Here is a 144179-nt window from a genome sequence, read left to right as displayed (position 1 = left end):
CTACATTAACATTTCCCATTTAATCAAATTGGACTCATCTAACCTACTATATATTTTCACTGGTCTTCCAGTAATTATTTCAAAAAGAGAAAGTAAGTGTTTTCCAAAAGGAGTAGACTTTAGATAAAGCAATACCAAGGTCACATTTATTGGCCAAGGGGGATTGAAAGATTCAATCAATTTAGCCAACTGAGACTTAATTGTTCAATTGGTATGTTACACTAATCCAGCAGTGAAAATGTTGAAAACTAGGTCAAATTAGAGACTGAATAATTTTTCCAGTAAAATGGGCCCCTCAATTGCTGTTAATCTCATAGAGAATACCCCATGTAGAGATTACTTTTTCTAATTGTACCCATTGTAAATGTGATAGCCCTGGAACATGGAAATGCTTCAACCCCATGAGAAAACATGCATATCAATACAAGTACATATTTATATCCTCAAGATGGTGGCAGTTGGTTAAAACCCATTTGCAGTACTTCAAAGGGTCCCAAAGTTAAAGGGAAATGGCCTTTGGAAGAATAAATAGTTTTACCAGGATTATGTATTGGGCAAAAGTGACATTTTAGATACATCTCCCTTGCTATTTTGTGGGTTAATTTCCAATAGTATTGCTTCCTCATAATATAATTTTGTCTAGACCCCAATGGGTGAGTCAATGGACATTTGACAGAAAATATTCTTTCAGGCATTGAGTCAGGGTTATTGTTGGATCCATACCATAAACTATGATTTCCCAGAATTTACAACTGTTATATAGCAGTTTGTTCTGTTCCTCCTGAAATACATTTTTGGGGTTTCTGCCAATAAGTCTTACATGCTAATAGAAGGTTTAGTGATCAAAACTGAGGTTTTCCTTAAAGTAGAACAAATGAGAACAGCAGCAGCTCTTGCTGCTGTATCAGCCAGTTTATTTTCTTTACTTTCCTCTGAGTTTAGTTTTGAATGGCCTGAGATTTTTATAATGCCTAAAAGTTTTGGTTTTTTAATGTCTTCCAGCAGGTCTAAGGAATATTGGTTCTTTTTACTTGGTTGCTCTGTGGAGGTCAAAATTCCTCTTTGTTTCCATAGCATGTAATAATCACGAGCAACACCGAAAACATATCAGCTCTCAGTTTAAATATTACCACTTTGATCTTTTGCTATAATGCAAGCCTGTGTTAAAGTCATTAGTTCAGCTTGTTGGGCTGCCATGACTAAAGGAAGAGGGTCTTCCTCAATGATTTCATGGAGAGACACAGTAGCATATCTATCACAGTTTTGTCCTTGATCAGCCTTCAAATAAGAACCATAAGTAAACAGCATCAAATCAGGACTATGCACATGAGTTTCCAGTAAATCCAGTCTAGAATTTAGTAAATAAAGGCAGTCATGAGGTATTTAGTCCAAAGGCAAAGGAAGAAGCGTAACAGGGTTAAGAGATGTAGTGACATTTGAAGGAGACAAAAGAAGAATTTTATAGGAACTAAATCTACTAGAGCAAACGTATTGAATATGATGAGAATTTAAAAGAGCTTCAACAGAGTAGTGTATGTAAATGATTAGAGGAGACCCCATGACAATTTTGTTAGTAAGGCTAATAAAATTGACATTTTGAGTAAGGCTGCTGTGTTGGAAACTGCTCTCATGCAGCAGGGGCAAGCCCTGCTTGAGAGACAAAATCTAATTTCTGACTATAATAGCTTACTGATCTATTTTGATCACCATGTTTTTGAATGAGTACTATTATATCTAATTCCTATTGCTTGTGCACATTTAGTTAAAAAAAGGCATCTTTGAGTTAGGATGCTTTAAGGCTGGGACTTCAGTAAGCTGTTCTTTTTTTTTGCGGTACGTGGGCCTCTCACTGTTGCGGCCTCTCCCGTTGCGGAGCACAGGCTCCTGACGCACAGGCTCAGGGGCCATGGCTCACGGGCCCAGCCGGTCCGCGGCATATGGGATCTTCCCGGACCGGGGCACGAACCAGTGTCCCCTGCCTCGGCAGGTGGACTCTCAACCACTGCACCACCAGGGAAGCTCTAAGCTGTTCTTTCAATTGTCTAAAGGCTAAATGGCATCTTCAGTCCATTGAAGGGGATCTCATTTATTCAATTTTAGTAATGATTATAATGGGTGAGCCATAAGACAAAAGTATGGAATCCAGTTTCTATAGTAACAAATCAATCCTAAAAATCCCCTGAGTTGTTTTTAAGTCTTAGGAATTGAAAAGGCTAAGATTCCTTTAATTCTATTTAGATGAATTAATAATTACTCAACTGATATCAGATGTCCTAGATATTTAACGAGGCTGACAAAATTATCACTTATCTTTGGATAATTTATGACCCCTTTATAACTAAATGTTTGAGAAGATTGAGGCTGTCCCTTGAAAAGTCTGACTATTTGGGGAACAAAAAAGTAGATATTCTACCTATTATAGTATTCTACCAATTATAGTAAAGTATAGTCTTTTGGATAAACAATATCAGCGAGATCTGATTTTAGGACTTGGAAATAATAAGTAGGGCTTTCAGTATACCCCTGGGGCATTACCATCCAGGTATATTGTTGGTCATTTCAAGTGAAAACAAAACAAGTATTGACTGTCTGAATCCATGGGCATGCTAAAGAAAACACTACATAAATCAGCCATTGTGAAAATTTTACTTCTTGCAGGGACTGTAGATAAGAGGTTATGAGGATTAGGTGGAAAGGTATGATGATATTGCTAATGCCTCTTAGGTCCTAGACAAACTCCATCCTCTTCCATTGGGTTTTTAAACTAGGGGGATGGGAGTATTACATGGACTGGTACAAGAAACTACCAGACCTTGTTTAATATACTCTTCTACAGTAGGCTGGATCCCTATAGCTTCCTTTCTGAGGGGATATTGTTTAATATTTGGAAGGGGTTTAAATGAGTCTATTTTAATTGGGGTTGGTGAATGAATTTTCCCTATATCCATAGAAGACTGAGACCATAGGGGTGTGGTAAAGTTTGTAAAAGTCCATCTTTTGTTTGGGTTGCAATTGGTATAAGGAAAAGAATGGTATCTCCAAGCAAAGGATTAAACTTTAAATTATTAGATTCATAATTTTGTTTATCTGGATTATCCTTTAGATTTAAAAACATTTTCCCTTTTTAAGATAAGGAAATATGTGTATCATGGACTTCTAAAACATCTCTTCCAGCAAGGTGTATAGGAGAGGAAGGAATAAGAAAAGAATGTATGTCTATATGGAGGGCCAAGTTGAAGCAGCATGAGTTGAGATTTAAAAGCTGTCATTAGGCAATTAGAAAACCCTACCATTGAAATTGTTTTAGTACTCTGAGGCAGGGGATGCTTTAAAGCATTGGGTTGAGAACAGAAAGAGTTATCAATTAAGCCTTGATATCAACCCATATCAATTAAAGCTTTAGTCTGTTTCACAATAGTAAATTCAATTTCTCCCAAGACATTAGTGAGGAGAAAAGAAAAGATCCTAGATATTTCCTCAGAGCAACACTAAAGGAGAAGGGAATGAAGTTGGGCAGAGTTTTAGTGTGGTTTAAATTCATAATTTGAGGGAAAATGCAAAAGGTTTTGTTCCTTTTAATCTAGGGAAATCTCTTCTGAAATGCCCAGGATTTTTGCAGTAAAAGCAAATGTTCCTCTGGGAGTCTTGTGGGTTAGAGGATCATTTATTATATATTTGGGATTGAGTTGATTTAGCTTGACTCATTAATTATTGAAGTTGTAAATTCATTATTTGAGTAGATCCTTTTTGACAATTTTTTGTATAGCTTTAGAAAGTTGATCTTCCAGATTAAGTCATTGGCATCCATGGTTGGCGAATTTAATTGGTGCCTTTTAACTAAGGGCCAAGCTCTTCATCAAGGCCATTTGGAAAGAAAAAGTTAAAGAGGGTTTATGATAATTAATATCTTCCATTCCTGAATATTGTTTGAAAGTTTTCTTAAACATCTCAGAAAATTGGAGAATAGGTTTATCAAGCTTTTCAGTGCATAATTGACTTTTTTCCAACCAACGATTTTAGGGCAGACTTCTGGAATGACCCAGGGAAGGGTTTTAGCTAACTCTTTTGGAGTATTCTTTTGGAAATCTTCTGTAGGGTTTTCCCAACCTGCCTTACTAAGCAATGCCTTACTTTGCTCTGCCTTCTGTCGCTGACATGTGTATTAGGTATGAAGTCAGAGTGGCTGGATCGGTAAATCTGGATAACTATACAGGATATTGTTTAGCTGTGGCTCTTAGCTCGGCTTTAGTCCGTGGGATATAGACAATACAGGGTTCTCCTCGCCCAGTGGATTTGGTTTTTAAAGGGGCTTTTAGGACAAGGACTTTGATAGGGGTTTCATGTCCAGAGGAATCAATTAATGGTGGAAGATGAGGAAGAGAGCCAACAGTGGGGAAAGGGGGAGTTCAGAAAGAGGAGGGTAAAAAGATGAAGGAGGGGCAGAACCTCAGAGAGAAGAAAGGCAAGGATGAGACACTTCCTGGGAAGGAACATGAGGGGAGGGAGAAAGTTTGGCTGAACTTTTTGAGTTTGGAAATAGTTTGAGTCATTTTTTTCATTTACAGTCTGGAGGGAGATGACTTTTTCAGTGTTATGTTTAGGTGTTTCTCAATATCTATTAAAATAAACCTTCCATTCATTTTGCCTAGTTTTATACATTTCTTTTGAGCACAGAGGTGAATTAATTTGGAGATTTTGAAAGTTTCCCATTTTTGGTCAATGTAATCTTAAATCACCCCAGGTTAGTTGTACCCATTTAGATACATATTTATAGAATGAGTACCATAGGTGTTAAACATAAAGCTGGCTCTTGTTACTGAGGGGGTTTCATGTCCCTTGGAAATTTTACTGTAAGAACTTTCCATTGTTTGAGGACTCAACCAGGACAAAAACCTGAAACTCAAATCACCTATTAAGTGGTAGAGATGGAAATCCTCAAACAAAGCTACATCTCCTACCAAATATTAGAGACAGAATCCTCTTCTCCAGATGAAGAGAGGACAAAAGTAGACATCTAGAAATATCCAAATAAAGATTTGAACCTCAAAGGGAGGTTTGAATCCAAGCAGGGACTTACCCTGTAGCACAGACACAACTGAAGAGAAGGCTGGACACAGTGGGTGCATGCAGGTACCATTCATGTATTTGATGAAGCCCCAAGTTACCACTGAGGGTCTCTCTGGATCTGGATTACTATGTCACATAAAATTTCTTTTTGCCTCAAACAGGTCTCTGTTCTTGGAATTTTTGGTTAACATTATTTGTGTGATATTATAACATAAATTATACTCACCATTTATGATTTACCCATTTTTCCAAAATATGTCATTTATAACAAAATGATTTAATCCAGGGTAACGTATCCCATTCTTTTACTCATTCTTCCAGCTTCCTTCAATGTAGAACAGCTCCACAGTCTAGCATTGACACTGATGACCTTGAAATTTTGATAATTATCAGCCATTATTTTGAAGAATGGGTCTCTATTTGGCTTTGTTTGGTGTTTCCTCATGACTCAATTCTGATAATGATTTTTTGGGAAAAATATCATAGAAGTAAGAAGTAATGATGCATTCTTCTCATTGTATCCATTACATGACACATGATTTAATTTCCCCCATTATTGGTGAAATTAACATTGATCACTTGACTAAGGAGGTATCTGATGACTCCACTGTAGTCATCTACATTTTCCTTTTATAATCAGTAAGTATTTTGGGGGGAAACTATATAAATATTTCATTACTCATCAAACTTTTATCCATTAGTTTTAACATCCTTTGATTTGTTTTTCTTGGCTGAATTAATTATTAATGTAATGGTTTTGCTCTTTATGATACCCTTTAGCAGAGATATTAAACCACTGAGTTCAGAATACAGTATGTAAAAATAAGTCCATGTTTAACTCTTTTAGTTGAATCCTCCTACCTAGAACGTATTTTTCCTTATTCGCCCAGCCTTGGATGTAAATTATTATTGTCCTGCTTGGCTCATTTTTAGTATATTCACTCTTTTCTGTTGCTTTATTTGTAAGTCTAGAATATGAGTTTCTAGGGCATGTGTGCTCAGCTTACTACTGGAACTGTATTTTCACCTATATTAATTGTGCCACTTGAAACTCATCTGTGATATATTGAGTATCTCATAGTGATCCATGTGGTCTTCCTTTATGCAATCTGTCCACATTTCTGGTGTGTGTTGAGAGACAAATCTCACTGAATATTTCCATATTTTTAGCATGCTCTGGGCCTTCTGAAAGAATTGTAAAGAGCAAGATAAAAGATAGAAAATTTTACCTCTCATCATTATCATTGTTGTTGTTCTTATTGTTATTATTTCAGCCTTAAGAAAACAGCTCTCCATGATTTCCTTAATCTAGGCTTCCTGAGGTACATTCATTCCAGTCCAATCCTTGGAATCTTGCCCCTTTTAATCTATTAAATTTCTTTCACAATAGTCACTTTTTGATCCAACAGAGGTTAATATGTGAAAATGCTTTCTTACATTTAAGAAGTTATAAGAGACAAAAAAAGAAAGGTATTCCAAATATAAGACAAAAGACAAAGATAATGTATGTTATGAGGACTGAATCAGAAAAGTGTGTAAAAGAGATTCAAACAGCATTCAAAAATCCCTGTGGATAATGAAAACTACAAATTAAGATTCCAAATATATCTAAGATAGATAAACTGATCAATGTGGGGGAGATTTCTACCCGATACGGATTAGTTATAAAATGAAAGAGCACATTCAAGGTCATTCTGTGTGTATCCTGAGTCAAAGAAACCGTAAGCCTGAGGAACTTCACCCTCCCCATATTTTTTGTCTTCTCAGGCCACTTTTAAGAAAGAAGGTGAAGGAAGACTCTTAGGAATTTTTATATTGCCTCCATTTATGATCACTGTTCCCCAATATGAACCTCAAAGTTCAGGTACTGGAGGTTAATTTTTTTAATCAACTTTATTCAGACTTGATCAGAAACTAACCATCTCTTAAAAGTATGAGAGATAAGCATAAGCTTACTGTATTCATTTATACTATCATGCGGAAGCTGTGTCTGAAATTGTTATGTCTGAGAGCAGAACAGGAAAGATAAAGGAGTATGACTAGAGTAGTGTGTGTGTGTGTGTGTGTGTGTGTGTGTGTGTGTGTGTGTATTAATTTTTACCAGGTTGTAGAAATTAGGAAGGGATGAAACAATGAAAATGAGACCAAAGCACTAGTAAGCATTTTAATTAAAGGAATGTTCAAGTGAAAGAACAGATCTTATGTTTATATTAAATACATATAATTTAAAAAGCACATGGAATATTTAGTTTTTTTTTTTTTAATGTTTGTAAATCTGGAGCTTAGAGTGAGAAGAAAGAGATGTGCCTGGAGAGAAAAACAGAACCTGAATTAGAAAGAACTGCTATAGACTTCCAGACATTATCCCAAGGGTTTTTAAGAGAGCATGTATATGGTCAGATATAAACTTTCATAGGAGTGTGTGTTTGCCATGCAGGGAGGGGGCTAGGAAGGGGTGTATCAATCTAATTCGTATTGAGTCCAGTTGCAAAGCTGTTGCTTAACACAAAACAGCAGTCATCATAGTGCATTTGGATGTTTAGAGTGGAGAGATTCCAGAAATATTTTGGAATGAAAGTTTGCAGAGCATGGTGATTTGATACCCTGTGATGAGTAATAAGGACACAAATGAGAAGACATAGAGTAATCCATGGTTTTCTCCCTCAGCCATCAAGTGGATAATGTTGCCTTTCAGTAATAAAAAGAACAATAGAAAAAGGGTAGATTTGTAGGGAGTGAGGGGGTGTTTAGCTTTGAACGGGCTTTGTCGTAGGTACCTGTGAGGCATTTAAGTGGAAAATTTTAGTAGACATTTAAACCTACAGGGCTGGAGCTTACAGGAGAGATTTGTAGTGGGGATACAGATGTGGAAGTCATAAACAAGACAAAGACAATTCAGTCTCCCAGGGAGAGCATGTAGAGGGAGCAGAAAATAACTGACTGTGATAAAAGTCATCATTTAAGAAGAATCAGAGGGAAGGATGTCACAAAGGTACCTGAAAAGGAGCAGTGAGGTGCATAAGAGCTACGAGAGAATTGTGTCACATTATTGAGTGCAAGATACTTAGTGAAACAATTTATTTACCTCTGATGTTTGAAACCTCAAAGTAAAATAATGTGGTTTGTGTCACCAGGAAGCAACTATGTTTAGATGAAATTTTTAGTGTAAACAGCTCTAGAAGATTAAAACTATAAAAACAAGAGTATACTTAGGTCTGACTCAAGATAAGTAGCACTGATGATGTGAGAAAGAAAGCAAAGTAGTTTTGGACTGTCTTAAGAAAAACCCCTAAATACCAAAGTTAATATTTTTTTAGAATTTGCCTGAAGTTTCTGTTTATTTCCTAAACATAATTTCTTAATATATTTCCATGTTAATACTATATTTTTATTAGAAACAATAAATATATTGGAAATGTCTCTATGCTAGAGTTTGTTACTCAGGTCTTAGCCACATTATTAAGAGACAGAACTAAGTAAGATAGACTATTTTCAAGTAAGATAGACTATTTTCATACTGAAGAATAGTAGCTAGTACATGATAGGTATTGAATAAATATTTTATAAACTAAAATGGATTTCACCTTCTGTCTTATTGCATGCACTAAAAAAGAAAGGGTTTTAAAAAAGAAAACATCAGTTATTTCCTCATCCATTACCCTAATGTAACATTGAATAGTATTTTTCTGTTGATTTGCAGTTCTGCAGGCATACAATAGCTAATTGTTTAGATTAATGAATATTATACAAGGAAATGAAAATGCTTTGGGGAATCTACATGATTACATCATAATAATCAAATTTCAAAATGAATTACTTGTTTATTGAGTCTGAAATATTATAACATTTTTCAATACTTTCCAAAAGAAAGCACCTCTCTCTTGTTGATCTAGGTTTGCCTTAGTTCAAAATCTGATATAAATATAGTAAGGTGACATAAACTTCTTGCTCTAAAATAAATTATTTGCTTTTTGACAGTATGTCTATGTGAAAATATGAGCAACACACACAACTACTATGTTTCTTAACAAAAACAAAACAAAGAATTTGGTGTTTAAAGTCAAATAGCTATTTTACTCAATTATATTTCTAAGTTAATTCTGAAAATTTCCTAATTTTTAAACTCATTGTGTAACAATATGGTCTAATGAATCTTAAACTAGAGTGGATGAGAAATACAATCCATTGTTAAAATGGAGATGTGAGGTCTTTCTTCCCATGGATTCTGATCTTGTAAGTATGGATAAAATAGAGAAATCTGTATCAGAACAATCCCTCCACATCATCCCTACACAGGCGGCCAGACATTTATACCCATACAATGAAAAACAAATTTATCATAACTTTTTTGCATGACGATTAAGAGACAGTTTGAGTTACTCTAGCACATTTTGTTTTAGTGCAAATATTTTTGTGAAACTCATAATAAATAGTGTTATAATTGGAGTATATCCATCCTCTAAACAAGTGACTCTATATTCATAGTTTCCTATGTAGACAACTTTGAGAGACAATTCCCAGGGTGAAAAATTAAGAAACTTCTGTCATCTTCGCAGAACCTCACACAACAAGGGGCACTGAAGTTTTAGCAAATCGATTATGCTCCATAAAACACTCTGAAAATACCTTCATGCATTGAAACACCATGGAGTGCATTTTACAGCCTTCCAGTACTCAGAGGTGGTTAATAGTAGACTGTAATCTGCATGATAAATTTTCAGAGACTTGCTGGGAAAAAAACAAAGTATCTGGGGACCATAATAAAAAATAGTAAAATTGAACATATTCTTTCAGGTATAAGAGAGTATGTTTAATTTTTAGCAGAACTCTAAAATATTCAAGAATGATTAATATCTAAATCTGCTTTGGTTCATATATGTATATAATAAAATATATAATTACTTTTTTAGTTAAGATAATGAATTCATAAATTTTAAGTTGATAATGAAGAGAAACCTTTTAGTAATCAGTAGGAGTCAATTAACTTACGGTGTCCTTACTATTTGTCAAGCCCTGTGTTACAGCCCAATATATTTAAGCCATATAAGGGTCCTGTGAGATAGATAGTGTATTAGTCAGCATTCTGCAGAGAAACAGAATCAATAGGAAGTATAGACAATATACTGAGAATGATTTATTTTAAGGAATTGGCTCATGTGGTTGTGGGGACTAGCAAATCCGATATGGACAGGGTAGGGCTGCAGAATGGAGATTCCAGCACGAGCTGATGCTACAGTCTTGAGTCCGAAGGTAGTCTGAAGACAGAATTCCCTCCTCTTTAGGTATTTTCTCTGAAGGTCTTCAATTGATTGCATGAGACCCACTCACCTTACCGAAGGTAATTTGTTTTACTCAAAGTCTACTGATTTCAATGTTAATCACATCCAAAAAAAGCTTCACATTAACTTTTTTTTAAATTGGAGTAGAGTTGCTTTACAATGGTGTGTTAGTTTCTACTGTACAGCAAAGTGAATCAGCTCTACATATACATATATCTGCTCCTTTTTGGATTTCTTTCTCGTTTAGGTCACCACAGAGCATGGAGTTCCCTGTGCTATACAGTAGGTTCCCATTAGTTATTGATTTTATACATAATATCAGTAGTGTATATATGTCAATCTCAATCTCCCAATTCATCCCACCCCCCAACCTTGGTGTCCATACACCTGTTCTCTATGTCTGTGTCTCTATTTCTGCTTTGTAAATAAGATGGTCTATACTAGTGTTTTTCAGATTCCACACATATGCGTTAATACACGATATTTGTTTTTCTCTTTCTGACTTACTTCACTCTGTATGACAGTCTCTAGTTCATCCGTATCTCTACAAATTACCCAGTTTCATTCCTTTTTATGGCTGAGTAATATTCCATTGTATACATGTACCACATCTTCTTTATCCATTCCTCTGTTGATGGACACTTAGGTTGCTTCCATGTCCTGGCTATTGTAAGTAGAGTTACAATTAACATTGTGGTACATGACTCCTTTTGAATTATGGTTTTCTCTGAGTATAAACAACCTAACCTTATACCTAAAGAAACTACAGAAAGAAGAACAAACAAAACCCAAAGTTAGTAGAAGGAAAGAAATCACATTAACATCTTGACTGATGTTTGCCCATATAACTGGGCAACATAGCCTAGCCAGGTAGACACATTAAGTTAACCATTACTGGTAGGTACTATCATTATTTCATTTCAGAGAGGATTAAACTGTGGCAAAAAATAAATTGAAACATTGTCCAAGATCATAAAATAGATAAAAGCAGTATCCAAGGCTCAAAGCTAGGCTGTGGACTACCTGGAGATACACAGTCCAGTTTCCCTTCACAAAAGACTTGCTACCAGGTGTGTTGGAGATGGATCATGAGGTATGGGAGAACAGGGGGAGGTGAGGACAATGCAGTCAGTAAACAGGTAGCCTTCAGTTTCCAATTTCTTTGGGTCTTCCTCAGCTAAAGGAAACCCTTTCACCATTCCTAGGGAAGCCTGCATCTGTTGAGTAAGATCTGGGTATAAATGCCAGGCCATTTAGGCCACATGTAGCACATTCTGAAGGACAATATCACTTCAGAGTTCCCTTCCAAATTGTTGATACTTTGTGGACACTACATTGAATTTGAATTCTTTCTCTGCCCAAACCTGCTCTTCCCTCTTTCCCTCACAAGTGTTGATTCCTGTGCACACCAAACTTCATCTTTGGGACTTCCTCCAGAATATTTAAACTGTAACATAAGCCATCTTATCCTGAGCTTGAATTCTGAAACCACTATTAAGGCATCTTATGTGGTATATAGTTATGGCCCTTATTCTACAAATACAAAAATTCTTAGGCACAAATATAAGAATTAAATCTTAGTAGACCATGGAAAATAGAATTATAACTGGATAAAATGAAAAAAAAAAACCATTTTCCAAGATGTTTTTTAATCCTACCCTCTTTGACTCTCCTACTTTCCTGCCACCTAGAATTATAATGAGCATGGAAAATGTATCAGTGAGCATCAAGGGCAAGTCAGAGAACAGCCCATGGCAAGCAGTTCATCAGAGTGAAATTAATAACAGGGAATAATTACAAAGGCAAGAAAGAGATAAAAGCCAAGCAAGCAGCAGTGAGGAAACTCAGAGATGAGCATACTTAAGAAGCACCTGAGAGACAGATGGAATCCTTGAGCTCTAGTGGGAGCTGAACGGAGGGAACTAGAAACAAGGAGAGGCTTTTCCAACAGGAGCTGCCAACACAGAAAGAGGTGCTGTTAAGAAGAAACTGAAATATCAAGAAAATGCTGCCTACATATATACACTAATATGTATAAAATAGATAAATAATAAGAACCTGCTGTATAAAAATAAATAAAATAAAATTCAAAAAAAAATAAAAAGAAAATGTTACCTACAACATAGAAGAATAGAACACATATCCTGGCTTCTTGCTTTTTTCTTTTCTCCTTTCCTGCACTCTTCTGCCGGTATCATCTCATGGTCAGGAGTCTGGCAAATGTCGTTGGACAAGCCAGCTTTCTGAGAAGCAGGAGAGAACTGGAGGAAGGGAAAATGAAGGGTCTTAGACAAACCCATTAATGACAGACACACCACCAAGATGTTTAGTGCAGTCAGTGACAATAATTGTTAACTACAGAGTTAAAGACCAGGCCCCATGGTATGCTGATATTTTTATCACTATTATGAACCTTGCATCAATGTGATTAACCAGTTAATCCCAGCCCTTGTTTCATAGAACACTTCTTCATCTTGCCCACAAGAACTCATGATATAAATTGAAATTTTGCAACAGAAACTAAGACATGTAATCTGTAGCTATTTATTCAACAAGTAGACCGGTAACCCCTAAGGAAGAAATCAGGCTTCACTTGTTTTCCTGTTCAAATCTTAAATAGTTATGTTTATCTTGCAATCATACTGGGAGAAAGAGTAGGTATATGGTTTCTGAGATTTTTATCAGAATAGCAAAAGAAGGTAGACAATTTATGTAATGAGAGTATAGGTAAATGCAAGGCTATTCAAGTTCATTTACTACTTAGGTAGAAGAAAGATCCCTTTCCCTAAAATAAACATTCTCTAGTTTATTTGAACACTGCAATGTTTTACATACAGGTTTTTTATAGGGAGATTTAAAAAAGAACCATGTACTAAATAGCTCAGGGAAAATTTTGTTATTACTTATGAATATCCTAGGAAAATTTGTGCTCCTTTCAAATAATCATAACAAGAGAGGGTAAATAAATTTAAATTTCAATAAAGTCTCTCTCCCATCCTTCTGTTCCCTTTGTTCTATAATCGCCTGAGGTCATAGGTAGTCTTACCTACACTCTCTTTTCTCTTATCTTAGCCAGAGTCTAATCATTACCTTGTTCATTGAAAGTGGAAAGTAATTAATATGTGATTTTTCTTCCTACCTAACAGTTTAGTAATAAAATTGAGACTTATACCTCAGCCCTACTCCTAGCAGCAGGAAACCACTGATCTACTTTCTGTCACTGGAGGTTTGATTTGTCCTTTCAGATTTTTATATAAGTGGAATCATATAGTAACCACTCTTTGCTGTATGGCATTTATCAATCCATATCATGTGTGTGAGATTCACCTGTGTTTCTGCATGTACCACCAATCATATTTTTCTAATGCCGAACATTATCCCATCGTTTTGATAGACCACAATTTGTTTATCCTCTCACCTGCTGATGAACATTTGGGTTGTTTCTAGTTTTTGTCAAAATAAAGTAGAAATGCAAAATAGTGCAACTATGTTAGAAAACAATTTGAGAGTTTCTTATAAGTTAACATCAACTTTCATTGACTAAGATGGCTTTAATATTCCCCTCAGCTTGACTAAGCTTTAGACAAGTTTCTTCTTGATATAGATCTATAACCCATAGAACATTTGTTTTAGGGAAACTTCAATTGAAAATTCTTCCTCTGCCCTTTAAGAGATAGATCTTTGCTTAGCCTCTTGCCAGTTTTAGAAACCAGAGAAAGTTTTTCTCTGAGATATGGGGTCATCCCTTTTAAATGTAATCATCAAGAAAGATAAGGCTCAGTCTCTGTGGAAGAGCAGTCATCTAACTTTAATAAAAACCTATCAGCAAACACGCCCATTCACATTGGCTCATTCACATTGACCAACTTCCCCCTAACCTCCCCCAGTAGTTTTCCATTAGCTCACCCCAGTGATTAAAACCCCTCCTGCCTTTTATTTCAATAGAGTTGAGTTTAATCTCTCTCCCTATTGCAGTTGTCTCAAAAAAAATCTACCTTTGCTGATTTAACTCTGTCTGGTGCAATTTTTCTTTGACATTATTTCACACAGAGATTCCATTCCTAGTCATTTATCAGAGAAAAACAAAAACAAACAAACAAACAAAAACCCACTGAAACATATACATTGACAGTGTTGAACTTTACCAAGACCTGTGGAAAACAAGTAAGCTAAAAAATCCCTTTCAAGTTCCAGGAAAAATCTTGCTAACCTCTCCTTCTTCTATGGCTCACAGATTCCCTCCTGTTTAACTATGAGAAGGCCAGGCACTCTCAAAAATGCCTTTCTGTGTTTCACAAATGATTGTTAAACTATTTGTCCCCAGTAATCAATTGCAGAAAGAATGAAAAAATAAAATGCCTGTAAATCTGACTTGTTCAAATTTTAAATTTCTCTCTTTACCCATGGGCTCCAGATTTTTGACTCAGCCTCAGCTTGAGCCAGCATACAAATTCTCCTTAACAGTGCCTACCAGAGAGAGAATTGGCTGACCTCAGGATAAAACATTCTCTGATCAATTGTCCTACTATATAACCTGCACTCACTCTTCTCATTTCCTCATATCCTTTCCTTGTCATTTTGTTCACTTTTCTCTATAAAAAGAGATGTCCTTTTCTGTTTGCAGTGAGGTTTTCCAGACCTCATAGTCAGGAATATTCTCCCCATTGTAATGGTCCCCCTCTCCCTATTGTAAAATTCTCTTCCTCTTATTGCAATAATCAATTCAATGAAAGTCTCTTTTTTCCTAAGTCTAGATTTGTTTTTGTTTGACAATACTGATGTTCATAGGTTCTTTTAATTTTAATCATGTGTTATTTGCATACACATGAAGTGTGTTTTGTTTGAAATATTTCACCCTTGTTAATGACAGAATCACATAGTCATAGTTTTATAAAATGTTCTTGTTAGAAGAGAACTCAAGTAGTGTCTAATGTAATTTTTCACTTTTTATGTGATGAAACATAAATCAAGAAAATGAGGTATCTTGACTAGGGTTACAGATTAAGGAATTTGAAAGATAAGGTTTAGAATCTTGACATTATGGCTCTTTGTCAACTATAAATTTGCTTACAAACACTCTGTTTTATAATTAATACTCAAATTTTGCCAGGAAAAACTTTTAGTGCACTTTGCCTGTAGGTTCCAGAATACATCATTTTATCATTTATGAAAAGTGAAGTAGTATTTTCCTGGTTTTAAATTTTGGCCCTAATCCTATTATTTTTAATACTTCATAGATAGCCAGCAATGACTGCACAACCACACTTTAAATTATTTATCAAGTCATATTTAAAATCTCCAGTGTCTAGAAATTTTAACTCATTTAAACGAATTTGTCACAAGAAAAGGTACCTCAACTATAAATCACTAACACTTTCCAGTTTATAAATTGTTCTCTTTGAAAGAAGAAAAAAAAGCATATTACATTTAGTAGTCCCTTTTATTACTTTTTAAGATTTGCCTAAAATAGTGAGTATATCCATATTCATATGTGTCCTTGTTATTTTTGATGTATTTTACAGGTGCCAGCTTATTTTTGATAATAGACACACTGGGACTTTTACACTTTTATTCTATTGATGTATTTACACATAGTTAAGTATCCTTTCTTCACACATTAAAACAAAATAGAAATATCCTTATTAGAGACATATCTAAGCTGTTATACTGCTTGTTATTGTACTCCTTCTTTATCTTCTATTTATTTATTGATTTATTGAAATAATAGAATTTCATTATCAAAATCTCTCAATAAGATACTTTGCCAGGTACTGTTCTAAGCACTTTACATATTTCAATCTATTTAAGCCTCCCAGCAATTCCTTGGGATACGTAATGTTAATACTCATAGTTTAAAAATAATGCAGAAAGCTAGATAATTAGTAAGTGGTATGGCTATGATAAGGTGCTCTTAATCACTTTTCCATGTTGCCTCTAACCTCTGATAATCCTATGTATTATTTTATTCTATTACCACAGAATTATTTCATTATCTTCTTAAAACTTTAAAGCGTCTCCTTTTCTGCAGGGAAGAATAGTAGAATACTGTTATTACTATAGTAGTAAAATAGTTCTTATGACTATACGAAGAAAGTTAATACTTTTTGCCCCAAATTTCTCATCCCTATTCTTCTGTAAGCAGTATTTCTTTTTGTTAAAATTAAGTAAAAATTGAAGTTCCTTGGTTATGTTCCCAATTTTCTGGAAGATGACCCTGTCAGCAAGGGAAGGAAAGAATTTATTACATGGTTTTATTAGATGTACAGTTGGAAGAAAATGATTTCTTTCTAAAACCTCATCCAAATACACTCTATCATGCTTCCACTCTCATTTCATTGATTTAGAACCAAATCAAGACCATTGCTGAAAATTTTATCTGTAGACATAAAAGCCATACACTTGAAGTAAAAACTTCTAGTTGTTGCTGGAGTCATAGCAGTTTAGATAAGCACTGTAATCCTGTCTTGAAAAGGTGCCTGCTTCTGAGGATGGACCAGCTCATGACCGTTTGAGATAAGAAACCATCCAAGTTTGAAAAGGACAGAGCCATGGACTAGGACTCCTGTGCTCAGTTCAAATGGGGGACATGAGAAACAGCCCTCACAGATTTACCTATTGCCACATATATATGCCTTTATTCTGCAGGAATTATATCATTTCCCATTTCTCTATACAAGATTCATCAAACCTATCAGAGATTTTATTGTAGAAAAAGTGGTCATAATTTACTGAGATCCAGATGACTAACATAAAACATATTTTCTGAATTTAACTCAGAAGTATTTTCATTGTTTCCTTAGTAGTATCAAAGTTTGCTGACTCTGGATTATCGAAGCCATAGATAAAATATACAGGGATACTTGAAACTTAATGACACACATCTCTGAATCTATGTCCAAAATCAGGATTTCTCTTCACATGAGATAATATTTTGTGTTGGATGAATTGTGCATAAACTGAACAAGAACAACCGACAGATATTATTGCTACTTTCCACCCTCCATCTAAATTATGCATTTTAGTAAATTTTCATATAATATTTAAATCTGAAATGTAACTCCAAGAAAGCAAACCAATGCAAAGAGCATACTACCTATGTTTTCTTCTAGGAGTTTTAAGGTTTCTGATCTTATATGTAAGTCTTTAAATCCATTATGAGTTAATTTTTGCATATTGTGTGTGATAAGAGTCTGATTTTATTATTTTCCAGTTGGCTCTCCAGTTTTCCCAACACCATTTATTCAAGAAACCATCCTCTTTTCATTGTATATTTTTGGCTCCTTTTTTTGTAAACTAATTGGTTATATATGCATTGATTGGTTTCGGGGCTAATGATTCTGTTTTATTGATCTGTGTATCTGTTTTTGTTTTTTTTCCCAATATAATACCGTTTTGATTACTATAACTATATAATATAGCTTGAAATCAGGACGTGTGATGCCTTAAGTTTTGTATTGTTTTTTTTTTTTTACATCTTTATTGGAGTATAATTGCTTTACAATGGTGTGTTAGTTTCTGTTTATAACAAAGTGAATCTGTTATACATAAACATATGTTCCCATATCTCTTCCTTCTTACATCTCCATCCCTCCCACCCTCCCTATCCCACCCCTCCAGGCGGTCACAAAGCACCGAGCTGATCTCACTGTGCTATGCTGCTGCTTCCCACTAGCTATCTACATTACGTTTGGAAGTGTATATATGTCCGTGCCTCTCTCTCACTTTGTCACAGCTTACCCTTGCCCCTCCCCATATCCTCAAGTCCATTCTCTAGTAGGTCTGTGTCTTTATTCCTGTCTTACCCCTAGGCTCTTCATGACATTTTTTTCCTTAAATTCCATATATATGTGTTAGCATACGGTATTTGTCTGTCTCTTTCTGACTTACTTCACTCTGTATGACAGATTCTAGGTCTATCAACCTCATTACAAGTAGCTCAATTTCACTTCTTTTTATGGCAGAGTAATATTCCATTGTATATATGTGCCACATCTTCTTTATCCATTCATCTGATGATGGACACTTAGGTTGTTTCCATCTCTGGGCTATTGTAAATAGAGCTGCAATGAATATTTTGGTACATTACTCTTTTTGAATTACAGTTTTCTCAATGTACATGCCCAGTAGTGAGATTGCTGGGTCATATGGTAATTCTATTTGTAGGTTTTTAAGGAACCTCCATACAGTTCTCCATAGTGGCTGTACCAATGCATAGTCCCACCAGCAGTGCAAGAGTGTTTCCTTTTCTCCACACCCTCTCCAGCATTTATTGTTTCTAGATTTTTTGATGATGGCTATTCTGACTGGTATGAGATGATATCTCATTGTAGATTTGGTTTCCATTTATCTAATGATTAATGATGTTGATCATTCTTTCATGTATTTGTTGGCAGTCTGTATATCTTCTTTGGAGAAATGTCTATTTAGCTCTTCCACCCATTTTTGATTGGGTTGTTTGTTTTTTTCTTATTGAGCTGCATGAGCTGCTTATATATTTTGGAGATTAATCCTTTGTGAGCTGCTTCATTTACAAATATTTTCTCCGATTCTGAGCATTGTCTTTTGGTTTTGTTTATGGTTTACTTTGCTGTGAAAAGCTTTGAAGTTTCATTAGGTTCTATTTGTTTATTTTTGTTTTTATTTCCATTTCTCTATGAGGTGGGTCAAAAAGGATCTTGCTGTGATTTATGTCATAGAGTGTTCTGCCTTATGTTTTCCTCTAAGAGTTTGATAGTTTCTGGCCTTACATTTAGGTCTTTAATCCATTCTGAGCTTATTTTTGTGTATGATGTTAGGAAGTGATCTAGTCTCAAACTTTTATATGTACCTGTCCAGTTTTCCCAGCACCATTTATTGAAGAGGTTGTCCTTTCTCCAATGTACATTCCTGCCTCCTTTATCAAAGATAAGGTAACTATATGTGCATGGGTTTATCTATCCTGTTCCATTGATCTATCTTTCTGTTTTTGTGCCAGTACCATACTGCCTTGATTACTGTAGCTTTGTAGTATAGTCTGAAGTCAAGGAACCTGATTCCTCCAGCTCCGTTTTTTGTTCTCAAGATTGTTTGGCTATTCGGGGTCTTTTGTGTTTCCATACAAATTGTGAAATATTTTGTTCTAATTCTGTGAAAAAGTCCAGTGGTAGTTTGATAGGGATTGCCTTGTATCTGTAAATTGCTTTGGGTAGTAGAGTAATTTTCACAATGTTGATTCTTCCAATCCAAGAACATGGTATATGTCTCCATCTATTTGTATCATCTTTAATTTCTTTCATCAGTGTCTTATTATTTTCTGCATACAGATCTTTTTTCTCCTTAGGTAGGTTTATTCCTAGATATTTTATTCTTTTTGTTGCAATGGTAACTGGGAGTGTTTTCCTGATTTCACTTTGAGATTTTTAATCTGAATGCAAGAGATTTCTGTGAATTAATTTTGTATCCTGCTACTTTACCAAATTCATTGATTAGCTCTAGCAGTTTTCTGGTAGCATCTTTAGGATTGTCTATGTATACTATCATGTCATCAGCAAATAGTGAGAGCTTTACTTCTTTTCCGATTTGGGTTACTTTTATTTCCTTTTCTTCTCTGATTGCTGTCATTAAAACTTCCAAAACTATGTTGAATAAGAGTGGTGAGCCTGGGCAACCTTGTCTTCTTCCTGATCTTAGTGGAAATGCTTTCAGTTTTTCACCATTGAGGACAATGTTGGCTGTGGGTTTGTCATATATGGCCTTTATTACATTGAGGAAAGTTCCCTCTATGCCTACTTTCTGCAAGGTTTTTATCATAAATGGGTGTTGAATTTTGTCGAAAGCTTTCTCTGTATCTATTGGGTTGATCATATGGATTTTCTCTTTCAATTTGTTAATATGGTGTATCACGTTGATTGATTTGCATATATTGAAGAATCCTTGCATTCCTGGAATAAACCCCACTTGATCATGGTGTATGATCCTTTTAATGTGCTGTTGGATTCTGTTTGCTAGTAATTTGTTGAGGATTTTTGCATCTATGTTCATCAGTGATATTGGCCTGTAGTTTTCTTTCTTTGTGACATCCTTGTCTGGTTTTGCTATCAAGGTGATTGTGACCTCATAGAATGAGTTTGCGAGTGTTCCTCCCTCTGATATATTTTGGAAGAGTTTGAGAAGTATAGGTGTTAGCTCTTCTCTAAATATTGGATAGAATTCGCCTGTGAAGCCGTCTGGTCCTGGGCTTTTGTTTGTTGGAAGGTTTTTAGTCACAGTTTCAATTTCAGTGCTTGTGATTGGTCTGTTCATATTTTCTATTTCTTCCTGATTCAGTCTTGGCAGGTTGTGCATTTCTAAGAATTTGTCCATTTCTTCCAGGTTGTCCATTTTATTGGCATAGAGTTGCTTGTAATAATCTCTCATGATCTTTTGTATTTCTGCAGTGTCATTTGTTACTTCTCCTTTTTATTTTCTGATTCTATTCATTTGAGTCTTCTCCCTTTTTTTCTTGATGCGTCTGGCTAATGGTTTATCAATTTTCTTTATCTTCTCAAAGAACCAGCTTTTAGATTTATTGATCTTTGCTCTTGTTTCCTTCATTTCTTTTACGTTTATTACTGATTTCATTTTTATGATTCCTTTCTTACTGCTAACTTTGGGTAATTTTGTTCTTCTTTCTCTAATTGCTTTAAGTGAAAGGTAGGGCTGTTTATTTGAGATGTTTCCTGTTTCATAAGGTAGGATTATATTGCTATATACTTCCCTCTTAGATCTGATTTTGCTGCATCCCATAGGTTTTGGGTCATCGTGTCTCCATTGTCATTTGTTTCTAGGTATTTCTTGATTTCCTCTTTGATTTCTTCAGTGATAACTTCGTTATTAAGTAGTGTATTGTTTAGCCTCCATGTGTTTGTATTTTTTACAGATCTTTTCCTGTAAGTGCTATCTAGTCTCATAGCATTGTGGTCAGAAAAGATACTTGATACAATTTTAATTTTCTTAAATTTACTGAGGCTTGATTTGTCACCCAAAATATGATCTATCTTTGAGAATGTTCCATGAGCACTTGGGAAAAATGTGTATTCTGTTGTTTTGGATGTAATGTCCTATAAATATCAATTAGGTCCATCTTGTTTAATGTATCATTTAAAGCTTGTGTTTCCTTGTTTATTTTCATTTTGGATGATCTGTCCATTGGTGAAAGTGAGGTGTAAAAGTCCCCTGCTATTAATGTGTTACATCGGTTTACCCTTTTATGGCTGTTAGTCTTTGCCTTATGTATTCAGGTGCTCCTTTTTTGGGTGCATACATATTTACAATTGTTATATCTTCTTCTTGGATCGATCACTTCATCATTATGTAGTGTCCTTTTTTGTCTCCTCTAATAGTCTTTATTTCAAAGTCTATTTTGTCTGATATGAGAATTGCTACTCCAGCTTTCTTTTGATTTCCATTTGCATGAAATATCTTTTTCCATCCCCTTACTTTCAGTCTGTATTTGTCTCTAGGTCTGAAGTGGGTCTCTTGTAGACAGCAAATATACAGGTCTTGCTCTTGTATCCATTCAGCCAATCTGTGCCTTTTGGTGGGATCATTTAGTCCATTAACATTTAAGGTAATTATCGATATGTATGTTCCTATGCCTATTTTCTTAATTCTTATGGGTTCGTTATTGTAGGTCTTTTCCTTCTCTTGTGTTTATTGCCTAGAGAAGTTCCTTTAGCAGTTGTTGTAAAGCTGGTTTGGTGGTGCTGAACTCTCTCAGCTTTTGCTTGTCTGTAAAGGTTTTAATTTCTCCATCAAATCTGAATGAGATCCTTGCTGGTTAGAGTAATCTTGGTTGCAGGTTTTTCTCCTTCATCACTTTAAATATGTCCTCCCAGTCCCTTCTGGCTTGAAGAGTTTCTGCTGAAAGATCAGCTGTTAATCTTATGGGGATTCCCTTGTGTGTTATTTGTTGTTTTTCTCTTGCTGCTTTTAATACGTTTTCTTTGTATTTAAATTTTGACAGTTTGATTAATATGTGTCTTAGTGTATTTCTCCTCAGATTTATTGTGTATGGGACCCTCTGTGCTTCCTTGACTTGATTAACTTACTATTTCCTTTCCAATATTAGGGAAGTTTTCAACTATAATCTCTTCAAATATTTTCTCAGTTCCTTTCTTTTTCTCTTCTTCTTCTGGAACCCCTATAATTCGAATGTTGTCCCAGAGGTCTCTTAGACTGTCCTCAGTCCTTTTCATTCTTTTTTCTTTATTCTGCTCTGCAGTAGTCATTTCCACTATTTTATCTTCCAGGTCAGTTATCTGTTTTTCTGTGTCTGTTATTCTGCTATTGATCCCATCTAGAGTTTTTTTAATTTCATTTATTGTGTTGTTCATCATTGTTTGCTTCATCTTTAATTCTTCTAGGTCCTTGTTAAATGTTTCTTGCATTTTCTCTATTCCATTTCCAAGATTTTGGATCATCTTTACTATCATTATTCTGAATGCTTTTTCAGGTAGACTGCCTATTTCCTCTTCATTTGTTAGGTCTGGTGGGTTTTTATCTTGCTCCTTCATCTGCTGTGTGCTTTTCTGTCTTCTCATTTTGCTTATCTTACTGTGTTTGGGGTCTGCTTTTTGCAGGCTGCAGGTTCATAGTTCCCATTGTTTTTGGTGTCTGTCTCCAGTGGCTAAGGTTGGTTCAGTGGGTTGTGTAGGCTTCCTTGTGGAGGGGACTAGTGCCTGTGTTGTGGTGGATGAGGCTGGATATTGTCATTCTGGTGGGCAAGTCCACGTCTGGTGGTGTGTTTTGGGGTGTCTGTGGATTTATTATGAGTATAGGCAGCCTCTCTGCTAATGGGTGGGGTTGTGTTCCTGTTTTGCTAGTTGTTTGTCATAGAGTGTCCAGCACTGTAGCTTGCTGATCGTTGAGTGAAGCTGGGTGCTGGTCTTGAGATGGAGATCTCTGGGAGATTTTCACCATTTGATATTATGTGGAGCTCGGAGGTCTCTTGTGGACCAGTGTCCTGAATTTGACTCTCCCACCTCAGAGGCACAGCACTGACTCCTGGCTGCAGCACCAAGAGCCTTTCATCCACACGGCTCAGAATAAAAGGGGGAAAAATTAGAAAGAAAGAATTAGCAGAAACAGAAAGAAAGAAAGAAAGAAAGAAAGAAAGAAAGAAAGAAAGAAAGAAAGAAAGAAAGAAAGAAAGAAAGAAAGAAGGAAGGAAGGAAAGAAAGAAAGGAGGGAGGGAGGGTGGGAGGGAGGAAGAAAGGAAGGAAGGAGGGAATGAAGGAAAAAAAGAAGATAAAATAAAATAAAATAAAGTAAGATAAATATAATAAAGTTATTAAAATAAAAAATAAGTATTAAGGAAAAAAATTTAAAAAAAGATTGAAAAAAAATGGACGGAGAGAACCCTAGGACAAATGGTGGAAGCAAAGTTATACAGACAAAATCTCACACAAAAGCATACACATACACACTCACAAAATTAGGAATAGGGGAAAAATCATAAATCTTGCTCTCAAAGTCCAACTCCTCAATTTGGGATGATTCGTTGTCTATTCATGTATTCCACAGATGCAGGGTCCATCAAGTTGATTGTGGAGCTTTAATCTGCTGCTTCTGAGGCTGCTGGGTGAGATTTCCCCTTCTGTTCTTTGTTCTCACAGGTCCCAGGGGCTCAGCTTTGGATTTGGCCCCTCTACTTCGTGTAGGTCGCGGAGGGCGTCTGTTCTTCGCTCAGACAGGACGGGATTAAAGGAGCAGTTGCTTCGGAGACTCTGGTTCACTCAGGCTGGGGGGAGGGAGGCATGCGGATGCATGGTGAACCTGCGGTGGCAGAGGCTTGCGTGACGTTGCACCAGCCTGAGGCGTGCAGTGCGTTCTCCCGGGGAGGTTGTCTCTCAATCCCGGGACCCTGGCAGTGACAGGCTGCACAGGCTCCCCGGAAGGGGGTTGTAGATAGTGACCTGTGCTCACACACAGGCTTCTTGGTGGCAGAATCAGCAGCCTTAGCGTCTCATGTCCGTGTCTGTGGTCCACGCTGATAGCCAAGGCTCACGCCCATCCCTGGAGCTCCTTTAAGCAGTGCTCTTAATCCCCTCTCCTCACACACCAGGAAACAAAAAGAGAAGAAAATGTCTCTTGCCTCTTTGGCAGGTCCAGACATTTCCCCGGACTCCCTCCCGGCTAGCCGTTGTGCACTAACCCCCTGCAGGCTGTGTTCACGCCACCAACCCCAGTCCTCTCCTTGCGCTCCGACCAAAGCCCGAGCCTCAGCTCCCAGCCCCCACCCACCCCGGCGGGTGAGTAGACAAGCCTCTCGGGCTGGTGAGTGCCAGTTGGCACCGATCATCTCTGTGGGAATCTCTCCGTTTTTCCCCCTGCACCCCTGTTGCTGTGCTCTCCTCCGTGGCTCCGAAGCTTTCCCCCTCCGCCACCCGCAGTCTCTTCCTGCGAAGGGGCTTCTAGTGTTGGAAACCTTTCCTCCTTCACAGCTCCCTCCCACTGGAGCAGGTCCTGTCCCTATCCTATTGTCTCTGTTTATTCTTTTGCCCTACCCAAGTACGTGGAGGGTTTCTTGCCTTTTGGGAGGTCTGAGTTCTTCTGCCAGTGTTCAGTAGGTGTTCTGTAGGAGTTGTTCCACGTGTAGATGTATTTCTGGTGTATCTGTGGGGAGGAAGGCGATCTCCGCGTCTTACTCTTCTGCCAACTTCCCCTCGTACCGATGCGTTCAGTTTTGTTCTTCTTTCTCAAGATTGCTTTGACTTTTCAGAGACTTTCATGATTACATAAAAATTTTAACAACTTTTTTTTCTTATTTCTGTAAAAACATATCACTGGGATGAAGTGAGAGAGTGGCATGGACTTATATATACTACCATATGTAAAATAGATAGCTAGTGGGAAGCAGTCACATAGCACAGGGATATCAGCTCAGTGCTATGTGAGCACCTAGAGGGGTAGGATAGGGACGTTGGGAGAGAGACGCAAGAGGGAGGAGATATGGGGATATATGTATATGTATAACTGTTTCACTTTGTTATACAGCAGAAACTAACACACCATTGTAAATTATATGCCAATAAACATGTTAAAAAAACCACTGGAATTTTGATAGACATCGCATTTAATCTGTAGATCCCTTTGGGTAGTATGGACATGTTCCCAATATTAATTTTTTCCAATCCAAGAACTCAGGAATTCTTTTCATTTTTTGGTGTCATCTTCTATTTCTTTGATCAACTCCTCATAATTTTCAGTGTCCAAGATTTTGCCTCCTTGGGTAAATTTATTTTTAGGTATTTTATTGTTTTAGATGTTATGTAAAATAAGATTGCTTTTGTGATCTCTCTGTCAAATAGTTCATTGTTATTGTATAGAAACCCAAATGATTTTTTTTATGTTGATTTTGCATTCTGCAAGTTTACCTAATCCATTTATCAGTTCTAACAGTTTTAGTGGAGTCTTTAGGGGTTTTTCCATATGAGATCATGTCATCTGCAAACAGTGACAGTTTTACCTCTAACTTTCTGATTTGGATTCCTTTTACTTTTCTTTCTAGCCTAACTGCTGTAGCTAGGACTTCCAGTACTATGTTGAATAGAAGTTATGAGAGTAGGCCTTCTTGTCTTGTTCCAATCACCACATTTTTTACAGCAATCTTTCAGTGAAATTCTGCAGAGCACACTGTTTTTCTACTTCTTTTATACTAACAATATATACTGCTTCATCTCTACTAAAGTTAAGATAAACTAAACATGAGTGGGTCAAGAGAAGATACACAAAACATGTCATTAAGTGAAGTGACACTTAAGGCTATGAAAATGATTCTTTAAACACCTAACAAGAAAAAAGATATTCATTACATTTTGAGAGAGTTGAAGGTTTGACTCTATTTGATACTACTTTTTAAATAATAACATTATTACCACTTGGTTAGATCTTCTGCAAAAGTACCATTGCTTGTTTGCCATTAGCAGTTTTCTCATTCCTATTTTTCTCCTTGAAGCTGTTTGCATATTCCACAGTCTCATTTGTTATGTTTATGTTTCTTACTATATCTAATTGAATAGAATAGGATGCTGTGGCTCATTCTGTACACAGCGTGGTCTCTGCAGGCATGCTTTTTAACACATTTTAATATCCTAAAAGAAAGCCCTATTACTGCAAGATAACTTTCAGATTAAAAAAGAAACTTTCCAGTCTATTGCCTTACCTTGTTTGCAATCCCAGGGGTCATGAGACAGAGACTCTTAGAGTCTAATACAAACACCTGTAAAGTAAGCATAATGAACTTTATATCATAGAGAATAAATGCTATGTACTGTTATCATATTCATCTTATTCACTTTCATATTGTGGATGCAGGAAAGGAGAGATGGAGATACTCTTTGGAAGATATAAATGGATTTTAACAAAATTCAATAAATAAATGTAGACTAAGTCAGCAAGTCAAATAAGACTAAGCAAGAATCAGAATTTATGGATTTACTATGTGCATTTCTAAAATCCATAGGCCATGATGTGGGTAGAAAATGATTATTAATCAATTAGGAAATTTAAGTAAAGGGAAATAAGTTCATAAGATATCATAAATGCTAATGACTAATTTAATGGCATAAAATTCAGTAACCAAGTCTTCATAATTTCAAGTTTAAATAGGAAAACTTGAAGCCAAATAATTGACAAGAAAATATTGCCTAATCATTTAGGGAGCTTTAAACTTCATGCTGTATGTGTGCTTATCTGGCTTGTAGTGGTTATTCCAAGACTCCTAGCTAGGGTACATGTAAAGGCTTTTGTACTATACTTTAGGTATATACAAGCAAGAGGATAGCACAGAAAAGTGTAAATAGGTAGAGAAAAGATACATTTAAAGGTAAGAGGAAGTGAGAAAACATGGAATCAAAGGGTTAATAGAGATCTCTGTCACCAAAAAGAGCATCTACATCCATGAGGTTCTATCAACATGCTATGCCTCTGCTTCTACCCTGGCTCATTTTGTAGGTTGTATTTTCAGAACTCAAGTTTAAAGTGAATCTTGATTTCAAGTGAACTCTCTGCCAACGTTATTTTAGAAAATAGACACAGGACTTCTATTCACTTATTTAGTTGTAATGATCTTGATTGGAAAACATTTCCCAGGAAAAAGATTGCCTTGTGGGAAACATTCATTTGGCTCTACAACCTTGAAGTGTCGCATACTGTGGTTTTGTTTCATTTGATGTAGCCAGAGCACGAGGCTTTCTAGTATCTTTCATTTCTAAGATCTCTATGAGCTCTCTGGCTGCACCTAGGGTTATATTTATGTTAATGTAAGCCCAGCAAATGGTTAAAGGATTGCTTCTCAGATTTTAGCACATACCAGAATTACCTGGAAAACTTGTAAAAATACAGATTGTTAGGTCTTACTTCCAGAGTTTCTGAATCACTAAGTCGTGTAGAGCCTGAGAATTTGCATTTATAATAATGTCCCAAGTGGTGCTGATGCTTCTGGTCTGGAGCTTACCTTCTGTAGATTAGTTCTATAAGCCATATTATAAATATTGCTAACATACTAATTTTGAAAAAGATACTAACAATTTAGATTCAATTAGTTGGCCTTGATTCATATAGCTTTATGCATTTGTACATTACATGGCACATCTACTATTTGTTAATGTATATTATATGATATAAATTGTTTAAACTGAGCACAGTCATATTTGTACTTTCAGGAGAACAAGCATGGGATATACTATACATAAATAATTTGAGTATGACTCCCAATTTATGTGCATATTTTATGTCATTTTACAAAACTTTCATCATTTGAAGACATACAAACACCTGCAAATAGAATCCAATTGTTTAAGGTAACATATAATTCTATATAAGTTTGACCTACTGAAAAATTGCAACATATTACATTGTCATTTGCAGCTTAATAGCATTATCAGAAAAACAATATGGACCTTTAGGCCACCAGAATACTTCAAAAAGCGACATTTTCACACGATAAATAGGGCAATTAATATGTTAGAAAATAAATGAAACATACCATGGTAAGCTATGCTGCAAGATAAAAATCAATATTATGACTAGTATTCTTCCTGTGGAGATATTAGCGTTGTGACCATAGTTTTAAATGAAGTTGTAGCTGACACATACAGTAAATTTTTGCAATGAATAAAGTATCAAGACACTAAAATATGTTACAAACTTAGGTTTTGTAAAACTGTACATTTCTTTATAAGCTATTGTTCAAATTTTACTTTTTCTTTTAATTTCCATCCAGACTGGATGTTTACACTTTTATTTCTTTTCTTAAAAAAAAATGGTATTACTTGGCTTTTCTAATTTGCCCATAAGCATTGTGTTAAAGATAAGATGAGTCAAGGGAACAATATGACCTAAATAACTGGTTAACTTCAAAGAGAGAGCAAGAAATTAAAATTGACATTGGAAATTTCTAATTATATTTTCTATGATTCTTAAATTATTAATTAAGTTAATAACACTCCCTGCTCAAGATAAGCTGAGGTGGAGTTAGAGAAATTAAGTAAGTTAGGTTAGTAACATGATGTACAAGCAGACACATACAGTAAATTTCTGCAATAAATAAAATAACAAGCCACTAAAATATATTACAGTCTTAGGCTTTGTAAGCCTGTACATTTCTTTATGAGTTATTGCTCAAATTTTACTGTTTCTTATTTTTCTCTTCTAAGAGTGAAGTAAGTTAGTTACAAATTCTTTTAAAATCGTGGTGACTCTGCTTTTAATGTGTTACTAATTTATTAAAAATTACTATGACAATATATTTGAACCATTTCTAAGTATTATTTTGTATTTGCTTACGGTGCTTTCTCTGTGTATATTATATGCTTTTTTCCTATGATGATTTTTCTTCTTTAATAATTTACCTGAACTATATTTTACACCAAAAGATGTTTAACGTATATATCCTTTCCTGGATTTTTTTAAAAATTGAAATATAGTTGATTTACACTGTTGTGTTACTTTCTGATGTACAACAAAGTGATTTAGTTATACTTTAGCAACCATAAGTTTGTTTTCTATGTCTGTGAGTCTCTTTCTGTTTTGTAAATAAGTTCACTTGTATCATATTTTAGATTTCACATATAAGTGACATCATATGGTATTTGTCTTTCTCTTTCTGACTTACTTCACTTAGTATGATGAACTCTATGTCGATCCATGTTGCTGTGAATGTCAGTATTTAATTCTTTTATGGCTGAGTAATATTCCATTGTGTGTGTGTACCTGTTTATACATGCCACATCTTCTTTATCCACTTATATGTCGATGGACATTTAAGTTGATGCTTTCCTGGATCTTATTTGTTATTGTTGAGTATATTGTTTAATGGTATTTTAGATTTGCCATTCTTAACCCAACTGTAAATTTATCACTACCATTTAAAATTAATAGATTTGGGGGCTTCCGGGAAGATGGCGGAAGAGTAAGACATGGAGATCACCTTCCTCCCCACAAATAAACCAGAAATACATCTACACGTGGAACAACTCCTACAGAACACATACTGAACGCTGGCAGAAGACCTCAGACCTCCAAAAAGGTAAGAAACACACCACGTACTGGGGTAGGGCAAAAGAAAAAAGAATAAACAGAGACAAAAGGATAGGGACGGGACCTGCACCAGTGGGAGGGAGCCGTGAAGGATGAAAGGTTTCCACACACTAGGAAGCCCCTTCACGGGCGGAGACTGCAGGTGGCAGAGTGGGAAAGCTTCAGAGCCATGGAGGAAAGGACAGCAACAGGGGTGCGGAGGGCAAAGCGGAGAGTTTCCCGCACATGGTATCAGCGTCAACTGGCACTCACCAGCCTCACTTGTCTGCTCACCTGCCGGGGTAGGTGGGGCTGGGAGCTGAGGCTTGGGCTTCAGTCGGAGTGCAGGGAGAGGACTGGGGTTGGCGGCATGAACACAGCCTGCAGGGGGTTAGTGCACCACGGCTAGCCGGGAGGGAGTCCGGGGAAAAGTCTGGACCTACCGAAGAGGCAACAGACTTTTTCTTCCCTCTTTGTTTGCTGGTGTGTGAGGAAAGGGGATTAAGAGCGCTGCTTAAAGGAGCTTCAGAGAAGGGTGCGAGCTGCGACTAAAAGCGCGGACCTCAGACATGGGCATGAAATGCTAAGGCTGCTGCTGCCACCACCAAGAAGTCTGTGTGTGAGCACAGGTTACTCTCTACACCTCCCTTCCGGGGAGACTGTCCAGCCCACCACTGCCAGGGTCCCAGCGTCCAGGGACAACTTCTCCAGAAGAAAGCATGCCATGCCTCAGACTGGTGTAACGTCATGCCGGCCTCTGCCACCGCAGGCTCTCTGCACTCTGTGCCCCTCCCTCCCACCGAGGCTGAGTGAGCTAGAGGCCCTGAATCAGCGCTCCTTTAACCCCACCCTGTCTGAGCAAAGAACAGACACCCTCCAGAGACCTACATGCAGAAGTGGGGCCAAATCCAAAGCTGAGCCCCTGGGAGCTGTGAGAACAAAGAAGAGAAAGAGAAATCTCTCCCAGCAGCCTCAGAAGTAGCGGATTAAAACTTCACAATCAACTTGATGTAACCTGCATCTGTGGAACACGTGAATAGACAACAAACCAACCTAAATTGAGGAAATGGACTTAGAGAGCAAGATTTATGATTTTTTTCCCCTTTTCCTCTGTTGCAGGAGCCAGGAGTCAGTGCTGTCCTTCTGAGGTGGGAGAGCCAACTTCAGGACACTGGTCCACAAGAGACCTCCCAGCTCCACATAATATCAAATGGCAAAAATCTCCCAGACATCTCCATCTCACACCAGCACCCAGCTTCACTCAATGACCAGCAAGCTACAGGGGTGTACACCCTATGCCAAACAACTAGCAAGACAGGAACACAACCCCACCCATTAGCAGAGAGGCTGCCTAAAATCATAATAAGTCCACAAACACCCCAAAACACATCACCAGGCATGGACCTGCCCACCAGAAAGGCAAGATCCAGCCTCATCCACCAGAACACAGGCACTAGTCCCCTCCACCAGGAAGCCTACACAACCCATTGAACCAACCTTAGCCACTGGGGACAGACACCAAAAACAACAGGAACTATGAACATGCAGCCTGCAAAGAGGGACCCCAAGCACAGAAAGATAAGCAAAATGAGAAGACAGAAAAAACACATAGCAGATGAAGGAGCAAGATAAAAACCCACCAGACCTAACAAATGAAGAGGAAATAGGCAGTCTACCTGAAAAAGAATTCAGAATAATGATAGTAAAGATGATCCAAAATCTTGGAAATAGAATGGACAAAATGCAAGAAACATTTAACAAGGACCTAGAAGAACTAAAGATGAAACAAACAATGATGAACAACACAATAAATGAAATTAAAAATACTCTAGGTGGGATCAAGAGCAGAATAACAGACACAGAAAAACGGATAAGTTACCTGGAAGATAAAATAGTGGAAATAACTATTGCAGAGCAGAATAAAAAAAAAAAATGAAAAGAACTGAGGACAGTCTCAGAGACCTCTGGGACAAAATTAAATGCACCAACATTCGAATTATAGGGCTTCCAGAAGAAGAAGAGAAATAGAAAGGGACTGAGAAAATATTTGAAGAGATTATAGTTGAAATGTTCCCTAATATGGGAAAGGAAATAGTTAATCAAGTCCAGGAAGCACAGAGAGTCCCATACAGGATAAACCCAAGGAGAAATACACCAAGACACATATTAATCAAAATGTCAAAAATTAAATACAAAGAAAACATATTAAAAGCAGCAAGGGGAAAATAACATGCAAGGGAATCCCCATAATGTTAACAGCTGATCTTTCAGCAGAAAATCTGCAAGCTAGAAGGGACTGGCAGGACATATTTAAAGTGATAAAGGAGAAAAACCAGCAACCAAGATTTGTCTACCCAGCAAGGATGTCATTCAGATTTGATGGAGAAATTAAAACCTTTACAGACAAGCAAAAGCTGAGAGAGTTCAGCACCACCAAACCAGCTTTACAAAAACTGCTAAAGGAACTCTCTAGGCAAGGAACACAAGAGAAGGAAAAGACCTACAATAACGAACCTAAAACAATTAAGAAAATGGGAATAGGAACATACATATCGATAATTACCTTTAATGTAAATGGACTAAATGCTCCCACCAAAAGACACAGATTGGCTGAATGGATAAAAAAACAAGACCTATATATTTCCTGTCTACAAGAGACCCACTTCAGACCTAGAGACAAATACAGACTGAAAGTAAAGGTATGGAAAAAGATATTTCATGCAAATGGAAACCAAAAGAAAGCTGGAGTAGCAATTCTCATATCAGACAAAATAGACTTTAAAATAAAGACTATTAGAAGAGACAAAGAAGGACACTACATAATGATCAAGGGATCAATCCAAGAAGAAGATATAACAATTGTCAATATTTATGCACTCAACATTGGAGCATCTCAATATATAAGGCAAATACGAACAGCCATAAAAGAGGAAATCGACAGTAACCCATTCATAGTAGGGGACGTTAACTCCCCACTCTCACCAATGGACAGATCATTCAAAATGAAAATAAATAAGGAAACACAAGCTTTAAATGATACATTAAATAAGATGGACTTAATTGATATCTATACATCCCAAAACAACAGAATACACGTTTTTCTCAAGTGCTCATGGAACATTCTCCAGGATAGATCATATCTTGGGTCACAAGTCAAGCCTTGGTAAATTTAAGAAAATGTTTCAAGTACCTTTTCCAACCACAACGCTATGAGACTACATATCAATTACAGGAAAGGATCTGTAAAAAATACAAACACATGGAGGCTAAACAATACACTACTTAATAACGAAGTTATCACTGAAGAAATCAAAGAGGAAATAAAAGAATACCAGAAAAAATTGACAATGGAGACAAGACGACCCAAAACCTATGGGACGCAGCAAAAGCAGTTCTAAGAGGGAAGTTTATAGCAATACAATCCTACCTTATGAAACAGGAAACATCTCGAATAAACAACCTTACATTGCACCTAAAGCAATTAGATAAAGAACAAAAGAACCCAAAATTTAGCAGTAGGAAAGAAATCATAAAAATCAGATCAGAAAAAAATGAAAAAGAAATGAAGGAAACGGTAGCAAAGATCAATAAAACTAAAAGCTGGCTCTTTGAGAAGATAAACAAAATTGATAAACTATTAGCCAGACTCATCAGGAAAAAAAAGAGAGAAGACTCAAATCAATAGAATTAGAAATTAAAAAGGAGAAGTAACACCTGAACCTGCACAAATACAAAAGATCATGAGAAATTACTACAAGCAACTCTATGCCAATAAAATGATCAACCTGGAAGAAATGGACAAATTCTTAGAAATGCACAACTTGCCAAGACTGAATCAGGAAAAATAGAAAATATGAACAGACCAATCACAAACACTGAAATTGAAACTGTGATTAAAAATCTTCCAACAAACAAAAGTCCAGGACCAGATGGCTTCACAGGCGAATTCTATCAAACATTTAGAGAAGAGCTACTACCTATCTTTCCCAAACTCTTCAAAAATATAGCAGAGCGAGGAACACTCACAAACTCATTCTACGAGGCCACCATCACCTTGATACCAAAACCAGACAAGGATGTCACAAAGACAAACAACTACAGGTCACTTTCACTGATGAACATAGATGCAAAAATCCTCAACAAAATACTAGAAAAAGAATGCAACAGCACATTAAAAGATCATACAACATGATCAATTGTGGTCTATTCCAGGAATGCAAGGATTCTTCAATATACACAAAACAATCAATGTGATAAACCATATTAACAAATTGAAGGAGAAAAACCATACGATCATCTCAACAGATGCAGAGAAACCTTTTGACGAAATTCACCACCCATTTATGGTAAAAAAAACTGCAGAGTAGGCATAGAGGGAACTTTCCTCAACACAATAAAGGTCATATATGACAAAACCACAGCCAACCTCGTCCTCAATGGTAAAAAACTGAAAGCATTTCCTCTAGATCAGGAACAAGACAAGGTTGCCCACTCTCACCACTCTTATTCAACATAGTTTTGGAAGTTTTAATGACAGCAATCAGAGAAGAAAAGGAAATAAAAGGAATCCAAATCGGAAAAGAAGTAAAGCTGTCACTATTTGCAGATGACTTGATACTATACATAGAAATCCTAAAGATGCTTCCAGAAAACTACTGGAGCTAATCAATGAATTTGGTAAAGTAGCAGGGTGAAAAATTAATGCACAGAAATCTCTGGCATTCCTATACACTAATTATGAAAAATCTGAAAGTGAAATCAAGAAAACACTCCCATTTACCATTGCAACAAAAGGAATAAAATATCTAGGAGTAAACCTACCAAAGGAGACAAAACACCTGTATGCAAAAAATTATAAGACACTGATGAAAGAAATTAAAGATGATACAAATAAATGGAAAGATATACCATGTTCTTGGATTGGAAGAATCAACACTGTGAAAATGACTCTATTACTCAAAGCAATCTACAGATTCAATGCAATCCCTATCAAACTACCACTGGCATTTTTCACAGAACTAGATCAAAAAATTTCACAATTTCTATGGAAGAACAAAAAAACCCCGAATAGCCAAAGCAATATTGAGAACAAAAAACAGAGCTGGAGGAATCAGGCTCCCTGACTTCAGACTATACTACAAAGTTACAGTAATCAAGACAGTATGGTACTGGCACAAAAACAGAAAGATAGATCAATGGAACAGGATAGAAAGCCCAGCGATAAACCCACACACATATGGTCACCTTATCTTTGATAAAGGAGGCAGGAATGTACAGTGGAGAAAGGACAGCCTCTTCAATAAATGGTGCTGGGAAAACTGGACATGTAAAAGTATGATATTATTTCACCCTAACACCATACACAAAAATAAGCTCAAAATGGATTAAAGACCTAAATGTAAGGCCAGAAACTATCAAACACTTAGAGGAAAACTTAGGCAGAACACTCTAAGACATAAATCACAGCAAGATCCTTTTTGACCCACCGCTTAGAGAAATGGAAATAAAAACAAAAATAACCAAATGGGACCTAATGAAATTTCAAAGATTTTGCACAGCAAAGAAAACCATAAACAAGACCAAAAGACAACCCTAAAAATGGGAGAAAACATTTGCAAATGAAGCAACTGACAAAGGATTAATCTCCAAAATTTATAAGCAGCTCATGCAGCTAAATAACAAAAACCCAATCCAAAAATGGGCAGAAGACCTAAACAGACATTTCTCCAAAGAAGATATACAGACTGCCAACAAACGCATGAAAGAATGCTCAACTTCATTAATCATTAGAGAAATGTAAATCAAAACTAAAATGAGATATCATCTCACACCATTCAGAATGGCCATCATCAAAAAATCTAGAAACAATAAATGCTGGAGAGGGTGAGGAGAAAAGGGAACCCTCTTGCACTGTTGGTGGGAATGTAAATTGATACAGCCACTGTGGAGAACAGTATGAAGGTTCCTTAAAAATCTACAAATAGAACTACCATATGATCCAGCAATCCCACTACTGGGCATATACCCTGAGTAAACCATAATTCAAAAAGACTCATGTACCAAAATGTTCATTGCAGCTATATTTACAATAGCCCAAAGATGGAAACAACCTAAGTGTCCATCATCAGATGAATAAATAGAGAAGATGTGGCACATATATACAATGGAATATTACTCAGCCATAAAAGGAAACAAAATTGAGCTATTTGTAATGAGGTTGATAGACCTAGAGTCTGTCATACAGAGTGAAGTAAGCCAGAAAGAGAAAGACAAATACCGTATGCTAACACATATATATGGAGTTTAAGAAAAAAAAAATGTCATGAAGAGCCTAGGGGTAAGACAGTAATAAAGACACAGACCTACTAGAGAATGGACTTGAGGATATGGGGAGGGGGAAGGGTAAGCTGTGACAAAGCGAGAGAGAGGCATGGACATATATACACTACCAAACGTAAGGTAGATAGCTAGCGGGAAGCAGCAGCATAGCATAGGGAGATCGGCTCAGTGCTTTGTGACTGCCTGGAGGGGTGGAATAGGGAGGGTGTGACGGAGGGAGATGCAAGAGGGAAGAGATATGGGAACATATGTATATGTATAACTGATTCACTTTGTTGTAAAGCAGAATCTAACACACCATTGTAAGGAAATTATACTCCAGTAAAGATGTAAAAATAAATAAAATTTTTTAAAAATAATAGATTTGTTATCGTATTTTATTAAGCATTTGCTCCCCATGCTTTCTTTCATCACTTATTTCAGAAACAGTTTCAGAGGAGATGCATATTTGTATGAGTATGCCAAAAAATATTTTCATATATTTTTTTAGGTCTTGAAAGATATATATCTTATTTTCCCTAAGAATTGAAGCTGGTATTTTTTTTAATTATTTTTTATTTTTTTATTTTTTGCGGTACGCGGGCCTCTCACTGTTGTGGTCTCTCCCGTTGCGGAGCACAGGCTCCGGACGCGCAGGCTCAGCGGCCATGTCTCACGGACCTAACCGCTCCGTGGCATGTGGGTTCTTCCCAGACCGGGGCACAAACCCATGTCCCCTGCATGAGCAGGCGGACTCTCAACCACTGCGTCACCAAGGAAGACTTTGAAGCTGGTATTTTAATGACTTTTGGAAACTATTTCTGAACGTAGAAGTTTTCAAAAATCTATTGTCTTTGTTCATAAACAGTTCTAAATTTTCTTTTTATTTGCCTTTAATATTTTCTCATTTGCTTTGCCTTTCAGTTCTTTGTAATGTTTGTTTAAATTTTTACATACCCATGTTCCTTTATGTATTTTTTTAAGTACACATATCTTTCTTAATTTAAGAGAAATTCCAGATAATACCTGTTTGAATATTACCTTTTCATCATTTCCTATCTGTTTTACTTCTAGAATTGGTATGAAATGTGTACTTGAAGCTTAATTTATTGAATGCACTCTACAGTATAGCTCACTTCTTGATGTATTTTATGATTTTCATTTTTATTTATATATTTTTAATATTCATATGTTTCCTACTTATACTCTTTGTTTTGTTCATAAGCTCCTGTCTTTGGTCATGGCTGTAATTATTTTCTTTAGTTTTGAATGACTTAAACACACTTATAAACTGCCCTTATAACATTGTATTATAATTGTAATTGCCTCAGGAATGAATTCTTTATTGACTTTGTTGGAATTAATAACAGGGTTTTTTTTCTCCTTAAAATTTTAGCTTGCAAATTTATCTTTTCTGGTAGTTCCTTTTTCTTTCCCACTCTTCCTCCACCTACTCCTCTGTTTTTGGTGACTTTGTAAGCAGCTTTTGGCAGGAAAAAGCTTTTTTGGTCAAGAGCTTTCTGCCGGAGGCCCTTTGTCTTGTCACTAAACTTTAACCAGGCACCCCCATGCTCTACTCATCTGTGACCCTGGCACACTTTTTAGTTATTTTGATCACACAATACTTTGCCTAACTTCTTGTTTGTTTCCATAGATCAAAGAAGTAGAGATAAAGAATAATCAATTAACAGAAAACCAGATCTCTTCCCTTGCTTCCCCTTCAGTAATCTGAGGAACAAACTGTGTGAACAAGACAGCATCTAAAGACAGATCATGCGGAGTTGACAAGCCGGCACACATGACTGCACATGGTAGGGGATGGTGACAACTCTGACACTCTACCTCAATGATACCTGAAATTATTTCCCTGTTTCCCTTTAAAAGCATTCATGACTGAGCAGAATGTTCAGAGGTGGTTTTGGGGGGACTCTGAATCCACTGTCTCCCCAGATTGCCAGCACTCTGATTAAAGGCATCTTTCCTTTCTATCAATATTTGTGAGTATTGATTTTGTATGCAGTGAGCAGAGGGACCTGATTCTATAACAACTTCATTCTTATTCTTCCCTTCTCTCTGCCCTTCTTATCAACTCTTATGGAGAAAAATATTCATATATTGGTAAGTTAATTGTAATATCATGTAGGGCTATTTCATATTTATTCCACAAGCCAGTGCTCTGTTATCCCATTGTGTGGGGCTGTGCACAATCTATCTGGTCACAAGTAGAAAGAAACAGTCTCAAGTAGTGGGCACATTTTGTAAATCTTTGGTCCAGGTGATAAACTGGGTCCACTCCTCAGCCACACACACAAGTATTAAATTCTCTTACCTTCACAGGAGTTAAGCTTCCAGACACCATTGTCTACTTCCTATTCTGGCTTCTACCTCCACAATCTGCTTTATCTGTTTGTTTCATTTAAGGTCCACAAAGAGAGTTTTCTTTTTCTTTTATAGCTGCTGTTATGTGTGGATTTCTGCATAAATTATTCACTATTATCTTGACCAGAATTACAGATATACATATATATATATGTCCTTTTTTAAGACCATAATTTTCTCTTTTGAATTGAAGGTGCAGAGGATACATATTATATGAAGGAGGAGTTTAACCTCTCTAATGCTTTCTTTATATCTTTATTTCAGTGTCATGCTTATCATAGAATAATGTAAAGGGTATTCAGTGACTATCAAAATGTGTAATGATGTCACATACACTTTCTTAAAGACTACTAGAATTGCAAATTTATTCTAATACTAAGTCACTTGATTTGTGAAATCTGACTCCATTTAAGAAATATATTTTCTAATGTATCTGTTTTCACCATATGCACAGAATGTCCCCAGTAGTTTGGGTCATACTCAATATTTTGAGAACTGGCTATATCCCATATAATGTGTCCTTTGACCTATAGACTCACCAGCTATATGGTTTCTAACAGCAGCTATTCTAATGATATTCAATGACATTAAGTGTACTTAATAGTGAAGTGTATCTGTTGCTGCTTGAAAATACACTATCTTTTAAAGGAAAAATAAATCTTTTAAACTGCCATACACATTCTTGGATATGTTTCACGTGGCTACATCCATCACCACTCTTGTACTTTTATTTTTTATACAATTCCCAAAGATTACTCCCCATTCACAGTTACCATAAAACATTGGTCACATGATCCCAATCCTTACAATTTTATATTTATAATTTTATATTTTTGTATTTATTATACCTTAGTTTATATATTATATATATATATGGCATATATATATATATATATATTTATTACAGATTTCTTCTTACAAGAATTCTGCACATTCGATACTGCTTTTAAATAGGTTTACAGAAGGGACTTCCCTGGAGGTCCAGTGGTTAAGACTCCATGTTTCCAATGCAGGGGATGTGGGTTTGATCCCTGGTCAGGGAACCAAGATCCCACGTGCCACACATGCAGCCAAATTAATTAATTAGTTAATTAAAAGTTTACAGAAATAATCATGTCATGTAACCAGGATCTTTGTCAAGAAGTGTTTGATATAGCAGTCTGATTGCACACACTTTTTTTGAGAACTGCCAACGTGAAGAGTGAGAAACCTTAACAGAAAGAAAAACAAAAAAATGTGGAGTGCTTCAATGCAAAGAGAATATCTGAATAGGGTCTACAAGAAATTCTTTTGTAATGCTGCTACCTAGAGGTTGGAATATTAATCAAAGTTAAATATTAATTCTGTTTCTTACCTCTACATCTGGAACTTGGTTTAGTTTTTTTTAACTAATGCTATATTCACAAGCCTTATTAACATTAATTGTTCTTTAGATTTTTTACCTGGCTTGTCAAAAATTGTGATCTCAAAACTATGACTTTTCTGGTTGCCATTTATATGAACAAAAACCATGAAAATTTGAGAGTACAGCAAAATAAAATTACTTTAAAATATTTGCTATAGCTTAAAACAATGACCAATTAAAACCATCTCTTTTTACTCATTAGTATAATGCTTAAATATCTGAACTTAATGCACTCTTTATAATTTGTTCATCTTAAACTATTTAATATGCAGTATTTTCCATGAAAATGCCAACCTCTTGAAAATAAACAATTTACTTATAATAAAGCTTTAATTCCATAAATTAGAATAAATGAATACAGGTGAAGATTTGCCTCTTTATATGGTGGCCCAATACACTGGCATACTCCCTAGGTAAGCTGTGCTTGCCCTGACTCTCGCAGTCTCTATGTCAATGTGTCCTGCCACCATCTACTGAGGCACTCACACCAGCATCCCTATGAATATCTTAGACGATCCACATCCCTTTCTCCTCTACCTCCTATGGCTACTCGATTACTAGATCACATACTCTGCTCTCTAAGCGTATTTAAAATCCATCCCTCATGTCCACCCTCTTTCTGTAATAAGATCCCAAATGGGGAACGTTTTAAAAGTTCTCCTGCTTCAAATTCATTGACCCCATGAGTCACAAGTGATTTTTCAAACATTTTCAGATCAATAACACTACTTACATCAGCAAACATCTTGAAGGGCTCTTCCATTTTCTTCCAAATAAAATTTATCTTTGGGGCTTCCCTGGTGGTGCAGTGGTTGAGAGTCCGCCTGCTGTTACAGGGGACACGGGTTCGTGCCCTGGTCCAGGAGGATCCCACATGCCACGGAGCAGCTGGGCCCATGAGCCATGGCTGCTGTCCCTGTGCGTCCGGAGCCTGTGCTCCACAACAGGAGAGGCCACAGCAGTGAGAGGCCCGCGTACTGCAAAAAAAAAAAAAAAAATTATCTTTATATTAAGGTGATTCCTGATTTTGTCCCAGTGGCCTCTCCTGCTTCATTCTTTGTCATATATTTATAGAGTAAACACTTTTTGTAATGCTTATTATGTATCAGGTACTGTTCTAAATGCTTTCCAAAGACCGTCCCTGTAAGTAGGCACTGCTATTATTCCCATGTAGACAGCAGAGGAAACACAGAGAAAGAAAGTAACTTGGCCACAATCACACAGTTACTAAGTGGCAGAGCCTGCATTGGAACCCAGCTTCACTGGCTCTAGAATCTACCATTGATCTCTTTCCTCCTGACTCTGTTCTGCCTCATGAAAAAATTAGCCATACTGGAAAATCATAATTGGATGATTTATGTTTTATTTTTCCTAGGTATCTTCAAATAGTCGGTACTTTCTCTTTGGAATGTGTGCGTGCATGTGTGTGTGTGTGTGTTTCTGTGTACAAAGTATAAGTTTTTCTCACATTATATGAGAAAATAATATTTATTTTATACAAACTCAAATAAGACTTCTCTGAGCCTTTAAATCTTAAATTCTTCTCTTATTCCTTTTTCTTTGACTTCCCACAGTAAACAAGATATCAAGTGCGCGTGTATTTAACATAAAAGAAGAAAAGAAAAACTTTTACACTCTCACTTTTTTTAATGGAAGGCAAACATTTATTTGACAAATATTTCATAGTGTGTTAGACAAAAATTAATACCTTCAATAAAACACACACATCTAGGAAGTAAACAGTGGTGACACCGTTATTTCAGACCATGGTCCTCAGTGCTTTAGCTGATGATGGAAGTCAGCTGTGATGGGCCAGCCAGGTTTGGAGGGCTGCTCCAGCCAGACTAGCTTTGCTTCCGCTGATTTTATATATTGGGCTTCTGAGTAAAGATTTTGTTTGAAGAAAGTGTACTAACGATATTAAAACCAAAACTCTGAAATCCACTGTCTAAGATATAATATTATGGACCCAGAAAAAAGTTTATATAGTGACATTATATTATTTTTTCTTCCAGTTTTATTAGGATATAACTAACATATAGCACTGTTTATGTTTAAGGTATATAGTATAGTGATTTGACTTACACTTATCATGAAATGAGCACCACAATAAGGTTAGTGAACATCCATCATTTCAGTACATACACAATTAAAGTAGGAAAAAATATTTTTCCATTGTGATGAGAAATCTTAAGATTTACCCCTTTTTTTTTGCAGTACGCAGGCCTCTCACTGCTGTGGCCTTTCCCGCTGCAGAGCACAGGTTCCGGACGCGCAGGCCCAGCACCCATGGCTCACGGGCACAGCCGCTCCGCGGCATGTGGGATCCTCCTGGACCGGGACACGAACCCACGTCCCCTGCATTGGCAGGTGGACTCTCAACCACTGCGCCACCAGGGAAGCCCAAGATTTACTCTCTTAACTTTCATATATAACATAAAGCTGTGTTATTATACCTACAATGTTGTACATTGCATCCCTAGCACTTATCAATATCGTGTACTAGAAATTAGTACCTTTTGACCACCTTCATCCAATTCCCCCTCCCCCCACAACAAGCCTCTGATAACCACAAATTTGGACCATTTTACTATGCGTTTGCTTGTTTGTTTTTGAAGTATAATTGACCTATGGCACTAGTTCTTGGTATAACATAGTGATTTGATATTTCTATACATTTCAAAATGATCACTAAGATAATTCTAGTAATCATCTGTCACCAAAGATATTACATAGTTATTGACAAAATTCTCCACACTGTACATTTTATACTTGTGACTCATATTTTGTAACAGGAATTTTGTGCCTCTCAATCTCCCTCACCTATTTCTTTCCTCCCCTGCTCCCTTCCCATCTGGCAACACCTGTTTATTCTCTATATCTTTTTTTTTTTTGGTACGTGGGCCTCTCACTGTTGTGGCCTCTCCTGTTGCGGAGCATAGGTTCCGGACGCACAGGCTCAGAGGCCATGGCTCATGGGCCCAACCACTCCACGGCATGTGAGATTTTCCCAGACCGGGGTGTGAACCTGTGTCCCCTGCATCGGCAGGCGGACTCTCAACCACTGCACCACCAGGGAATCACTATTCTCTGTATCTTTAACTCTGTTTCTCTTCTTTTAAGTTTGTTCATTTGTTTTGTTTTTAGGTTCCACATACAAGTGATAGCAAACAGTATTTATGTTTTTCTGTTTGTCTTATTTCACTAAGCATAATACCCTCTAGGTCCATCCAAGTTGTTGCAAATGACAAAATTTCATTCTTATTAATGGCTGAGTAGCATTTCATTGTATATATACATCTTCTTTACCCATTCATCTATTGATGGGCACTTAGGTTGCTTTCAAATATTGGCTATTGTAAATATTGCTGCAATGAACATAGGGGTGGATATATCTTTTTGAATTAGCATTTTTGTTTTCTTTGATAAATATCCAGGAGTGGATGTGCTGGATCATATGGTCATTCTGTTTTTTTTAATTTTGTGGGGAATCTCCATATTGTTTTCAGTAGTGGCTGAACCAATTTACATTGTCACAAAGAGTGCCCAAGGGTTCCTTTTTTCCACATCCTCACCAACACTGATTATTTGTTGTCTTTTAGTTAATAGCCATTCTGACATGTGTGAGGAGATAGTTCATTGTGGTTTTGATTTTCATTCCATAATGATTAGTGATGTGGAGCATCTTTTCCTGTGCCTGTTGGCCATCTGTATGTCTTCTTTAGAAAATGTCTATTTGGGTCCTCTGCCCATTTTTATTTTTATTTTTTTATGTTGAGTTGCATGACTTATTTGTATATTTTGGATATTAACCCTTTATTGGATGCATCATTTGCAAATATTGTCTCCCATTCAGTAAGTGGACTTTCCATTATGTTGATAGTTCCCTTCAATGTGCAAAAGCTTTTCAGTTTGATGTAGTACCATTTGTTTATTTCTGCTTTTGTTTCCTTTGCTAGGGAGAGAGGTGAAAAAAAGTATTGTTGAGACAGACATCAAAGAGTGAACTTCTTATGTTTTCTTATATAAATTTTATAGTTTCAGGTCTTTCATTTAAGTCTCTGATCCAATTTGAGATTTTTTTTTTTTAGTATGGTATGAGAAAGTAGTTCAGTTTGATTCTTTTGCATGTTGCTGTCCAGTTTTCTCAACACCATCTATTGAAGAGGCTGTCTTTTCCCCATTGTATATGCTTGCCTCCTTTGTCATAGATTAATTGCCCATATATATGTGGGTGCATATCTGCACTCTCTATTCTGTTCCATTGATCTATGTGTCTGTGTTTGTGTCAGTACCATACTGTTTTGATTACTGTAGCTTTGTAGTATAGTTTGAAATCAGGGCGTGTGATACTTCCAGCATTGCTATTCTTTCTCAAGATTGTTTTAGATATTCAGGGTCCATTGTGATACTGTACAAACTTTAGAAATATTTGTTATAGTTTTGTGAAAAACACCATGGTATTTGGATAGGATTGCATGAAATCTGTAGATTGCCTTGAGTAGTATGGTCATTTTAACAATATTAATTCTTCCAATCCATTTGTTTTGTCTTCAATTTCTTTCACCTGTGTCTCAGAGTTTTCTGAGTACAGGACTTTTAAATCTTTAGTTAGATTTGTTCCTAAGTATTTTATTCTTTTTGATGTGATATTAAATGGGATTATAGTCTTAATTTCTCTTTCTGATACTTCATTGTTAGTGTATAGAACCACAACAGATATCTGTATAGACATCATATACATCCCAGCAGCATACTCCCTTCTGGTCACCAGAGCTATATGCTGTAGGGGTGCCCTCTATGTGGGCTGTGTAGGCCCTTCTACTGTGGTGGGCTGAGTATTATGTGTGCAGTAGTAAGCATAGCTGGTCCACAATCCATCTGGTTACCAAGACCTGCCTATTGCATAACTGTCATCTCCTAGTTGGAGGGGGTGGGGGGCTGGTTCCTAGCACATTTGGCTCCATGGCCGAGGGAGTCCTGGGCTGGTGTCAAACCACTAGTGGGCGGTGACAGGTCCCAAAGTGGCTGGCTATGGGGCCAGGGGGTCCTGGAACTAGTGTTAGCCTGCTGGTGTGTGGGGCTATTTTACGACATGGCTGTTTGTGGGATCTGGGGGGGTCTAGAAGCTGGTGCTGCCCCATATGTAGGTGGGGCTGGGGCCTAGGAGGTCACAGGGCTATTGCCCACCCACTAGTGGATATGATTTCTGGGGTCTTCTGCTGTAGGGCCTAAGGGACCTCAAATTTGGGTTTGGATTGCTGGTGGGCCAAGTTGGGACACTGGGGATCCTGAAGAGCTGGTGCTGACGCACTGATTTGCGGTGCCATGTCCTGAGGGCCCTAGTGTCAGGGTTCTGGGAGTCACAGTGTTTGTGTCAGCCCACTGGTGGGTGCAGCTGAGTCTTGGGCCCCTTGTGGGTGGAGTCAGGTCCCATGGCTTCTGGATGCTTAGGAGGTCCTACAGCAGCTGATCTGCTCATGCATGGGGCTATGTCCAACCTGGATAGTTGCTTGGTTTTGCAGGAGGGGTTCCCAGGACTGGTGTTGAATAGTTGGTGTGTACAGGCAGGTCCTGATGCTAATAGCTAGAGGGAGGATTCCAAAATGGCGCTTGTCAGCGTCAGTGTCCTTGTGGTAGAATGAGATCCCAAAAGTGACTGCCACCAGTGTCTATGTCCCCCAAGTGAGTCCTAGTATCCTGTCTTTCTGGGAGGCTCTCCAAGTTAGCAAGTGGATTTGACCCAAGCTCCTTTTAAATTACTGATTCTACCCTGGATCCTAGAACATGTGACATTTTGTGTATTCCTTTTAAGAGTAGAGTCTCTATTTCCTATATTATAGCCCTTGACTCTCCCAAAAGTGATCTCCATTGACCTTCAAACCAAATATTCTGGAGCTTATCTTCCTGGTGCAGGACGCCTGAGCTGAGGAGCTCAATATGGGGCTTAGACCCCTCACTTCTTGGGAACAACCTCTGTAATTTTATTTATTCTACACTTTTTTGGGCCACCCACCAGGGTGTGTGGGTCTTGACTCTATTGTATCTCCAACTCTCCTATCCATCTTGCTGTGGTTTCTTCTTTACCTCTTTAATTGTAAATCCTTTTTGCTGATCTTCAGCTCATTCTCATTGATAGTTGCTCTGTATATAATTGTAAACTTGGTGTGCCCGTGGAAGGAGGTGAGCTCAGGGTTTTCCTACTTCACCATCTTTGAACAACATATTCTATACTATTTTTATCCCCATGGACACTAGTCTAGTTCTAGCCATGCATCCCTTATGCATAGTTCTCAAAAAGAAGCAAAGGCTACATTCCAATTACAATAATTTAAAGAGAGTTTAATGAAGGGGCTAATTTAAAGTGTGTACAAAGTAAAGAGAAACCACATGCAATAATGCATAGACTACTACTATTCTTTCCTAAAAGGGTTGGAGAAGAGAGCAGTTAATGGAACCAGGAAGCAGGAGCATTTGGAGAAGGCCACTGTGCATGGAGCAGTAACTTTTGGTGGCAGGATGCTTCAAGCCTAGGGCCACCCTACAAGGAGTGAACTAGGGAAATAAACATGCTAATCACGACCTCCTTTCTCCCTACAGTTTTCTCCTAGGGCTCTCATTAATAGAATCCACCTGGAATCCACGAGCCAGGAAGGCTCATTGATCCCTTTCATACAGGGGAATCTCCTTGGACAGAGAGCAGAATGGGAATGAAGGGTGAAACCAAGGGAGCAAGATGAAGATTCCCAGCACATATCCTTCACAGGAGAGAATGACAGTTCTCAATCCTTAGGAGCTCAATGTAAGCATCTAAAGAGACCCCTCTATATTAAGGATTAAAAAGATTAAGTCTGTTTAAGATTAACTGTTTAAGCAGAGTTGAATATTTTAAAAGTTAATGTGAAAAATGTTAAGCTTTGTTGTTGTAAAAAACTAATCCATTTTAGGATTAGACAGACAACTCAAACTTATGCTAAATAATTGACTGCTGGTTTGACTCCTTTAACATTTTTTGCTATTTGCTGTGTTTGGTCAGGAAACATAAGATTACAGATCTACACTTCCATTATGTTCCAATCTGTATATCACAGAATATGAAAATCCATCAGCACTGATATTTTTATATCAATCACTAAATAAACTGTAATGTGTCAAAGTAATGTGTAATGTAGTTTTGTCGATAAGATACACAAAGCAACTACCTGGTTATTTTTAGCAGCCTATTATTATGGATGTCATTTTGGCTCATTTATAGATGCTTACAGTAGCCAAAGGGAGGTAAGTTAATGATGTTTTTGTGAATTAAAGCAAATTAAATGAAAATAAAAGATCACAGCTGGAAAAGAATACTTGTTATTGGTACACGCACTGGCCCCTGTGTTCATGTTATAAGTACTGAAATTCTACACATACTTGTAATATCTGTACTCTTCCTTTGGAATGGATTGTTAAAAGTGACTATGTATGCTAATGAAGAGAAAAAAAAAAGATACTACTATGAAGAGTTTATAATGATATATAGTTTGTAAGCTATAAGGGTGTTTCTATTTCTGATATTATATGAATCTAGATATCCTGCACGGTAATCTTGCATTCAGAAAACTAAGTATGCAGGATAAAAATTTATATGTAGAGCTGAGTGGGCAAAAACTAAGGGACTCTCAGAAAATAAATGCAAATTTAAATGGCTGGTCCTGAGACCTAAGAAAGCAGTTAAGTTTTTACTTCAAGGCTGGTTTTAAAAACTGGTGACATCACTTTCTGTTTCCACTGCCACCTGGCATACAAAGGACAGGAGAAAAACCTAGGGATTTCACGCTAAGTAGGAGTCCAATAGGAGTCTACATAGAAGTGTTTCTATTCTTAGTGAATGAGAGGACTAGGGATAAACCTGCTCCTGAGAAGGTGAAATTAAGAAATTAGCTGACTTGAATTTGGCTCTGTGGGGATGAAAAACATTCTCCCTTGAGAAATTACAAGCACAGACTTGATCTCATGCACTTTTGCACCTCAAATTCACACAATTTGTTTCAGAAAACTTTGCAAGAGTATAATAAATGTTACCCTGTGCTGGAGGAGCCGATCAAATCATGGCTTGTGCTATTACAAATAAAAACCACCTTCAAAACCAGGCCTATTCCCAAAGATAAAAGAATATGAGCTCACAGTCAACAATGACCAAATGCAGATAAAATATAGCACTGTGAGCAACAGAAAGTAGAACAAAGGATAAAATGAGATTGCTAAAGATTTACATACAGGAAGCATAAATAACTGACTATAAAGCAAATATGTTTTTAAAAGCAACAGATAGATGTTAAAATATGTGTAAGGAACAAGAGATGTAAAAACTAAGCAAGCTGGTCCAAAAAGGTATTGAAGAGATCATTCAGAAATAAAAAAAACATCATAATCAAAAAATATTCAAGATAATATTTAAACAGTGGAAAACAATTTTAAGGATTTATGACACATGTAATGATTACGTAGAGTGTAGTGAAGAGGCAGGCAGTGCTGGGTGTGGCCATTCAAAAGCAAGTAGAAGACATAGGAAACAGAGTGACAGTTCTCACATACACTGAATTGCAAGTATGAAAGGAAATGAGTGCTCATAGCTTAAAATTTGCCAAAGTCAGTGAAAGATACTCATGCTCAGTGATTGCAATTAAAGAAAGTAATTTTTTAAAAATGTAACCAGACTTATCTTACTAAGAGTACAGAACACCAAATACAAACATAAGATCTTAAAAATCAGAGTTTCACTTAAAAAAATTTAAAAACAAAACAAAAGCAGAACAAAAATCTATGAATAGGTTGTTGATTAGTATTACACATCTCAACAACAGAAAAAAATAAAAGTAAGATAGAGAACAAACAATTTGAAAATATTTTAAAGAATATAAAAAAATGAGAAAAAAACATAATGAGGCTGCTTACATAAGATAGCTAAAATTAATCCAGATAAATCAGTAATCACAGTTAATGCAAGAGGGTTAAACACTCCAATCAAAAGACAAAGATTGTCAGAATATTAAGAAAAACTCATAAAATGAAGTTATATGTTGTTTAGTTCAGATATATCTTGAATATAAGGACATAAAATGTTTTTTTCAGTAGTTTTAATTTGTTATTGACATACCCAAAGAAGATGAAGAACAAGGATGGCTCACAGGTGAATTGCTTTATAGAAGACAGGGGAATAATCAACTAAAATATCTGGAATTAGTCTGATGGAGCAGAGAAAGTCTGCTTATGTGTTTCTCAAATTTGCAAGTTTTTACTATCAGAGATGAACTATCAGATATGTATGAAAAATGAATATTAAATCTGCATTACAGATAAATTATGTAAGTATTTAAAAATTATTTAATTGTACATTCCCAACAAAAGGATAAATGATTCGAAAGCAATAATGAGATGAATGAGAGGTTTTTTCCTCATTTATTATTGTATTTATTTATTTAGTATTTGACCACATTGTCTATACTTGAAAAGCCTCTGGAAAAGAAAATAGTTAAATATGAATTGGAATTGATCCTGAAATTAAACAAAACAAAACAAAACTCGTCAAAAGTCCCCATAATAGGCAGAATAATGGCCTCTCAAAAATGTTCACTTCCTAATCCCCAAATCTGTGACTGTATTTAGGTTACAGAACAAAGTGGAACTAAGGTTGCAGATAGAATTAAGCTTGTAAATCAGCTGAATTTAAGGTATGAAGTTGGCAGAGGTTATTTAAGTGGGCTCAATAAAATCACGTGTCCCTAAAAGTGGAAGAGCGAGACAGAAAATCCAGAGATGTCACAGTGAAATAGAGGTCACAGTGATGCAGTTTGAAAAGAATTTGACCCACTCTTTCTGGCTTTGATGATAGAGGAAGTGGGACATGAGCCAAAGAAGGCAAGTACCCGCTAGAATCTGGAAAGGGAAGGGAATGATTATTCTCCAGACCACTGTAAAGGAATGCATCCCTGCCAACACCTTGGTTTTACCTGGGTGAGATTGTCAGACTTCTAACCTCCAGAACAGTAAAATCATAAATTTGTATTGTTTTAAGCTGATATTTGTGGTGATTTGTTACAACAGTAATAAAGTTAATACAGTTCCTAACAAGGCGATCAGATAACTTGTTCTATTATTTCTATTTTACCATCAGAAAAGCTAAGAAGAAGTTCTAAATTATGAAAGTAAATCAAACTTTATTAAACCACAGCTATGCATTTAACATTTTGCAGCAGCAATAAAAATTTAAGTATAGTCAGTTAAAATATGTTGAAAGGGTTGGAGGGAAAACAATATTTGTACATTAAAATATTAAAGTGCATTTAGTGTTAAAATAGAATCAACCATGGCTCAGAACAATGAAAGAAGATACACAGTATAAGCTCTAACATGGAAGAGTTTGGATGTACCTGTGAGGAAGAGAGAGTGGTACCCATCTTTTGGATTAGTCTGAGTGAGAGGATTCAGTTTGAATGAGCATGAGTATCGGGGGCAACCAGAGAGGAGAAAGCCACTGCACAAGGACCTAACCATCCACAAACCTCTCTCACACACCTTCTCACATTTTGCATGTATGCGAACTCTATCTCGTATTCCTAAAACACAATCTGTTTTTCTCCTTAACTCCTCTGGCTTTGATCAACACTACTCCACTCTGCTTGGCCTGCCTTTTCACCTCTTACTCAAGTGAAGACATCAACTATTCATCTTTCAAGATGCAGCTTAAGGACCACATTTATATTTACTTTTCTGTTTTGTATGGCTGCTTTGCCTGTTTGTCATAGGTCTCAAAGCAACTTGTCTGATTTATCAATGTGCCTCTCTTCTCCTACTGTCAGATACTCAATGATTGCTCATGGAATGATTTATAGACCAAACATCCTTTGTATTTCAGCTCCAGACAGAGTGTGTACCTCATCGTAGGTATTTTTTAAAAGTAGGGAGTAAAGTAAGCACCTTATTTTTTTTTTTACAGCAACACACCAAATTTTGAATTATCCATAAATCTCAAATACATTTAAACCTCAGAGAAAGACAGTAACTTATTACACTTTCATCTCTCTTACTTTGGTCAGTTGAATCTTTTGTCAGATATTTTTCACAAAAGATAGAATGTCTCTGAAATACAATTTGAGTTATGTTTTCTGCCACTCAAATCATCTGCTGCTGCTTCATTTAACTTTGATGAAAATTAAATAATCTTATTTTCATGTTTAAAGAAAAATAAACTAGTTCTTCAAAATTATGGTACCTGGAAACCCTAAATAAGGCAGAAAAAATTTTTTTTGGAGTTCAGTAGGAAAAAAGGTGTAATTGTAATTTTAAAAAACTATAGAAATGATTTCACAGTTGAATATTTAATATGAGCTTAACTTCATTCCTTACTGTTTCTTCTTCCTGAAAATGTTGGCATACTCTGAAAAAAAGAACATTTTGTGTAAATTAGAAAAGGGAGTGGCAGAAGTACCATTTGTCAGATTTGCATCACATTTCATTGAGTATTGAATTTGTTGGAAATGGGTTTTAGAGGGAGAAAATTATAACAAGGCCTAGATTCAAATTCCTGTAAGTACTATTAAGAAATAAGCAAAAATATAATGGACAAATTTTCTTTAGAAAAAAAAATCTCTGGGCATTTCAGGGAAATAGTAGAAAAATATGATGTTTGAAAAAATGTACTGTCCCAAGAGGTACACAAGCTGAGACCAGCAGAAAACAAGTAATCCTAATATGTTTAAGAATTTCTGTTTGTATTTCTCTCCAGAGAATTGCATTAAAAGTATATATTTGTGCAATAATATTTTGTTGAAATATTGTCTCTTTTGCAGTAACATTTTTATTGTTACTTATTGTCTCTTTTGCAGTAACATTTTTCCTGTCATGTTTCTGGGGAACAAAGAAAAGGAAATTATGTGCTTGGGAAATGTTCAATGTAAAAGCAACATAAGGGCTTCCCTGGTGGCACAGTGGTTGAGAGTACGCCTGACGATGCAGGGGATGTGGGTTCGTGCCCCGGTCCGGGAGGATCCTACATGCCGGGAAGCAGCTGGGCCCATGAGCCATGGCCACTGAGCCTGTGCGTCCGGAGCCTGTGCTCTGCAACGGGAGAGGCCACAACAGTGAGAGACCCGCGTACCACAAAAAAATAAAAATAAAATAATAAAAATAAATAAATAGAAGCAACATAAGTTTTTTCTGCCTAAGTAATGAATTTTCTCCAGAGCAAAGTAGAAAAAATTGTGGAGTCTCTCCTTTCCATGTTTATCACCTCTTTATTTTTTAAAGATAAAGAACAAGTTATAATGGCTATTAGAATAATTATTTCAGCAAATTAGATTTCATATTTATTGTAACAAATCCTGGCTTTTATATTAAAAATAAAATTATTCATCTTGATACCAACAGATTGAACATAGACTAGACATTAACTTCATGTGAACTCTATTAAATTTTTTCATTAAAAACCAATAGATATCAAGAATACTTTCATATCAATTTGAGCATTATGAGAAAAAAACAATTTTCCTACAATGATGAATATTTTTTGCTTATAGTGGAGGGCTGTATGGCTCCTAAAATAGGACAGTATTGTGTTAGACAGCAAGGATGTAGCAATTTTGGTGGATTAATCGATTAGCTGTGACTTGGGTTTGCCCTCTTTGTAGGAGAGGTTAAGGATTTTCTACTTATGGGAGGAAGAATAAAACAGATTTTTGATGATCAGAAGGAGATACGTTGTCTCTTCACCAATTGTTTTATCCTTTTCCCGGGCATGGAGCTAAGCCTCATTTCCAACCCTCCCTTTTAGTTAGTTGTCACCATGTGGTTGAATTGTAGCCATTGGAATGTGAGCAGGTATAAGTACCACTTCCAGGCCCCTTCCATGATTTGATGCAAAAAAAAGAAAAAGAAAAGAAAATTCAGAAAAATCTTGGAAGCAACATATTGAAATTAGCAATGCCACAAATGGAAGAAGTCTTATTCCTGAATGAGCACTTGGAAGGGAACCCCTTCCTGATATGAACTGTGCTACCCCACTGAGATGTGGGTTCTTATCTTGTAATTAAACTAATACAAAGATATATGTGCTATAGAAGAACACACTTTTGAGTAGCTACTTTATATAAACAGTTCTCCAGATAGGGATAAAAAGATGAATAAAGTGCTTAAGTGTTATGCAATAAACATAGACTCTAAAATTAAAGTTGGTATATATTTTGATCCTACTAACTACTACTTATGGCCCTTAGTTACTTAAAATTAAGGACAATCATCTGTGAATTGTTAACAGTAGTAACTTCTTTGGGGGAGTGTTTTGCAGATGAAAGAACACTTGTAAATTTGCTAATATACTGTCCATACAAAGAAAGTACTCAAAATTCTGGTTCCAAATGTAATAAGGTACAGTTACCATTCAGAGACCTCTCAGTTCAGTGTGTTTAGGGTTTCAGTTGTCTTATATTGATTTGATTTATAGTAAAGCACAAGAAGATGTTTGCTGTACAGATAAGAAAATGTGAAATAACAATGTATCATCATTATTATTACATTTTTCTGTACCTGTTATATGCTATATGTTTATCTTTGGATTACATGACTTTAGTCTCTTGGATTCTTTTTTCCCTTTTTTTCTCCTTTTCTCAAAGTGATCCCCTGTAGGACTACCTCTTGACACTGTAACACTGTGATTTAATATCTAGAACAACTCCCAGGAAAAAGTCCTCATAGCTTAAGGCTATAATCTGAACAACTCATATTTCTTACACTACACTGGAAAGCTGTATCTCATGTCCAGCTATGGGACTTAACATTGGAAAAGATGTAAGTCACACAGTTGAAAACTTGACCCAGCATTTGTCTATTAAGGTTTCTGAAGTAAAATAAAAGTTTTCTCTTATATCTGTGTTACAGAAGAAGCATCTTTTGGTAACTAAGTAAATAATCCAATAGTTGAAATAAGAAAATTGTTTAGCTTGTAAGTGACAAAATTAAATGATATTTCAACTGGAGAGAGATAAAGACTTGACTACTATTTATGTTATGTATAATCTCTCCATGCTCACTTAGAATATCGACGTCTCTCCTCCCTTAATAAAAGACCAAGATTGAAAACTCCCAACAAAAGAGTTCAGTATGTTTATTTTTCCAACATGTTAGGGATGAAATGAGCTACCACACTTTTAGTATACATATGATAGATCTAGTTAAGAATATACAAAGAAGTCATATTTGGAGACAAGGTTTTGCTATTTGGAAAAGAGATGCTAGGTTGCATATTGCAGAGGTGAAGGGACGTGATTCTCATGTGATTCAGACTCCCACATAGTGGAGGCTTTTGCTGCCTCCTGTTGAAGCCTGCAGACTCAAGGCAGAGTCCTCCAGGGAAACACAGAAAACAGAGGGAAACAAAGGACTGCTTGAGTGACTGTACTTTTAATCTTTGGAGATCATTCAGTCTAGGTGGAAGGAACACACACCTGGAATAGGAGCCACTTAGTGGTGATTAGGATTCTATTCATGTTTCCAATTCTTGCCCCTTATAGTGTTTCTATTACCTACCACAAGCATCCTTTTGGCTGACATACAAATGTCTGAAAGACGAAAGTAACCTTTCCTGGATTTTTCTATATTTATTTTCAGACCTTGGAAAGACAACGTAATTACTTGGTGATGTTCCATGACCTGCAAAGCTGTCTGTGGCTTTTTCTTCATATTCTGTGGTCAACTTTCTCTGAGTAAATATTTTACCCCTTCAATATAGCTAAACAATTCAAAACTGTATAAAGTAATCTGATGTACAATGAACATTTTTATTTCTTTTATTCAGGGATTAGTGTATTATTTTGTCCATTTATGGAATACATAGTTATAGAGCACTAGAAATTCACCAGTTACTGTTCCAAGCCCTGGAAACAACTCAGATCTGATGATAGTGGGGTGAAAATGTCAAGAAATACTCACCAATAAATAGAAACACATGGTTTTAAAGAGTGATAACAATATTTTGAATGAAATAAAATGGGGGGCATAGGAGAGTGACTTGGGTGATGGAGAGTTTTCTTAAATAGAATAGTATTAAAAGAGTCTGGAAAAGGAGATGTTTAATTAGATCAAAATGGGGAAAAACAGATAGATATATAACCTTCCTTGTACAAACTAAATTTAGCAGAGGAAAAAACAAGCTCAAAGAACTAAGGTAAAGAGAATTCTGGAAAATCATGAAAGAGAAAAGGAAAGAAGCCTGAAGTATGAAAGCAGGTGAGTCTAGGGATGTAGAAAGAGGTGTGAGTTTGAAGGGGTTAGTCCTTTATTCTCAATGTGATGTCAAGACTCTGCGCAGGAAGGTGGATACTCACTGAGACCCTTTGAAATGCACTTGGCTGTTCCTCTGTGAGCAAGAATTGAAACAGGGGAACCTGTTAGATGGTAATTATAGAAGTTTAGGGAAGAAGAAAGAGTATCTTGGACTAAGGTGGTGGCAGAAGTAATGGGGTGAAGGATTATACTTTGGAGATAAGATTAGCTTGGATCAGGAGAGATCAGGGAAATGAAATAGTTAAGGGTGGCTTCTAGGTTATGGGTTTGACCATTTCCTGTTACTGAGAAGGCTGGAGAAGCTTACAGTAAGGAGGTGGGAGATGTTGAGTTTGAGATATTTTATGTAAATCTAAACGAAAATTAAAGTTGTTATACTATTTAGTATGTCTGTATGAATCTAGAGCTCTAGCCCAGTTAAGGAAGGAGGTTATAAAATGATTTGGCAGTATGTTGATGGAATTGTCATCAAAGACCTGAGTGGGTTCACTGGAGAAAAACTGCAATTGAATGTTGGGGAAAGATAGAAAAATGGAAAAGAGAAGAGACTGAGACCTAGAATGTCTTTTAGAGGAAGAAATTCCAGCAAAGGATGCTGAGGAGGCTTGCCCAGTGTGGGAGAGGAAAAGAATGGAGTGTGACATAATGGAATTCAGATAGAATATATTTCAAGAAGAAGGGAATGATTAACTATGAATGATAATAAGGAGCAATAAATCATTGAAGTGCATCATAGGAAAAAGTACAAGCATTGAAGAACGTGTCTACGTTTTTACAAAAATATATTTTGAAAAATTTTGCATGCAGAATGTACCAATAACAAAAATTATGTCGGAAAACATTTTTTCTCAGTGAGTCATCGTTTCAGGACCTGGATGAAAACGGTTTACACCCTAAAGTTTTAAATAAAATGAGCCCCATGAAATCTGTCTTTTTGCAGCTTTTATTGAGGATACTTAAAAAAAATACTTGGTATATTTCTGATTTTTAGACTGTATTGTATCAATGCACCTATAACATTAAATGGTAGTATGCTAATTATGCAAAAGAGTAACATTTCTAGACTGTAGGAAATCTGAATTAATCATTCTTTCTCTGATTTTTCTCTCCCTCTCTCTCTCTCTTTTCCCTCTCACTCCCTAAAGAGTGGAAATAAACCAATGGAATTGTAATTCGTGATTGAATTAATAGCTTTTAACATTTCCCTTAATTTTGTCCATGAGAAATATTTTTTCTTTTTCTTTTAAATTCATTTTTACATTTAAAAAAATCTGAAAATTCTAACAGTAAGTTGTATCTTGAATTGCTCTTTGTTTTAAGTAGACAATTTATACGGTTGTGTGTGTGTGTGTGTGTGTGTGTGTGTGTGTGTGAAATAGAGAGAAAGTGGTAGAGAGAAAACATTGTAGTTTATTACATGATTTAGTTTGCCTGGGACTATATCCCAACTGTCATATTATAGTTATATAATATTACTTAACCTTTGTGTATATCACATTTCTTACCTGTAAAATAAGTAACATGATAGCACTCACACTCATAATGTCATCTTCAAGATTAAATGTGTTATGACATTTGAGCTCTTAGAGTATCTGGCATATTAGAATAATCAATATATACTGGTATTATCATTTTATTGTTATTGTTCTTAGTCTACATAGAGTGAAAATTTATTAGATAATATATATTTTGTATATGTTAAGTATAATACATTTAGTGCATATTCTTGAGAAAATCAATTAAAAGATAATATTAATAATTATTTAAAATATTTTTAGAATTTCATTAAATTTAAATGGATATTTCATGAATTTTATATACTCCATGTAAAATCTCCATATATAACATTTTTTTATCAATTTATTCAATTTATATTAAAAATATTAGTCTCCAAATTTTATCAGTTATTTTTCTGTATAGACAAATTTCTTGAAATGAAAATTAGACAAAATAACCCTGTGAGGTATTCTATGCTGGGGCTACATCTCTTGCATTTTGATCAGGCTCACTGGGGTGCCCTGGAACTAAGAGTCCCCTTTACAAGCTCCTCTCACTCCAGTGCTGCTTCACACCTGCAATGATTCCTGGTTCCCATTTTTCTGGGTATTCTCTTGCTTGTTTTATGATTCCAATCCTTCTTCTTCTCCACATTTCTCCATAAAATGACCTTGTATATTTATAGTTTATATACTCCAAAGCCAGTTTTGCCAAGGAAAGTTAAAATTTTCCTAATGATTAATAGAAGTGAATATTTTGCCAAGGACCAAATGGACCAATAAACAAAACAAATGAGGTTACTTTTATCATTTATAGACGTTTCTCAGAATTAATTTGACACCTGATTAAGGACTCAGAAGAGCCAGTATTTTTATCCAAGAGTAAGGGTAAAAGTCCTGTTATATTAATGTTAATTGATCAGTTAGAAATGCAAAATAAGCTGGATCAGATTAACTCTAGGTGGTGCAGTCCCTTAACAAAGAAACATTTACATTGTTCGAATGATCAACACAGTCAAATTAATTGCACTTAGTTTTCTAGTTCAATGATTTGATTAAGCTTACACCAACAGTCCATTTTCACAAACTGCTATGACCATTACTTTTATATGTTGACAGTATTACTTAACTTTGCCTGATAGACATCATGGGAGTGCCATGTTTCTTTACTATCATTTCCTTGAAAATTGCATCTCATTTTTTTCTTATTATTTTTAATAAGAAATTCACACAAGCATTCATTATTAGTACAAATACATATAAGTGATTGAAATATATGCTTGCTAAGAATGGACACTGGTCTTTCAATACCTGTGTGATAAAATCTAATGTTAGGGCAGATGACTGTAGTCTTCTCTGGCCAGGTTAGAGCACTTTATTCAAACTGATGTCAGTTCTCAGTGAAATCTCCGTGGAATTAGCAATAGTGATTTTACAAAACTTTTTTTTACAATATGATGTCATCATTTTTCAATATTAGAAGAAATAATATATCACTAATAAATAAAATGTTTTTAATTAAAAACTGTGCAAAATGTCTAAGCCCTTTTAAAAAGTTCTGTTTTCCTAACAAATGCAAAAAAGAAGACAAAAATTTTATAATATAGACTGAAATGGAGTCAAAGTGAGTAGTTAAGCAAGTAAAATCAGAGGAAAAAAAGTGTTAAAAAATCTTAGTAGAAAATGATGGAAACAAAAAGAGACAGAAAGCTTAAGAGTATTAAACATGATCGACTAAAACTAAATGACAAAACTAGATTTAACTTTTTTCTGCCTTTGAAACAAGTAACAAGTATTATGTTTGAATATTTATTATTCAATTGCTTGAACAACTTTTAAACTAGAATGATCTTTAAAGTCCTGTAGAGCTTGAAATTATATGAGCATTATATTTATATCATATTCTATTTTATCATTTATTTTAGTCATAGAAACTGTGTAAAATTTTGAACTACCAGGCCAACTGGTGTCTCTTAAGTATTAAATAACTATTTTTGAATGTGTAAATGAATCGATGTATTTATCACTTCCATTCCTGTAATGTAATACGTATTATTTTCCTGGTAATGGCAGTGAAGATGAAGGTTAACTCTTCTCTATCCCACTGCCAATGTTTCCTGCCCACCACCTGCAGATGTTCATTAGCAAAACCTGGGTTTGCATGCTGAGATTCTGACCAAAATAAGGATTGTAAAAGAATGTGCTCAACTCTGACATTTTCTCAATAAGGACATGATATTAACCTCCTGTGCAATAAAATAGTTCCACCCAATTTCCCAGAATGAGTTCCTAATTTAACTGGTCATTTGAAGTGCATTTATGTATAAAGAGTGCATAGTCTTATCTGAAAGGAGGAAACCACCTATAGATTAAAATTTTTAATGTAAAACAGGAATGTAAGAAGAATATCTTTGGAACTAGTGAAGGTTAAGAAGAAAATATTACTTACAAAAACTTTCTTGAAGTTCATCAGAACAACCAAATGTACAGAATTTAATGATATATTAAATTTTGAAAGTCCAGCTTCACCCCAAAACTATTTTTATTTTCATTACAGTTTCATTACAGAAAAAAGGAAAAAAGTTTTTACCACAAAAAAATAGATTTGTTGACAGCTTTGATCCTTTTTTTTTTTTTTTTGCAGGATGGCTACAGCAACTATAGAAATGTTCAGAAGTTTCAAGCCTGATTACACAGCCCACTTGTCCTTCCCTTCTTGTTTCCACATATCTTCTTCATAAACTCATAGTTCCTAATGATTTGTCAATTTCTTCCTGCACAGAATAGATATGCAATGATGCAGGTAAAATGAAAGGAAAGTCAGGTCCCCAATTTTTTATATAACATACAATTTTTGTATTCAGTTTGCCTAATAATGACATAATGTGGAGTATTGCCTACAAAAACATGGCAAATACTTTGGATAAGAGTCTTAATTCTGGTGATCTGTACTAATTAGTTTATTTTCTACTTTTTCTTTTGTCAGATAGGATCTGAGTGTCCTAATTTAACTGTATTATCTTTTTTAAAATTTACTATTATTATTTTAATTTTTAAATTCTCTTCCAGTTTTATTGAGATATAATTGACATACTGCCCTGTATAAGTTTAAAGTGAAGAGCATAAGGATTGACTTACATACATTATGAAATTACAACCACAAAAAGTTTAGTGAACATCCATAATGTCATATATACACAACTTTAAAGAAATAGAAAAAAATATTTTCTGAGTGATAAGAGCTGGGGATTTACTCTTAAAAATCTTGTACCTTTTGACTATCTTCTTCCAATTTCCCTTCCCCCAAAACCCCACCTCTGATAACCACAAATCTGACCTCTTTCTGTATGAAATGGTTTGTTTGTTTGTTTTTGGAATATAATTGACCACCAACATGTTAATTCCTTGTACACATTATGTTGATTCTATATACATTTCAAAACGATTACAGTAAGTCCACTACAAGCAAACCTTCAAGTTGCGAACTTTCAAAAATGTGAACGTGCATTCACATGTCCAGTCACATAAGTTAGTTCTATTTGAGGAGGCACTGTTAATTTTTGAGGCAGAAGACCTAAAATTAGAATGGTACACGAAGGTTGCCGCAGCCATTCAGAATGCAATCCAGTGTTACCATGTTATCTAGATGAGAGAAAAAGAGCTACTACCCAAACATCACTGGATCATTTTTTTCAAGAAGGTAGATAGAATTGAATCCATCAAGGAACCAGAACCTGTGCCATCAACGTCAGGCGTGAGTGAAATTGCAGCTTGCCCTCTGTCTCCTATTGCTGACAATCCTTCAGCTCTACCGTCTCCCACCTCCTGTCCCTCCTCCAGTCAGTAACTCTTCTTGCCTGTTCACTGGATGCCAGGCCCTGTACGCCAGCTGTTGCGCTGTACTAGTGTGCTTTTCAAGGTACTATACTGTAAGATGACAAATGTTTTCTTTATTTTGTTGTGTTTATTTGTTTTTTATGTATTATTTGTGTGCAAAGTACTATAAACGTATTACAGTACAGTACTATATAGCTGATTGTGTTAGCTGGGTGTCTAAGCTAACTTTGCTGGACTTACAAACAAATTGGACCTCACAAACACAGTCTTGGAATGGAACTTGTTCATATGTAGGGGACATACTCTACCCTGATAAGTCTAGTTACCACCTGTCACCATACAAAATATTACATAATTATGGACTATATTCCTCACACTGTACATTTCAGACCCATGACTCATTTATTTTGTAACTGGAAGTTTGTGCCTTTTTATCTTCCTCACCTAATTCTTTCCTCTCACACTTCTTCACCTCTGGTGATCACTTGTTTGCTCTCTGTATATATGATCTGTTTTTACTTTGTTGTGTTTGTTCATTTGTTTTGTTTTAATAATTCATTTATCAGCAAAATTATACAACTTTTTCCTTTTCCATATGATTTATTTCACTAAACATAATAAAATCTAGGCCTATCCATGTTGTCACAAATGGCAAGATTTCATTATTTTTCATGACTAGTATCCCTTTGTGTGTGTGTGTGTGTGTGTGTGTGTGTGCACGTGTGTGTGTTTGTATAGATATATATACATCTTCTTTATTTATTCATCTCTTGATAGTCACTAAGAATGCTTTCACATCTTGGCTATTGTAAATAATGCTGCAATTACCATTGGGGTGCATATATCTTTTTGAATTAGTGTTTCTTTTCTGGGGATAAATACCCAGGAGTGGAATTGATGAATCATATGACAGTTCTATTCTTAATTTTCTGAGGAAACTCCATACCATTTATATAGTAGCTGCATCAATTTACTTTCTCACCAATAGTGCAAAAAGTTTCCTTTTGTACACATCCTCACCAACATTTGTTATTTGCCGTATTTTTGACAATAGTCATTCTGATAGGTATGAGGTGATATCTCCTTGTGGTTTTGATTTGCATTTCTCTGATGATTAGTGATGTTGAGAAACTTTTCATATGCCAGTTGGTCATCAACATGTCTTCTTTGGAAAAATGTCTATTCAGGTTTTCTGCCATTTTCTAATTATGCTGTTCATTGTTTTTTTGATGTTAAGTTATATGAGTTCTTTGCATGTGATGTGGGAAAGTAGTTCGGTTTGATTTTTTTACGTGTAGCTGTCCGTTTTTCCCAACACCATTTATTGAAGAGTCTGTCTTCTTCACACTGCATATCCCTGACTCCTTTGTCAAATATTAATTGGCCATATAGGCATGGGTTCACTTCTGGATTCTCTATTCTGTTCCATTGATCTATGTGTCTGTCTTTGTACAAGTACCATACTGTATAGATTACTGAAGCTTTGTACTATAGTTTGAAATCAGAGAGCATGAAACCCCTAGCTTTCCTCTTCTTTCTCAAGATTGTTTTGGCTATTCAGGGTCTTTTGTGTGTCCATACAAATATTAGAGTTACTTGTTCTAGATTTGTGAAAATTGCCATTGGTATTTTGATAGGGATTGCATTGAATTTGTATATTGCCTTGGGTCATATGGTAATTTTAACAATCTTAACTTTTTCAAACCACACAGTATATCTTACCATTTGTTTCTGTCATCTTCAATTTCTTTTGTTTGTGTCTTCCTTTTTTTTTTCTTTTTTGAGTAAAGGACTTTTGCCTCCTTAGATTTATTCCCAAGTATTTTACTCTTTTTGATGGAATTTTTTCCTTAATTTCTCTTTCTGATAGTTTGTTTTTAGCATTACAAATGTGAGAGTTCTGTATATTCATATTGTATTCTGAAAATTTACTGAATTCCTTGGTAAGTTCTAGAAGTTATTTGGTGGCATCTCTAGTATTTTCCATGTATAGTACCATGTCATCTGCAAACAGTGACAATTTTACTCTTTCCATTCCAATTTGGATGTCTTCTATTTCTTTGTCTGATTGCTGTGGCTAAGACTTCCAATACTATGTGGAATAAAAGTGGTGAAAGTGGGAATCCTTGTTTCGCTCCCGATCTTAGAGAAAATACTTTCAGCTTCTGACCATAGAGTATGATGTTCTGTGGGCTTGTCACATATGGCCTTTATTATGTTGATATATATTTCCTCTATTTCCACTTTTTTTTTTTTTTTTTTGCATATGCGGGCCTCTCATGTTGTGGCCTTTCCCATTGCGGAGCATGGGCTCCGGACGCACAGGCCCAGCGGCCACAGCTCACGGGCCCAGCTGCTCCGCAGCACGTGGGATCTTCCCGGACCAGAGCACGAACCCATGTCCCCTGCATTGGCAGGTGGACTCTCAACCACTGCACCACCAGGGAAGCCCCTCCACTTGTTTGAGAGTTTTTATCATGAATGGATGTTGTATGCTGTCAAAAGCTTTTTCTGCACCTAATGAGATTATCATGTGATTTTTATTCTTCAATTTATCAGTGTGGTGCATCACACTGATTGATTTGCAGATATTGCACCGTCTTTGCATCCCTGGGATAAACCCCACTTGATTATGGGGTATGATCATTCTAATGTTTGCTAAAGTTTTATTGAAGATTTTTACATCTATATTCATCAGGGATATTGGTCTCTATTTTTCTTTTCTTTTCTTTTTGTATTTTATTTAGTTTTGCTATTAATGTGATGCTGGACTAATAGAATAGGTTCAGAAAGTTCCTTCCTCTACAATTTTTTGGAATAGTTTGAGAATTACAGGTGTTAATTCTTCTTTAAATGTTTGATAGAATTCATCTGGACTTCTGTTTGTTGGAAGTTTTTAAATTACTGATTCAATTTCATTACTGATTACTGTTCTGCTTATATTTTGTATTTCCTCCTGATTCAGTCTTGGGAAAATGTACATGTCTGAGGATTTGCCCATTTCTTGTATGTTTTCCATTATACTGGCATATAGTTGTTCATAGTAATCTCTTATGATCCTTTGAATTTTTGTGCTTTCAGTTGTAACTTTTTATTTTTCCTTTCTGATTTTATTTATTTGGCCTCCCTTTTTGGATTAATCTGGCTAAAGGTTGATCAATATTGTTTATCTTTTCAAAGAACCAGTTCTTAATTTCATTATTCTTTTCTATTTTAGTTTTTTATTTTCTATTCATTTATTTCTACTCTGATCTTTATTATTTTTTTTCCTTCTATCAACTTGGGGGTTTGTGGGTTGTCTTCCTAGTTCCATTGTTGTAAGATCTTGTTGTTTATTTGAGATTTTTCTTGTTTTCTGATGTGGGTTTGTATCACTATAAAATTCTCTCTTAGAACAGCATTTGCTGCACCCCATCGGTTTTTGATACTTGAGTTCCTGTTTTCATTTTTCTCCAGATATCTTTTTGATTTCCTCTTTGATTTCTTTAGTGACCAATTGGTTCTTTAGCCAATATTGTTTACCCTTCATGTGTTTGTGTTTTGTGCAGATTTTCTTTCTTTTAGTTGATTTCTAGTCTCATATCACTGTGGTCAGAAAAGATGCTTTATATGATTCCAATCTTTTTAAATTTACTGAGACTTGTTTTGTGTCCTAACATGTGATCTATCCTGGAGAAAGTTCCATGTGTAACTGGGTGCTGCACACCCCTACTATTACTGTGTTACTGTCAGTTTCTCCTTTTATGTTTACTAATATATACTTTATGTATTTAGGTGCTCCTATTTGAGTGTATATATATATTTACAATTGTTATATATATATAGTTTTGGATAGATGCCTATATCATTATGGGAACTTTTGGTCTGTTTGTTTTATAATAATGTGCCTCTTTTTCTTAGACTCTATTTTGTGTGATGTAAGTATTATTACCCTTGCTTTATTTTTGTGTCTATTTACATGGAATACCTTTTTCCACCTCTTCACTTTCTACATGTTACTTTAGGCTTGAAATGGATCTCTTGTAGACAGCATATATATGGACTTTGTCTTTTTTATCATCTTGCCAGTTTATGTCTTTAAATTAGGGCATTTTAGTCTATTTTCAAAATTAATAGTTGTTGATATGTAAGCATAATTAATTTACAATAAAGTAATTTTTGATCGGTATATACTTATTTCCATTTTGTTCATTGTTTTCCAATTGTTTTTGTAGTTCATTTTTGTTTCTGTCTTCTTCTTTAGCTCTCTTCATTTGTGGTGTGATGCCTGTCTTTAATTTTTTTTTTCTTTTTTTTTTTTTTTTTTTTTTTTTGCGGTACGCAGGCCTCTCACTGCTGTGGCCTCTCCCATTGCGGAGCACAGGCTCCGGACGCACAGGCTCAGTGGCCATGGCTCACGGGTCCAGCCACTCCGCCGCATGTGGGATCTTCCTGGACTGGGACACGAACCCGTGTCCCCTGCATCGGCAGGTGGACTCTCAGCCACTGCACCACCAGGGAAGCCCACCTGTTTTTAATTTTATCTTTGGATTCCTTTCTCTTTTTTGTGTAACTATCATAGAATTTTGGTTTGTGGTTGCCATAAGGTATATAAATAGGAAACTCTCTCTCTCTATAGGTGTTTCTTTTAAGATGCAGATCTCTTACGTTCAAACACATTTTATAAACACTGCAATTTTTACTCCCTCCCACCACATTTAATATTTTTGACATCATACTTTTAATATTTTGGGGATTTTTTAATCCCTTAATTACTTGTGGATATATGATTTTTACCACTTTTGTTTTTCAACATTCTTAGTAGCTTCATAAGTTGTTGATCTCCTACCTTTACTGTGTATTTGCCTTTACCGATGAGATTTTTCCTTTTATAACTTTCATATTTCAGGTTGTGACCTTTTCTTTTCTGCTTAGAGAAGTGTCTTTAACATTTATTGTAAAGTCAGGTTTGTGGTGCTAAACTCTTAGCTTTTGCTTGTCTGTAAAATTATTGATCTTTCCTTCAAATCTGAATGATAGCCTTACTCAGTAGAATAGTCTTGGTAAAAGTTTTTTTTTTTTTTTTCTTTCATCACTTTATACATATTATGCCACTCCTTTTTGGTCTGCAGTTTTTGTAAAAAGTCAATTGATAATTATGGGAATTCCCTTGTATGTAACTAATTGCTTTTCCTTTGCCCCTTTCAATAGTCTCTCTTGTTCTTTATTTTCTGTCATTTAATTACAAAGTATCTTGGTGTGGTCCACCTTGGGTTGATCCTTTTGGGAACCCTTGTGCTTCTTGGAACTGGATGTCTATTCCCTCTCCCAGATATGGGATGTTTTCAGCTATTATGTCTTCAAATATTTCCCTGCTCCTTTCTCTCTGTCTTTTGAGAACACCTATAATGTGATTATTAGTATGCTTGATGTTGTCTCAGATGTCTCTTAAAATTTCTCATTTTTAAAATTATTTTTTTTCTGTTCAGCTTGAGTTATTTTCACTATTCTGTATTCCAGTTTACTGACTTTTTCTTCTGTATCATCTAATCTACTGTTGCTTCTTTCTCCTGTATTTTTCATTTCAGTTATTGTATCCTTCAGCTCTAGTTAGTTCTTCTTTACATTTGTTAAAAGCTTCTCACTGTGTTCATTCTTCTGTCCAGTACTTTGAGCAGCTTTATGATCATTATCCTGAATTCTTTATAAGGTAGATAGCTTATCTCCACTTCACTTAGTTCTTCTGGGGTTTTATTTTGTTTTCTGTTTCCAACACATTCCCATACCACCACATTTTACCTAATTTTCCATTTTTATATTCACATATTAGGTATTTTTGGTTTATGTGTTTTCTTTTTTTTTTTTTTTTTTAATCTTGGGGAAGTGTCCTTATGTAGAAGTCATTCTATGTGACACAGCTGCACACTTGCCTCTGGTTACCAGGGCTATATGCTCTTGGGGCATCCTCTATTTGAGCTTATCAGCCCTTCTGTTTTCATTGGTCTGACTACTGTGGGCATGCTGGTGGCTGTGACTGGCTTCTGGCCCAGTTGGTTGCTGAGTCCTCCTACTGTGGGGACTGCCAGCCACTAGTATATGGGGCCAGGTTCTGGTATGGCTGGCTATGGTGGCCAGAGTTCACAGAGCTGGTGTTGGCCTGCTGGTGTGTGGGGCCACATCCCACAGTGGCCCCCTAATATAGCCAAGGTGACCACTATCTGGTGCCACTGGCTGGTGTGTGTGGCTAGCATCCAGGGGTTCCCATTCTAGTGTTTATCCACTGGTAGATGAGGCAAAAACTTGAGGCTAATACTGAACCACTGATGGGTATAGCTGGTCCTGGGGTCTCTGGCTACAAGGTTGAGGATCCCAAAACTGGTGTTGTCCCATTGATGGGTTAGGACAGGTCCTGGGCTAGTGTCAGTCCCTTGGTAAGCAGAGCCCAGTCTTGAGGTCTTTGGCTACATGGTCCTGGGAGTCTTGGAGCTACTGTTGGCCCACTGATGGGCAGGGCCATATCCAAATGTGGCTTGCTGAGGTCCTCCCAAGGGACCCAGTGCTTCTGCCAGCCTACTTGTGGCTGGGGCCAGGTATTGTGCCCTTGTGCCCTCTGGTAGGTGATGATGTGTCCCAGAGTGCTTTGGGGTTCAGGAAGTCCTATATCTATTGGCCTGCTGGTGAATGGGACTGTGTCTGCACACTGTTAGATGCTTGACCTGGGTGGTCCCAGGACTGGCTGACCAGCTATTGGGTGAGGCTAGGTCCAGGTGTTAATTATCTACAGGGAGGACTCCAAAATGGCACTTGCCCACACCAATATCTCTGTGGTAGAATGAGCTCCCCAAAATGGCTGCCACCAATGTCTCTGCCTGCAGGGTGAGTCCCACTTGCCTTCTGCCTCACCTGGAGGCTTTCCAAGATCAGTGACTGGGTCTGACTCCTTTCAAATTACTGTCTCTGGGCTGGGATTCAGAGCATGTGAAATTTGGTGTATGCTCTTTAAGAACAGAGTCTCTGTTTCCTACAACCCTCTGGGTCTCCCAAAAATAAGCCCTGCTGATCTTCAAAGTCAAGCATTCTGGAGACTCATCTCCCTGGTGCAAGACCCCTGGGCTGCAAGCCTGATGCGGGACTCAAACTCCTTTGTTCTTGGGGAGAAACTCTTCAGTTGTGATTATCCTCCCATTGTGGGTTACCCACATGGAGTTATGGGTCTTGACTACACTGCATCTCCACCCCTCTTACCCTTCTCATTGTGGTTCCTTCTTTATATCTTTAGTTGTATCTTTTCTCCTAGACTTTAGATCATTTTCATTAACAGTTTCTGTGTAAATTGTTGTAATTTTGGTATGCCCATGGGAGGAGGTGAGATCAGAGTCTTCCTACTCCACCATCTCGGCCACTCCCTGCCCAATTTTATTCTTCTTTTGTGTCTTTTTTATTTAGTCCCTGAAGTCTTCATCATTCTGCTCTTGCATATTCACCTACAATTTTATAACAACTTAGGTTATTCAGAAACCATTTTCTTGAAAAAGTAGAATAAGAATTTATCAGAAACTGCCCTGAATCCCAATGTATGGAAATATTCAATAGTAAGGTTTGGGTCTACATCCTCTATGTTCAGATAACTCTCAGTAGACATTTCCGACCCAGCACTGATATTTTAAAACACCACCCTCTCTCTTAAAAAATTGTTCTCTCTTTTTGATACATTGTGAGCATCTCTACAACAGATTTTTTTTGTTTGTTTACCAGAATGAATATTAGTATGACTATAAATTTTTTAAAAAAATATATCTTGTTACTAAATATAATATCAGGCAAAGAATAGACATTCAATAAATATTGACTGAATTACTACCTTTGTAAGTGAGAAGAATCAATAGATATTCAAGATTTTAAAATAAGCATCAGAAATTAAAACTATATACACACACACATGCTAAGGTGTAAAATGCTTTTTTAATTCTTTAAACATAAGAGAAACTTGTCCAGATCTATTCTGAAGAGGGAAAAAAAGCCCTAATATTAACTTCATCAAAAATAATACTTACATAGATAAATCAATTCTGAATATATGGCACAGTTTCAATTTATTTGCACTTTTTACCCCCTAGAATGAAATAGAGTACAATTATAAAATGAATAACAATGTATACCTCTTAGCTTGTGATTTTGATTAAACCTTCTAACATTCGTGAGCCTCATTTTCTTAGACTGTAAAATAAGAATTATAATAACATATTTTAAATATTGACAACATTTCTGGGAGGATTAGACTAGAGAAGTTCTTCAAATCTTTATAATCTCCAATATATATATTTAATGAAATTATGTTATCAGTGTCAATAAATAAACCTATTAATAAATAATCATTATAGTCTAACATCTTTGTTATTGAAAATGTGGACCTGTAAGCTAATGTCATTAATGAATTAATGTCACTTGAAAAGTTGTTAGAAATAAGATATCTCAGGCTCTGCCTCAGCAAATCTAACTCAGAATCTGTCTTTTAACAACATTCTTGAACAATTCACATATGTGTTACATTTGGGAAAACACTGGTTTAAGATATGTCTGAAATTGATAAATATGGTGGGAAACAATCATGCAATTTTTGTGAAAAAACACATTTTCTTACTCAAGGTAACAAATGTTTATATTTCATAATAGTTTATGAATACTTTCTGGTCTTTTGACAAATTAAGAGTTAGTTTTCCCTTCTAATTTGAGATTTAAAAGATAAGATATTTTCTATCCTATTTCGGTGATGCTACACAATGAGTAGGAAAGACGAATTAATTTCTCATGATAGTGTTTCTTGTCATCAACATTCAAAGAATACCCTCACATGCGGTGGATTGGATTTGTGAGGTTTTTTTCCCTGTATCAGGTTCCTATTTTCATTTCCTCCAATAATTAGTTGTTTTGAGGACCATTATATTTAGTTGCTTATCTCCCTCCTCGAATTTTACTTTTTAAAATGCAGTTTGCATTTCAGTAATGAGGAGAAAGCCAAAGCTTCAGTGAGCCTGAGCCAGTGAATCATAAAAGCTCAAAGAACAAAACCACAAAGCTGATGCAGACCGGGTTTTTATTTCTGGGGGCAAACAGTCCTTTAAACTTTCTATTATCCCAGCTGCAGTCTGAAAGATGTAATTTAGGAGCACAATTTAGGGGACAGATGCTTCTTTTCTAATAGTGGTGGATTCCAGGTATTTTCCCAGAATGCTTAGAAGGCAGAAAGATATTTTTGTGTACATTTAGGAGGCTACAGAAAACATTTAAATCCATACCTACAATAACATCAGTAACAAAATATTATTTTAAAGGTAGTGATTGATCAAGGGGACAGGTTTTTCCTGAATGTGGTCCAGTTAAAAACAGTATAACTGAGCTTCCCTGGTGGCGCAGTGGTTGAGAATCTGCCTGCCAATGCAGGGGACATGGGTTCGTACCCTGGTCTGGGAAGATCCCACGCGCTGCGGAGCAACTAGGCCCATGAGCCACAACTACTGAGCCTGCACGTCTGGAGCTTGTGCTCCACAACAAGAGAGACTGCAACAGTGAGAGGCCCGCACACGGCGATGAAGAGTGGCCTCTGCTTGCCTCAACAAGAGAAAGCCCACACACAGAAACAAAGACTCAACACAGCCAAAAATAAATAACTAAATAATAAATAAATTTTAAAAAAAACAGTATAACTAAAATCATCCTGCTCACTTAGCAAATATGAAATGACAGTCATTGGGCAGCACATGGGGCATATTGTGCTGAGCAGAGGTGAGTGGACAGCAAACAAGTATATACAATTAATACAACCCAATCTTGCTAAGTGATGTTGTTATATTTCTCATAACCATGTAAGGAGAAAATGTAACAGGAAGTTCTTATTACAGTAACTATTTAGGAAATAACTCTCTGAATAAGTGATGTTTAAAAATAAGACCTTAAAATTAAGTAGCAGTTATTCTTATAAATAGTGGGTGGAGCATAGTGTCAAGTAGTGGATCTAAACATTGGAAAGGCTTAAGTGGGACCTTGTCAAAAAGGCTTCAGCAGTAATTGTCAGAAAATTAGTAGAAAAGTACACAAAATCTTTTATTTAATATATCAGATGATTTATTACCATCAGTATTATTGTGCACCAGAAGAATGCACACACAAAAAAAGAAATAACCCAATATTCAGTTGAACTGTTTTTAATAAAAAGTGTATATTATGTAGAAAAATTAACTTGTTATTCAAAACTGAAAGTAATTAAGCCCTCAGAGCACATTTTTACAAAGTAATATTTAATGAGTAAACTCATCCTTTTAAAATATTTAAAATAGTGTATTATCACAGAGACTTACATAAACCATTCATTTGACATTTTTGTAAATTTTATATGACCTTTTACATAGAAATTTTTCTAAGTAGAAAAATAATTTTTTTCTTTGTTGTAACTGTATGATATAATTTAAATTTGGTTGTTCCTTTAGTAACCATTATTTTTCTTAAAGACTATTTAACAACAAAAATAATAACCATGAATTAGAAAAATAAAACTACTATTCAATCTGTATCACTACCAAATAGTGGGCAGTTTTTTTTTTTCTCTTGATAACAAACATTAATTATAATAAAAATATTTAGACATTTTTATATATGCTGATTGAAGTGCTCACTTAAAAAATACATGGCATTTGAGGATTTATGAATGTATGTGTTCACCCAAAAGGTAGTTTGCTTTGAAATAGATGACACTCAACTACTTCCTGTTAGAAGTAAGAAAATGTGTTAATTGCTTTTAATATATTTTCTTATACTGTAGTCAACCCAGGCCATCTGTCCACACAGCTGCTTCTTGGTGGTTTCAGCAAAGCAAGTGAGGGTATATATTTTAAAGGGAAGCACAACTGAAAAGCGTAAAACAGCCCACATTGATTGAGTTTGTATTATATGACTGCATGCTAAATAATTTTTTTTTAATTACAGAGTAAATATATATATATACCAGAGTTTCACCTGGGGTAAGAAGTGACATTATTATTAGTTTATCTTGATAAACCACTTGATTGAGAAATAACTTTAACTTTAGGGTTTGCATTGAGTAAAGACAACAATTAAAAAAAAGCCAATAAGTAAACTACTTTGCTTAATATATAAGTAAAAATATGTGTTTGGGATTGAGAAGAAGTGACAGAAGAAGGTTCAGAGGGGCCAGAAAAGTTTGAGACAACATTACAGCGGAGACTTAGAAATTGTGTTGGGAAATGAGTTGAAAGTACTTTTTTTTTTTTTTTTTTTGGCTGTACACGGGCCTCTCACTGTTGTGGCCTCTCCCGTTGTGGAGCACAGGCTCCGGACGCGCAGGCTCAGCGACCATGGCTCACGGGCCCAGCCGTTCCGCGGCATGTGGGATCTTCCCGGACCAGGGCACGAACTCGTGTCCCCTGCATCGGCAGGCGGACTCTCAACCACTGCGCCACCAGGGAAGCCCTGAAAGTACTTTTAATAACAAAAATGTTAAGTAGTCAATAGGTTATTAGCATTTCTGTGATGTATTCCAGCTCATTAAAAGTTTAGTGAAACCTGTTAGTCACACAAAAAGCTGTCACAAATATTACGATTTTGCTTGGTAAATTTCAAGAACAATGTTGTGTTGATGGCCAGGTTCCGGTAAAGATCAAAAGGAAAAGGATGGTGGGATGGATTCAGACCTTCTAAACTGGACAAACTTAAGAGAAGAAAAAGCTTCCAGAAAGATAATCGTGCAAACATGTTACCACTTCTAAATTCACAGATATCTTTAAAGGAAGATGCAACTTTCCCCAAACAGACAAGACTTAATTCATTTTAACTGAATTTAAAAGCATTACTTTGACTGTAACAGGCATAGGCTGGTTTTAAGGGGAAAAGTGGCCTGCAGGTGTTCCTTTCTGAGGAACAACACTAAGAAGTGAAGATCATTAATTTCAATATGTATTTATTGAGTGCTTTTCTATGCCAGATAATTTTTAAATTTACTATGTGTATCAAAGTGAAAAAAGAAGGCAAGAATCCTTGCCCATATGATGATTACACTCTGGTGAAGAGAAAATATACAAAATGAAAAAGTGAATAAAATACTCACTATGCTAGGTGATAAGTGCTATGAAGTAAATAAAACTGGCAAGGGAGTGCAATTTTAATTTGAGCAAAGACCTAAAGGAGATGAAGACATAAATCAGAAAAAATATCTGTGTAAAGACAGAAAGATACAGGAACATTTAAAGGCTCTGAGACTTAATTCGAACTATATATTCAAGGAGAAGTGAGGAAGTCTGGGATCACAAATTATTATTGTGCCTTGCAGTCAGTTTCCTCTTGATGGAAATATCACCAAATTTGTAAGGGCTACAACTAATCAATGTATGTTTATTTCATAAACAGTAATACTGAATAAGATTTCAAATTGCTCCAAATAATTTATAATCCCTAACTTATGCAAGGTCATATACTATCCTGGAATGTTATTTTAACATCACTCTTCTTATCCCTATTCCAAAAGTAAAGTAATTAAGTATTACTTTGGATCTCTGTGTTATTTCATTTCACAGTTAGACGGGAAGATGAGCCAAAATGGATGAAGTATTTCTGGAGCTCTTCATTCTCTTTTATCAGAATAAAACTGATAGGTGTAGATGTACCAGAGATCCATGCATTCATTTATTCACTTAAACATGTAATCATTTATTCAATTCAACATATTTACTGAGCAACTGCCAGCAGTGGGTTAATCAATTATGGTACTATAAACAGATAATATTTTGTCCTTAAGAAGGTTATATTTTGGGTAGGAAATCCATGCATTATGCAGAAGATAATGCATAATGAATTTGGAAGAATGTTCTATGGAGGCATGTAGTTGCAGGGACTCCTCTTCTTGGAAATCAGGGAAGACCTCACGAAATAAGAAGACATTAAAACTGTCTTACTGGATAAAAAAATACTATTTTGGTCAAGGAGAGAGTGGTCAAAGATACTAAATGATGCTGATAATGGCAATATTTCAAGTTCCAAACATCAATCACAAGATTAGGCAAAGTGGATAAGTCACCATTTGTAGTAACTCTGAGAAGTACAGTTTGAGCACAGTGATAAAAATGAAAGTTTGATTTTATGTATGTTCATAAGAGAATGGAGGAGAAGAATTAGGAAGCTAGATCAAGACATAAACCTAGACCCAGTGACAACCGTTTTAAGGAGTTTTGTGATGAATGGTGATGAAAAATGAGGCAGGAAAGGGAAGGTGGCATTAAAAGTGATTCTTTTTTCAAGATTGGAGTTATATAACATCTTTTTATGTTTATAACCAGTTTTTTTTTCTAAAACTGGTTATAATGAGCATGAGATTGATACAAATGACCCGGTGGATTTCCTTATCTAGATAAGAGGGGAAATAATGTAATACAGAGGTGAAGAGTTGACCTTAGATAACAACAAGAACTGTTCATCCAAAAGGCAGAGTATGTGCTCCAATGCAAGTAGATTCATACACTTAGGAAGATGAAGAATTTCTCTTTTCATGTCTTCAACTTCCACAGTGGGAAAAAAAGACAGGATTATGAGTTAACACTGGAAATTGGAAAGGGGGTCTTGGCGATCTAAGGAGAGAGAATATATGAAATACTTGCTGATTTGAATGTCCTCCTTGCAGATGATGGTCATAAATTTAAATTAAATCCTTCAGGCAGCCATGTTCAGGGACGACTTTACAGATGGAATATAGGTACGGTTTGGATTAAACTGAAGGTTGGAGTTTCATCTGATGAATACAATAAAAGAAGAGAGTTTGCAGGAAAATTGAGCGTGTGTACAAAAAAAAAGTTAAATATGGGTCACAGAATCTAATCTGTGTAAAGAGGAGCAAAGACATTAAGTGCTCTGGACATTACAAATGTAGTTGGGCCAATGGATAAATCATTCCAGTGGTGTCCAAGAGTTATTGGCAATGGGATACCAAAATGTGTGACCTGGAAAGATGGAGGTGTGTTTAGAGAATAAAGTTGAAATTATAGTGGTTCAGCTATTGGTATTGACAAGGATGGGTAATGACCAACGGATTAGGCAATGATCAGTGGAGGAGAGGAGGAGAAGGAATTGTTAAGCTGGAGTATTAGATGCATTCTCTACATGAATTTTGAAATCATTATGAATTATAATGGATTAATGTTGCAGAAAGTTTAAATGTTGTCAGTCACAATATACATCCAACTGCATCTCTGTGAGTCAAAGTTATTACCGTTAAAAACTGAGAATAATTTTATATCATTTTGTATCCAGTAATGCTAAAAATTGAGAAGGTCACGAGGCATTTCAGAGTCACAGATCTCAGTGGGTGAGTCACAGTCTCACCTCGCACACATAAACACTAATATTCCTTAGTGAGTGTTCAAGGCATCACTTGATTAGCAATTTCTCTCATTATGCAGAGCAGACAATTGATGTGCACTTTACATTTATTAAACACTTTCATTATGACTCTGACTTTGTCCTACCCTGGCAGAGTACGACATTTGTTGGAAGTATGCTAACTCTCATAGATGGCAGAAGAGACATGAGGGCCTGGGATGCTTTCTCTGCACACAAAAAGTGGCCTTGTGAGCCCAGCTGGCAGATAAGCAGCAGGCTTCAGAATGCCACAATGTCTTTCAGAAGCCATCAGTAATTTTCTAAATTTTTCAAGTGTTCATTTTATAAGAACTGTGATAATCTGTGAAATTTGCATCACTGGAGGAATTGCAGCATATTTAACTCATCTCATTTTTGACATCCAGTGTGTTTATATCTCTGTTGTAGGAAATAATTGTATACCACTGTTTATATCTGTTAATGAGAAATACCTTAAATGGAATCTTCTTATTTAGCAAGAGCCTATATTAGTGTACTAAAATCCTTCATAATGTGTGATATTATCAAGAAACAAATGAATAGGCTTCACATCTATTCCCTAACTAGTGTTGGAATAATGAGACTAATCAGATCTTCTGCATAGTGTCTACCCAATCATGTCTTAGGACTTATTTCGCCCAAGGGTTATCGAGGAGCTGGGGTAAATAAAGCAAAGAATGAAAACCAGGACATTCTTTGTGTGTAATTGCTATGACTGTCCTGGATGATTTTTTGGCAGTAAAAATATTCTAACAGGGCCAACAAAAATACATCCTCAAAACTAGCAGTGAAATGAGATTAAATAAAGCAAACTGAGACACAAGAACCTTTCTATTATAAAGGCATGAGAGATCAATGTAATCCTAACATAAAAAACAAAACAAAACAAAACTCTTATTAATTTCACACCAACTTTTTGAATTATGGTTTTCTCAGGGTATATGCCCAGTAGTGGGATTTCTGGGTCATACGGTAGTTCTAATTTTAGTTTTTTAAGGTACATCCATATTGTTCTCCAAAATGGCTGATTTACATTTCCACCAACATTTATTCTTTGTAGATTTTTTGATGGTGGCCATTCTGACTGGTGTGAGGTGAAACCTCATTGTAGTTTTGATTTGCAGTTCTCTAATAATTACTGCTGTTGAGCATATTTTCATGTGTCTGTTGGCCATCAGTATGTCTTCTTTGCTGAAATGTCTATTTAGGTCTTCTGCCCATTTTTGGATTAGGTTGTTTGTTTTTTTGATATTGAGCTGCATGTGCTGTTTGTATATTTTGGAGATTAATACTCTGTCCTTTTCTTCATTTGCAAATATTTTCTCCCACCCTTTGGGTTTTCTTTTCTTCTTGTGTATGGCTTCCTTTGCTTTGTAAAAGCTTTTAAGTTTAATTAGGTTCCATTCGCTTATATTTGTTTTTATTTTCATTACCCTAGGAGGTGGGTCATAAAAGATCTTGCTGTGATTTATGTCAAAGAGTATGTTTTCCTCTAAGAGTTTCAGAGTGTCCAGTCTTACAATTAGGTCTTTAATTCATTTTGAGTTTATTTTTGCATATGGTGTTAGGTAGTGGTCTAATTTCATTCTTCTACATGCAGTTGTCCAGTTTTCCCAGCACCATTTATTGAAGAGGCTGTCTTGTCTCCATTGTATATTCTTGCCTCCTTTATCATAGATTAGTTGACCATAGATGTGTGGGTTTATCTCTGGGCTTTCTATCCTGTACCATTGGTATATATTTCTGTTTTTGTGCCAGTTCTATATATGTACCCCAGAGTTCATTGCAAAACTATTTACAAAAGCCAAGACATGGAAACAACCTAAATGTCCATTGACAGATGAATGGAAAAAGAAAGTGTGGGGTATATATATATATATATATATATATATATATATATATATATATATATATATATATATAAAGGAATATTGCTCAGTCACAGAGAGAAATGAAATTGGGTCATTTGTAGAGATGTGGAAGGATGACAGATGTATGACAGATGTGTCTGTCATACAGAGTGAAGTAAGTCAGAAAGAGCAAAACAAATATTGTGTATTAACACATATATGCAGAATCTTAGAAAAATGGTACAGATGAACCTACTTGCAGGGCAGGGATGGAAAGGCAGATGTAGAGAACAGATGTGTGGACATGGGGGGAGGGGGTAGGTGGGATGAATTGGGAGATTAGGTTTGACATAAATACACTACCATGTGTAAAACAGATAGCTGGTGGGAACCTGCTGTGTAGTGCAGGGAGCTCAGCTTGGTGTTCTGTGATGACCTAGATGGGTGGAATGATGAGGGAGGGAGGTCCAAGAGGGAGAGATATATGTATACATATAAATGATTCACTTCACGCTACAGCAGAAACTAACACAACATTGTAAAGCAATTATACTCCAATAAAAAAAAATCACACCAACTTCTCTTTACCAGACATAAGTTTTTCAAATGTGTATATATATATATATATATATATATATATAATGTTTTGTTGCTCTAAATACATTTTTTCTCTTAATAGTGCTACAAGGAATACCTTATATATCAATAATTCTGCATGTATATGAGTATACTGTATATATATAGCATATATTACTCAAAATGGAATTGATAGAATAAAGGATATGAATTTCCATATTGGATAAATGTCACAAAATTTCCTGATAGTTTGTGTCAATTTGTATTCCTACTAATAATGTGTTACAATATCGAGTGTAATGTAAATTATCAAAGATTTATATTAACTAATTGATTCCAAATCTTTGCCAATCTGAGTTCTGAAAATGATATATTATTAATTGTTATATACAGGTATTTTATTATGATAGAGGTCACATATTTTTAAATTTTCTTTCATATTTCTGTGCTCCATCTGTTCATGTCTTTCCCCATTTATCTGTTAATATTTTCCTTATTTATTAAAAGTTATGTGTATTGCAGGATTTATTTCTTTTCCATTCATTACAAATGTGCATTCTCCAATTTGATGGCATAATTTGTTTACAGAAAATAATTTCCCTAGCTAATCATTAAAATGTTACAATAAATATATTCATCTGTCATTTTCATTTTCATTTTTAGCTGTCTAGTTTTCCCAGCACCATTTATTGAAGAGGCTGTCTTTTCTCAATTGTATATTCTTGCCTCCTTTATCAAAGATAAGGTGACCATATGTCCATAGGTTTATAACTGGGCTTTCTATCCTGTTGCATTGATCTATATTTATATTTTTGTGCCAGTACCATTTTGTCTTGATTACAGTAGCTTTGTAGTTTAGTCTGTAGTATAGCTTTGTAGTATAGTCTAATTACTGTAGCTTTGTAGTATAGTCCAGGAGCCCAATTACTCCAGCTCTCTTTTCCTTTCTCAAGATTGCTTTGCCCATTTGGAGTCTTTTGTGTTTCCATACAAATTGTGAAAAGTTTTGTTTTAGTTCTGTGAAAAATACCATTGGTAGTTTGATAGGGACTGCATTGACTCTCTAGATTACTTTGGGCTGTATAGTCATTTTCACAATGTTGATTCTTCCAATCCAAGGACATGGGATATCTCTTCATCTCTTTGTATCATATTTAATTTCTTTCATCAGTGTCTTGTACTTTTCTGCATACATGTCTTTTGTCTCCTTAGGTAGGTTTATTTCTAGGTATTTTATTCTTTTTCTTGCAGCGTTAAATAAGAGTGTTTCCTTAATTTCTCTTTCATATTTTTCATCATTAGTGTATAGGAATGCAAGCAATTTCTGTGCATTAATTTTGTATCCTGCTACTTTACCAAATTCATTGATTAGCTTTAGTAGTTTTCTAGTAGCATCTTTAGAATTATGTATATTATCATGCCATCTGCAAACAGTGACAGTTTCACTTCTTCTTTTCTGATTTGGATCCTTTTTATTTCTTTTCCTTCTCTGATTGATGTGGCTAAAACTTCCAAAACTAAGTTGAATAATAGTGGTGACAGTGGGAAACCTTGTCTTGTTCCTAATCTTAGTTGAAATGGTTTCCATTTTTCACCACTGAGAACGACGTTGGCTGAGGGATTGTCATATATGGCCTTTATTATGTTGACATAGGAATCTACGTTTACGCATACTTTCTGCAGAGTTCTTATCATAAATGGGTGTTGAATATTGTTGAAAGCTTATTCAGTATCTAGTGAGATTATCATATGGCTTTTATCCTTCAGTTTCTTAATATGGTGTATCACATTAATTGATTTGCATATATTGAAGAATCCTTGCATTCCTGGGATAAACACCACTTGATCATGGTGTATGATCCTTTTAATGTGCTGTTGGATTCCGTTTGCTGGTATTTTGCTCAGGATTTTTGCATCTATGTTCATCAGTGATACTGCTTTGTAGTTTTCTTTTTTTGTGACATCTTTGGCTAATTTTGTTATCACAGTGATGGTGCCCTCATAGAATGAGTTTGGGGGTATTTCTCCCTCTGCTATATTTTGGAAGAGTTTGAGAAGGATGGATGTTAGCTCTTCTCTAAATGTTTAATAGAATTCATCTGTGAAGCCATCTGGTCCTGGGCTTTTGTTTGTTGGAAAATTTTTAATCAGAGTTTCAATTTCAGTGCTTGTGATTGGTCTGTTTATATTTTCTATTTCTTCCTGGTTCAGTCTTGGAAAGTTGTGCTTTTCTAAGAATTTGTCCATTTCTTCTAGGATGTCCATTTTATTGGCATATTGTTTCTTGTACTAATCTCTCACGATCCTTTGTATTTCTGCACTGTCAGTTGTTACTTCTCCTTTTTCATTTCTAATTCTGTTGATTTGTCTTCCCCCTGTTTTTCTTGATGAGTCTGGCTAATGGTTTATCAATTTTGTTTATCTTCTCAAAGAACGAATTTTTAGCTTTATTGATCTTTGCTATCATTTCCTTCATTCCTTTTTCATTTATTTCTAATCTGATCTTTATGATTTCTTTCCTTCTGTTAATGTTTTTTTTTCTTCTTTCTCTAATTGCTTTAGGTGTAAGGTTAGGTTGTTTATTTGAGATGTTTCTTGTTCCTTAAGGTAGGATTGTGTTGCTGTAATCTTCCCTCTTAGAACTGCTTTTGCTGCCTCCCATAGGTTTTTGGTCATTGTGTTTTCATTGTCATTTGTTTCTAGGTAATTTTGATTTCCTCTTTGATTTATTCAGTAGTCTGTTGGTTATTTAGTAGTATATTGCTTAGCCTCTATATGTTTGTATTTCTTACAGTTTTTTTTCTCCTGTAATTGATATCTAGTCTCATAGTGTTGTGGTCAGAAAAGATACTTGATATGATTTCAGTTTCTTAAATTTACCGAGGCTTCATTTGTTACCTAAGATATTATCTATCCTGGAGACCATTCCATGAGCACTTCAGAGGAAATTGTATTCTGTTTTTTTGGATGGAATGTCTTCTAAATATCAATTACGTCCATCTTGTTTAATGTATCATTAAAGCTTGTGTTTCCTTATGTATTTTCATTTGGGTGATCTGTCCATAGGTGAAAATGGGGTGTTAAAGTCCCCTAGTATTATTGTGTTACTGTCAATTTCCCCTTTTATGGCTATTAGCATTTGCCTTATATATTGAGGTGCTCCTATCTTGGGTGCATAAATATTTAGAATTGTTATATCTTCTTCTTGGATTGATCCCTTGATCATTATGTAACGTCCTTCTTAGTCTCTTGTAATAGTCTTTATTTTAAAGTCTCTTTTGTCTGATATGAGAATTGCTACTCCAGCTTTCTTTGGATTTCCATTTGCATGGAATATCTTTGTGCATCCCCTCACTTTCAGTCTGTATGTGTCCTTAGGTCTGAAGTGGGTCTTTTGTAGACAGCATATATAAGGGTCTTGTTTTTGTGTCCATTCAGCCAGTCTATGGCTTTTTGTTAGAGCATTAATCCATTTAAATTTAAGGTAATTATTGATATGTGTGTTCTTATTACCATTTTCTTAATTATTTGGGGTTGTATTGGTAGGTGTTTCCCTTCTCTTGTGTGTTCCACCTAGAGAAGTCTTAGCATTTGTTGTAAAACTGGTTTAGTTGTGCTGAATTCTCTTAACATTTGCTTGTCTGGAAAGATTTTAATATCTCCATGGAATCTGAATGAGATCATTGCTGGGTAGAGTAATCTTGGTTGTAGGTTTTTTCCCTTTCATCACTTTAAATATGTCCTGCCACTCCCTTCTAGCTTGCAGAGTTTCTGCTGAAAGATCAGCTGTTTACCTTATGGGGATTCCCTTGTATGTTGTTTTTTTTTTCCCTTTCTGCTTTTAATATTCTTTCTTTGTATTTAATTTTTGATAGTTTGATTAATATGTGTCTTGGCATGTTTCTCCATGGATTTATCCTGTATGTGACTCTCTGTGTTTCCTGGACTTGATCACGTCTTTCCTTTCCCATATTAGGGAAGTTTTCAACTATAATCTCTTCAAATATCTTCTCAGAACATTTCTTTTTCTCTTCTTTCTCTGGGACACCTTTAATTTGTATGTTGGTACATTTAATGTTGTCCCAGAAGTCCTTGAGATGGTCCTCAATTATTTTCATTCTTTATTCTGCTCTTCAGTAGTTATTTCCACTATTTTATATTCCAGGTCACTTATCCATTCTTCTGCCTCAGTTATTCTGCTATTGATTCCTTCCAGAGAATTTTTAATCCCATTTATTGTGTTGCTCATCATTGTTTGTTTGCTCTTTAGTTCTTCTAGGTCCTTGTTAAAAGTTTCTTGTATTTTCTCCATTCTATTTCCAAGATTTTGGGTCATCTTTACTATCATTATTCTGAATTCTTTTTCAGGTAGACTGCCTATTTCCACTTCATTTGTTAGGTCTGGTGGATTTTTACCTTGCTTCTTCATCCTCTGTGTGTTTCTTTGTCTTCTCATTTTGCTTAACTTACTGTGTTTGGGGGTCTACTTTTTGCAAGCTGCAGGTTCATAGTTCCTGTTGTTTTTGGTGTCTGCCCCCAGTAGGTAAGTTTGGTTAAGTGGGTTGTGTAGGCTTCCTTGTGGATGGGACTGGTGCCTGTGTTCTGGTGGGTGGGGCTGGATCTTCTCTTTCTGTTGGGCTGCTTCTGGTGGTGTGTTTTGTGGTGTCTGTGAACTTAGTATGATTTTAGGCAGCCTCTCTGCTGATGGGTGGGGCTGTGTTCTTGTCTTGCTAGATGTTTGGCATGAGGCATCCAGCACTGGACCTTGCTGGACGTTGGGTGGAGCTGGGTCTTAGCGTTGAGATGGAGATCTCTGGGAAACTTCTCACAGATTGATATTACATGGGGCCGGATGTCTCTGGTGGACCAATGTCCTGAACTCGGCTCTCCTACCTCAGCAGCTCAGGCCTGACACCAGGCCAGAGGACCAAGACTCTGTCAGCTACATGGCTCAGAAGAAAGGGGAGAAAAAAAGAAAGAATAAAAATAATAAAAATAAAATTAAAATTAAAGTAAAATTATTAAAATAAAAAAGGAAAAATAAAGAGAGAGAAACAAAATCACCAACAAATTCATCAATGATAACAAATGCTAAAACTATACTAAGATAAACAAATATTAAAAAACAAGTCAGTCGCAGAGAGCAAGTCCCAAGTCTACTGTTGCTCCAAAAGTCCACCACCTCAATTTTGGGTTGATCCATTGTCTATTCAGTTATTCCACAGATCCAGGGTACCTCAAGTTGACTGTGGAGATTTAATCCACTGCTCCTGAGGCTTCTGGGAGAAATTTCCCTTTCTCCTCTTTGTTCACACAGCTCCTGGGGTTCAGCTTTGCTTTTGGCCCCACCTCTGAGTGTAGGTTGCTGTCAGGCTTCTTGACAGTCATTACAGTCATTAGAATTAGAATACAGTGTGAGCCTGTGGTGGCAGAGGCTAATGTGACATTGCAACAGCCTGAGGCACAACGTGTGTTCTCCCGGGGAAGTTGTCCATGGATCACGGGACCCTGGCTGTGGTGGGATGCACATACTCTGTTGTGGGGGTGGGGGGCATGTGGATAGTGACCTGTGCTTGCACACAGGCTTCCTGGTGGCAGCAGCAGCAGCCTTAGCATCTCATGCCCGTCTCTGGTGTCCGTGCTGATAGCTGTGGCTCACGCTCGTCTCTGGAGCTCATTTAGGTGGTGCTCTGAATCCCCTCTCCTCGTGCAACCCAAAATAATGTTCTCTGCCTCTTAGGCAAGTCCAGACTTTTTCACGGACTCCCTCCCGGCTAGCCGTGGTGCACTAACCCCTTCAGTGTGTGTTCACGCCTCCAGTCCTCTCCCTGCGCTCCGACTGAAGCCCGAGCCTCAGCTCCCAGCCCCCGCCTGCCCTGGCAGGTGAGCAGACGAGCCTCTCAAGCTGGTGATTGCCGGTCGGCACCGATCCTCTGTGTGGGAATCTCTCCACTTTGCCCTCCATACCCCTGTTGCTTCACTCTCCTCCGCAGCTCCGAAGCTTCCACCCCTCCACCACCCGCAGTCTCCGCCCGTGAAGGGGCTTCTAGTGTGTGGAAACCTTTCCTCCCACTGGTGAAGGTCCCATCCCTATTCTTTTGTCTCTGTTTTTTTTTTCTTTTTCGCTTTTGTCCTACCGAGGTACATGGGGAGTTTTTGCCTTTTGGGAGGTCTGAGGTCTTCTGCCAGCGTTCAGTAGGTGTTCTGTAGGAGTTGTTCCACGTGTAAATGTATTTTTGATGCATTTGTGGGGAGGAAGGTGATCTCCACTTCTTACTCCTCCACAATCTTGAAGGTCTCCTTGGGTCCTGTGAAAAAAGCAAAACTTATTTTCTTTTGATCGTTTTATGACTGACTGCTCTTTGACTGACACTATGCCCTGGAACAAACTGATAAAATGTACCTTCTAAACTTCAACAAATCGCACTTCATTAGTACTAAATACACTGCTGGGCTTGCAAAGCACAGTCTATGTGGCAACACCTCTGCCCACTGCCCCTCTGCATATGAAAAGGATATTAGATGAAGAAACTTCTTCCTGGGAGATAAAGGTTCTGGATTTTAATAATGTCCTTCCACATTCATCCCTGTGGCATGGTTTTGTAACAGAGAACACACCTGATTCCATATAGGATCTATCCCTTTAGCTCTAACTCTTGTGCTCTGTTGCCTGTACTTAGCCATGCTGTCTCTGCACCTCTGTAAAATACCTGTTGCTTATAGCATGAAATATACATGGTAGCCTGTTTTCAAGTTTAAATTTCTAACAGTTTTCCACTCATATAAAGACAAAAAGTTCCAGGACAGAACGTAACAATTTTCTTGTTGGAGGTTTATAGGAACATTGTGACCATAGCTACATGGACAACCACAAGAACAAAGGATTCCTGCACCAAGACACCCTCTTCCATTTTAGTATTAAAGAATCCTGAATTTTAACTGGGGTAAGATGATTCTTTAGGACACTAGTCCACCATCTTCTTTGTCTGCTGGCTTTCTGAATAAAGTCACTATTCCTTGCCCCAGTGCTTTATCTCTCAATTTATTGGCCTATCTGTGATGCCTTGAGCAGTACAAGCTTGGACTCTGTAACTGTTTCTGTCATAGGACTTCATGTTCCCTCACACACCCTTTAAAACAGAGACTGTTTTAGTTGTCAGTCTGAATGCCGCTGGTCCAGAGAACTGTCCAAATTCCATAATTTGAAGCAAAGCAGGGCAAAGACCAAAGATGCCAAGGCACAACTTGTACTCTCTCTGCCTGCAAGAAAGGGTCCTTGCACATCCCTGGGCTGTGGAAAATGCAGTGGAAGGTGGGCATGGCTTCAGCCTGTCTGCTGACATCCTTAGCAGCTGCCCACAAAGGGGTGGATCTCCTGCTATGGGGTGAGAGGAGAAAACAGCTGTACCAGAGTGTCAGGGAGCTACGAATGCAGGAACTCAGAGGAGCTTACTGTCTTAGATTAGCAGGAGGTGCAAACTCATCAACAACTGTTTGATTTAATAACTTCCATATGTTTTCTCAATTTTCTCTCCTGTTCTTTCTCTCCTCCCACAGTATTAGGTTAGCCTCCTTCTTAGAAAAAGTGGGACCATCAACAAGAAGAAAGGTAATACTGAGATCAGAAATTGCATAGTTACTAAAATTTTCATGTTTGAATTATATTACAAAATTACCATCTAGTACTAAATTTACCACAAAAGATGAGGTATGTTAGTTGGCAACTTAAAAATGTTCCCACAGCTATCAAGCCATACAGTCTTACTATATGTTGTTGATATCACTTATTAACAAAAAGAAAAATATTTTATGTTTATACACAGTTCATACCTGATTCATAGGTCACTGTATGGTTCTCCAATCCAGAACTACAGGTTTTTTTTTTTTAATATTACCTGCAAGCTACTCCATACTGATTTAGTTACAATCATGGGTTTGAGGTCCATAGTGGTTTATTTTTTCCCTCTTTTTTGTTTGTTTTACAGCTTTCTGGATGATTCTAATATGTAAACATCGTGAGAACTACTGTTCTCACATGGGACTTCTCGTAATTTCATGTGAATATGAATTTCCAGGGAGTTTTGTTAAAACTGCAAGTTCTGTTTCCATAGGTCTATTTGGGGCCTGAGATTGTGCCTTCCTAACAAGCATCCTGGTGATGCTGATGTTGCTGATTCAAAAGTACACTTTTAATAGATGACTCCACAGCACATTTTAAATAAAGAACTAGAATTTTCTATTTTGAGAAATTTTATTTAAATTCAACTTTGAAATACCTGTGCCTTGTATTTATATGTGTGTATATGAGTGAAAAAGAGTGAGATGGAGAAAGCAGAGATCGTGCATTGAAAATTTACTGGCTTTCATACACATCAATTTGCTTTTAAATCTATTTCCACGGATAAGCAAATTGTCATCTCTTAATTCTCTACATTTCTCTCATGTTTATGCTTACATTTTCTTTCTTATTTGTAATTTTTCAACCTGGTGAATTCATGATATTTTTATTGATTAGGTTATCTAATGACATAGCTATGTTATTATACTTTTAATAATTTATTGTGGTTCTTTGTAAAATATTCACTTTACTGTTTTATTATTGATATTTTACTAACTTAATAATTTCTTATTTTATATTTCATTACATTATATCTCTTTTTCTCCTTACACTTTTATTATTTTCTATCATTTTTATTCAATACATAATTATTTTGTATTTTTTGTGTTTAGAATTATATCATTAAACCTTTAAATATAAGTCTTTGGCTATTTTATAATACTTATGTTTTGGAGATTCATCTTTTTGATACAGTAATTGAACATTCTTTTCCACCATTGTGTAATATCCCATTGTTTGAACATACAGTAAATTATTTATACACACTATTATTTGAGAGCATTTGTGTTGTTTCCAGTTATGAGCTATTAGAAACAGTGCTGCTTTGAATATTCTTGAATATATTTTCTAGTGTATAAGTGCACATAAATCACTTTAGTGTATACCAAAATATCTATATCATAAGTAAGTACAGTTTTTATTTTACAAAATAATGATTTTTTTCTGAAAATATTTTTATCAGTTTGTAATATCACAAGCATTTGCCTTGCTCCACACTTTGCTGACAACTGATGGAGTTAGAAGTAACTTTAGGCATTGGGGAAGACATGGTTTCTAATCAGAATTTTTTGTTGCCTATGAATATAAGTATATTTTCACATACATAATTTCAATTTGAATAAGTATTTTAGCAAACTGTCTCAATCCTTGACTGTTTTTCTTCTCGAAACTCCTCAGTTTCACAGTCTTTCCTAATTTTTTTGGTCTATAAGTCCTTTGATGTCTGTAATGGTTGTTAATATAAGCTCACATTTTTGTGGCTTATTTTGTAATATTGTTAGTGGTGTCATTTGAAGGATTCAAATCCCCAAATTAATTTTCACTATTAAAATTTTGTAGAGGTGGAGAACCCAGAGGATATGCAATGAACAGGAGGACCTAGGAAAGAGACACATCCAGTTTGAAAGATAAATAAAAGCATGTGAGCACAGGAGGTTGGCGTAGGAAGCAAGCAAGAGGTTTATATATATTGACAGTAGATCAAATTCAGTACTTAGGTTTCAAGTATATCTACCTTCTAAACACATTTATACATGTGTGTCTAGCCCATTAAAAAGAACTAGGAATAGGATAAAAGACCCAAATCATACAATTAAATGTTTATATGATTTTGTTGTCCATAATGTCAAGCTCTCATTTATTCACCGTTTGGAAATCATTCAACTTGTGACACAGATCCAGGGTACACAGTGACTGCCTTCATAAAACTCACAGAAAAACAAATAATTTGATCTAAATATGATAAATCTTTTACAGAAATAATCTAAATGGGTAAAGAGAGGAACATATAGCCTAGCCACATTGGGTGGTTTGGCATATTGGGGAAAATTTCCGGCAAGAAATGTTAGTTAGGTGAATCTAGTGGACTGACCACGATTTCCTAGTGTTACATGCTAGCAGAAATCAGAGATGTGTGAGTAATTGAAATACCCTGAGAAAACAATAGGTGCAGACAAAAGAATATCCGAATGAACATGGTAAGATAAAGCAAACTTAAATAGCATGAAGTAAAACACAAAAGGGTCTTTTGTGGTATTTTAATTATTTATTACTCAGAATAAATTGTAGTTAGTTTGCTTTTAAGAAAAATAAGCAATATAGAATGGAAAAGGAGAAATAAGCAATAATAGAATGGAGAGGAAGAAGTAACATGAAGAAAAATTTTAAAAATACAGTAGCAGTGCTTTTGACCAGTGGGATGAGGAACAGTGAGCGAAAGGGAATATCTCATTCCCTCAAGGAAGGAAATCTTTAGTGTGATACCCAGATTTCAGGTATGAATGGCTAGACTGTTTTAGAAACTTAGGAGAACAGAAAATGACACAGAATGGAGCCAAAGGAGAGATGGAAATTGAATGTTAATGTGTATACTTGCAGATAGGTATGAGACACCAAAGTTAAAATCCTTAAGTACTCAAGAAAGTGACTTGATGGCATCATCATTTCTATGATAATTTAAAATATTGATATTAATGACACAGCCAAACAAGATTTAGAGGAGTAAGAAATGTGTGGTTTGGTAAAGCCAACTCTAAGGAAGAAACTTGAGAAAGCAAACTTTCTGTGGGCAGGCCAGGAAAAAAAGAGCCTTAAAAAAGGAGAGAGAGGGACTTCCCTGGCAGTCCAGCAGTTAAGACTTCACCTTCCAATGTAGTAGGTGCAGGTTCAATCCCTGGTCAGGGAGCTAGGATCCCACATACCCCATGGCCACAAAACCAAAACATAAAACAGAAGCAATATTATAACAAATTCAATAAAGACTTTACAAATGGTCCATGTCAAAAAAAAAAAAGAAGAGAAAGAAAAGAAACTTTTATTTATTTTTTTTTCAAATTGAATTTTTATTCCAAAGACTACAATGGGTAGAAAGACAATAGACAAAACTGAAAACAATTTGTTTAACTGGAAATTAGAAATAGTTGATTAGCAGGAGAGCAAACAGTGGGTGACAGTGGGTGCCTTGGCACTCTGTTAAGTTATAACCAAGAAAGCATAAAAACAACAAATTTCCTTCTGATACACAATGTGGATTACAGCATTTACAGCAAATAACAGAAAGAAAGGAAGAAAGGAAAGGAAAAATACCCACAGAATTCCAAAATTCAGAAATTAACATTCACTTAACAACACAGTGGTGAAGAATTTTGGTAGCAAAATTTTCACAATTCTTAAAATGGGAGTTTTCAAAAGTACTTCTTTAAGTTTAAAAGCTAAAAAAAAACTGAAGAGGGAGTAAGTGTTGGAGAAAAACAAAACTTTTTATCTTAGAATCAAAGGGAAGTGAGTTTCAAAATGCAGGAGGTGCAGGATAATGCCACAGAAAGAAAAATTGAGTAAGTTAAGTTCTAAAATGTGTCTCACAAATTTATTCTCAAAATAATTATTAGTGATCTAGGGGATTATAGTGTGTTTGGCAAATCACTATCAAAAGCACAGACAAAGGAAGAGTAAATGAGAAGTTAGAGTGAAAAGTAGAAGTATAATCTGCTATTTCCACAAAGAGTAGATTGAAAGTTAAGGAAAGACTGGAAAGAAAAATGGTTTTAAATGAAGGATACAAGTCTTACTTCAAAAGTGAAAAAAACAGAAGTAAAATTATCATCCAATGTCTAGTGAAATGTCAAATAAGTATAAAAACTTTGCAGCATAACATAAGCTGATTTTTTTTTAAATCAAGAAACATGTTTATGAATATTAAAATAAAAATGGCATATGTTGGTAGGTTGAGACCAGTTTATGGAGGGCAATGGAAATCCATTAGAGATAAGACCTGACCTCTTATATATTGTTTTTGAAAAGTTTGAGGATGGACTTTATTCACAACTTTCCAGACATGAATACCATTTTTGGGGGGAAATGTTCAAAAATGTTATATAAGGAAGGAATTAAGATGGCAGAATAGGAACACCCTGAGCTCACCTCCACCCACAAACACATCAAAATTGCAATTACGTATAGGGCAACTCTTGCTGAGAGCAACATGAAGACTAGCAGAAGGGCTCTTTTACAACCAAGGGTGTAAAGAAAGGACTACACGGAATCTGGCAGAAGTGATCTAGTTGGGACCCAAACCTCCATCAGCCGACCCAGAAGAGGAGGGGCATATCACAGGGTAGGGAATCCTACCCAAGCAGTGAGGAGTTTGAACCCCATATTACACATCCCAGCCCTGGGTTTTGGAACTAGTATGATGAGCACTCTTAGTTAGTTTGAAAGCCAATGGAGCTTACCAGAGAGCTGAAAGAAATCAAAATTCCGCTCTGAAATAGTATGCACACAGACTTGCTTGTTCCCAGTCCCAGTGTAGACTTAGCAGATTTAAAACTGCCTGGGGCTCTGGACAGCTTGCCAGGACAACCTCAGCATTCATCAAGCCCTTCAGCCTGCACTGAGCTCCTGATCCAGCCCCTTTGGTTCCAGCACTGCTACCCACTAAGGGAGATTGCCATCACTCTTTCATGTGTGCACATGCACACCAGGGAAAAAGCAGAGTCGTATCAGAAGTGTTTCTCCAACCTCTCAGACCCCAACTTCAACTCTAACCAAAGTGGAGACTGCCATTGCCATTGAGTGAACACATGTGCACACTGGGGAAAATGCAGAGCCAGCTCAGAAGCACATTTTCAAGCCCTTAGGACCTAAACCCACCCCAAACCAAGGCAGAGACTACTGTCATGCAGGGGAGAAGCACAACTCCCTCAGATCTCCTGCTCAAGCCCCATCAACCTGATATGAAAAGACAACCATTGAGCCTGGGAAAATCCCTAGCTCACACCTGACTCTGGCTCTAGATACTCCCACTGCAGTGGTACTTTCAACCAAGAAGATGGTTGACAGTACACCCCTGCAGAAGACAAAGTCCATGCTCACTTCAGATGCAGTTCTCCTACCAAAGCCACTGAGCACATGCAGACTGCATATGGAAACTTGCACACAAGGACACCCTTTCAAGACTAGGATAGGTAATTCTTTCACCTAATTTCATAGGGACAAACAGAGAAAGTCAAATAAAATAAAACAAGAAGACAGAGGAATGGGTTTCAAATGAAAGAATAAGACAAAACCCCAGGGAAAAAAAATCCTAAGGAAATAGAGATAATTTACTTGAAAAGAGTTCAAAGCAATAGTAATAAAAATGACTATTGAACATGGAGAAGAATGGAGGAACATAATGAGAACTTCAAAAAAACTAAAAAAACATAAAAAAGAACCAATCGGAGCTGAAAAATAAAATAACTGAAATGGAACATACACTAGAAGGAATTAACAGAAGATTAAGTAATACAGAATAATGCACAAACCACCTGAAAAATAGAATTATGGAAATCACCAAATCAGAATAGCAAAAAGAAAAAAAATAGTAATAGGGATGATTTCAGACATTTGTAGAATAACATCAAGTGCACTAACATTCTAGGGATCCCAGAAGAAGAAAGAGAGAAAGAGACTGTAATGTCTTTGATGAAATTATGGGTGAAAATTTCCCTAATCTGAATAAGGAAACAAATACTTAGGTTCTCAAACAGAGGATCTCAAACAAGATGAACCCAAAGAGACCCACACCAAGATATATCATAATTAAAATGTCAAAAATTAAGATAAAGAGAGTTTAAAGGTAGCTAGAGAAGAACTAAGAGTCTCATACAAGGGAACCTCTATAAGGCTACTAGATGATTTTTTTTAGCAGAAAATTTACAGTCCAGAAGGAAATGACATTATATATTTAAAGTAATGAAAGGGAAAGACCTACAACCAAGGATATGCTACACAACAAGGTTATCATTTAGAATTGAGGGAGAGATAAAGAGTTTTCCAAACAAGCAAAAACTGAACAAGTTTATCACCACTTACATGTCCTTAAAGGATTAAAGGGTCTTCTTTATGTAGAAAACAAAAAGCTATAACAAGAAATAAGAAAATATATGACAGGAAATTTTTCACTGGTAAAGGCAAACATAGAAGAAAGACAGTGGATCAGCCACTTAAATAAGTGAATATAAAGGTTAAAAAACAAAATAGTAAAATCAACTATAGCTACAATAAACAGTTAAGTGTTGTACATGAAAATGTAAAATATAACATCATAAATATAAAATGGTGTATAGAGTAAAAAAAGTAGATCTTTTAGAATGTGTTTGAACTCAAATGACTATCAGTATAAAACAAGTAGATATAGTTATAAGTTAATATATATGAACATCATGATAACAACAAATCAAAAACTAATATAAGTACACAGAAAACACAGAGAAAGGAACCTACACATAACTCTAAAGAAAGCCTTCATATCACAAAAGAAGAGACTAAAAGAAGAATAGAACTATGAAATGAACAGAAAAGAAGTAAGAAAATGGTAATAGGTACAGACCTATCAAGAATCACTTTAAATGTAAATGGACTAAATGTCCCAATCAACAGATATAGGGTGACTAACTGAATAAAAATAGCAAGACCCATCTATATTAGACCTGCAAGAGATTCAGTTCAGAACTAAAGACACACACATGAAAGTGAGGGGAATGAAAAATTATTCCACAAAAATGGAAACAAAAAGTAAGCTGGGGTAACAATACTCATACCAGACAAAGTAAACTTGAAAACAAAGTCTACAATAAAAGACAAAGAAGGACATTTCATGATGAAGGGGTTAATCAAAGAAGAGGATATGCATTATAAATTTATATGTATCTAATACAGGAGCACCTAAATGTATAAAGCAAATATTAACAGACACAAAGGGAGAAATTGACAATAATACAATAAGAGTAGGGGACCACACTTACATCAATCAATAGATCATCAAGACAGAAAATTAATGAGGAAACAGTGGCCTTAAATGACAGATTAGACCAGATAAACTTAATAGATATTTACAGATCAGCCCAAACAGCAGAATATACATTTTTCTCAAGTGTACATGGAACATTCTCTAGGATAGACCACAGGTTAGGCCACAAAAAATCTCAGCAAATTTAAGAAGATGAAAATTATGTCAAGGACATTTTCCAACCATTATGGTATGAAACTAAATAGAAATCAATTACAAGAAGAAAACAGAAAAAAATAAAAAAACTCACAAGCATGTGAAGACTAAATAATTTGGTACTAAAAAGCCAATGGTTAATGAGAAATTAAAGACAAAATTAAAAAACATACCTCAAGACAAATGCAAATAAAAACATAATTCAAATTTGAATTCCCTAGATTCAAAAATCTAGGGACAGAGCAAAAGCACTAGTAAAAGGGAAGTTTATACAAATACGGGCCTACTTCAGTGAACAAGAAAAATCTCAAATAAACAACCTAAATTTCATCTAAAGCAATTAGAAAAATAAGAAAAAACAAAGCCCAAGGTCAGCAGAAGGAAGGAAACAATAAAGATCAGAGTGGAAATAAGTAAGATAGAGACAAAAGAGGAAAGATTAATGAATCTAAAAGATGTTTTTCAAAGGTCAATAAAATTGATAAACCTTTATCCAGACTCATTAAGAAAAAAATGAGAGGACTAAAATAAACAAAATTAGAAATGAAAGGGAAGTTACAAACAATATCACAGAAATATAAACAATTATAAGAGAATACTATGAACAGTTATAAACCAAAAATTAGACAACCTAGAAGAAGGATTAATTCCTAGAAACATAAATCTTCCAAGACAAATCAGACAGAGAAAGACAAATATATTATATTGCTTATATGTGGAATGTAAAAATATGCTTCAAATGAACTTATTTACAAAATGGAAATTGAGTCACAGGTGCAGAAAACAAACTTATGGTTACCAAGGCAGAAAGAGGGAGGATAAATTGGGAGATTGGGATTGACAAATACACACTACTTTACATAAAATATATAACTAATAAGGACCTACTGTAGAGCACAGGCAACACTATTCAATACACTGTAATGACCTATATGGGAATAGAATCTAAAAAAGAGTGGATATATGTATATGTATAAGTGACTCACTTTGCTGTACAGAAGAAACTAACACAAGATTGTAAATCAACTCTACTCCAATAAAAAATAATTTAAAAATCTGAACAGACATTACTAATATTGAAATTGAATGTGTAATCAAAAAATTCCGACAGACAAAAGTCCAGAACACAACTTCATAAAAAAAAAAATCTACCAAACATTTAAAGAAGAGCTTATACCTATTCTTCTCAAATTATTCCAAAATATTGAATAGGAGGGAACCCTGTCAAAATCATTCTATGAGGCCAGCAACACCCTGATATCAAAACCAGACAAAGGCACCTCACACACACACAAAATTACAGGCCAATAACCCTGATAAAGAAAGATGTAAAATCCTCAACAAAATATTAGCAAATCAATTTGAAAAATACATTAAAAGAATCATACACCATGATCAAGTGGTATTTGTTCCATGGATGTAAGGATGGTTCAATATCCTCAAATCAATCAATGTGATACACCACGTTAACAAACTGAAGAATAAAAATCAGATGATCTCAATACATGCAGAAAAATCTTTTGATAAAATTTAATATCCATTCATGATGCTGGCTTTCAAGAAAGTTGGTATACAAAAAAACATACTTCAGTGTAATAAAGGCAAGGAACATACTCTGACAAATCCTCATCTAACTTCATACTTAATGGTATATGGCTAAAAGCTTTTCTTGTAAAATCAGGTCTATGACCAGTATGTGCATTCTCCCCATTTCTACTTAACATAATATTGAAAATCCTAGACACAGCAATATGGGAAGAAAAATAAAATAAAAGGCATCCAAATTGAAAGCAACATGAAAATGGTCACTATTTGCTGATTATATGAAGAAAACCCTGAAGAATCCATTCAAAGACTATTAGAACTTACCAATGAATTCAGTAACATTACAAGATACTACATTAATATACAGAAATCTGTTGAATTTCTACATCAATAATAAACTAGCAGAAAGAGAAATTCAAGAGTACAATCTTATTTACAATAGAAAAAAATAAAATATCTAGAAATAAATTTACTCAAAGAGGTGAAAGATGTATAGTCTGAAAACTATAAGACATTGAAAACAGAAATTGAAGATGATGCAAAGAAATAGAATGATAGCCTATTCTATTCTGTTCTGTTCATGGATTGGAAGAATTAATACTTTTAAAATGTCTACCCTCCCCAAAGAAATCCTAAGATTTAGTGTGATGCTTATGCCCATGGCATTTTTCAGAGAGTGAGAACGTAATCCTAAACTTGTATCATAATAGTAAAGACCACCTAATAACCAATGAAACCTTGAAGAAAAGAACAAAGCTGGAGATATCATATTCCCTCACTTCAGACTATACTACAAAACTACAGTAATCAAAACAGCATGGTACTGACAAAAACAGACACATAGACCAGTGGAACAGATTAAAAGAGACCAGAAATAAATGTACACACTATGGTCAATTAACCTATGACAAAGGAGAAAAGACAGTCTCTTCAGTAAGTGATGTTGGGAAAACTGGACATCTATGCACAAAAGAACCAAACTGGACTACTTTCTCACACCACATATAGAAATAAACTCAAAATGGTTTAAAAACCTAACTGTGAGACCTGAAACTATAAAACCCCTAGAAGCAAACACAGGCAATATGCTGTTTGACATGTCTTACCAATATTTTTTTTGGTCTTGTCTCCTCAGGTAAGAGGAACAAAAGCAAAAATAAACAAATGGGACCTAATCAAACTTAAAAGCTTTTGCACAGTGATGGAAACCAACAACCACAACAAAAAAAAGAAAAATATCCCACTGAATGAAAGAAGATATTTGCAAATGATATGTCTTGTAGGTTAATATCCAAACCACAACAAAATAAGTCATACAACTCAATATCAAAAATCCAAACAACTAGATTAAAAAAATGGGCTGAGGACCTGAATAGGCATTTTTCCAAAGAAGTCATAAAGATTGCCAACAGACACATGAAAAGATTCTCAACATTGCTAATCATTAGGGAAGTGCACATCAAAACTGCAATAAAGTATCACCTCACATGTATCAGGATGAATATCATCGAAAAGACAAGAAATAGCAAGTGTTCATGAGGACCTGGAGAAAAGGGTAGTTGTGCAGTTTTGGTGTGAATGTAAATTGGTACAACTATGATTGAAAACAAAATGGAGATTCCTCAAATGTTTAAAAATAGAACTGCTATATGATCCAGAATTTCAATTCTGGAGATTTACCAGAAAACACTATTTGAAAAGATATATGTACCCTAGTGTTCATAACTGCAAAATTTACATTAGCCAAGATGTGGAAACAAACTATGTGTCTGTCAAAAGATGAATGGAAGAAGAAAAGGAAATAAAAGGAATCCAAATCAGAAAAGAAGAAGTAAAGCTGTCACTGTTTGCAGATGACATGATACTATACATAGAGAATCCTAAAGATGCTACCAGAAAACTACTAGAGCTAATCAATGAATTTGGTAAAGTAGCAGGATACAAAATTAATGCACAGAAATCTCTGGCATTCCTATATACTAATGATGAAAAATCTGAAAATGAAATCAAGAAAACACTCCCATTTACCAGTGCAACAAAAAGAAAAAAAATATCTAGGAATAAATCTACCTCAGGAGACAAAAGACCTGTATGCAGAAAATTATAAGACACTGATGAAAGAAATTAAAGATGATACAAATAGATGGAGAGATATACCATGTTCTTGGATTGGAAGAATCAACATTGTGAAAATGACTCTACTACCCAAAGCAATCTATAGATTCAATGCAATACCTATCAAACTACCACTGGCATTTTTCACAGAACTAGAACAAAAAATTTCGCAATTTGTATGGAAACACAAAAGACTCCGAATAGCCAAAGCAATCTTGAGAATGAAAAAAGGAGCTGGAGGAATCAGGTTTCATGACTTTGGACTATACTATAAAGCTACAGTAATCAAGACAGTATGGTACTGGCACAAAAACAGAAAGATAGATCAATGGAACAGGATAGAAAGCCCAGAGATAAACCCACGCACATATGGTTACCTTATCTTTGATAAAGGTGGCAGGAATGTACAGTGGAGAAAGGACAGCCTCTTCAATAAGTGGTGCTGGGAAAACTGGACAGATACATGTAAAAGTATGAGATTAGATCACTCCCTAACACCATACACAAAAATAAGCTCAAAATGGATTAAAGACCTAAATGTAAGGCCAGAAACTATCAAACTCTTAGAGGAAAACATAGGCAGAACACTCTACGACATAAATCACAGCAAGATCCTTTCTGACCCACCTCCTAGAATAATGGAAATAAAAACAAAAATAAACAAATGGGACCTAATGAAACTTCAAAGCTTTTGCACAGCAAAGGAAACCATAAACAAGGCCTAAAGACAACCCTCAGAATGGGAGAAAATATTTGCAAATGAAGCAACTGACAAAGGATTAATCTCCAGAATTTACAAGCAGCGTATGCAGCTCAATAACAAAAAAAACAAACAACCCAATCCAAAACTGGGCAGAAGACCTAAATAGACATTTCTCCAAAGAAGGTATACAGACTGCCAACAAACACATGAAAGAATGCTCAATATCATTAATCATTAGAGAAATGCAAATCAAAACTACAATGAGATATCATCTCACACCAGTCAGAATGGCCATCATCAAAAAATCTAGAAACAATAAATACTGGAGAGGGTGTGGAGAAAAGGGAACACTCTTGCACAGCTGGTGGGAATGTGAATTGGACAGCCACTATGGAGAACAGTATGGAGGTTCCTTAAGAAACTACAAATAGAACTACCATATGACCCAGCAATCCCACTACTGGGCATATACCCTGAGAAAACCAAAATCCAAAAAGAGTCATGTACCAAAATGTTCATGCAGCTCTATTTACAATAGCCCGGAGATGGAAACAACCTAAGTGCCCATCATCGGATGAATGGATAAAGAAGATGTGGCACATATATACAATGGAATATTACTCAGCCATAAAAAGAAACAAAATTGAGCTATTTGTAATGAGGTGGATAGACCTAGAGTCTGTCATACAGAGTGAAGTAAGTCAGAAAGGAAAAGACAAATACCATATGCTAACACATATATATGGAATTTAAGAAGAAAAAAAATGTCATGAAGAACCCAGGGGTAAGACAGGAATAAAAACACAGACCTACTGGAGAACGGACTTGAGGATATGGGGCGGGGGAAGGGTGATCTGTGACAGGGCGAGAGAGTCATGGACATATACACACTAACAAATGTAAGGTAGATAGCTAGTGGGAAGCAGCCGAATGGCACAGGGATATCGGCTCGGTGCTTTGTGACCGCCTGGAGGGGTGGGATAGGGAGGGTGGGAGGGAGGGAGATGCAAGAGGGAAGAGATATGGGAACATATGTATATGTATAACTGATTCACTTTGTTATAAAGCAGAAACTAACACACCATTGTAAAGCAATTATACTCCAATAAAGGTGTTAAAAAAAAAAAGATGAATGGATAAAGAAGATGTGGTATATATACAATGGAATATTACTCAGCCATGAAAAAGAATGATACCTTGCCATTTATGATAACATGGATGGACCTGGAGGATATAATGCTAGTGAAATAACTCAGACAGAGAAATACAAAACCTATATGTAGTCAATTATATGTGGAACCTAAAAAATAAAACAAACAAATGAATATAACAAAACATAAACAGACTCACATATAACAGAGAAGAAACTAGTGGTTACCAGATCGAAGAGGGGTCCGGGGTGGGCCAAATAGGTGAAGGGGATTTAGAGGTACAAACTTCTAGGTATAAACTAAATAAATTATAAAGATGTAACATATAGCACAGGGACTATATCCATTACTTTATAATAACTATATGGAATATAATTTATAATAATGTGGAATCTATGTTGTATACCTGAAACTAATATAATATTGTAAGTCAACTATACTTCAATGGCATAAAAATGTATAGGCTATAATCTTCTAAATCTTATTCCAGTATTTTTAATATCATTGTCCAACAATTTACCTGCATTCATTCTGAGTGTTTTATCAGCAAAGTTGTGCACCAAATGTAAAACAGAATTAATCAAGGTTTTTGTATGGCCACTAACCACTTATAAATTACTTCACATTTTCTGACAATGTGAAAATTACCCTTGACTTTACTTTATCAACTCATGATCAAGGAATAAACAGACAAAAAATATTAATCTAATAGTAGTCTCTTATTTTCACTTAGGAGACTTTAGAAGACATTTTATGTATTGGGATGTAAATACTTTTTTTTTTATTTTAATTCTCCTTTTCCTAGAAGGACATATATGTTAGAAAATTACTAAACTATACACACTTATAAATTATTATTAAATTATTGTATTTTTGTTTTTAAAAGTTTTAGCAATATGCAAATTATTCTATACATAAAACAATCAACTGTAAGTATCAGATTATACTTGTTTTGTCTTTTCCTTCCAATAGCCAAGAGGATTTAAACAGTTCTTTATACTAGTTACTTATAGAAGGGAAGCCTTTGCTATTCTGTCCATGTGGAGTGCAAAACACCATTGAAAGAACATAGCAACTTCTGAAGCATTCTGGTTAAATTTTAAAAGTAGTGAAAGTATAATTGTAAGAATGTTTTTGTTGTTGTTCAAAGAAGAGTAAATTTTTAGTAAGTAAATACAAGCTTTAAGTGTTCTTTGCAGTTATTTACAATTTTTGTGTTTGACAGTACTTGGTCAGATGGACTGGGGTTGTCCCAAACAGCACATGAACATAAAATATGAAGTGTGTTGTAGATGACCCTGAATAGGTAAATGACAAAAACATCTCCAGACCTGATTCAGACCAGTAACCATCCCCAAGATTAAATTAATAAATGTTTGTTTTTCTGTACTTTTCAAAGATGTATTTTTTAATTTTATGAAATCATGTAAGTTCATCATCTAATTTAAACCTCTCTTAGTCCATACGGTCTGCATTAACAAAACTGTCAAGGATGGGGTGGCTTCAACAACAAACATATTTTTTTTAATAGATCTTTATTGGAGTATAAATGCTTCACAATATGTGTTAGTTTCTGTTGTACACCAAAGTGAATCAGCCATATGCTGATGTCCCTATATCACCTGCCTCTTGCCTCTCCCTCCTACCCTCCCTATCCCACCCCTCTAGGTGGTCACAAAGCACCAAGCTGATCTCCCTGTGCTATGCGGCTGCTTCCTACTAGCTAAACTATTTTACATTTGGTAGTGTATATATGTCAATGCTACTCTCACTTTGCCCCAGCTTCCCCCTTCCACCCTGTGTCCTCAAGTTTCTAACACTTCTAGAGGCTGGGACGTCCAAGATCAAGGCACCAGCAGATTTGTGAGAGTCTGCTTCCAGGTTTGTGGATGGCTGTGCTCTTGCTGTATCCTTACATGGTGGAGAGCAAAAGAAGCAACCTCTCTCTAGGCTGTTATAAGGGTGCTAATCCCATTCATGAGGGCTGATTCTAATGATCTCCCAAAGGTCTTAGTTTTTGATACCATTATATTGGAGGTTAGGGTTTCAACATGTAAATATTGGGGAACACAAGTATTCAGTCTATAAGAAAACCATTAATTTTCTTTTAAATTTTGTAATACAAAATTTTAAAATCATTAAAGAGAGGTGAACTCAAAATACCCAACTCGATTTTATGAGTTAATATTACTGAAGAAAACAGCACTTCTAACATACTGGTCTCTCATTGTCTCTGGCTGTTTGAGTGTGTCACTCCTTACAGAAACACAATAAACATGTGAAACCATGGGTAATCCATTTCACCTGTAAATTGCCTTCACTAATCAAGATCATTTTAATTGTTGCTACAAAAGACTTGCGTATCCTCCAAGCAGCACATAGCCTAAACAATGAGAGGTTTTCCCAAGTTGTTTTTCAGGAACTTGGAGTCAGTTGGGTTAGTTTGAGGTGAGCTCGTTAAGACTAGATAGGACCGCCACTGACCCTCCAGCTGGCCATGTGAGAGCATCTAGTCAGTGGCCTTTGAAGTCAGAGGGCCAAAAACTCCACCCTCATCTTGTGCTAACTGTTTCCATTTTTGGACATGCCTGCACAGAATGACAATTACCACACCTTTCTCTAATCACATTTCCCCTCCCTCCTCAGGCTTCCCGCACTTCAGACCATCCTGCTTCTTTATTCTTTATCCCATAAGTACTTCAACCCCTTGCCTTCGGGGAGGTGAATCTGAGATTTATTCTGCCGTCTCCTTGCTTGGCTGCCTTGTGAATAAGCCCTCCCTTTACTGCAAACCTCAGGGTCTCAGCATTTTATATTGCTACCTGTCAGACAAAACAAACCTGGTTTGGTAACATATGTAAGAATAACTGGAAGGGGTTATATGCACAGGCCACCAGGAACAAAGCTACAATGGGGACCCAGTTTCTTCTAAGGACACCACTCAGTGCCACTGCATAGTTACTAATCCAGGATGCCTGTTTCCATCAGCTCAAGACTCAATATGGCTTATGTTTAAAATACATCAGTACCAAATTTAAAACTTCAGATAGTGAAAATCAGTACAGGGTAAAATAGTTCTCTTTGTCTTTCAAATAATTGTGTTCCATTTTCATAGGGGATTTCCATTTTGAATTGACTTAATGTGTATCTTTAGAAGATAGCTTTTTTTCCCCCAAATTCTTATTTTCTAGTTATATATGTGACCATTGAGTAAATTTTTCTATCCAGATGTTGACCTGGAATAAGTAGACTGCCAGATTTTTCTCCAGCAGAAATTTTTTTTTTTTTTTTTTTTCAGAATTAGCCGAGAATTGCAATTCAGGATCTGAGACCGTGGTGAGCCACATGTAAGTACATGCGTGGCAAGCAAAGAACACTTTTGTAGAGGGAGAAAGGAAGTTGGGAGGGCTAAAGTAAAGAAAATGCCTATGGTTTTCCATGTCCTTGGAAGGAAAGAAGAGTCTTTCTCCTTCCTGTTTTTCTCTGCTATCCTCACAGGGTGTGAGAGCTCCCATTTCTGGTCTCCAAATTTTATTTAAGAGATTTCTATTTATTATTTTTTTTACACAGATAAACAGAACAAAACAAAAAAGGCTTGCAGATAGAAACATCCGTAGTCTTTTTACAACCCCAATCAATATTTTAAAAACAGTGTCTAAAAAGTCTGTGTGTCAGAGTTCCATTTAAATTGTCTTAATTTTAAATTGGTAGTATTTTTCATTCTTTTACTGGTTTGATTTTTAGTGTGACACCTATTGTAGTGGTGCCCAGAGTACATTGCTATACTTTAAGTAATTTGTGAATTATTATATTATATCTCAGAGTGAGATTTTTTTTTACAAAGAATGTAATAGATGCAGCTGTACATCTCCTATAAGTAAATGTTGCTGCATTATGGAACCGTGAAATTTTAAAAGAAGTCTTGTTGCCATTTTAGACCTAGATCCATGTGTCTTCTTTGATTCTCTGGCCATAAATGTAAAACATGTTTCTATCTGTCCTCAGATACGTTACTGGCTTTGCTTTTTTAACTGTCACCCTCCTCGGTTTCTTTGAGATTAAGTTCATATTTCTTTTCAGTCTGTCTCAGTCCCATCCCTCCTTGAGATTACTGGAATTTCACATCCATGTAATATAACCATGATCTGGTTTCAACTCCACAAGACACGATTCTGTTTTAATCTTTGCTCTGTGAGAACACTTTTCCTGTTCCTTCTCTTCTTTTGCCCCTGACTCCAACTCAGCATCTTAGCTCACTGTAGAATAGAGATACATCCTAATTTTAAATGTTGCACGTGGTAGTTTTATTTTTTTGCATGTGATTTTTAACCTGTCATTCTTTATTTTCAAGAACATTTGCATTAAAATTATGCCCTTCATTCTCAAATGCCCATCTGTTCCTTCTGTTTATTTCTAGACTTAAATAGTGAGTGACATCATTATAATTTCTATGGCAACCAACTGCTGACATTAAAAGATGATACAGCCTTCAGAGAGCATAAAAACAGCAGAAGCTTGTGAACTGTTAAAAAACAATGTTTTCTGTTCATGCAAATGTTTTTAATAAAAAAAGGAAGAAATAGCTGTAACTCTTTGAAGACATATATTCACTGAGATTCTAAAGTTCTAAGTCCAAGAAATTCTTTTACGTACTATAGTTTTTAAAATTTCAATGTTGATATTTTCCCAAGTTCTATAGAAGCACTTCATTTTTCTAATTTTGGAATGAGAAATCTTGAGAGAATAAAACAGTACTTATAAAAATGTAATTGTAAAATTATAATATAATTCATGGGTTTACTCAAATATCCTCTAAGTCTTAAAATCTAAGATGATATAGAGCTTTATATCTATATGCCTTTATAATTGTGCCAGATGTGTTAGAAGGAAGTATCAGGACTTAAGAAAGTAAAATAAGCTCTGAAATTGAAAGGGTAAAAATGTGAAAATACATGATCTGAAATATTCTTAGTCAGTTATATGGTGTACTTATGTTATAGTCAAGGCTGTGTGTGTGTCTCTGTATAAGAGACAAAATATTACACAATATGATGGATAATGTAAATAAGAATGCTGGAAAACTGGAATGGAAGTGGTTTACCTGAAACAGATTACCAGATTTTTCTCCAGCAAAGATGGGTTTATTCAGGATCAGCATAGAATTGCAATTTGGGGTCTGCAAACTTGGCAAGCCATATGCATGACAAGGAAAGGAAAAGAAAGGTGGGAGGGCTATAGTAAGCAAAGAGTCCATAGTTTTTCATTGGCAGAGTTCTTCTCAAGAAAGGAAAGAAGTCTTTCTTCTTTCTGTTGGGCTCTGTTTTCATTACAGGATATGAGATCCCCCTCTTCTGGCCTCCCAGTGCTATTTAATTGGGATTTCTGTTCATTAAGTTTTCTGTATTTTCCCCTTTTGATCAAGACCTTTCTCTGAAAGCATCATTGATCAAGATTCAGGTTCTCTATTTTCAGTGACATTTTGTACATCAATGTCAGGAAGACACTTTCCTGGGTGTTGTGTCTCACACTGGAGGGAGACAGTGCAGTCACAGACTGGAAACCTATCAAGATCATATTCAAGTAACAAGGTGGGACAGGAGGGAGGCACTTTTTATCTAATGTCCATATGTTATCAAAATCAAAGACATTGGAGAGCATATGAAAGCTTACACCATCATCAAAAGTTTGACAGAAAATTTCAAACAAGCCAGGTTCAGATATCTTGAGAAAGCTGTCATCAGATATCACCTGCTTCAATTCCAGGAAATTTTACTTTCAGGTCACCTGATGATGTGCAGGTTCAGTCAGGTTTTGATACTTTCTTTAGGTGTGTCATAAGAATCCAAGAGTCTCTTCCTTGGAGTTTGGTGACACAAGGGTTTTTTAGCAGTACTTGATAGGGGCCTTTCCAGTGAGGCAGAAAAGAGTTCTTCTGGAGGTATCTTTTCCAATAGACAAAATATCCACGTTGCAAGGTGTGATTCCTAAGGTTTTCATCTCCCAAGAGCACACCATGAAAATATTGCTCTACCAAACATGGATATTTTTAATAAAAACAATTATGCCTTTCCAATTTTAGAATATTTCTACTGTGATTAGTTGTGAGTCAAAAGAAGCAGGAAGCCAAGTGCATTGGGTGGCATGTACTATTTCAAAGGACAATAGTTTATGAGTTTCAAAAGGGGTGGAGCTGAGATTTAGAAGAGGTTAAAATTCTGTTTGAACTTTGCTGTGAGATGTGTTATGAATTTTGCCAACATCAGTTGGAGATTTTCTACATAAGGAAAATGGTAGCTGACTCAATAGGGACAAATGATCAGTGTTTCCAAAATCTGCTCTAGTACCTTTAGAGAAGGAAAAACTAAGATGTCAAAGGGTCATTTAATTCACCTGGTGGATAATTTGATAACTAATGTTAATTTCTAGAATTATATTCCCCTTTTGAGAGACAAAATCCTGGCATGATTCTTCCCTAGAAAGTCTTAGCCTAATAAATGGGTAAGGCCAAAGGAACTAAGAAGAAATAGGTGTGTATCTCTCAAAAGGCTTAACCAAAAAGGATTAGTTTCTGAGACAGGAACCTTTTGAAGTTTATTAGGGATCCCCTCTATTTGAACTGTTTACTACTCCAAGGCAGGGGCTGTTTTATAGTCCTGGGTTTGAGTACTAAGAGTGTGGCTCTGTTGTTAATTAGAACTGGGAAATATTCATCCCCAATCTGGAGAACTGTTTCTCCAAGCTGATTAGGAAGATTGGGAAGATCCTGTGGAGCTCCTCGGAGCCTTGTCATTGAGAACTGGGAGAACAATGGAAAAGCTGGTTAGAGGGCTGAAGGTTCCTAAAGTGCTTAAATTTGTAATAATCTCTTTTTCAATGTCTTGGCTCTTTGCAATAGTGGCAGAAACTAAGAAAATTTTTTGTTTCATTCAGAGGCCTTCATTTTCTGTAGTTAAAAATCATGTGTTTTCGTAACCTGCCTTTGATGTGACGTCTAGAGTAGGAGAGACCTGGTTTGCCAGAATAACTATACCCAGAGCACACAAAATTTCCCTTTCCATCACCATCCTTTTTACTAGAGGGGAAAGGTCCCAGTTCAGCTCATTAATAAATATACACGTAAAAGTTACTTGTGTGGAAGAACATCTGAAGGAAGACAAGAATTTTCTTTAAAAATAATCTGAAGTCAATTGGAATATTCCTGAATAAATTCATCAGATTTTTAAGTGAAAGCCTGAATTTTATTCCAATCAAGTCTTTGGCAAAACCATAGAAATTGTTCAGTGAAGTCCCCTAGTGATTGCCTGAGCCTGCTTATATAGAAAGTTATTGGACTGTCTCCCTATTGTAATTCTAGAGACATTTCAGGATTTTCCCAATTAGCAATTTTCATCCAATGCTGGGTCTGGCCTTCACTGAGAAGCATATGAATTAGCTGATATAAGTCAAAGAATCCACGTTGATATATTTGAATGATGATATTGCATTCCTCAGCAAATCTGTGAGAATCTGTTACTTTGGGAAAATCTTTGACTGCAGCTCACAGTTCAACTTTAGTGCAGGGAACATAAGACATTAAGGGTTTAGCCTCTGGACCTTCAGAGGCATCATTTGAAAGGAACAAGTTTCAGAGGAAAAGAGAGTAGGGATGGTTTCAGAGAAAAGGGGAAGTTTGGTTAGAGGATTAGTATGGGGAGATTGAGGGTATACGTAGATGTAGGCAGTGTAGAAGGGAAGAAGGAAGATGACATCAGAGGTGGAATCTGGCCAAGAGGAGACAAAGGAGAGAGACAAGATGGCATGCCAGGAGGGGCCTGAACAAAGAATCCAAGGAAGGGGAGCCTGAGGCTTCAGGAACCATTTTGACTTTATTTAATTGTTTGTCTCAGTTAATTGTAAAATCTTATTTTGCAGAGAGGCAATTTTAGACTCTGATGATGTTGGGAAGCCTCAGAATACCAATTGAAATAAACATTCCACTCATGTCTGGAAGGGTTTGTGTTACTGTAGTCCAATTCAATTTTAAGGAAACTAAGTTTGAGGATTTGAAAAATTCCCCATAATGGCCAATGATATTCTAAATTGTCTTTGGTCAGGTTGGTCCATTTACTTAGAAATGCACATGAGGAAGGACTGTGGTTTTAAACATAAAATCAGTCAGGTGCAGTCCAGGAAGCAGACTGTAAAGTGATATTTTTGAGGTTAATCACCTAACCTCTACCTGGTAATAAAAAGGTCATCACAGCTAGAAAGTAGACACCATCTCTGGGATGATCTTGATGGGAAACTAGTAAAAGAGAAGGCATTGATGGGGGCAATACCAGTCATTTGAAAGGTTCAGAGGAACTCCCTACTGTGGGATTACAGAATTGGTTGGCTATTGCTGGGGTCAGTTAATGTATTGGAGAAAGAGAATAAAGCCTGAGGGTGTAAGAAAAGCTAAGTCTTTGCAAATAATATAGATATATAAGTTACGGAGATCTAATGGCACAGCATAGTGGTTGTAGACAAAAATACTGTATTATAAACTTCAAAATTGCTAAGAGACTAGATCTTAATTGTTCCCACCACAAAGAGGAAATGTGGTATAAGTGATAGAAATGTTAACTAATGTTATGGTGGTAATCCTTCTTCAATGTATAAAAATATCAAATCAACACATTGTATACCTTAAACTTACACAATGTTATATGCCAATTTTAATCTCAACTTTAAAAAAAAAGAGAGAGAGAGAAAAGCTAAGTCTGAAAGTAAGAGGGCCTCCTTGGCAATACATAAGGAGTCTCATCTCCTATGTGTTGCCAGAGGGCAGAAAAAAATGAATATAAGGTTAATAATTTAATTATAAGGGTAACAGAGCTCCAGAGGATGTGGAATTCTCAACTTCAGCAGCTGGCTATACTAAGATTGGGGCCATGATTAAGAAGAAATAAGACCCCAAGGAATGGCATGAGGAACTAGGTAACCTTAAATTCCCATATGTGAATCTTCTGGGTTGACAGGAGTGCCCATTACTTCCTTTTAAAGCCTAGCATTTCCCTCTTGCTGCGACATGTTACCATGACCAATGCCTTGCAGGAAAACAAGTACTTCACTCATGATCTACCCTACTTCCACTTCAGGCCATTAACATAATAGCCGGATTAACTCACCTCATATTCTGGCTAAGGAAGTGCTGGGCCTGTTACCAGAGAAAAAGGACTATATTTCAAAGGAACCATAGGAACTAACAAATATGTACGGAAGGAGTTGGGAGGACATGTGTGGGCCTGGATTCTGAGGTGCGGGACCACGGGAAGCGGAATGCAAGTTATATGAGGAAGAGTCTGTTGATACGGGATTACCTCCCTGAAATATGGGTGAACACTCTGGTATGGACCTCAAGAAACCGTGCCTACACATTACTAGAATGACCTGGGATGTTTGGGGAAAATTGATGACTAACACTAAGATAAAAAAAAGAGAGAGAGAGAGAGAAAAGCTTTGGTAAACAGTAAAAGAAAAGATCAAAATGTTAAGCAAAGGGGGTGGATATCCTAAGTAAGGTTTGTTCCCTGGATGCTGGGAGTGGTCTGTGGACACTATATCACAGCAGTAGGCACCATGCTGGAGAAAGATGCAATGACATCACACAGAAACTCAGTGTGGGTGTTCTCGGCAAGTCAGGGCTAAGAGGAGATGGTGCTGTTACAGGACTGCTGTCCCAAGTAGCAAAAGGGATGATCCCAGAATTTTAGAGGCTGTATGTTGCTGTTTAACTAAAGAAGCAAGGGAGTTGACGCTTAGCTATTGTAATACTGGGAAAATTAGATCGGTAAGATTACAATAGCAATTTCACATTTGGGAATATAGATTCAACACATTCTTCTGAGTGAGGTGGAAGGCTGCCAGCTCTTAGTGAGCCTAAGAGCAAGAAAGGACCCTGTAGCAGATCTAAGCCATTCAAATTATACCTATTAAAAATAGTTATTGGTGTGTTACTGAGTCCTGGAGGATAAAAAATTACCAGACTATGGGGCATCAAGTGAATATGAAGTTAGAACAGTCTGTGATGGCCTGGGTTCTGTCAGTTCCACTAAGTCTGCTGCCCAATGTAAATCCATCTTAAGGTAGAAGTGGTATGCCAAGGATTAAAAATGAGAATGTTTCAAGTTCATAAAAAAGCTGCACAAGTAGGTAACCTAGAACCCAGTGTCATTAAGCATTATTGCACCAGTGGATTTCCCTCAGCTCACACATGTAGGCAGATAAGGGAGTGGGTGTCACTTATGACCAATGGATTGAGGAGTAAATAAGCCACCTTTGGTTATGATATGGTTTGACTCAGTGATTGAAAACTGAAACTAGGAGTCTGCTGCACTAGAGTCTATCTGTGAGTGACCAGGAAACATAATGACTAGGGACAATGCACCCAGTGGCCAGATTGTTGGGTAATCTTCCTTGTTACCTGCTTTCTGTTAAAAGAGAAGTTCCCAGAGCTAAGGATATATTGCAGGTTCATGAATGGCTTGGCTGGTTGACTAGAGGCAAGTAGAAAGATTGTAACATTAGGGAAAAACTTTACTAGAGAGAAGGCCAGTATGGAGTACACATAAATGGACTTTACAAAATATCTTTGTATTATGTATTAATAAATATGTTATATGTTAATAAAGAACCATCATGGAAGAGGCACTAAGTAACCAATAAAACAGAATGACTCTACCACCCAACCTTCCTTACCAGTCTCCAGTACTTGCATGATGGCTGTTGGATTAGAGTGATCCTGGTAGCAGGGAAGTGGACTACACATAGACCCTATGATTTGGGTCCTCATCAACAAGCCTATCTAGTTATTGCTGTTGCTGAATATCTGATCTGCCCACAACAAAGACCAATGCTGGGCACTTCCCTCAAGGAAACTAATCAGCCAGTTGGGCCCTGTAAACCCTAGTGTTGTGCCTGGATTCACACACATTCCTGGTACAGGTTAGCCTTTCCTTGCTCTCAGGACCTGAGCAAGAACCATCAGTGTTTACAAAGTGTTTGATACTTCTCATCAGACAAAGAAATCCAATTTAGAGCAAAGGAAATGGATGCACAGTGGAGAGGTCCACTGTTCATATCAAACACTGTGTCACCCGGAAGCTGCTGGTTCAGTAGTGTGGAGCATGGTCTCTGAAAATGGAACTGAAGTGCTGACTTGGAGTTTGTACTGTGAGAATGGGGTGCCATCCTCCAGGATGCATTGTACATCCTAAGTCAACAGTTATTATAAGAACCAATAGGTAGAACACTTGGGTCTGGGAAGCTGGTGGTAAAAGTAGGAGCAGCCTTGCTTACCTTCACACTTAGCTACCTTCTTAGGGAACCCGTACTTTCCATGCCAACATTGTGAGTTTAGAGGTGTTCATTGTTAAAGAGAAATGACTTCACCCCAGGACATAGCAGTTGTTTTAATGACTTTAGTTTATGAATGCTGCTTGGTTAGTTCAGACTCCATGTGCCAAGAAACCACGAGGCAAGAAAAAGAATTAGTCTCCCATCTGGGGAAATTGACCACAATTATCAACAGGAAGTTGTTCTACTGTTAAAACTTGGGTATATGGAGGGAGATACTTGGCTCTTCAGGTGAACTTTTGGGGCATATCTTGGTATTTTTTGGCAGAAATTTGACAGTAAATGGACTATTGTATTTGCCATGCCCTGAAAAAGGTATGTACCCAGAAACTTAGACCATGAGAAAAGAGGTTCTTGATCATCCCTTCACAAAGACACTAGCCTAGGTTAAGAAAAATCTCAAATAAGGGGCAACTAATATTGTAGATAGATATCAGTTAAGGCCTCTGGTCAAGTGACAATGGTGGGGTGGGGAGATAGGGGTTTGTAGTTCATCCAATTAACTTTCCTAAAAGGTTTCTCAGGAAAGGAGACCAACTAGGGACTTCCCTGGCATTCCAGTGGTTAAGACTCCATGCTTCCACTGCAGGGGGCATGGGTTTGATCCCTGGTAGGGGAACTAAGATCACACATGCCTCAGGGCATGGCCAAACATAAATAAATAAATAAAGAGAAAAATTCTAAGGAAAAAAAAACCAGTAAAATAAAAAGAAGAAAAAAGAAAAAGAAAAGAAAAGGAGACCAACTAGAATCTTGTGGAGTTGTCTGAATATTTTATTATTAAATAAAAATTGATATGAGTGGAGCAAGGGTTAGGCTGATGAGAACATTCACACTGATCCATTTTTTAAGGATTGAAGCATCCATTCCTCCAGCTGCTGGGTGTGTTGAAGGCTGAGAGCTCACAGCTAAATTACTTTCCAATAAATGCTACCTCCATCAAGTTCATAGGCCCTCCCAGGGGACACCCTAATTCCAATGACTGGCTTTTACAGTGTTATAAGCAATGAGACTCCTGTCGGATTGCAGGATAACTCTGAAGGGCAAGCCTAGCTCTAGGGCTCTCAATCACACTGGTTGAGTCCTTTGTACAATTGTATTCCAGTTTCATTCCTTCCTCTGCATAATCTTTCTTCCTTCACTCCCCCAAAGACATTGATTCCAAGGGCATTCCCATCCTACATAGAATAAAACTCCAGCATTGCTGCAGTAGGCAGCCCAATGTAAGAAACATGTCTATGAAATTAAAGTCACTAGATAAGTATGTCATGATGTAACGTATTTTCTTTTACTTGAAGCAAGTGAGCACAAATTTAGCTAACTCCACGAGATGTATTTTAGATGGAGATTCTTATATTGGATGAGGGTTTGAATTACAAGACTTGTAAATAATCTTCAAATCATGAATTGCTTTTCAGCATGTGTTGAAATAAGAATGACATCTTCCTACAGGTTGAGAATATTCCCTCTTTTTCCCATCATTAAGCTTAAATCTACAAATCAAATAAATTGATATGTTAGCACCCCAAAAGTTAAAGAATTAGGTAATTTATAATCACACGGATTTTTAGGAAAAAAATTATTAGCATTTAAAATAGAGATTTATATATTTTTAAAAATCCCTCTCTCTTCATATTGGTGCTATTATCAGCACTTTTCCTTCCTAGAATGGTCAAACTTCTATAAATATGGTTAATTGCTTGACTAAGAAAATAAACTTTGACGATGGTAATTTAAACTTCAGTTTACTTGATAGGGGAATTAATGAAAGGAAGTGAATCAGGACTTCACAGCTATGTGACCATTTGCTGACTCAAATTTACTCTGTTTTACTTGTTCTTTCCAACCAAATGTTTTTTGTTTCTCCCACATTGTGATAGACTTATGATTGAAAGAGCTATAATATATAACTCCAGATACATTCTTACTTAAAACAATTACTTTTATTTTTCTAGTACTTACAAAAACATTTGTTCTGGAAAAATCATGATCATGCCTTTAGTTCAAATCAATAAATATTCTAAAAATTTGCATTTTATGATTATCCTGAATACACATACTGGAAAAATATTGTGTTAAAATAAAATTCAAATTTACTACTTCCTCTTTAATCTTTTATTTTAGTTTGCCTTATTTTTTTTTTTTTGGTTGACATTTTTATTGGAGTATAATTGCTTTACAGTGTTGTGTTAGTTTCTGCTGTATAACAAAGTGAATCAGCTATATGCATATGCATATCCCCATATCTCCTCCCTCTTTTCTCCCTCCCACCCTCCTTATCCTATTAGTTTACCTTATTTTATCCCAAATTAAACATGTACTTGCATTTTATATGCTATGTAAAGGATATATGGAGAAAAAAAACACAATAATGAAGGTATTATTTATTAAAAATTCATATTTGTCTACAACTGTTTTCTTTGAAGAATATATTTTATTAAAATGGTAAGGATAAAACTTGAAAAGGGATTGGTTTTGCTATGGACTCTTATCATTACATTATGGTTACAAGTGAAGGAGTAAATTAAATTTCAAATGCCTTTTGAGGTTATGATTTATGGAACACACTGGAGGAGAAAGCCTGGCTGCCCCTTCACTGGTTTCCATCAGAATGAGGAAATAGCCTCACTTGGCTAGAAAAACTAGTCATCTTAGTATTCCCTTTTTTTCCAAAATAGAATTGTTCCCTTGCATTGTGATCCATTTTATCAGATGGTTTGAAAATACAGTCCCTGAGATTTCCTATACAAGAGTTTTAAAAAATTAGAAACTTAAAATCCCATAGTGTCTCCTGTGTTAGAAATACTACTATACTTCGGGACTCCCCCAGTTGTCCAGTGGTTAAGACTCTGTGTTTCCACTGCAGGGGGATCTAAGATCCCTCATGCCCCACAGCACAGCCAATAATAATAATAATACTATATCTCATTTCAAATATGTCTCCTTCCTGGGCATAAAAAAACTCACTTTCAGCCTATTTGTACTTCTGTGGAATTGTGTGGCTAACCCAGGTCAATATTAAGTGAACTTAAGTGGTATATGTCACAGCCTCTTCGAGCCCAAGAAAAGTCTCCATGTGGTTCCAATCCTCTTCTTGGTGATGAAAAAGGACTCATGATTCAAAGGGTAGATCTCAAAATAGTGAAGCTTCTACCATAGTGAAGCCCTGAGTGACAGTGTGACCCTGAAAACTACACCAACTCACAGTTGAAATGGCATCAACATTCATCACATGGTACTACTAAGATTTGAGTGGTAATGGTAGCTTTACCCTAAACTAACCTATCCTGACCGCATACCTGCACTAAGAGATATCCATATATGAAATTAACATTGAAGATTGAGATGTCAATAACTAGCAATCAGTGTAATGAAATAGTACTTCAGAAATATTAACAGACTTTTCTTTTTATTTCCCATTTTGTTTTCCCTTTTTTCTCTCACCTTCATTTAACCATACATAATATTTGGGTCCCCTGCTTTTGAAGTGAGATGTGCCGAGATACAGTAATACGTGTTCTCCCTTTGAGTTTTCTTTTTTCTTTTCCTCATAGGCCATTATCTCTCAAAAGAAAGGAGTGGTGAGCATAAATAAATGTATTGGAAAAACAGGATTTGAGGAATGCAGGGTTTTCTTGAATTCCCTGAAACTGAATGGAGGGAGATGGAGCAGAAATAGTGAGTGTTAGGGTATGTTCTAGAAAAGTGCCTCTGTTCCTAATTCTCAGGCAGAGCCACAGGGAGCCTGCAGGAAACCAAAATGATAAAGTTATAGAGTAAGAATTAGTAGGGCCTATAGAGATTTCTCTACACAGAATATTAAAGGAAGAAAAGGATGTGTAGCAAGTTCCTATGAATGGCCTGAAATAGAAATAACATCCAAAAGATGTGGAAAGGACCAAAAGATATATTAATGTCTCATGATAAGCTGCCTAGATTTTGAGGAACAAATGTCATACAAGATATTGAATAGCTCTGGAATCATGTGTGGATTAATAAGTAAAGCCAGGAAAATAACAATTACCAAATTAGAACAGAGCATTCAATGTTCATAACTATTCCACACAATATTTCTGTAGATCAAACAACATAGAAATTTAAATGAGGAAAGCCTACAAGTTGGTACACAAGTTTAAATTTTTACTACCCTGGAGGACTAGGGGTTCAAAATATAAATTATATTAAAAACATTTAAAAGCACACTTATGATATACTATACTTGTGGGATGAGATCCCATCCCTGTTATAAGTAAAAAGAATAATAATCTAGACTTAAATCTTACTCTATGGTTTATTTATAACTTATTTATAGCTAAAGATACAAAGGTGTCCAAAGGCCAAAGTTAAAGGTGTCCAATTCTGTTGGCTTTCCAGCCAAACAAATATTCCCTATACCTGTATACTATGTTACAAGTCAAATGGCATAAATTCAAGATAAATAAAAGAATATCTCAGTCTAATCAGGGGTCAACAAAATAGTCAAGACCAAACAGTAAATATTTTAGACTTTATGGGCCATATAGTATCTTTTGCAACTACTATATTCTATTATTTCAGCCTGAAAGCAGCCATAGGTAATTTCAAAATGAGTGAGTATGGCTGTGCTCCAATAAAACTCTATCCACAGACACAGGCAGTGGGCTGGTTTTGGCCTGTGGGAGATAGCTTCCCTACCCTTAGCCTGGACTAACTGTTTAATTCTGTTAAGTTAAAATCAGGCTCAAAGCATAAATATGGATATGTTTTAAACTCTTTAGTCATGTTTTTCTTTATTTAAAAATATTTTAGCATATCTTCCTTTCATGTGTGTTTTGTAAAAAAGTGATTTGGCTTTATCTATTGACAAATGATTCCAAATAATCTCCAAATTTAGATGAAATGATTTTATATAATAATTAGGACACTGGAATGAGTGGAGACTGCATATGTTTTGAAGTGAATTGAAGATTGACAGACAACTTCTATAAATTATCAGAGAAAAACTTACAGAAAGAAAATATGTCACGTTGGGGTATATTTTGAAATATAATGAAATTTATGGCATTTTTTTGTTGTTATTTTAACCATGCATGTTTGTGCTTTTCCTTTTAATTAATTACTTAATTAATTAATTTATTGACTATGTTGGGTCTTCGTTGCTGCACGCAAGGTGATACTCTTTGTTGCAGTGCAGTGGCTTCTCTTTTTGCAAAGCACAGGCTCTAGGCATGCGGACTTCAGTAGTTGTGGCACGCGGGCTCAGTAGTTGTGGCTCACGGGCTCTGGAGCACAGGCTCAGTAGCTGTGGCACACAGGCTTAGTTGCTCTGCAGCATGTGGGATCTTCCCAGACCAGGGTTCAAACCCATGTCCCCTGCATTGGCAGGTGGATTCTTTACTCCTGCATCACCAGGAATGTCCCATGTGAGCTTTTTCATTACAGCAAGGCCGAGATGTTTGTCCTTCTTGAAACGCTGAAACTGGCCTGAATTTCAATACTTTTTACAAGTAAGAATCTACTGTGCAGAATCTATTTCTTTTGCACCCTTAACAGCATTCTTAATGAGCTGTTAATGAGCTGTCAATCTCTAATACATGCTGAAAACCTAGAATAGTCACTGAGGATTCTAGGAGCAGAAATATGTTACATCCCCAAAACATGATCAAATATAATTTTCCAAGATTTATAATTACTTTTAAGTTAGACTGACTTTTTATGTCATCTCTAAATTATTAGTAGTGTTTTTGAAGATCAGCTTATGATCTGAAGTATTTTTCATTGAACAATGTTACTCTTTCTAACATGAGTTATTATTATTTAAATTATTTTAAAATATTATTTATTAAGGAACTACTCTGTGCCAGCCAATGTATTCTCGGAAGTTATAATCTATTGGGGAATACTCTGAGATGTGTAATTATATTAACAGTAATAAATGATGCTACAGTTAGCACTTGGTGGGAGGCAGTAGGCAAGCCTGTCTTAAGGTAAACATTCTGATTTACCTTAGGAATCCTCAGAAAACTGTTGAAACAGCTCTAGTGGAATTTATTTTCTCTAATTTAGACTTGAAAATAAAACATAGATTATGTTTCTTTGTTTTTTATTTTGGTTTATTTTATTTTATTTGGGTAAGACCACTAAACATGAGATATACGTTCTTAAATTTTTTAAAGTATACAATACAGTTTTTAAACAATAGGCACATTGTTCTCCAGCGGATCTCTAGAACTTATTCATCTTGCATGATTAAAACTTTACATGACTATTGATTGGTAACTCTCCATTTCTTCCTCCCATGAGCTCCTGGCAACCATCATTGTACTCTGATTCTATGAGTTTGACTGTTTTAGATTCCTCAGGTAAGTAGAATCAGACAGTGTTTTGCTTTCTGTGACTGGCTTATTTTACTTAGCATAATGTCCTCCAGGTTTACCCATTTTGTCACATGTGGCAGGGTTTCCATTCTTTAAAGGTTGAATAGTATTCCATTGTATGTATATAACACATTTTCTTTATTATTCATCTGTCAGTGAACATTTAAGTTGTTTCCAAATCTTGGCTATTGTGAACAGTGCTGCAAAGAACATGGGAGTACAAATATCTCTTCAACATCTTGATTTCAATTTTTTAAAATAAATAGAGTGAAATTGCTAGATTATATGGTAGTTCTATTTTTAACTTTCTAAGGATCCTCCACTCTGTTTTCCATTAAGGCTAAACCATTTTGCATTCCCTCCAACAGTGCACAGGGTTTGAAATTTCTCCACATCCTTGCCACCACTTATCTTCTGTTTTTTGATAAGATCCATCCTGACAGGTGTGAGGTGATAACTCATTGTGGTTGTGATTTGTGCTTTCCTGATGATTAGTGGCATTGAGCATCTTTTCATTTATTGTTCAAATTTGTATGTTCTCTTTTAAGAAATGTCTATTGAACCTTTAGCACATATATTAATTTGATTATTATTTTTTTGACCATTGAACTGTAGGGATTCCTTATATATTTTGGAAATTAACCTCTTAGCTATATGGTTTGCAAATATTTTCTCTTATTTCATAGGTGGCTATTACACTCTGCTGGTTGTTTTCATTTTGCTTTTTGTTTTGTTGGTTTTTTTGCTTTGCAGATGCATTTTACTTTAATATAGTCTCACTTGTCTGTTTTTGCTTTTATTGCCTGTGCTTTTAGTATCATATTCATGAACTCATGACTTAGCCTTGGTAGGGTATATGTTTTGAGGAACTCATCCAACTTTTGGCGTGTCATTGTTTATAGTAGTCTCTTATGACTGTTGTATTTCTCTGGCGTCAGTTGTAATGTCTCTTCTTTCATTTCTGTTTATTCTTCTGTTATGCAGGCTAAATTGTCCTACTTCACCAAAACTAAGCTCTCCATAATATTCACTAACAAGTTTATATAGAGGATGGAAGGAAGAACATGGCAGTCAAGACAATAGTGTCTTTGAGGACCTAGTCATTCTTGAAATGGAGCTGTTCATCCCATTCTCTGCCTGACAGAGGTACCAAAATTGTGGTTTACTGAAATTCTGTTCCAATCCATACAGTCAGAACTGTAGAGCAAGAGGCTGGGGAGAAATTGCAGAATTTTCCAGTGAATAGGCTTGCCAGTGAGTCCTATTATATTTCTACAGTGTAGACCTGCATGTGTATAGGTAGATTTCCCTGTGCCATGAACCAAGAAGACATAAGATTAAACTGTCTTTCTAGTATCCCACCCCAGAAGTCCATCTTCTGTGAAAGAGAGAACTCAGGACATCTTGCCCTCACTCCAAACACATTGAATGCCCAGAGGAAACACAATGGGATATTTTAAAAGTACATGTAAACTGTACAGCAACAAAGGGAATTCCCACATTCTAGAAATAAAGAAGAAGATAGCATTATAGAGACAAAAGTGAAGCCACAAAGCTTTGAGGAATATTAAAATGGGCTATTTCCCTTGGGCAAGACTTTGTTTAATCTAATAAAAAGTTAGAATGCTGAGCCAAAAATTTCCTCTCCTGTTTGGAGCTGAAACTCCAGGGAAGGGCAGAGAGTCTAAAATAATTTCAGGGACTTCCCTGGTGGTGCGGTTGTTAAAGGTCTGCCTGCCAAGGCAGGGAACAGGGGTTCAATCCCTGGGATGATCTCACATGCCATGGAGCTTCTGAAGCCTGGGCATCTGGAGCCCATGCTTCACAACAAGAGAAGCCACTGCAATGAGAAGACCGTGCACTGCAACAAAGACCAGCCCCCGCTCACGGCAAGAGAAAATCTAGAGAAAAGCCTGCGCACAGCAACAAAGATCAAACTCAGTCAAAAATTTAAAAAAATAATAATAATTACAAAAAAAATTACAATAATAATATGTTAAAACAAATTTTTTAATAAATAAATAAAATAATTTCAGCCCTTGGCCTAGTGACATGTCAAAGAAGTAGGCTACTCATGCTGGGTTATGTTACTGGCAAGACATGAGAAACTCATAATTAGTAAAAGTATACAACATCACAATAGAGTTGTATTTCAAGCAAGGGAAACTCAAAACTTCCCCTAATTCTATAGCGTGTGAAGCTACACAAGTAGGTAACTCAGAGGACAAATAGAATCTCATAAGTTAGAAAGCCTTAGAAACACCATCTAAGTTAGAAGCACAGAAGGAAACAGACTCCATGTTTCAACAAGCTAGTTTCAAGCAGTAGATAAAACAAACACAAGATTTGACACACAAGAAACAGACACTATAATAACATGGGAGATACTTTAAAAGATATATATTAACATATTCAAAAAAGTAAATTAAAAATAGAGTTGATAAAGCAAGAATAGGGCATTTGAACAAGCATATGAATTTGAAAGGAACAAAGCAAATTCTTATTTAAGAACTCTCTAACAATTGAAATAAATATTAAGAATTGATTGGGTAACTTGTACACAGAGCTGAAAGGGAGAAATCATCCAAATGTGGCACAAGAGCTCACATGTGACCATCAGCAAGTTATTGAATCTATATTTTTTAGATTCCAGTGTGATTTTTAATGTAAAGTGCTTACACAGTTCTTGGCACATGTTAAGTGTACAATAATGAGTGCCATTATGTGTTATCATCAAATGTGTTTCAAAAGATAAAAAGATGGGTAGTGCAGGATAGAATGAGAAGATCCTGCATTAATCTATAATGAGCTCCATTAAGACATAATAGAAAAATGAGGGCCAGACAATGTTTAAAGTGATTACGGATGAAGTTCTTCAGAATGGATAATTTGAATCCTAAGATTGAAGAAACACTAAATTTAGACATATCATTGTGATGCTGCAAACGTAAAGGGGGAAAAAAACAATGCTATAAGGTAGAGAGATACTACATACAAAGGAATTACAATTAGAGTGCACATCAGATTTTTGAATGCCAAAGGACAGTGCAATACTTTAATTATGGAAAGAAAATAGAATTAAATTATACTCAATATGCACCAATTCTTGTCTCTCTGTTATGATTTCATCCTGGAGTTCTTAATCATCTGACCCTGCAACAGGATATGCTGTTGGCCCATTGGAGTGACAATCTTATGCTGACAGGTCCTAAGGTGCAGGGACTAACAGACACGCTAGGTACCTGGGCAAGACACATGTTTACTGAAGCATGGGACCAAACCCTACAAAAATACAAAGGCTTGTTTACTCAATGACATTTCTGAGGGTCCAGTGCTCTGTTAAGATTACTCCTCCATAAAGTAAGGAAAAAAAAATACTTAGTGGATAGTTGGTATTTTTACCAGCTGGTATTTTTAATACGGACCAAAAGGTATAAAATGTCTCTAGACTACAGGGCAAAGAATTGTGGGACTTGGCAACATGACATTAAGACCCAGGGAACCATTGCAGATAGGTGTGCCTTACAGACACTGTGGAATGTTCCAGCATAAAATGATGATAAAGGCTTCCTAGCATTTTGAGGAAGAAACCTCATGCACTTTTCAAAAATAACTAGTTTTAGCTGGGTACTCAAGTACATGTGCAAATATGTCAATTACATTTTATTAATAATATTCAAATATGAAGCTGCATAGCATATAAAATATCTACACAAGTGTATTATGAAACTATATGTAATAATTATATACCTATATCTATCTATTTCCAAATCTCATTTAATCATGCAGGAAGATAGTACTGAATTTTAAGGGGATGTTACATAACAGTATCATATATAGTATGATGTCAATTTATGAAGTACCTGGAACATATTAGCTATGCAATAATATTTACATTGATGAACAAAACAGCAAAGTCTTTAAGTATTAAAACAATCAAAAGACGTTCTTTCTGAAACATCAATTTCCCTCACTGTGTCCCCTTAGTTTTCTTTTCCAAAGAACAAGTTTTGCTCTGTATGTTTATGTAATTTTTTTTCAATATAAGAGAGCATATTTCCTTGCTGTTTCCACCCACTGCAATCTGGTTTTCACTTCTATATTCCACTAAAATATTCTGGTAAAGATGTGAAATGATCTTTCAGCATCTACATCCAGGGAGCTCTGAGCAGTCTCATCACGAGTGCTGTCTGCCCCATTTCACTCTGTGGACGCCCCTCTGCTCCTGGGATCTCTCTCTATGGTTCCTTAGACAGCAGCAAATGTCTGAGAGACCACCTCTGCTCCATCACTTATGTTTTTTCCCCTTCTTCCGCCTGCTCCTTTAACCTTGGGAACTTTCATCAGGTCTAACTCTCTGCTTTCCTCCCTCAAGGGTTTTATTGTTCTCTATAGCTACCATTTCAAACCCTGGGTAATTCCCAAATTACATCTCCACCAAGCTGTCTCTTGAAAAAGTTTCAATCATCTATTCATTTCATTATCTTGTTCCATCTTCCACATCTCCAATCTTCGTTAAGTACAACTTCCTCCCCGACAAGCAAATCAGAAGCAAGAGTCATCTCCCTCTTGCCTTCTCTCTGACAGCAAACAAAGCATTTTGATTTCACTTCATTTACATTGCTCTCTTCTGTCCCATCCTCCTCTTTCCCACTGAATTTAACCCCCATCATTCTTCCTCTGGATTCTTGCTGCTACCTCTCCTTTGGAAGAGTTACCTTCCAGTCTACTATTACTACTCTGGAATTCACACTACAAGTGCTAGTGCAGGAACACTGCAAATGCTAATCTAACCTTGACATTCTTTGATGTTATCTGAGAATGCTGCTACTGATTTTTTTTTTTTTTAAATACTAAACATTTTTGACATTAGGAACATTTCTTTTTTTTTCCGGACGAGCAGGCTCAGCGGCCATGGCTCCCACGCGGCATGTGGGATCCTCCCGGACCGGGACATGAACCTGTGTCCCCTGCACCGGCAGGCGGACTTTCAACCACTGAACCACGAGGGAAGCCCTAGGAACATTTCTGACTGTCTACTTTTAGAGATTTAACTTTGTGATGTTCTTTGTCCAAACTTCTTGCAGTATTCTTTATGCAGAATTATTTTTCACACTCCCCTGCCCTTTTATGCTAAACTTTCTGCTTGAAAAATGACTGTATCCTGCTTTCTTCTTTCTGTACTTTGTCATTTAAACTGCACTTTTCCTAAGTCACAGGAAACTACTTTTCTCATATTATTTTATTTGTGCTTATTTCTATTGCTGTTTGGGGTTGAGCGTTTCCTCATGATATTTACAAAGTATCTTAACTTCCCAGTAGAGGAATCCCTAAACCACTTACAGAATAAATTTTTAGACACTAGTCTCATCTGTAATATCTAGACTGGTTGATCTAAAGAAGTAGGCATGTTCTTTCTCTTGTCTCTTTACCAGTTTATTTTCATGATGTCAATCCTGGATTCAATTTTAAATTAGTGTTTCCCTTTTCCTCCTCAAACTTGTATTAGAAATTCTAACATCTGAAACCAGAAGATTATCACAATATCATTATATTATCTATAATGATAAGGATCAAATATTTTCCTCTTTGATATGAAAATACACATAAACACCCTAACACACACACACACACACACACACACACACACACACACACCCCAAATAGAAAATATTTTTTAATTTTTTTAAATATACCTTTATTGGAGTATAACTGATTCACAATATTGTACTAGCCTCTGTCACACAAAAAAGTGGTATAACCTCATACTGGTCAGAGTGGCCATTATCAAAAAATCTAGAAACAATAAATGCTGGAAAGGGTGTGGTGAAAAGGGAACCCTCCTGCACTGTTGGTAGGAATGTAAATTGATACAGCCACTATGGAGAACAGTATGGAGGTTCCTTAAAAAACTTAAAATAGGACTACCATATGACCCAGCAATCCCACTACTGGGCATATGCCCTGAGAAAGAGAGACATGTACCACAATGTTCATTGCAGCACTATTTACAATAACCAGGACATGGAAGCAAGCTAAATGTCCATTGACAGATGTATGGATAAATGTATTTATCCATTGATAGATGTATGGATGTGGCACACATCATTTTTTTTAAATGAAAGGAGAAAGTACTGTCATATGCTGTATCTGTTTTCTTAATTTATCAACGTTCCATATTAGAAATTCAAACAGGGTCTTTCCACTCCAGTCTATAAGTATAGACCCTAGAAAATATATTTTTTAAATCTTAAACGTTTTTTTTTTTGGGGGGGGGTGGGTATGTGGACCTTTCACAGTTGTGGCCTCTCCCGCTGTGGAGCACAGGCTCCGGACGCGCAGGCTCAGAGGCCATGGCTCACGGGCCCAGCCATTCCATGGCATGTGGGATTTTCCTGGACCGGGGCACGAACCCGTGTCCCCTGCATCGGCAGGCGGACTCTCAACCACTGTGCCACCAGGGAAGCCCTAAAATCTTAAACTTTTTAGACACATACAAGATTTCTTGAAGATGGCTGAACACATCCTAAAATAAAATAATGGATTATATTTTATTACATAAGGTCAAAAGTCTCTAGAAGCTGACAACTCAAAGTTCCATAGTGTTCTCTACTGAACTTAACAAAAATTTCACGGAATGTCAAAAATATGTGGACACATTCAAAAACAAGATCAATCTGACCTCTTTTCTACACATAAGCCAAAGTAAAGGACAGGGTGCCACCAGGAAATAATCCAATAAGCTCCTCTCTTGGCTCACTGAGTGGCTTCTCACATTTACAAATGACACATTTAGTGCTTTTATTTCTTTCACTTTCTAGATAAAAATGATGAAGGCTGATCATCAAGTTGTCCCTGGGTCCTGAGAGCACCCAATCCAGAACACAGCCCATCTTCCCAAAAGCCCTCTCTCGAATCACCCAGGACAATCTCAGACACCACACAGCAAGGTTCCAAATAGGGTGTGGCGTTCCTGATGAAGCAATTGCTAAATCCCATTTTATTAGGTTATAGGTGTGTTCTTGGAGATTTTGTTCTCGGGGATTTTTCAATTATATGCATTAAGCAGTAATGAATATGAAGTGTTGTCTGATATAATGATCCAGAGTTACTGTAAAGTAACAATTTAATGAGAAATTCCAGCCACTTCAATGGCAGCAATTAGTAGTCCATTAGAATCACCCGGAAATTGTAATTTGGTGCTGGCTGAGGCTCGTTTATGTCACGGTTCAACAATTTCTCAGGTGATATTGATATACAGAAAATCTTGAGTAACTCTGGTTTAAGAGGATGCTTCTAGTATAATTTAAGTCATTCTCCTGCAAGATTTGCACTCCAGCTCTGTACCCGCAATGGCTTTTTGTGCTGGGATGCAAGGTTCTTGTTGTCTGGCTTCTTCACTAAAGGCAGAGTTCTCTGCCTACACAATTTGCTGCAATTCCCTTAAAAGGAGTCTTTATGGACTGAGTCTCTATCAGATGGTTTCTGTTGAAGGCTTGGCTTCCTTTCAATATTTTCTTTGAAATTCTGAATACCAACTGTAATAGAATTACAGAACTGTCTCTTCATCTTAATCAATCTGTCTTTACATTGTTGGCTGCAGTATTGCTGCTGCCTCGGCATTCTCCATGCCCCTGAGACGTAGGATGAGCAATTTTACTCCAATTTGTGTGAAGAATATTTTCCTGAAAATATTTCTCTTCCTGTTTGGGCCCATTTAACTCTCCTATGTTCAACCATCAAACATCTCCCAGAACCAGCAACTCAAAGGCCTTGCAGTTTAATGAGTTGGCGCCTGATGAATTTTACTCTGGGGATGTTTTTCAGTTTACCATTACTGGGTGACTTACAGCAGCTTCAGATTTTTGGCTTTCATGAACAGGTATAATTGCAGGGAATAAATAAGGAACCTACACCTTACTTCCTTTTTAAAAATAATTGTTTTTCATTAAAAATATACTCTATTTTATTTTGATCTTCTCTTTCTCTGCCCCATCCCATTTTGTACCTATTTTACCATAAACTAATATTGACTAGTGTTTAGAACTTTCATATATATTTGATACTAAAATAGTCAACTTTCAATTAAAAAAATAAACATGCATATGGAAAACAGGATCATTAACTGAACTTTTTATTATTCAGTTGATTGTACCAGCATAATTTTAATAGTCACAGGTAAGAAACACAAATCATATTTAAATATCAAACGTATTTTAAACCAAAAATATTTATAGGGTAACATTAAACCTACCATATGTTTGAATCTCTAAATTAAGAGTGTGTTTTACTTTAAAGAATCAATTAATCCTTTTTCTATGGTTATCCTTTGATTCCAATGCCCTCAGAGGTTTCAAATAGAAAGTCAGTAATTCCAATAATAGTTTGATATTTTTACCCAACAGATAGAATAACAGGTAGATCTTTGGAAGTACATTTGTTGAAGTAAAACATCCAATATTATTGTGAATGCTACGTAAGTCCAGTTTAAAACTCAGAGATAATGCAAAAAAAATTATGGTGGAACATCTTGAAAAAAATAATACTCTTACTAAATTAAAGAAGTGTACTCAAAATTTGCAAACTGGAAATTTTAAAATTTTAAGCATTAAAATTTGTCCATATAAAAGCAAGAATCAATTAAAATTAGAAGTTGGGAGTTCTAATGGTATACAAAGTTTAATTTTATTTTATTTACTTATTTATTTATTTTTGCAGTACGCGGACCTCTCACTGTTGTGGCTTCTCCCGCTGCAGAGCACAGGCTCCAGATGCGCAGGCTCAGCAGCCATGGCTCAAGGGCCTAGCCGCTCTGCAGCATGTGAGATATTCCCGGACCAGGGCACGAACCCGTGTCCCCTGCATCGGCAGGCAGACTCTCAACCACTGCGCCACCAGGGAAGCCCCAAAGTTTAATTTTGAAATTCAATATTTCAAGTATTTCAACCTATAAGATTTTTTATGAATGTTCTGTTTTAATTGGATAAATATATATTTAACACTGATGAATCAAAAATTTAAAAGTTCTATAACTTTGCCAATCAAATTGGCAAGACATTCAGTAACTCTGAAGAGGTAACTTATAATTTTGACTTGTAAAAGAATTTTTTGAAAAAGGGTACTCTGAATGAAGGCAAAAAGATGAAAACTTACCTGTGAAAATATTTTGGCTGAACAACTTACATGTTGCAATACAAAAATAAGTAGTTTTACGTTTTTATTTATATCTTTATTTACATGTTTTATTACATGTTTATTTGTTATTAACATGTTTCAATATGAAAAATAACTAGATTTGAGAATAATTTCCATTTAGCAGAACTTCTTCTGAGCTTACCAGGCATTGACAGCTCTAGAAAGAGTGGTTTCTCAGTTCAAAACCTTATGGACTTCAGCAAAATTTTATATGAAGAAAAGAATTATTTAGAACAAGTTTTAACTTCATTTTAACTATAACATGCAACTGAAAAGAAAATTGTTGTTCATTTTTTTTCAATTAAAACCATTGCTATTAAGACTGTATTGGGAAAACATCCTCAGAAAATACTATTGAATGTATATTAAAGTTTGTTTTACTAAATTTTAAAGTATACAAATATATCAATATATCAAGAATAATTTGTTTATGCTATTTAAAGTGTTTACCTAATAATTTGTTCCATTTTGCTTTAATGCACATGAATATGGAATTTTTTAAATAATCATTTTATGTTTTTAGTTTATGAGGGAAGTATGTTATATGTATGCTATGAATAATGGTAAACAGGTTTATTGGTCAATACGATATTTTAAAAGCTTTATATGAATTCAACTTTTTGGGTGTCCCCTTACACTATTAAAGCTGTCACTGTTCAGAAATAATTTATGTGATCACACGTCTTAGGATCTGAAATTTTATGGGCACCCTAGAATCCAGGCTTGCTGCATTGTTGGTGAGGACTGTTTACTTCCAGTTCATCCTTTTTTTTTTTTTTTTTTGTGGTATGCAGGCCTCTCACTGTTGTGGCCTCTCCCGTTGTGGAGCACAGGCTCCGGACACGCAGGCTCAGCGACCATGGCTCACGGGCCCAGCCGCTCCGTGGCATGTGGGATCCTCCCGGACCGGGGCACGAACCCGTGTCCCCTGCATCGGCAGGCGGACTCTCAACCACTGCGCCACCAGGGAAGCCCTTCCAGTTCATACTTACTGCATCAAATTTCCAACCCCAAATGGCACTACTTGAACAAAGGCCTGGGACCCAGCTTCTATTCATCTGCTTTCAGAGGTGTCATCTTGCTTCATTCTCATATTTTCTTAGATTTTGGTGTTCTTAGATTTCACCATCTTTTTAGCTTCTTGATGCTTTTCAAAAGATATATTTTAACATATGTTCATACATATTTTTTTTTTTCTTTCAAGGAAATATTTGGTTTGAAGTTCTTAGTCTGCCTTTATGAGATATTTGGCATTGAACTGGAAACCAAACCTATTAAAACTGCACACACACTACCAAAACTCTTTCTATAATTTGAGTAATACTGTTGCATAATTTAAATCAAGACTCAGATTATTTAACTCTTGCTTCAAAATATTATTTTTAGTCACCACCACTTTTAAGTTTAATTGGGTGTTCCTTAGGAGAGTTTAGTAATCAAATATTAATTCTTACTTTCATTTGAGTCTACATAAATCTCGTACATGTGAATTAATATTCTTGAAGGTTGAGGAAATAGGTTGAAGTGGCATACGATTTTTCTTATCAAAATATAATGGTTGTATGGAGAAATATTTCTTTCTATTTATACATTTTTTACAAATTAACCCAATTTAATCTAAATCACCTGTTGGCAAAATAAAACAAAATATCATCGTGTGGCCATGTAGAACCCTGCAAAATGACTAACATACCAAAATAATATATATGTAATTTAGGAACATCCTATTAATTTCAAATATGCTGCTCTTCTTACCTATTCAGATTTGTTTTAATGAAGTAATCCATAATGACAAAATCTTTTTAAAAACAGTTAAGTACTAGAGACTACAAAAAACTTGCTTAGCTATGTTTTTATTTTCTCTAAATAAATTAATTTAACATTTACCGAACATAAATTGTACATGATGTAACATGTTCTTCCCCAAGTTCTGTGGTCTGATAAGCCTAGAACACTCTTTGCTTAAAGGTAGTTAAATATATTTGTGTTGTGAAATTGTTTAAAACCTTCAATATGACCACACACTGTACTAATCTCCAAAGGGAGAAATAGAGTAGGCACATGTACACAAATTTATTTAATCACAATCAAAAATGTTTCTGTCTTTTCTGGTATAAGAATTGTTCATTTTATTCCCTATTTAGAATATCTGGGAACTTCCCTGGTGGCACAGTGGTTAAGAATATGCCTGCCAGTGCAGAAGACACGGGTTCAAGCCCTGGTCCAGGAAGATCCCACATGCGGCAGAGCAACTTAGCCCACACACTACAACTGCTGAGCCTGAGCTCTAGAGCTCGCGAGCCACAACTACTGAAGCCCATGTGCCTAGAGCCTGTGCTCCACAACAAGAGATGCCACCATAATGAGAAGCCCCCGCACCACAACGAAGAGTAGCCCCCACTGGCCACAGCTAGAGAAAGCCCATGGGCAACAACGAAAACCCAACAAAGCCAAAAAAAAAAAAAAAAAAAAGGAGGGGATATCTGGAATGCAGTAAATAATTGTGAGACTTGGAGAGAAGCTAGAATTTGACTCATATTAAATAGAGTAATGGATCAATAGAAACAAACTCAGAGATAGTCCAGATGTTGAAATTGAAATGATCAGACAAGGACTATGAAATATTTATTAAAATATTTAAATGATTTAGTTCATAAAATGTAAGTATGCATAATTAGATGTGAAATTTTAGTGGAGAGATGAAAACTATGTAAACATTGACTTTGAAGAGATTGCAATGGAAACTATTCAAACTAAAACCTAAACAGAAATAAGTACCAAAAAAAAAAAAACGACTTCTAGGAACTCTGGATATAACATATGTTTAATTGTAATCCTAGAATTAAAGAAGTGAGTGACAGGAGAGAAGAAACTTATGAAAATATAATGCCAAGTGTTGTCTAAAATGGATGAAAGACAGAAACTGACAGGTTAGAAAAGCTCAGAGAAATCTAAATAAAATAAATATAAAGAAAACGACCCCTAAGCATATCGAGTAAAATTGTTGAAATCAAAGAAAATGAGAAAAAAAAAAACAACAAATAAAACATATTACATACAGAGGAACAATGACTCCCAAAAGATAGTGGCATATTATTAAAGAAAAAAATAACAACCTAGAATTAAATAGGGAGGAAAAATTAAGTTCAAAATATATGCAAAATAAAGATTTTTTCACATGGACAAAGGTGAGAGAGTTTACCTTTAGACCACCTGTCCTACAAGAAATGTTAAAAGAAAAGATTTAAGTGGAAGCAAAATCATACCAGATGGAATTCCGTATCTACAGGGAGAAATGAAGAACACCAGAAAGAATAAATATGTGGCCATAAGTAAAGTAAATAAATTTATCATTATATAGTTTCTCTCTTTGAAAGAATTAAGACACAGAGTCACACACTGCACTATTCCATTTGTATGAAGTATACAGTATAGACAGAACACAGATTGCTCATCACTAGGATCTAGGGGAAGGGAATGAATGGGGAGAAATAGCTTATAATGAGTAAGAAATTTTACTTTGGAGTGACAGAAATATTTTAGAACAAGATAGAAACGATTTCTACAACATTGTGAATGTAATTGGTGTCACTGTACATTTAAAAATTGTTAAAATGGAAAATCTTGTTTTACATATACAGAGAGAGATAGATAGATTGGAACACAATAAAAAGAAAAAAAAATACATTTTAAGTAAAAAGAAAAATAGTTGAATATAAAAGTTTGGGAAAGAATGTATCATGAAAACACTAAATATAAGAAAGAGTTTATGGCTCTATTAATAACAAAAATATAGAGTTTAAGACAAAGAGTATTACCAGAGGTAAAGGAAGGCATTTTGCATGAATCAAAGGGTAAGTCATCAAGGAGATAATATAATTCTAGATGCAGATGTACATAATAACAAATCTTTAACATACATAGCACAAAAATAGAACTAAAATGTGAAATTGACAGATATACAAACTATCTGGCTCTCTTAATGCTACTATCTTAGAAGTTGATAAAATAAGTAAAACAAATCTTTAAGGATATAGAATATTCGGACAGTATATTAAGCAAAATACTACAATAATAATGATGGAATACATATTATTTTCAATTGCACACAGATGCACAAATAAAATTCAAAGATTGGATCATAAAACTAGTATCAATGAATTTCTAAGGCCCAAATCCTATAGTATGTTTTCTTACCACAATAATTTAATGTAGTAATCTAAGAAAATAATAAATTATAAAAGAATATTTGTAAGCTATGCAATTCATCTCTTCTTTTAATTATCAATAGATGATACAAAAATTAAAAGAGAAATTTAAAAATAGTTTGCATTGAATGGAAATAAAAACAAAACATAAAAGTTTATTTGCTTTCATACTGTTATTTATGGGATATTTTTAAGATGAAACACCTACATTAAAAACAAGAAATATGAAAAATCAATGTTCTAAGCTTCAACCTTAAGAAAGAGAAAATTATAATCAAATTAAGTGTAAATAAATAGAAAAAATTAGTAAATATAAAACCTGAAATTGATAATATAAAAATAAATAATTAGAAGAGAAAAATCAACAGTCAAAACCTCTTCTTTGAGAGGATTAATAAAATTGATAAGGCCTAGCAAGGCTAATCAAGGGGAAGAATAAATAAATATTAATTTTTAAATCAGAAATTTTAAAATTGTGGACATCACTACAAACCTTACAAGTTGCTAGAGGTATGAGTGTATTAAGAACACATTTATGTCAATAATTATGCAAGTAAAATAAAATTGGCACATTTTTTAAAAGCACAACCTATACAATAAAGAATTTATTCCCCACGAAGAAAACTAGACACAAATGATTTCACCAGTTATCAAATATTTAAAGAAAAATGATAGTAATTTTGATGGGTAATTTTACGTGTCAATTTGACTGGCTGTGCGGTGCCCAAATTAAACATTATTTCTGAGTGTGTCTGTGAGGGTATTTCTAGTTGAGATTAGCACTTGGATTGGTGGACTCAGTAAAGTACATGGCTCTCCCCACTGTGGTTGGACATCATTCAGTCCACTAAGACCCTGAATGAAACAAAGACAAAGGAAGGAGGAATTTGCCCCTTTTCCTGCCATACTGTTTGAGCTGGGACATTTCATCTCAACTTCTTAGACATTCAGACTGGGATTTACACCATCAGCTCCCCTGGTTCTCAGAAATTCAGACTCAGACTGTATTATGCCACTGGCTTTCCTGGATCTCAGCTTGCAGATGGCAGATCTGGAGATTCTCAGCCTCTTTAATCATGTGGGCCAGCTCTTTATAATAATAGATCTCACTAAAGATGATAGATAGATAGATAGATAGATAATAGATAGATAGATGATAGATAGATAGATAGATAGGGTCAAAGAAGTACCACTCAAACCTCATTGAAATATTTTACACCCATCAGAGTGATTTTAAATAATGGAGTTAGAAAAGCAAAATAAAACAAACAAACAAACAAACAAAAACCACAGACACATGAAAATCCAAAATACTAACTCATAAAATATAGCAAGAACAATCCTGGGAAACATTTTACGTAGAATACCGGGATAAATATATTAGTGCAAAATAATTTCTTTTGGTTACATAGTGGGTAAACATACAAATATGAAAAAATAGTCACACAAGCCATTCTATCCAGTAGTTATACATGACTTCTTATTCTTCAGAGGCCACTAAAATATTTAAAGTGTATCTTTAAACCTAGATCGTCTACTGGAAGGTGAGAATTTCCAATTAAAAAAGAATAAAGAAGGTGGAAGGACTAGGTTCTCTAACAAATCTTCAGAGGGTTTTGCACAGCAGAAGGGGAGAGGAAGAGTAATTCTGTGAGTCATTGTAATTCCAAGTATCGCTCTTTTAAACTTAGGAGAGAGGATGGAATATAATGTAACAAGCACAGAGCTGTCATTCAAAACGTCAATTAAATTGAAATATGTAAAGAATTTATCTCATTCATGTCAAGTCACATATTCATGCGTCGGGACAATAGGTTTATAGATTAATGCTTGATTTATATAGTCTACAGAGGTTATTAACGGGTAAAGAGACAATCAAAATGGACCAACACCATTTAGAGATAAGGCAAATGAAAAACTGAGTGAGAAGGAACTCTCTCCTAGATTTCTTGATCCCCAGTGATGTTGATTTTTGGTTTTCAAAGATAACTATAAAAACACAGAGTGATTCCTTCCTGATCTGAGCTAATGTCTTAATAAAAATCATTTAATAAATACAGCATATTATTATTGCTAATATTTGTAGAGCAGTGGTGACAGTTACAATGGTATTAGAAGCAGTAACTCAGGTTAGTGGCTGATTCAAACAGGCTAAAAGTAAATAAAGCGCATGGTATGGCTGTACCCCTAGTCTTTCTGCTAGGTAGAAGATAATTGCACACCATAAACATGCAGACACTTGGAAGACAGATATATAGAAATTCATTTTTAATTGTTACTTTAAAATATTCTATGAAATTTGCAATTAAATGATGCTAAAACGGTGACAGTCATGACTTTTCTTTTTCTTTTCTCTTATATTCCCTTTCCCCTTTTCCTATGCCCCCAATTTTTTCTCTATTCTTAACTTTCACTCTACTTTTCTTTTGTAATATTTTAAAACTTTGTTCCTGTTTACTTTTTAAAATTTTTTGTCTTTATTTTCAAATTTTATTTATTGGTCACTGTCCCTAAAATTTTAAGCATTTCATTCAGGAGGAACCAGTTTCAATTATGAACATGCAGCCTAGAGGAGAAAATATTCAAATACAATGAACAACCAAGATTTGACAAGGTTTGAGATTCTGGGTCTCCGAAGGTCATACTTCTGCAGAAGGAACAAGTACAAAATCAAATACTGGTGAAACCAATCATTTTACCCTAGTTAGGAAAACAATGTAACTAATAATTATTTTGAAGTGCAGTTGAGCATGATGTCCCTCCAATAAGCATGGTTTTATTACAAATCTTAGCTCTACTATTTTGTAGAGGTTTGGGTTCAGAGAGTTTTCTTAATTGCTCAGAGCTTGAAAAATATTATAATAATCATTGAACTGGGAAATGATATTCCCCTATTGACCTCATAAGATTGTTTTTGTAAGGGTAAGGAAAAATAGTACATAGGAAAGTAGTTTGTAATCTGTAAATCACTCTACCAGTGTAAAAGAATAAGATAAAGAGAAATAAAACTGTATTAAGTTCTTTGGTGCTCTCCACATACGTTCCCAGAAAAATACAGAGTAATATACTACACAAACTGCCATATACATCACTGGGCTTATAAATTTTAAAGCTAAGTCAATTCTATGTTCAGTAAAAGGTGGAGTTTTGAATTAGAGAATGGCATTCTCTTGGGTTTTGGTTTATTTAACATGAAGTGTTCACTTACCATAATTGAATTTATTTTAAATTTGAGAATCTATCTTTTTGGCTGCACATTGAGCCTTCAGATATTTTGAAAATCCAAATTATATGTATATACACATGTGCGTGCACACACACACACACACACACACACACGCACATGCTGCACAATTGACCCAATATGATCTTAATAATTAAACTAGACATATAAATGGTGTATATAATACTTGGGTGCACTGGAAGAAATTCAGTATTAGTATATAGTTTTCTCTTTTCTGTCCAGTAGTAGTAGTGGGTTATAAAAAGGCATTCATTTTGTGTTATTCAGTCTTTTACACATTTGCAAGGTTGTAAAATATTCTGTGTGTTGAAACAGAATTTTTTTCTTTTAGATGAGAGTTGATGTGTTCATGTATTGAAATCATAAACTTTAATGTGCAAATTCTCTGTATCATAAACAATTGAGGTATATGATCACTTCAGAATTGTGAGTAAGGGATATATAAATATTGTTATTAGTTTTTCAAGTTTTAGCTTTTTCCGTTTTGGCTGAACCCTTTCTGTGCAGGTGAAGGGGACTGACCACTGTTCTCTAGGAGGACACCCGGTTTCAATCTTCACTTTTCCTTCCCACTGGTTCCTCTCATTATCCTTTACAGTGACTTACTCTCTCCTTAGAACATGCAATCAATGAAGGCCTCTTTATTCACAAGAATAATATGATGCAATGCTAGGCAATCACATGTCTTGAAGGAAAGGCAACTTCACAGTTTTTTAAAAAATCAAAAATGTGAAAAATTTCAAGACTAACCCTTATCTCTAATATGTTTAATACAGGAAACTTTATTATGGCCAGATCCTGAACATCCTTGATTTACACCATGAGAAAGTTCTACCCTCCTCCTCCATGCTATTAACACTGATAGGGATAATAATTATAGTATTATTATGATGCTGAATATTGCATATGTTTCAGACCAGAGTAATTTTCTTTTAAATCCACTCATCTATGTATGTATGTATAATAGCTTTCTTCCAAGGAATTCAAAGTCCCACACTTAACTCTCTCACTGATTATCAAAATGAGCCTTTAAAAATAGATCATGCTTAGAAGTGAAAATAAAAACAATAGGAAGTATTTACACATCAGCTAAGTGAAATGTATTGTTTTAACATGCTGGTGGCTACAGCCACCATATTGCCTTTCTGTAGTAGGAATAAGAGAAGAATGATTACAGTGTACTTGTCTTCTAATCTGTTTTTGGTGATGTTTGCATTGCTACACAATTAAATATTTGGAAGTGGCACACTAAATGTAAAGTGACTATTAAATAAAGAATAGCACATCACTAGGAATCTCTGCAAGATTAAAAATAGTATTTGGGTATTTGAACATAGGTAATCAGTTTGGTGATTGCCTCTCTTCCTTCTGCCAATTTCATATTATATAATATAAAGCCATTGTGATATAAAACCAGTAAAATTTCAGAAAAATAAGAATTTTAACAGTTTTTAAACTCTTCAATATATAAGTGGTCAGGAGTCTTTAGAGAAGTGATCAAGGACAGAGTTGGTGGCAGAGTCTTATCTGATATGGAAATTTTAATTTTTTTTCAGTATACATTCAATAAGAAATAGATTAAGCAAGTGAACTTCCAGAGGCTTTTTTTTTTTTTTTTTTTTTTTTTTGCGGTACGCGGGCCTCTCACTGTTGTGGCCTCTCCCGTTGCGGAGCACAGGCTCCGGACGCACAGGCACAGCGGCCATGGCTCACAGGCTTAGCCGCTCCGTGGCATGTGGGATCTTCCCGGACCGGGGCACGAACCCGTGTCCCATGCATCTGCAGGCGGACTCTCAACCATTGCGCCACTGGGGAAGCCCCAGAGTCTTTAATGTAGAACTGAAATAAGTTCCTGACTCCCTCTCAGATACTTTTGTGGTCAGTGGAGTCTCGCTTGATAATATATCTAGATATTGGCTGATATCTGCCAGGAGAGTAGTTAAACTCTTGGAGTAGCTTCTCTGTGGGTCTATGATTTTTAAGTTACTGTGTAATGGAGTGTATTACCATTTACCATATGATGAGATAGTCTGTCTGCCAGCCAGGGAGCTATTTAAAGTTATATATAGGTCAAATGAGCCAAGAAGAGCAAAGGAAGATCAAGAATACTGAATATTTCAAGAACCGAAAGTTCAAAATATTTTAGGTACCAGGTGATTTCTTCCAATGCTTGTTTTTAATCTATTGATTAAATTGATTGTGAATCACTTAATGCATTAAGAAAAATGTATTTCAAGGGCATGCATTCTCCCTCTTGAATCAACCATATGGTGTACAGATCTTATTTCTACAAATGGTTTTATATATTACTAGTCCTACTTACTAATGAAAGGTGCCTTAGTAGTTCCAATTTCCGATTCTGGAATCAAATTGTGTTTTCATATCATTAAGAATCACTAATTCTGAGTTATTTTTCATAGCCAGTTACTATTCAGTTGCCAGTTACTATTTAAAGATGCTAAATAAATTGTGTTAAATTATGAAAAGAACATATTCCATCTGTCTTTCCAAAGGCACCTTTACTATTAGGAGCTCTGTACTAACTTGCAAAATATAATAATGTTTGATACAGAAGGAATTGAAGGATTTAAAACAGGAAATACTTTACTTTCTTATTCTACAGTTAAGTAGTCTGAAAATGAGGAAAAGGAAATTACATTTTAAAATTATTTAAATAACTCTAACTTTAGACCAGATGAACACTGGTATTTAAGATATTATGAATATATCTCTAATTATAGATTCTCCATTTACCTTGCAATAATTTTTCAAAGACACATATTATTAAATGTTCCTTTCACATTCACTTATACAACTCATTTTATTGTTAATCATTCTATTAAAATAATTTTGAATGAATGTTTAATAGGAGAAAAGCTAGTAAATATTTAAAATGAAAAAACTATTAAAAAAAACCTTCACGTAAGAAAGGTATAGAATACTTAGCAAATGTTAAGCAAAATCTGTTGCTCTAAGTATAAGACCCCTTCCCTACAAAGAATGGCAAATCCTGCATTAGGGGCATGTCATTCTTGTATCCAGCATTCTGAAGACCAGTTTTAAACCAGCTGTTTACTCTTTTAGTTGCCATTTTTTGCTACTATCTCCACTCATAAGTAAAATGCTTTCAAATTATTAATAGAAACATAATAAAGCCTTCAGAAAATCACACAACTCAAGTTCTTATCATATCTACAAAGACCACCTCTCTACTAACCCTTAAGTTTCTGTCACATATTCTATAAAATCATGTTTTATACAAGCTTTGGTCACTAGAGGAGAACAAGTCTGATTTCAAATCTTATATCATATTTGATAGTTGAATATTTATAATAGCACCTAACTGGAAACTATCCATTGTTAAAGGATCTAAATTAACTATGGTTACTTTATAATATTGGATATGATGTAGCTTTTTAATAAAATGAGTGATATTGGTAACTTAGAAGGCTCATATTTGTAAAGCCATATAGCACTCTGCCAGGTAGTATAGTGGGAAAGAATAATGGGAGCATGTGTGTAATATATATATTAAATATATATGTATAATATTTATGTATGCATAGTTATATATAGATATGCATGTATACTATAACACTATACTATAATATGGTTAATAAACCTCAAAGAATAGTGTAAACAGATTTTAAATCAGCAACAGAACTTGTATCTGGAGAATGGTATAGGGGAACATTACTCACATCTCTCATAGTTGATTTTTAAATATGGATATTTTGTGTATTGAACACTTACTATAAATGAAAAATATACATAAATGAAGTGATAGTAATATTCAACTTAAAGTCATTTTTTTGCATAAATAGTATGCAACTATTTAATCTGCTGTGCCTTCATTTTTTAAATTAAAGTGTTAAAATATATGGTAGTAATTATAATTAAATAGAAAAATGAAAATATAAACAAATCTATAGGTTATGATATCAGGGAATTATTTAAGGATGTCACTTTGAGTTGAAACTCTCACACTGTGTAAGAGAGATATGTAAATAATATTGGTTGGTGGATTTCAGGTAATTGGGACAGACTAAAACAAGACATGAAGTGAGGACAAGCAGAAAAAAAATTGAGATTTGTTTTTGAATGCTTTACTTAAAATGTGTTGTTGAACAAGTCATCTGACCTCTCAAACCTCTGTTTTCCCTTTGAAAAACAAGTATAAAACTGCTTGTCTTGAAGGGATAGTGCAGGATTGAAGACTGTAGTATATGAGCAAAGGATTTGTAAAGTATAAATCCCCAAATATATGTGAGTTATTTTTTATTGTTGTTAAGAAATATATATATAATATATATATAATATATATATATTATATATATATATATATAGAAACGGGGAGTTCAACCTGACGAGACTAAAAGGATTACTCTGACAAGAAATAGGAAACTGTGTTAATATATTGGATACACCAGATTATGAAGGTACTTGGAAAACACAGAAATCGTGGGCTTGAAATATTGGTTCAAAAGCTATACTTCAGGGCTTCCCTGGTGGCGCACTGGTTGAGAGTCTGCCTGCCGATGCAGGAGACACGGATTTGTGCCCCGGTCCGGGAGGATCCCACATGCCGTGGAGCGGCTGGGCCCGTGAGCCATGGCAGCTGATCCTGCACGTCCGGAGCCTGTGCTCCGCAACGGGAGAGGCCACAACAGTGAGAGGCCCGCATACCGCAAAAAAAAAAAAAAAAAAAAAAAAAAAAAAAAAAAAAAAACCTATACTTCAAAAATAATTAATTTGACAATAATATTTATAACCATGCCTGTTATAATAAGTTAACGTTTTGAAATTTATTTGCATGACACTCTCCTATGTGTTTTACACATACAAATTTCTTTAATTGTGCAAAATTATGAAGAAAAGTCCATTATTATCCTAGAATTATAAATTTAAAAACTGGTGCTTCTGAGCCACAAGAGGTTAAATGACTTGACCAAGGAAACCTCCAGTGAGTATTAGATCTGGGATACAGCACACACAGCCATGTTTAATCACTGAGCCATGCTCACCCCTTTCCATGCAGTAGTCCCCCTTAGGTGATAGATATAAGCAAGGAAAATTGGGACTATGCAAACATGTTTTTACTGAAATGAAAGGAAGAAAAGAATGATTTAAATTAAGGGAAAACAGATCAGAAAGCATGAGTTATGAATTAAGAAAACTGTAGACCAGAATAGGTAAGTAATGTCACATAATGCCCTCCTGCTTCACTCACGCACCCTTGTGGAGGAACCATGTTAGACATCACTAGGGATAGGTGTGTTGGGTGGAAAGCTTTGAGGTAAAAGGGAGTTTTGCCTATAGAAGTTCTCTCCATCATTTTTTCTTTCCTCCTTCAGGAGTAGTTATTTTGAGCTCAACACTAGGGAAGATAGAATATATTTCTAGATGTGCTTCTTGTTTGGAATATAGGTTTCCTTGGTTCTTATAAACAAAGATAAACAAGAACAAAGTACACGTATTTTAATACTTAGAGAAGGCTGTTAATGGAGTAGGGCAAATGAGACACCAAGTTTTTCTCATATGAAATTCTACCCATGGATGTGAAGTCCTTGTTGGGAATGAGAAGTGTAAAACTCTGCTCTGAAAAATCTATATACAGCAATAGGCAACTAAAATGCAGATATATATAATGCATAAAAGGGAACCCTGTAAAGACAGGAGAGGAAAGGTAAAATAAAAATAAATAAAGGACAGTAAGTTTTCAAATATCTGAGTCAAAATAAGATGAAACTTGAAATAAAAAATCAGATGAAAATGTACTGAACACAGGAAATTCTTCATTCAGGAAATGTTTATGTTTTTAGAAATACTGGAGCCTATCCTTAATTATACTATCTTAGGACAAGATCAGTAGGAGTATCTATTTAAAGAGTCTAAGAATAACAGGAAAAGTGTTTCTGATAGAAAACCATTCAGGTTTCATAGGAACATAGTTTGATAATATAGAAATCATACTAATAATTCTATTATTAATTGTGGGGGAAAAAGAGAAAAAAACTAGGTATTCGGATCAGGAAATAAATCAATACAGAGAATTGGAAATGTATGCAACTTTGGAATGGCTAAAAGAGCAAAGGCTAGGAAGAACATTTCTAACTTCAAGGAACTTCAGAAATGAAGATATGGGAAGAAAGCCATTGACCATGACCTCAGTTGCTAACAGCACTTAAATAAGTGATTTTCAAAGCAGGATGATTTGAAGCTGTTGGTAATACTCCATGTCATCACAGACTCTTGCATGAGTGCTTCTCATTAGCTGAACCTTAGTAGAAGGAGATTCTGGGAAATATAGCTTGAGAACTATAAGGGTAGAGAAGGGCACAGATATGATGCTGAACTAATCACAGACAATCCAGTGCAGTTGGTGAGAAGGGTACAAAGGTTAGAGGCAACATTCTTCTTGGCTGTAATTCAAGAGTAAGCTTATGAAAACATGTGTTAGAGTAGAGATGCTGGAAGTTGAGAAGATGAATAATACATACAGCTAACATTTGACATATAACTAGCATGTTTTATTGCTTAAAATGTGCCAGGAGCTATGCTCCATTGTATATGTAGATACAGACTTTATTTAACAAATACATGTCTAGCATGTGCTGTTGTCAGGAACAATTCTAAAAGCTTTGTAAATATTTGGTCATTTGATCCTCATTACAACTCTATGGGGTGGATGCTCTAATTATCTGCTTTTTATAGGTGGGGACATTGAGTCATAGAGATCACCCAGCTAGGAACGTGCTATAGAGTTCTGATAACAAGTGCTAGGTAGAGCTAGGATTGCCTGCGAGAACTCAGGCAATTTGACACCAAAGTCCATGCCCTGAATTGCTACAGTATGGTGCCTCTATTCTAGCTTCACTAGATTATCCTCTCCAAGAGAAAGGTACTCATTTCGATTTGTTAAATGAAAAAATGGAGGCCCAGGGTGTAAAATAATTTTCCCAAAGTGATACATATAGTAAAAGAGCTAAGTTTTTGACTTAATTTTGCAATTATTGGACTTGGATACCAATTAACCATAGCAAACAAAGTCAAGAGACAATTTGAAGATAATTTTGAAACTACCTAACCTGGGAGATCTGAAGAACAGTGGTGCCACTTTAAGGAAATAATGTAGTAAAACAGAGAGTCATATTTGGAAATGGATATTCAGATTGAATGGGTTGGATTTGAGCAGTAATAGAACATTCAAGTGGAAATGTTTTCTATCTAGTTATACATCACATACATATCAAAATGCATTTCTCCCAAAGAAGAAAAGTATTGATTGAATGTATCTGAGTACTGACCCAAGGCCTGCATATCAGGGTAAGATGGCAGAAGGAACACTACCCTTGCAGTGATATTGGGCCTTTTGTAGTAGACATGAAATATAAGGGATAGAACAATCTCAGTGGAAATTCTAGAAGTAGTGGACACTGGGATACATGAGGCAAGAGGGGTCGCCCAGAAAGAAATAGAATAGAGAGATACTGTAGCTAATTCTTCCTATTTTTCTTTCATCCTGTGGAATCCTCCACCATCACACTCCATATCGGTCACATCAGATAAAGTCATATTTTCTGAAAAGCCTGAGACCAATTAGTGTCACCCTGCCTCCCATCCCTTTAATGCTTAATAATTCCTTAAATATGACCACATATATTCATCTATTTTTTTCCACTCCTTCACCACTCCTTCCTTTCTCTCTCTCTTTCCATTTTTTTTTTTTTCTGATACAACTTTTATTCTGGAGCTTCTTCAAGGAAAATAACTCAATGGAAAGTAACTCTTTATATATTCTCATACTGTTTAGTGAATATTCCTTCTGCTTCACTGACGTAAAAGGAACATCTTGTCCCTCAGTTCTCTGTTAATGGTGGTTGAATCTCCTTCCACCACATTCAGAAAGTTTCAATTTGGGTTTGGGATTTGGGATGAGACTTTTCTTCACTCCTTAATATCTCCTCTGGATCAATTGTATATCTACATTAAAATAGATGTTAAATCTTTTAAAGTTGCTGTATTACGCCTCTATATTTACTGATAATTTAGAAACTGGACTCACAATCAGCATCAGATTCTGCCACTATCTTTAGTGATCTGATACAATTTGCTTCAATTTTCATTTAGACAGCTACACCCAGAACTCTTATTAAAATCTTACTTAAAGTACCCTAACCCATGTTATGTCTCTCCCTTACTCCACCTGCCATCTACTCACTTGTTTACACCAGGACACTGATATCGTCTTAACTCTTACTATTTATGACTTTCCATATCCATTAGTCATCAGAGCCTTTCCATTCTCTCAACTTTATACCTTTTGTTTCCTATCCCCTCTGTCTACCCTATTCTAAGCCAACATCACTTCTTATCTGTGAATGTAAACTGAAATGGCCTCTATGTCCTTTAATCCTGCTCTTCCTCAACCGTTTTTTATACTGTATGTGGAGAGAAATATTTAAATGCAAATTAATCCTGTCCCTTTCCAACTTGACACTATTGATTTTCATTCTATTGCCTTTAACAAGGATCAGCAAACATTTTCTGTAAATGACCAGATGGTAAATTTTAGGCTTTTCAGGTTATGTAGTCTTTGTCATAACTGCTCAATACTGATGTTGTAGCACAAAATAAACCATAGGTGACACATCAACCAACAGCAGTGGCTGAATTCCATGAAAATTAATTTACAAAAGCAGATGGCACATGGATCTGGCCCATGGATTGTACTTTCCCTATTCCTAGGCTCAAGGAAAAAGCTCAAAGTTTTGACCATTGCTTATAAGTTTCTACTTTTCTAGTGACTATTTCATATGTTATTTTCTGAGTGTGGAACAGTGTTCCTGCAACTGCTTCTAAAGAAGCAAATTCCGTTCCTTTTTGTGTGTTTTTTTTTGTTTTCAGTCTTAACCTAAATATCAATTTCTCAGAGAAGGCTGTCCTGTCCCCTTTTTAGGTAACATGTTCCTGTGGCATTTGGTGTTTCTTGTCACTTCCATGTCGTCGTACTTATCTCAGAAATACCATAGTTCAGTGGTTGGGTGAATGGAGCCACACTTCTTGGTTCAAAGCCTGGCTCCATCACATTCTGGGCATGTGATTCTAACCTCTGTATGTTTACTCATTTAGAAAATAGAAAAGATAATAGTACTTTAAAAGATGTTATAAGGATTAAAAGACTTAACATATGTAAAGTATTTAGTGCAGTGCCTGACACAGAGTAAATACTAAATGACTATTTTAATTAGTTTTCCCGCTTCCCACTAAACCATCAACACTAGACGGTAAAAGTTATATGTCTCCTGTTCACTATTCTTTCCCAAGGATATGTAAGCCAGAATATATATTATAAACAGAGAATTAACAAATGGAATACACCAATTATTCAACCATTATACAAATATTCTTGATCCCTTTAGTATTTTCTCATGGTATAATTGTTTATTTATCTGATTTTCTCTGCTATATTCTCTAGAGTCTAGAGTCCAGAATATAAACTCTATGAGGACAAAGACTGCTACATTTAGAACTGTATAACCAAACAGTAGTTGATTAATAAATATTTGTGAATGAGTGTGTACTTACCCAAAATTCTCAGGATAAGATCCCAGCTCTAGATAGCCCTGAGGCAATTTCTGATGTGGCCATTGGATTCCACTGGAGCCTAATCGCTCACATTTGTTTTTGTCTGTTCCAACTGTAATGAAATACTTGCAGTTCACATCAGCTCTGCCTCCTATGCCTGTGCATGTGTTCTTTGCCTACCCCGGAACACTCCTCACCTGACACATACACACACACAACCAAGGCAATCCTTTCTATAATACTATGAATGAACTCTTATTCATCCTCCTGGTTTAAAAATATATTTATTTTTTCACAATAGTAGTTATTTCCTGACTCCCCAAACTTTAGTTAGTTATACCCCTTCTTTATGTAGCAATAACCTTATACTTACGGCAATTAGTACTCATACAATGAATAGGAATTGCCTGTTTGATTGTCTTCTCCACTAAACTGAGCTTGCCTATAAGAGGCACTATATTTTGTTCACTATTACACATCAAGAACTTAGCACAGTGACTCCAGAGTAAATATCCAACACCTGTTTGATGAATAAATGAAAATAAATATTTGTTTCGTACCCAGTAGGTTTAGTTTGAAAAAATGACAAATCAAGCATTCTACACTTAAGAAACTCATAATTTAGCCTATTCTTTGAGACCTAAAGTATCAAATTTGTATTGTATCTGTATTAAATTTTAATATGAAAATGAAGTAACTATCATTTCAAGAGATTAAAAGTGATTGGATTTTTTTAGGCTGTAGAAATAAGCTGCTTGGTCACTTAGATGGTGACTAGATCATCTAAATTATAAGATCCACAAACTAAAGAGTCAGTCTTCTTTAAGCAGTTTGTAAATATTATTTTACACCTGAGATATACTCTTCCTATTAATATTTTACTGGTCTTTTTATTACCCTCTCATGTAACATTAGAGATGATTTTCATTTGTTAGGATGATTTTCATGTGACATTCTGAGCCTAACTAGTCTCTTGCTCTTCAGAGATGTGAAAGGAAAACAACTTGCTTGAAGACTAAATTTTTTTTTATAGAAATTTAGTTCTTATTATCTTTGTTACAGCTTTTCTTCTCTTTGTCATGATTACTTGGAGATCAGATTGCTTAGCTAATAACAGTCTGGCTAAGCAAGGAGTTTACTAAAATTTGATAATGATGGAAATACCAGGTTTCCTTTTTTTGTTTGTTTTTTTTGGCCACACCAAGCAGCTTGAAGGATCTTAGTTTCCCACCCAGGTATTGAACCTGGGACCCAGCAGTGAAAGCACTGAATTTAACCACTGGACCACCCAGGAATTCCCCAGCTTTGAATTTTTTGAATGAAGCCTTCCTCTAGTTGTACAGCAAAACAAAGCATATTCTATGAATAAATATGTAATGCCTTTTTCTAATAGTCATCAAATCACCCTTAACTAATTCAATAACCCCCTCTTTCTTTAATGTTGCTAAAATATGGTAACAAATACATCACAGTTTTTTGCTGTTTGAACTTGTTATTTGACATAATTTCAAACGTAAAAAAAGAATGCAAGAACTAAAATAGTACTAAGAACTTCTGCATACTCTTTACTCAGATTCACCAAATGGTAACCTTTTACCACATTTGCTTTATTGTTTGCTTTGCCTCTTTCAGTGGCTCTGTGTTTCCTTATATTTGAAGTTAAGCTGCATACCTCATGGTCCTTTCCCCAAAATACATCAGTTTGTAATTTCTAGGAATAGCAATATATTTTTTCTAAAACCAAGGTATAGTTATCCATTCAATATCCAATATCCAATATTGATTCTAGTGTGTATCCAAATTCCATTTTTGTCAGTTGAAGCTATAATGCTGTTTATTATATATTTTCCATCTTCTGTACAGGATTCAGTCTGGGGGATGTGTTGCATTTAGTTATCATGTCACTTTGGCTTCCTGTAATGTGTAACATTTCCACAACTTTTCTCTGTCTTTCATGAAATTGACATTTTTGAATAGTGCTGTTTCCTCCTCATTTTAAAAAATAGAACATTTTCCATGTGGGGTTTGTCCAATATTTCCTCATGATTATGATCAGGTTAAGTAGCATGGCTGGAATCTGATGAGTTGTGTTTTGTTCTTTTCAGGGTATCACATCTGAAGCCACATGATGTCCAT

Source organism: Pseudorca crassidens, chromosome 13, assembly GCF_039906515.1.
Source record: "Pseudorca crassidens isolate mPseCra1 chromosome 13, mPseCra1.hap1, whole genome shotgun sequence".
Classification (NCBI taxonomy): Eukaryota; Metazoa; Chordata; class Mammalia; order Artiodactyla; family Delphinidae; genus Pseudorca; species Pseudorca crassidens.
Note: the sequence above shows the minus strand (reverse complement) of the source record.